This window comes from Symsagittifera roscoffensis, chromosome 2 (genome assembly GCF_963678635.1).
Source record: "Symsagittifera roscoffensis chromosome 2, txSymRosc1.1, whole genome shotgun sequence".
Classification (NCBI taxonomy): Eukaryota; Metazoa; Xenacoelomorpha; order Acoela; family Convolutidae; genus Symsagittifera; species Symsagittifera roscoffensis.
Window position 1 is genome coordinate 54696350 of NC_087063.1, and position 117209 is coordinate 54813558.

Sequence of the window (117209 nt, forward strand, 5' to 3'; positions counted from 1 at the left end):
ACCTTCTGGGCTTGATCAGGCCCATGAGTCAGCAGGATATTCCTGTAAGTTCGATAACCGGATGCTATCAGTTGGGGTTCGATTTCCATCATCATCTGATGCGTTTCATCTTTCTCATCTATTGTGAGGAAATAACTTGATATCGTCCCTTTCGCCTTCATTCTCTGGATTTTGCTGATGTTTCCTTCGCCCCACTTCACAAAATCTTCTCCACTATCTCTTCTTTTTATACCTAGACCTCTCCGGGACTGCCCGAACGATCTTTGTCAATAGCTCAGTTGATTTTTCTGACATTCACGATAGTCTCACGCACTTCGGCACCGAAAAGAGCTGGTCAATCAGTCTATATTAGGTTCTGGTATCTACAACCACCAGGTGCGTCGGTTATTTGCTGTTGCCGTGCTAGATCCCACCAGGTACTTCGAGGCGACTGTCTTACGATACTCCTCGCTATGCTTCAGATTCAATTCGTTTTCAAGAGCTTCTCGCCAGCTTCCAATTTTCATCTTCGTCAGTTACGCTCCAGGGAACACCTCCTCACTCAAGGATGTGACCAGCTCATGGGCACGCTCCAGGCGTTCCAATGACTCGATTGAGCTGACCATACTGCAGAAACCTAGGGCGGTCGTCAGATTTGCCTCCGTTACTCCATGGCAGTCGGCAATCAACTCCATCTCATTCTCATCCGACATACTCAATCTTCCATGCAACTTGGCTAACTGGCGGTGCTGTTCACTCATTGTTTTGAAGCAGTGACCGTTCCCCCATGCATACCCTTCCTTTCCACAGCTGGAAGCTGGGCAAGTACCCTCCTCCATCCAATCGCTTGAAGGGTTCCCCTCGGACGGTTCCGTGGGTTGTCTATCATCCTACTTCGTTATTTTCAGAGCCAATAAATGATGTATCACGGCTAAGTTGTGTAGGCTCTCATCATCGTTTCCTTCTAATTTCAGCGGTAAGATCTGATATCAGGCCCGCGTTCGGGTCTGGGCACCTTGAAGGCTTCATGAGTTCACACATCGTTACTAAGCTGGTCTTCAGTGGACCGTCCCACGAACCACACTCAAAACTTACTTGTCCCTCCAGCTGGGGAACCGAGGGTTCGATCACTCGGTCCTCCAGAATTACTCCTAACTGTAATTGTTCAGACGTTATTGTCCCCAATTCGCGCACTCTATCCACCCAGAAACTGAGTATCAATGCTTTGTCAAACTCGAAAGATGAGTCCATTGCTTCTTCAATGAAGAATGGATTATAGGCCATTCCAGGACACCCGACACGTATTGGAAGAACCCCCGTTTCCCTAACATAGCATACTCTTTCAGACTCCGAACTTTCTCCAAAAACTCCCTCGTGACTGTCAATTCTTTATTGGAAGACATCCTGACTTCCTTCAATCTCCGGTAGCCATAAAGGTCCTTCAACCCCTTTGTCGGGACCCGCAATTGCATGTCCTGGTAGAGTTCTAACAAGGCTCTCAACAAGACTTATTCACGCTTCATCGACCTCTGCCTGATTGTCTTCACACATTCTTCTAGCACCGAGTGGGGATACGATCCACCACGAATTTCACAAAGCAAATTGCATTCTTCCTTTTTCCCTATGCTATCGCGGAATCGTCCCTGGCGATCAGCATTTTTAAAGCTCCCATCAGTTCCAAATGTATTTGGCCTTCGTCTCGATGGTGGCTCCGTACTCCCATTTTCTTATTCCAATAAGGCACCACATAAGTCTCACTTGTAAATGTGTCCTGACACAAGGGTTGGCTATGTACGCCATGGTTTCATCGAAATACTTCTGCAGGGCTACCATCCGGCAAACTTTGTTCAGAAGCTCCAAACCATTCTCATTTGCCTCCGATGACATCACAGTGCCATATTTTTTCCTCTTCAGGTTTGAGCGAAATTTAACCCATCTCGAGAAATGTCTTGCCTTCACCATTTCCATATAGCCATCAGCAGGATCACCCATGCGGACTGACTCCGGCACCGTAATACGACTGTACTCGACCACGTCGAGCTGTCCCTTCAACTTCAACTTCATCTTCGCCATGTTCGTACGTGATGGATCCGCCATGGCTGATGACCTCCATTTCCAGCCTGGTGTCAGCCAAGGTCTTCTCGCTCTTCTTTGCTTTTGAAGCCGTGGAAATGGGTCCTGTCGCAACATCGGTGGCACCTGATTCTCTTTCTCGCTGTCGCCGTGCATTGCACCAACACTTGTCCATCTTCGCTTGGACGGGACACCTTCGCTAGCGACATTACCACAGTTGCGGCCTTTGACCTCACGACTTTCGGGTTGGTCCTCTTATAATTCACTCTCCTTCAGTTTTCTCACCCTAGACTTATAATTTGTCTGCCTTTTTTTCTTCTAATGGGTTGATCTCGCAGAATCGGGCTCTCCTCAGCGCTTCCATCGGTGACTGACTCGGTTAGACTGTCAGATTTAGTGGACTCTACCATTTTCTATTTTACTTCACGCATGATGGGTTGGTTTAGTCCCACTATCATCACCGACTGAGTGTCGTATCTCCGGATTATAACCCAGGTACTCTTCATAAAGGCTACATGCGTCCAAGTCTCAACAATTTTTCTCTGCAGCTCGCCCTGGTACCTTTCCCAATCTTCGTCTGGCAGCGTGCTCAGGAACTCCACTCGCATCGATTCATCAACCCTCCTTCTTAGAGGAGATTCACAGAGCAGCTTGGGCGCGCCTCTACTCTGGTGAGCTTCAACCAGGGACCCTGATTCCACGGGAGACAAACTAGCCTAGGGCTCCTTTGTGGGTAACATAAATGATTATGATGTCATCAGCACTAACCTCTCATTCGTCCCACCACCTTCCTTTCATTAAAGTCATGTTCTAGGAGATCTCTCTCCAGTGCACCCAAGTCGAACTCGCTCACTTTGTTGCTTTTACCCTCCTGAGGGTCATCTTCCCCTTGATTTTCTTTATTCGCGTCTCCTTCTTTCATCCATCGTTTGGCTTAGGTTCTGGCCCAGAGGGGCCTTGGCGCATATCAACTCGTGAATCCGGCCGAGCCGGTATCATCAGGTCACCTGCTTGGTAAAACACTTCGCCATTTATGACAATTTCCACGGACTCTTCACCATACGGCACCACTTCATCTACTGTCAGATAGACGCCTCCTCTGAACTCCCTGCTCGCTTCCATCATCACTACCGTTTCCCATCTGGGCCATTTCAGCCTAGACTTGTCGTCGGCTGGTGCTTACAAATCGTTCTAATGACCTCCAGATACCTCTGGCTTCCTTGATGGTATGGCCTTAATCTTCTTTCTACTCTATATTTCCAGAAAGGTAAAATTGAAGGTGTCTAGAATTGCCGCGTTCCAACTGATGAAGCGCGGCTCCATTCCTTCGCTCCACTTGAGCAACCTCTCCTCTACGTCCTGCGCAGCTCCAATCCTAGGCGCCAGGACAAGACTAGTCACTCTCAACAACATCCTCCTGATGCGCGGATACAGAGGGCACCTATCCGGCAGCGGATCTGAACCCGCCAACGACGTGTCCTGATTCTCCTTCACGTGCGCGTATGTCTTAAAGCTGTTTTTCAGGTCCATCAACTTCCAGCCAGGCTCCGCTATCCTCCCGAATAATCGATCTTTGCTCGCCAGTCCGCTCAACTCCCTCTGCTCCACCCAGTTAAGCACGGAACAATCCACGATTGACACGAGGTTAACGTACAGAACAGAGTGTCTATACGCCTCCACTTGCACGTCAGGGAACACATGTGTCACTATAGGCCGGTAGACCACGGTAAAAAAAAATTCTCTCAATCCGAAGGTCAGAGCTAGTGGATCGACCCGCATCATCAGGGCTAACTCAGTCAACAGGGGCACCCCCACACACTTCTTCACCTCCTTTCCGACGGAGACTGGTTTATCTTCCCCGGTTGAATTTCTATTCTGCTGTAGCAGGTACTGAAGGAGCAAGGTCCTCCAATCCTTCAGTTTTCGGTAGAAGGCTGTCTTTATTTGGGCATCAAATTCCCTCTTCGGTCCTTGCAATTGTTCGAGGTATCTCAGTAACACAAACTAGTCTCCCAAACGATCATAGGTCATCATAATCAATGTGAGCAGACCATCCAGTCTGAGATCAGCTAGTTCCTGCCTGAAAAGCAGCATAGGTCCCTTCACGAAGCTTTCGTGTCCGAAGGTCACGTACAGTGCCAGCACAAGGCCAATGGATCACTCACGAAGTTGACTATCAAGTTTCTCGATACCCTAGGGTAGCAACTGCTGATAAATGCGGGTGACCACCCCACGCCCATTCCCGCGAGGATAGCATCCGACCTTTCATATTCGACCTTCGTAGCCAGCACGTCCGCCTGGAAACCGTCCAAGGACATCGTGTTGATTTGCTGCATCAGTTGCAACCTCATCGCTCCCACCTGTTCTTTCGCTTCTAATACCTTCTTCAGATACTGGTGGATCTCTCTTTACTGCTTGAGCACTACCAAAGGCAGCTTGCCCCAACGGACACAGCCGAGGTGACAAATAAAACCAAGGGTTGGTGTGAGGCTTTATCCTCAAGGCCATAGCCTTAAGGTTTTCTTCTGCTGAGAGGGCGTTTCTCCTCACCAAATTCCCTTTTTTGTCCCTCACGTAGTCCGTCTGTCGGAAACACAAGTTGCTTGCTAATCGTTGTACTAACCGGTGTTCATCACCCACTCCTGGCCTCATTTTCAACAGTCGGCCAAAGTTGGAAAGTTCTAGTCCCAACCCGTCATCCAACACGACACGCGTCATGCTACGATCCTTAAATCCTTGAATTACATTTGAGATGTCTGACCATATCGCGGGGATTTCTGATCGGAAGGGATAGTAAAAGTTGGGATCCACTTGTCGGTTTGGTGCAAATATCATTACATCAAATCGTCTCTCCGCCGAAGTTATCCATTGGCCTTGTGCTGGCGCTGTGCGTGGCCTTCGTGAAGGGACCTGTGGTCCTTTTCACGTAGGAACTAGCTGATCTTCGACTGGATGGTCTGCTCACATTGATTGTCTGCTCACATTGTCTGCTCACGAAATGCAGGGGTTTGGAAAGCGAGGCATAGCCAGGAGACAGCACGAGCTTCATTTGTTGAGGGTCATAGCCTGCAAACAAGCTGAGCCCCTTTGGTGACTCCAGATGTGCGTATCTTCTCTCGTCGCCTTTCACAGAACTGAATCAAGGGTAATCTCCCGTACACTCACCCGCGGAATGTTCCGAGGGTCAGTGAACTGTCTGCACATCTTGTGGTGCCTGTTGTTTGGTTTGTTATCCACTATAAACTTCCCCTCACGGTTCGGTGGGGCTCTTTCTCTCACCTGCTGACGGCCATCCGTCATCGACCTCGTTTTCAGTGGCGCCATGGTGTTGTCTCGGAACTAAACTGATCCTCTTCGGTCAAAATCCAGTCTACGCCCGCTATCCGGTATAAACCGGATACCGTAGGGTCGTGCCCATTGAGAATTTTCTTTGCGTCCGCATGGCAGGTCAGCTTCTTCATGTTCAACTTGATCGCCATGTCTGCTTTTTATCGTCTCCAGAGGCTGGGCTTTGGTCTGTTCTTTAGCAACTCACTGACCTTGCTTGTATCAATCACCTGTAAGTCGTTGGCGTCCTTGTAGGTTGGGTTGCGGTGCTCGTAGTTACTTGGGGAGCCACCTGTGGTGGACCACTTCTCGTCCCAAGTTGATTCTTCAAGGATCGACGTCGGGGAGCGGGAGCGGTCCCCAAACTCTCTCTCACGTCAGAGCTGGGAGTAGGCTGCATCACGTTTTTCTCTGTGGCTAGAGGTCCCAGATGATTCGCTAATGGCTGAGGTACGTGGGACCTTACCCTGCCGGCAGGGCTACCTCGTGCCACCGGGTTGACCATTGTCCGCAGCTCAGCTTCCATTTCTTGTATCCTCATTTGAAATGCGTCGTTTATCCACTTTATCCACAATTGGGTATTGAAGCATAAACCTTCTCTCGTCAAGGCGCCGTAGTCCATCATTCTCAGTGCATTTTCAACGTCCGTCAACTAGAGTTCATTGGGATTCTCTGCATTCAGGTTCCTGATCATCGCGTTTCACTGAGTTACGTTCCCATTCATGTAGTCGGTCACTTGTGATCCGGCGTCCGGATTAAGAGGGGTTGTACACAAGACCACAATCCTCGGTCTATTCTTCTCCTTCAATTCGTTGAGGAGAAAGATCAGTAACGATTCCCACATCGCCTCAGGGTTAACAGGATTCCTCGAAACATCTTTCGTCCCTATCATCAGGGTTAGCGTATCCACCCTATCGTCGTTCTGCAGCTCCATCATTTTAATAACTTGAGCCACTGAGGCTCAGCCAAAGGAGATTACAGCTGTCTGCCCCATCACGAGGATATCTTTCAGATCCCTCACCAAGCTATCACCTATGATCAGGTGCTGCCTGTCAGTGGGCACCGGCTGGTGGATTGTCGCCGGGCCCCAGATCATAGCATTCAGGCACGCCCTCGGGTGCTCTGTGACAATCTGCACGAAGTTCCTTCGGGCGTTGAGATCCTTTCGAATGTCGATCACTCGCGACCTCACTTTAGCTCCACTTAGTACCGGACCGACTGGTTTGGTGAGATCTGTTGTTTTTTCTTTCCTGACGGGTGACTGGCCAACACGCTGAGAAGGAGCGATCCTGCCCAAGCATCTTCCGTTGCTCGTTGTATCTCCTGCATCGTAGTTTTGGCCACCTGCTCGAATTTCTCCTGAAAGTGAGATGGCAGGTAGGTTTCTGAGGGATGAGTTATCGTATTTTTCGCGTTTGAAGTCGAGCTCATTCGTTGCGGAGCTGTCACAACACTCGGTCTAAAAAACTCTTGAGCCTTAGCTATGGTCGTCGTATCGGGGCTCATCATTGCCAGGACATGTGGTGACAACTTGCTCACTCTCGCATTGGAGAGCTCCTTCAGGTGCTTGATCTCCTCCTCCTTGAAAGCGATCTGTAATTTGTCGTACTTTCTCTTCTATTCGTCACAATCCTTCGCTTTCTCCTTATACTCGTCAAACTTGGCGCACAAATCTTTCCAGTATTTGTCCTTTTTTTTGAGAGTTTCACTGGTTCCGCCGTCTGTATTTTGATATCGTTCATTCTCATCTTCTTTGATAGCGGAGCTGCAAATGGTGAGTCCTCAGACTGCGATTGGGGCGGCCATCGCGTGATCTTTTCGATCCGAAGAGAGGCTGCGCTGAGTAACTGGGGCGTATTGGCATTGGCATTTCTCCCAGCCTATAATCTCTCTGTTCGCCCAGACCTAGCTCACGTGTTAGGTCCTGCCCGGAATTCTCTCCGCGTTTCCCTCGCATGAGTCGATTCCTGCTCCGCCCGTCGGTACCGGATCGCCGAAAGCCACCTTTAACACTACTTCCGTGGGGCGGTCCTCACGACCTTCTCTTCCCATAGCTTTAAGGAGTGCGACGGCGAACATCGCCAACTCCGGTTGTTCCAATCCAAAATTACAATAAATCAACCGATGATACACAGCGTCCAGAGTCGTTCCTAGGCTCGCTGAGATAAAATCCGCCAATTCATCAGTGTCGCTCATGCTTCTTTGTGTAGGTTACATATTTCGTTTCTTCGAATCCAATTCAAGTTCAATAAACAATCTTTAGATCAATCACAATCTAATAGACAAGGCGCAACTTAGATCAATGATGTCAGCCATCTGATTCTCACATCAAGACTTCATTCATTCCTTTTACAAGCAGTCAGTTGAATTTCTCTTTTTGTTCTTAGTTTAAAAGCTAGCACCAAGGTGGATCGTCCACCTGCAATCTTGTCAAAGTAATATAGTTGAATGTTTTCACTTTTTGCGCCTGAAGTGGTCCATGTTAACATAACATCAACATCACATAAATTATAACCTAAGGATAACATAAAATACAAATGTCATAACATCAACACTATTACAAAAAAACCTAATTAAAATCCTAAAACTTAATCATAATGCCTAAAAATAAAGCTAACACAAACTATTAGCACTAAAAGTGGCTCTAGCGTATGCTCAGATACTATTTTCTATGTAGGTACACCTCTATGTCCGTTTCCGAAAATATTACATGTACAAGGGCATGTAGTTCTCTTGGATGCAGTTTTCCCCTATTGGGATTATAGATCGGCAAGGAGAGCGAGGTCACTCTCCTTTCAACTAGGAAGTCCCTGATACGAGTTAGTGCCAGCACTAAACTCTCGGGATTCACGATTCTGTGTGGCCTTAGTTACCCAGACAAATTTTTTTCTGGTATCTGTGATGCAACAGTGGGCAGCGCTATCATCCCTATCACACCAGGCCTCTGTTTTCACAATAACTCATGTACTCTCTCTTAAAGTCGGCCGCTGGTGCTGTTTTAAAACTTACATCCGCGGTTATCGCTATAGCGCACGTACGTTCCCTGAGTATGGAATCACTGTCTGTGACAATGATGTTGTTTGAATAGTGATTCGGCAGATCAAAATATGTTTCAAAAATTCGTCCAAAACGGGGTTTTTTTTTAGCATTTTCGCCCTCTGTTTCTGGTTCTCCTATTTCTCTTGCTTTTTTTTTGATCATAAGATTTTTGGTGTGGGCGAGTCCTACCCTCACTCCCAGGACGAAAATATCCATCGACGTCCCCGTCGATCGCCCACAATCGAGCAGATCGAGATTGGATGCGGGAACACGTAAGGGACCATCTGGAGCGACCCAGTTAGACTCAAGGTTGTCGTGACTGATCAACATCCTGAATCGTCAGGATTGACTCCATGAGATCTGCTGGCAGATCATGGAGCCATTCAAGTACTCGTAGGTTTGTTAACTCTTTCCCATGCATCTGCTCCACATCAGGCTCGATTTCCATTTCCTGCTCTGAGCGGTCGTCGATCCAGTCCTGGTCTGTGTCGTTGATCAGGTAAATCTCCTGTGACACCACTCTTTCGTCCAGAAAACTATCGAGTCCGTCACGTCGCTCAAAACAATCCTGTTCACAACAAAGTCTTCCCCATGCGGGTTGTATTCTTTTTATTTCCTCTCCTCTTGCCCTGGCGCGTCTTCATGGTGAAGGAAAAGTCAGGCTGTACTCCTCTGTCAACTTCAATTTGTTCTGGATAGTCCCAGTCCTCTTCGGCATAAGGTAGAGTTTCGTCGTCCACCTCCAATCGCTCGGTCAACTACAGGTCCAGTGGTAGATCGCAATTATCTTCCACCTCATTCCCGTCATTTTTGTTGCGCGTGCCTCTTTTATCCATCTCGCAGGCAGGATCCACTAGCAAATAGTCTCCCTCATGCATATCAGCTGGGATATACCAGTCCTCCGATGAGGCGTTATGCGGTTTGATATTCTCATAATGAGCTGCCCATCCGGTGCTCAACCGACAAAAACGACCACCCTGATGCACTTCAGTTATTTGAAATAGGCCACGCCATTTTTGAGTAATTTTTTGGTTCCCTTTGAACACCCGGACATAGTCCTCAACTGAGTAGGCTTTTGCTTCAGCATTTCTCTTGTCAAACCTCTTTCTCTGCCTGACTTGAGCATGCTGCGTGTTTCTCCTGCACAGATCATTGAGTTCCTGCTGCCTCCGTTTGTGGTGCTGTTCTCTTACCCTCGTACTCGTAGAATGGGAGGGCCTTCTCGTGGCCTGTCAACATCATGTGCGGGCTTATTCCCGTGGTTGACTGTTCGTTGCTATTGTAAGCGCCCATCATTTGCGGCAAGTGCCTATCCCAGTCTTCAGTGTATCGTGAGCAATAGATCCTCAAAATGGAAACTATTGTGCGAATTCGTCATTCGACCAGGCCATTCGTTTGTGGATGATAAGTGGTCGAGTCAGCATGTGCTACTAGCGACATCCTCATTAACTAACCCCTTTGTGAGATCTCCAACGAATGCTTTGCGATTGTCTGACTGGAACTTGATCGGGCATCCGTGCTTTGCTATCAAAACATTTATCAAATGATCACACGTCTCCTCCGCTGATGCTGTCATGCAGGGAGCTGCCTCTGCATATTTCGTAAAATGATCAATCATCACCAGCACTTGGTTATAGCCCGGGCCGTCATGCATAATTTCTGATGATCGATTTTTACCACCTCATTGAATCCTGACGACCTCATTGAATCCTTCGCTTGATGGCATGAAAAGCATGCAGAAATCCATTTCTCATCGGCCTTCTTCAAGCCAGTCTATTCAAATCGTTTCTGTATCCAATTGTACACCTTATCCACGCCTTTATGACCCATCTGATCGTGTGACCGGCGAGAGTAAATCGTGTGAGAGTAAATCGGTTTGATACAGCTGTGGTAGTACTATCGAATTGTATTTGTAAAAGTTTTCGTCTTCTTCTTTGCGCTTGCAGGCCACAATCCCGTCTTTGTTCAAGTATAACGAATCTTTTCTCTTTAAATAAAATTGCTTTAGGATTATATAGCTGTCGTCTTCCAAATCGCCTTTGTCAAGTGCTCCGTTTTCTATCCATCTCTTTAGATTGCTTGTCATCCTATCATTCCGTTGAGCCCTCAAAAGGTCCGAAAGTCGGTACCTGGCCTTAGGATATGTCGTCATCACATTATCACATTTAGCTGTCCGCTGATTATATCCGGAGCATGTCCATCATTTTAACACACCATATCTTTTTCAGTGTCGCGTCTTGATCTGAGCGTTTCAGATTGGTACGGAAGACCACAGCATGCGGCAGTAGTCTAGTCGGACGTTTCGACACTGCTTTTAGCTCGAGCTCATCTGCGGCATTATCAACTACCGTGTCTTCCTCATCGGAGGTACACCGGTCTCTGTCTGGGTCTTGATGCATTTCTCTATCCAGCCCGCGCTGCTTCCATTCTACTAGCAAAAAATGAATTGCAATTTCTGAGACGTCGGAATTGGGGGTAGTTTCTGACACGTTCTCCCAAGACTGAGACTGTGACCCATCACTCGAGCTGATGGAGTCTGCGTCGCCTTCATCTGATTTTGTCTTGACGTTTCTCGACACCCCGGACAACATTTTGTCCCATCGTCGTTTTAGCCTAGACTTTCTGGACAATTCATCCTGGCCAGACCAGACTTGATTTGACTCCCCGGACAATGTTTCATCTCCGGATGAACAGTCCGATCTCTGCTCGTACTCCTACTTCGCATCAGTGAACTGAACTCTTCTTGTCACGCTGGATCTTGAACTCTTGAGCGGTTTGAGTGCCGGTTGCTTGTTGACGCTCCACGTACGAAGTCCTCAAAAAGACATCTTTTGGTATCGAACTCACTAACTGATTCACTATCGATCGGCACTCCATTTAAACGTCCCGACTCCGAACTTCTACCGTTCTCTTCTACGTTCTTTAAATGATGGTCAACCTCTGCATGGTCTCCATCCATTCAAGGTCATGCCTTTAAAGCTCTCTGTCAAGCAGGTCACGGAGTTTCCGCATGACATCCGGTGCTACGTTCACTGTCTTGTTGAACAGGGCTATGCTGTTGATGCCCAGCCTGGTAAGTTCTTGCTGCACCAGGTTTGAACGAACTAGCAAATCCAATGGAACCGGATCACCCTTCGCCAACACTTTCATTTCAGCAGCCGTTTCTACGGGAAGTTCAGGGTGTCCTGGTATGGGATGTCCGGACTTATCAAGCCACCTGGTGAGTGGCAGTTTGTCAATTGTGTCTTTAACCAGAAAAGAAAAGCCATCCTTGATTTTTGCCTGGTTTGCTTGCTTCTCTTCTAATCGCTCGTAGAACTCCGTCTTCCTGCTGAGGCTGTTGGCATTCTGGTGCTTGTCACGTGTTCGAAGCTCTATAATCATGTGATAATCCAGACGCACGATCCAGCGACCGATATAGCTTTGGTTCATCGAATAAGTCTTCAGCCAAGCAAAAGCTGGGTTGTCCACGAGCAACTTGAATGGAACACTACCTATGTAGGCCCTATATTTTCGACAAAGGTAATCACTGCGACCATCTCCGGTTTCGGTGCACCAAATTTCATTTCAGTGTCGCTTAGGACTTTACTCCCGTAGGCTGTTGGCCGGAGAACAGTCCTTCCGTTCCACTACTGTTCCTGGTGAAGTATGTCCGGTATCGCATTTATTGATGCGTCTGTGTCCAGCACAAACATCCCTTTCTCTGTTGGCATACAGATAACCGGAGCCTCGCAAAGTTCGCGCTTAATATTCTCAAAAGAGACCTGAGCCTCTTCAGTCCAGCTGAATTTCTTACCCTTATTTCGCATCAACTGCTGGATGGGGTATATCTTGTCAGCATACCCTTTGATAACCTCTCGGTAGTAATTAGCGAATCCGAGAAAGCTTATCAACTGCGTGTCGGTCTTCGGTGCTTTCCCTGTCAATACTGCTTCAATCGCCTCAGGATCTGGTCTGACTCCTTGTTTATCTACGAGAAGACCCAGATATTTAATTGAGTCTCCCAGGATATCGCACTTGGAAGGTTTGCATTTCGGGTCGGCCTGTTTCATACAAGTAAAGGCCTCGTCTAGTCTCTCTATATGGTCCTGTAGCGTTGGTGTCGCAATCACCACTTCATCAGCGTAACACATTATGAGATTGTTATACATTTTAGTCACATTCGTGAGTGCCTGGGCCACTAATCGTTGGAATGTGGCAATCGCATTGCATAGTCCAAACGGAATTTTTGTCCACTGGAACCGTCCCAGTTCACATGTGGAGCCCGTTTTTTCTCAATCCTGTTTTCTGATGGGCACTTGCCAGAACGCAGAGCCCAAATCCAACGTCGTGAAGAATTTTGCATCTCCCAAGCTGGAGAGGCTCTCATCGATGCGGAGAATCGGCTATGCGTCCTTTATGGTTGCCGCGTTCAGGTACCGGAAATCACAACAAAACCTAAATTGTCCCCTTCTTTTTTTGCCATAACTACGCCGCAAGCCCACGGGGACCTCGACGGTTCAATCATGTCGTAGTCCATTAACATTTCAATCTCTTTCCGGCATGCTTCCCACTTGTGTGAGGTCATTCTGCTAGCTCCCTCCCTGTGAGGTACCGAACCCTCTTCTATCTCTATTTCATATTCTCCAAAATTGCAGCAACCTATGTTAATTTATGCTTTGAAAAAATGTCCGCGTTCCAAGTCAACACTGCTCTAAGAGAGTCCAGTTCCTTATCCGATAATTTACCTTTTTGGTGTTCTATCTCAGGTGTGCTGGCTTATTTACTTCTAAGTCTATGTCTGTTGATCTCTCAGGAAAATTCGAGCAACTGGATAGCCCATCGTCTGTCTCCGATTTCATGGAAAACACCTTCTTAAAAGACTTCATTTCATTGATTCTTTTCAGTATACAATCTTGGTTAGCATGTAATTGACACTCTGTTAATTTAAACTTTTTTAAGCTCTCCGAACTCTGATAGTTTGTGTCCAGAGGCAACCAACAGCAAAGCATCTTTCCTCGTTGTATAGTCACTGTTGTTTCCTGTGTGTTAAACAACACACTCACACACAGTCCGCTCTGAGTGAGTGAGAAGCTTCTTCCTAAAATAGCTGAGCTCTTACTGTTTGGGCTGGGGACCAGACACCTTTCTGTTGTTACTAAGCTCAATTAAATTCCTCCTCCTGAACGTCGCTATTACAGCTTGATTTCATTTTAATCTAACCTTCCTATCTAGGAAAATTGGGACCTTTGCTTGGTTAATCAGGATTTTAATAACGGGTTTCTTTTCATACTTCCTCTCCGGATCCTTGATCCGGATCTACCCTTCGTTGAGGTCGATCGTTATATCAAAGTTGCGCATGAAGTTTCGTCCTAGGATGAACTGGTCGGACTCGTCAAGATTCTCGACGACCAGGAAACTCATCCAAAGATGACTTCCTCCTAGCTGCATCGAGATGATGGGGGTCTTTCCAGTCACGTATTTTGCACCCTGATTAGCCGCTGCCAGTCTGATATTGGTCGGAATTAGATCCGACCTATCGAAGCCCATGTCAGTCCAGGTGCTTATGGGCATGACACTAACCACCGCTCCGGTGTCGAGCAGTCCCTTCACGGAGAGTTGTCTGCCCTGTACGTCCAATACGTGTGCTGCTAGATCGGCTTCACATCCTCATCCTGCTCGAGCATGGAATTGTTTCCATTTCTTCGCACCTTAAGCTCTTCTCGACCGATGTAGATCCGGCCTACTTGGTCACTGGCATGGGTCACGTAAGCTTTCTTGTAAAAATTTATGCCGTCCACGTTCATCAGGATCGAGTAGGGGCCATAGACTTCTTTATAATGTCCATCCACTCTCCTTAGTCTCGGCCCACCGATCGTGAGTAACGCTCTCAGGGCCTTAGAATCCAAATTGGGCTCTTTTTCTCTCAAAGTAGCCAGCATAGATGTCCAGGTGTACCAGCGTGATCTCAGATGGCTCACTCAGGTTCTTTACCACCTGATTTCCTGCGACCGATATTATCCACATTATTTTTGTCCCCTCTCATATCATGCCGAAGGTCTTCCCTGAGATGACATTCAACTTCACACCCCGTTTCTTTGGTTCCTGGTTGTCCTCTTCTTTCGCTGCCTTTTCCAGGATGTCAAGCTTCCCGAGCAGCTCTGTGTTCTCTAGTTCAGATCTTACCCACAGCTCAACTTCCTTGCCGAACATTCTGCAGTGCGGTCTGAGCCGCTAAGCCATAAACTACTTTGAGCGCACTAGCTGACTCTGGCAATTGCGTCATCAGGCAAGGTCTTGATTTTTTCAGTCGTGAGTGTGCCTTGTGTCACTTCTTTCTTCCGCGACTCAGCTTCGTTCATTAGGCGCGCTCTACTTGCCTTGATTCCTGATAGTGCCACTTCATGACGGGGATGCTTCGCGTCTGCGACTGCATCGCAGAACAGAGTGCAGTCTGATTTGAAAAGTCCTTCCAAATTACAAAAGAAGCGCCTCCGTTCATACTTCATTATGAGCCCTCTCACATATTCTTCGTGGTCCTCGTCGGTTGCGTCAACATCGTATAGAAAGTAACCAATCGCTTTCAGGTTTTGTTCATAAGTGGAACAGTCTGACACGTGATGGTCCAGCGAACCACATTTAGTGCATGATCCCCTTCTGTCCATGTCGTCACTAGGTTTATACCAACCAGAACATGTGACGGTGTTCATTCCGCTGTAGTTGCCGTAATTGTTGTAATGATTTTGACCCCTTGGCTGTATGAACAGATATTCGCGTGATTTTATGCGCAGATCATCGGCTGTTGGCACGGAGTCTGCTGACAATAACAAGTGTGTGGCCAGCATGGTTTTCAGTTCATCACTCTTTACTCTTTCCATGAACTTCGAGGCTATGGTCAATTTCCGTTCCGAGATATTCTCGTCTGGCTTACTTCTCCTTCTAAGCAGCTCGAGGTCGTCCAAAAACTTGTCGATTGATTCATCAGCTCTTTGACGCCTCTTCTCAACCTTCACCATGGCCTGATGCCCCTGTACACCCGAGCCGAAACGGTTCAGCAAGATGTCGGAGATTTTGCGAGCACTGTCTCGTTCATTCGTCCTTTTTCGCCATCACCCAACTCAAGGCCGTGCCCTCTAAGTTATTCGTCAGTGCGCTACATTCCTGTTTCTTGGAGAGGTTTTCTTCCTCAAAATGCAACTTCATCACTTCTACCCAGGTACCAATACAGCCATCTGACTCGTCGTTGTACGACTTCATTTTCTTGATATTCCATCGTGACCTCTCTCCTCTCTCAGTAGACTTCGAGACCCTAGTAATAAACGTCTCAGAAGACCTGTTTAATGACTCAAACTTTGAAGCGTACATGGTAGTGTCATGTGAGACGGTGGTCAAATCTGACGTGCGGGCCCGTGGCCAAGCGTGCCGTTAATGTGTTATCCTCTTCTGGCATGGTCGGATTCGTCCAACCTGCCCTTGACGGGATTGCCCTGGGTCTCTAACAATGGTTAGGCTCAAACTCGTCCTTGATCTCGGTGGATACGCGTGACGGTGGGTTTCGGATTTGTCAGTTGCCTGACGCGAGTCTTCCATTGGACCGCACTGATTCTCTTGGTTGCTGCCTTTCAAGATTTCATCAAGCTTGAGCATCATAAGGTACGCTTTGGCATCTAATCTCTTCTCCAAGCTAGTCATTGTGTGAGCGTAGGTGTTGTCATGATCGTTTAATAGTCGCTCGATCTCTCTTGTCATCCTACTGTTTCTTTCTGCTAACTCCTGGGTTACTAGAGCCAATGTCTCTGCAAGGCACTGATCGATGTTTCGAATCACCTGGGCCTGTTCACTTCTGGCTTGTAGCTTCGCGTCCGCCAGTTCGTCTCTTAACGCTTCATGGCTCTGTTGAGCCCTTTCTTCCACTCGGTCGATCTTTTTCGTCATGCTCTGTCGCAGTTCTTCAAGGCTTGTCCTTAAGTAACAACTGGGATAACACCTAGAGACGATGACGTCATTTGAGGTTGCAGCCTGGTGCTCGATGATGCACCACCTTCCTGTGTCCCCACCGACATCATCAGCCTGTCGAACGTCGAGGATGTTCCCATCGTCATCCCATCTGACATCGGCTTCCATGGCGAATTGGACATCGCTTTCTTACTCTTCTCCTGTCTCGGGCTAGGTGTGAAGTCCGTGCCCGAGTGCATCAGTCCCTGATGGTCAAAGCCAGAAGACAATTCTTCTGTTCGGAGCGATGCCATGCGTTCATCGTGCATCGTGTTGAAACTCTTCCTTGCTTTTGAACTGGGTTGCTCTTCCCTGGGACTGATTCTCGACACCATTGCATTCTGATCTTGCTTGACTAGAGAAGATTGTTCCTTTCTACGATTATTGCTCTTGATCTCCGATTTGGACGTGCCTTTGAACAACAGTTCCTCTCCTGCATCAGCCTCGGAACGCTCCTAAGGTCCCCGGGGTTTCTCTACCCCTTCCCGTTCCAAATCGTCACCGTGCTCTTGCTGGTGACGACTTGATGGTCGTGGTCGGGTCGGATTAGCGTCTGTTTCCCTTCCTCGAAGGGTTCCGTTGGTGTCACGTTCGCCGCTCTGGCCTCGGCGTTTCGCCCTTCATCACCATCTAGATTCTTCTCACATCTTAGTTTCATTCAGCTCAATGAAAAATCACAAAGATCTTCAATCGTTGCTTCACAAGCAAAAACGTCGGAGATGCTACTAATCGAAGATTGGCTACGCCGCGAATTAAACCTCCGTCTGCTTCCCGTGCTCAGTCTGGGAATCTTAGTCGTTTCTCCTAATGAGTCTCTCCGCTGCATGTTTTGTGATAAGCGAGGTCGTTGTATATCCAGAAAATATTTTCTGACGACAATGCACAAGTCCCAAAAATTTTTTTGCTTGAGCCTGCTTAATCAATTTCTTCATTATTTAAAGTATTCTTTAATCTCTTAGAGATGCTATTAGTAAGTCGGCTCAAGTTCAACCCAGGGTTTTTCCGGTGTTGAGTTACTATTGACTCCACTCAAATACTTAGTATAATAGTATCGCAAAAACTCACAAGATAGTATAATCAACACACAAAACACAACTGATAATAAAATAACAACACACCCTATAGGTGACAGCGATCTCTCTGAAATAATTCTCTGGAAAAAACACAACTTTGAAATTATTCAGTTTATTTTAAAACTTTGAATGCTTTGAAACATTGAATTATTTCAAGTTAATTCGAAGACCAAATCGGTTTGTGAGACGTTGGTTTTTCTATGCAAGCGTTTAAAGCTATAAAACTTTGAATTACTCAATTTATCTCTTGGACCGAATGGGTTTGCTAAAAGTTTCAGTTTTAAAGTTATGAAAAATATAAATTTTTCCATGAAATTTAAAGACCGAATAATTTCGCCAAAATTTCTTCCTTAGCATGGGGGTTGTTGTTGTTAAGTGATCCGTTCCTACTGAACATTTGACAGTTCCAATTCCAGACAGAAATGAAATGAAACTTGGGACAAAAATTAGGCAGGTACTGTCCAGCCTTGAAGTTAGATCGAGTTCATCTTCTGATGGTTGCTCCGAATGCTTCTTAAACGTTACGCGCGATAGCCTTTTCAACATTGTCTCCTAATAATTCTTAACCACTGTGTTCAGTTAAATTTTGCGTCCATAGCGCATTCGGTGTTACTTTTAGTATAAAAGATTATCTGAGCTCAAAAAACTGGTCACTTTCTTCAACTCTGCTCGACCTATGTTTATATTGTTATCGACCTTTTTTTTCGACTTTCTCAACAAAAATTGGGCATGTTTTGACTGTGCTCAGCTTAAGTTTTGATTATTTCGACAAAAATTGGGCATGTTTTCACTTTTTGCTCGACTTTGCAATTGCTTCTCGTCTGCTGAACTTCAGTCACAAGACTGCACTTGCTCGACTTTAACAGTCGCAACATAAGTTGCTAACATCGACCGTGTATGAAGAACAAGTCTTCTCACAATCGTTACTTTGCTTACCATGCAGAATGTAATTGCATTATGAAAACAGTAAGTTATTTTTTCAAATTGAAAATTCAATTGGGAAAAAGGAAAAAGTCTCGATTATCTGCAGATTTTCGAGTGCTCTACCGCAGTAGCGGATTTAGGGGGACGCCTACTTTCTCACCTCGTACCTCTTACCGACCCAAAAGGTTCTCCTTTTTCATTGCTTGAGATATCCATTTTTGGCCAACGGGTCCTAAAGTTTTTCGGGTCCTAAAGTTTGAAAAGGTGCATTTTGACGCCAATCTATACTAAAAAAAAACACAATTTTTTTTTGGCTAAGTTTTCCAAAAAGTGCCTACAAATCCGCCGAATATTATCAAAAGTCAAAAATATACAAAAAGTGACTGCAGAAGAGTCCAGATCTGTTCTTCATTCTGCACATACTAACAACAAGCAATTAGCCATTAACATATGAAGAACAATTGTAAAGCAACAGTAATAGGGGGAGAAGAGCCACTATTTGTGCATAAGTGCGAGATGGTGTTAACAGTATGTTTTTGTTTGTTCTCAGCTGTGACTAAGTGGGATGGGCTTCCTCATTATCTCAAGAAATGCACGAGAATGTTATTTCAACCATTCAGTCAGTACCTGCAATTGAACGAGCGGTGAACAATCTGAATTGCGGATGGCAGGATGATTTCATCCTTGACATGTACATGAATCCAAAATTGGAGGCTGATTCATTAATGGAGGTTTTGTGCACCAGTGATGTCTGGTTTATTCGGGTGCTGAGATGCACAGGGGATTTTGAAGTGAGTTTCAGCACAATACCTACTGAATGAGCGCCTGCAGTTGAATGCGATATCTACGGTTACTCGTATTTCTGAATAAAATTAAAATTTACTGTCTGCTTTTATTTGACATGATTTACGACTAGTCATTTACATTAGGATCTGCATGGTATTGAATAATTTTGCGTCAAACCATTGTTTGACGCCTCCTCAATACTTCATATTGAACCGAACAAATTAGCTGGTGAAAAATGCATTATTCGAATTTATATTTGAATTATATCAAATTAACATCTTCGTCCCTAAATAGACTATGTTTAGATCCTCCACCCCAGCGTTCAATTATAAGTAATGAATTTTGCTTAAAGCTGTGTGTAGTTGACTTGTCACCTTACGTCAAAACATGGCTCCAAGAGTCAACTTTCTTAGTTCTGGTTTGTTTCGAGAGTGTCTATATCAAAGAGATTACAAATGTTTGATCACAGTGACTTTTGATTTACAAACATTGGGAAAATGTAGTTGCTTCGGCAACATACTCCCGGGGGCCCCGAATTGTCTGAAATGGCGCAAAAAGCGTAAGAGCGGTAGCGGGTCAGATGAAAGTGCCGTAAGCCGTTCTCACGGTCACCACTCGTGTTGTGCCATCTCTTCCTGGATGTTCCTCCACCACACGTTGTGAGGTCTTTGAGTACCCACACTATGTCTCCAACCTTCAATGGTGTCTGCATTTCGTTCCACTTGGGGCGTTTCATTAGTGAAGGTAGGTACTCCTTCTTCAACCACTTTCACAGGTGGTTCATCGTCTGTTGAACGTGGGTCCATTTAGTGTAAGTTAAGGGCATGCTGTCGTCGAATACTCCTGGTGGAATGCTGCTGAAGGCTTGTTGAATGAGAAAGTGATTTGGTGTCAGTGGCTCGACATTTTCTGGGTAGTCAGTTACAATTGTCAAGAGTCTCGAATTCAGTATCATTTCGGTTTTGCTTAAAACTGTCTGGAAAACATCAAGTGTGAATAATCGCCATCCAAGAATGATAAGGGATATTCTCTCGGCAATCTGAATCAAGCGCACCCAAGCACCATCGAAATAAGGGCCATAGGGCGAGTTGAAGAACCATTGGATGTTTTGCCGTTGTAGTTTGAAAGAGCAGGCTCTATTGTCAACTATTTTTCTGGCGTCTTTTAGTTCTTTAGAAGCTCCAACAAACGTTTTTCCGTTATCGCTAGTGAGCGTTTTTGGAGTTCCCCGTGTAGCTGTTAACCGACCTATTGCATTCAAAAGTGAATCGGTGTTCAGATATGGACAATTTTCAAAATGAACAGCTCTGGTTGCAAAAGAAGTAATAGTTATCCTGTATTGTTTCTCAGTATCTATACTGTTTTCATTATAAAAGGGGCCAAAAAAATCTGCTCCAGTATTAGTCGACGGGAAAAGATGATTTTTGGCGTGATTCTTGGCTGGAAGTGGTCTGTTTTGTATCATCGACACAGGAAACAGTGATGAGCGATTGAACGAAGAGTTTGTCGTATCCCAATGATGTGGTAGCACTGCTGCACGAACAATTTGACGAACTCTTGTCCTCCTTGATGTATGCAAATTCGGTGCGCATGCTGTAGATATAGTTTAACTGTTGGATGAGTTGCCATTAGAATCAGCGGGTGACGTGATTCAAGCTCCATTGTTGGGACAAATTCAAGCCTGCTGCGCGAACGAAGTATATGCTTTTGGTCTAGGTATGGATTGAAATTAATCAGTTTTTTCTTCGCTTCCAGGCGTCGCTTCTGTAGTAGATGTTCGATCGTTTCACTGAAAGATTTTAGCTGTGCTGATTTGATGATATAATTTCTCGCTCGTTTTATATCGTTACTAATTGAATGCTGTCGTTTTTTTCGATGTTTGCTGTTAGAGTCTTGGTCTTTCGCCCATGATGAGCTCAGTTTTGTGAAAAAAAAACTGAAAACTGCGGCGATGGTGAGCAAAAGTTTATTCCACGAGGAAAAACGATTGATGTCAAAGACTGAAGGACCTGAAAACGATTGCTGTGATGCACACACTGAGGCAAATTTTAAGATGCTTTTAGTGTCTATTACGGAAGACTTTATTGGCCATTGATATGATTTTGACATCAGAAAGGATGGGGCTGCTAACCATTGTGTTTCGCTGTCAGTTGGTTTCAATCCTCTAGTGCCGTGATCAGCAGGGTTCAGATGAGTCGGTATATGGTGCCCGGTAATATTTCCTTGAGTGGCGTTTATTTCCGCTTGACGATTTGACACAAAACTCTTCTGTTTTTTCTTCGAGTTAATCAAGTCAATTACAACTTGACTGTCTGTCCACATGTGTACGTCAGGATTAACGTTAAGCTGAAGTTTTACTTTAGCAAAAGTGACTAGTCGAAGTCCAATAGTTGCTGCTTCAAGCTCTATTTTTGGAATAGTCAGCTGCTTGATTGGATGCTCTCACATATTACATAGTGAGTTCCTAATTGGTTTTATGGTTGATATTCGAATCTCACCTATAAGTCTGCTAACATTCCTATCAAGGACGCATCCGTGATCGTATGAAGTTGAATACTATCCCGTGTTGTTAATTGCCTTTTGAAAAGTGTTCGGGAAAGGTTGATTGGTTTCATTGACACAAGAGAATTAGCAGCTTTTGTAGTTCTTTTTGACTGGTAACGGGTAGTAATGAGTCCCAAGATTTGCCTAATTTCTAAGTTGATTGCAAACTGGTTTCTAAAAAAATGGTTACTGGTGCTCAAATTCCCAGAGGATCAAAACTTGAGGACACTAGGGTGAAAATTTTCTGTTCAGTGTATTCGTGGGCATCCCTACTAATTACCTTTGGAAGCTCCATGTATAGGTTGTCTGTTATCAAATTCAATTTTTGTCCTAGAACTCTTGTTGTTGGCTTAGGTGTATCCTTTTTCGAAGCTGGATAACCGTTAACTACTTTAGTGCTGTTCGATTCATACCTGGTTAGTCTGAATCCGCTTTGTTGTAGAGCTGCTTTTGTCCAGAAAGCGGAATGCAATGCGTCGTTGGCTGAAGCGGTTGAATGAATATAGTCGTCCATGAAAAAGTTTGCTTTGACAGATTCAAAAGTAAGTGGAAGTTTTGCGATGTTATCTTCGGCACATTTTTGTAAAATGTAGATAGCACAAAATGGAGAGCAAGTTGCTCCAAAGATGAGTCTTGAAAAACGGTAATGTCTCATAACATTATTGCGATTTCAGAAAAACGTTGCGCTGAACGTTCTTCTGCTTGTATGGTAGTTTGCATAAACAATCCTTCAATGTCAGCTAGTGTCGCAATACCAAACTTACGAAACCGTAGAAGGACTAAAGTAGGATTTGCCAGCAAATCTGGGCCTGTTAGCAGATTAGAATTTAGAGATTGGCCTTTGAACTTGGAGGCAGCGTTTGAAACACGCCTTACCTTTCCCGGCTTGTTAGGATTCACTACTTCGTGGTGAGGTAGATATCACAATCTAGAAGGTACTTCTTCGGTAAAAACTGCTGGCGGCGCGTGAGATTTTTCCAGGTCCGTAACTAGCGTCTTTTCATGAAAACATCTTGTCTGTTTGTCAGTTGTTCGCTGCTTCCGAAATAGGGCGGGGATGCTTCGCGTCTGCCACTGCATCGCAGAACAGAGTGCAGTCTGATTTGAAACGTCCTTCCAAATTACAAAAGAAGCGCCAACGTTCTTCTGCTTGTATGGTAGTTTGCATAAACATTCCTTCAATGTCAGCTAGTGTCGCAATACCAAACTTACGAAACCGTAGAAGGACTCAAGTAGGATTTGCCAGCAAATCTGGGCCTGTTAGCAGATTAGAATTTAGAGATTGGCCTTTGAACTTGGAGGCAGCGTTTGAAACACGCCTTACCTTTCCCGGCTTGTTAGGATTCACTTCTTCGTGGTGAGGTAGATATCACAATCTAGAAGGTACTTCTTCGGTAAAAACTGCTGGCGGCGCGTGAGATTTTTCCAGGTCCGTAACTAGCGTCTTTTCGTGAAAACATCTTGTCTGTTTGTCAGTTGTTCGCTGCTTCCGAAATAGGGCGGGGATGCTTCGCGTCTGCCACTGCATCGCAGAACAGAGTGCAGTCTGATTTGAAACGTCCTTCCAAATTACAAAAGAAGCGCCAACGTTCTTCTGCTTGTATGGTAGTTTGCATAAACATTCCTTCAATGTCAGCTAGTGTCGCAATACCAAACTTACGAAACCGTAGAAGGACTCAAGTAGGATTTGCCAGCAAATCTGGGCCTGTTAGCAGATTAGAATTTAGAGATTGGCCTTTGAACTTGGAGGCAGCGTTTGAAACACGCCTTACCTTTCCCGGCTTGTTAGGATTCACTACTTCGTGGTGAGGTAGATATCACAATCTAGAAGGTACTTCTTCGGTAAAAACTGCTGGCGGCGCGTGAGATTTTTCCAGGTCCGTAACTAGCGTCTTTTCGTGAAAACATCTTGTCTGTTTGTCAGTTGTTCGCTGCTTCCGAAAAAGTTGTGGGTTGTTGTTGAGCTCAGGTTAAGTTGAGAATGTTCTGGATATGATGTAAGTAGTTGTATCCGCAGTATGAGTCGTAAAGTAGTGTCTGTTGGTTTGTTTCAGCTCGCCGATCGACTGGAATTGAATAGCTTGTTTCTGCTCGACGATTGTCTGGATTTCATGATGGGGCAATGTCGGCGTGTGCGTTGTCTGATTTCGTGTTTCTTCTCTCGAAGTCGCGGATAAGTTGTGCGTTGTATTGGGATAGTGAATTGTTTACTTTGATGTCACTCTGTAGTTGTAAGAGGCGTACTGCGAATAATTATTTCGGGCAATCCGGTGTTCATGATTTCCGCTGACAGTTGATTGAGTTCCTGCAGTCTGGTTTCTGCTGCTGCCACAAAAGAACTCAAAGAACGAGTTGATTTTACCGAGCAGACTTTTTTCTCCAAGAAATCGAGAGATCTATTGAGTTGCATTTGGCAACTGAGGAATTTGATCCAAGTTGACATAGTTTTTTTTTCTTTTGGAGTTGTTTGTCGAAGATTCTGTCGTATGTAGATCGTGAGAACGGCTATAAAAATTGAGGCGATGCGCAAATTAGATAAAAAAAAGAAAATTGAACAGAACCAGGAATCGATTTTGATTTAGAAAGTTTTTTTTTAAAGAAAGTTCTGTCTAAGTCTATAAATTCTGATTTTTTTTATTATGTTTTACAGATCAAGCATGCGCAACCAAAGTCAAACAAAACTTGAAAAACCATCAAAGAATTGTTTTATGAACTGCAAAGAGATTTCTTGTTACGTTTTTGTTTAGGTCCACCAAAACCTAATTATCTTTACTTCAACGCTAGTCTCAGTTATAAGGTGGTACTTTTAAAATCAAACCAAATGACAAATTTAATTGCAGTATTCGTATAAATTGCTAGCCAATTTATGTTTTACTTTCTGTCATGCAAAACCCAAAAAAATGAAAAATATCATCAAAAATTGTTCTATGAACTGTCAAACAGAGTTTTTTGTTATGTTTTGAAGAAGTCCTTGAAAAATAAAAATCTATAGTTCAAGTCTAATTTCAAGTTTTCGGTAGTTAATTTTTTTAAATCTAACCAAAAGGAGCAACACTTAATTGTTATCAATTGCAGTACTTAAAAGCAATTCTAGCCAACCTTGAAACTAGACATAGTTTTCAAATCTGCAGCATCATGTGCCAGTTTAATCGTTAGCTTTTTAATATGTCAAATTACACTTTAACAAGAAGACTTACTGAAAAAAAGTGCGAGAAAATGATATTTATTTTGTTTGCTTTTGAAATTCATTCGAATTCAATTTTTGCTTTCACATACAAATATTTCGAATAAACATACTTGTTATATTTTGCGAAGTAAAATTACAACATAAAAAGCTGAATTACCAAGGAAAACAACAAAAGGTTGTTTGTTTCACAGTGTGTTCAGAATGGGATTTTGGTTATCTCTTTAACAGTCAAATAAGAGAAAGTTTTTTTTGGGGGGGGATTGAAATAAGTTGTCAAAAAGCTTAAGGACGCGACAAAAGAAAACTAACACAAAACAAAAAGCTCGAGTATGCTTTTTGATTCTGTTTTTTTTTTGAAAGTGCATGAGAAAAAAATGCGACGACAATCCGGGGTTAAGCTTTAATAAATTTATTTGCCCACTCCTAATCTTGGTTTTCTTTTGCTTGCATTTGTTTCAACTGTTCCTCTTCCTTTCGTTTTCGCTTCGTCTTTTTTTTCTAGTATTTATGAAGTATAAGCCCAAATTCCAGCTGACTATAGAAGTAGTTCAAACCAAGAAAACCATCCAATTTTTGAAGAAAAATCCACAACGGGATCAGCGTATAGTAATTGTCAGTACGTTTGCAAGATGAGAATCCAATCTTTCGAACGAGTATTCAAAACATTTCCCGAATTCACATGTGTACTGCTGTATTGTATCGTTGGATTGATCATATTATATCGCTGTAAAGTGTTGCTGTTGTTGTATCGCTGTTTTGTACAACTTACCGAATTTTCCAAGCAAAACTATTTGCAGAATTTTTCCCGAAAATTCCAAAAAAGGGGGATTGTATTCTTTTTTAACTTTTAAAAAATTATGTGGTCTGTAAGGCTGTACAAAAGTTGATGAGATCGGCTTTTTTGCTCGCCAAAACATGCAGTTGACATGTCACCTCACGTCAGAACATGGCTTCAAGAGTCAACTTTCTTAGTTCTGGTTTGTTTCGAGAGTGTCTATATCAAAGAGATTGCAAATGTTTGATCACCGGGACCTTTGATTTACAAATATTGGGAACATGTAGTTGCTTCGGCAACACTGTGTGTAGAATGCTCTAATCTGGTTGACTTAAAATTCGGTCCCAGAACTAATTTTGCATCCTCCCCTACACAGCTTTGGAGGAGGGGGAATATGCTAAATTGATCCTTTTGAAATTTGAATCATATGGTTATGATTTGTTGGTGGTTCTTATCTTAACGGGAACGAGTACTTCTATGGACGAAACCTTGAACATTTTTAATGTTTTCAAGTTGAACAATTTTTTTCCGTTTTACAAGATTTTGCATCAATTGACATCAAAAACTCAACATAAAATACCAAAAAACTGATTTGTAATTACCAAAACGCACAAAACGTACTAGGATCCTGGTGAAATAATTTGGTCTTCTGATGCTTCCCCCACTATACAACCATCAAATTTGGTCAACAGCTTGTGTATAAAATGGAAAAAGACTCATCGTATGTCAGGGCAAAACCCTGAATGTTCCAGCTACCCCATAATTCATATCAATTAGTTTTTTAGAAAAAAAAATATTGAAGAACTATAACTTTTGGGCAATAACAAAGATCAAGTGTGAAAATTTGAGTCTCTCGAAAATCATACGACAGAATAGCTCAGTTCAACTTGGAACATCTCGTCGTGCGGGATAATTCGTCATGCAAAAATCATTCGCATTATGCTTGCAAGATAATGGATTAAATCTTCTGATGGTTCATAAATTAGTCCAAAGCATGGCCAAATTAGTCCAGAGCAATAACTTCCAGAGCAAAAAAATGATTGGAGTTAAAATATATATTTTTTTAAGATTTGATTATATTCAATGAGGCATAACAAGTTTATGTTAAAACTACTTTTTTAATCGCTAAAAATTGACTGAATAAAAAACCAAGAGTAAAGTAGAGTAAAACTGTTTCACAGAAAAAAAACCCTTTCCTAATGTAATTTACAAAATCATATATATTTCGCATCTCTTTTTAATTTATTGGGATAAATGCGACGTGTTAATTATCCCAAATGTGCAACATTTATAGCCTTTAACTTTACGAAAAAATAAATACTCCCAAAAAAATTAATAATTTCGAGCTCAAGGCATCAATATCTTCCGGACCGTCTAAAAACATTTTGAAGAAAAATATATTTTAACAGTCATAGTGTTTTTTTGGACAAAAATACAACATCGATACATTTTAGCTGCTTCTAGGCTGAAATTGATTCTATCATTGAAATTTTAGATAATTTGGTGCAAAGCACGCCGAATTAATCCAGCGATACGCAATTAGGCTTCGTGGCAATTTAACACCCCGCAATTAAACAAAAAATCATTGGAGAAATCCTTGACTATTTCTTTTTTTTTCCCGCAGGACTTAACTTGATATGGTAACGAGTGATTTCAAGGTTATTTGTGGAAACCAACAATGATTGCACTAGTCTAATTGATCAGAATGTCGGAAGAAAGGATAATGAGCCAAATAGTTTTTCAGTTCAACATCAATGCGTCAAGATCTCAAACAAGGTAGAATTTTTGTCAAGAAATAATATTATGATAACAAAAATTGATCAGTCTGAAAGGTCAACCCATCAAAAGTTTTTAACATTTGCAAAAACTGGAATACTAAAAAAATTCAATACGCGAAAAAAGCTTCTGTAACAAATGGAGGTGAAAGATGGTTCAAAATCTTTGTGATATTGCAAATATAGGTTTTTTGACAACGAGTTGGAAGCGAAACTATTTTATTTTTGGTTATTGGTTTGAGTGTTGTGTTTAATTTTTTGGTGTCAGCTGTCAAATGATTTTCGCCATCTCTCTCGGTTTCAATGATAAATGCATTAGCATGTTTTCTGGTTTTATGAGGTCTGAAAATTTCGCTTTTGCAACTAATTTCCTCAAAGGTTTTAAAAGAAAAGATTTTTGGCGAGATTTATATTTGGCGGTTTCAAATTTTAAAAAAAATGATAAAAATAATTGTCTCGCTGGGGGATTCACCACAATTTTTGAAGAATAAAGTGTTTGAATAAAAAATAACTGAAATTTTTATTGAATTTTTTTTTTGAAAAAATCAGTACTTTCATTTTAAAACAATGTTATTTTTCCAAAAAAGAAATGTAAGATGTTGTTGATAGGATCTCAATAATCATGACAAAAAACTAATAGGTTTTTGTGATTTGGTAAGCATTTAAACAATAAGTTTTTCAGTTGTGACCTAAGTTCAAAAAAACAATTCGTTGTTGTCGAGAAAACTTATTCTCATTTGTTCGGGAAATTCGGTTCAGTGTTAAGAGCTAAATATGATTGAAAAAATTATTATTAATTCAGCGTATGAATCCTCTGAACCTGTAATTTAAATAAATAGAATTTTTTTTAAAATACTATTTTTTATGAGTTTTTTTTGTACTACTGCCTGATGTGAAACACTCGTCACATTCCTTTTTGCTTCTTCAACAGTAATCCGGAGCTTTAATCTAATTTTTTGGTATACTTTTGATTCCATTTTTGGAGCTACCACACGCAAAAAAAAGATAACTTGCATTAAATATAAAAAACGGCATTCGAGACCGATTAATAAGCAGTGGAAGTGTTCAAGATTTTGCCCTGATACGAGCAGTCTTGTTCGATTATGTAATTATTATTGCCAGTTAAGTTGGATAAAGTTATGTTAATTATAAGTTGCGATATGAAACTGCTTTTCAGTAGGAAAAAACAGTTTGACAATTGTTTTTTGTTTTACGCTTTTACAACAAAGATTTTTTTAAATCAGCCATAGAAAAAAATATTTAGCAAATCAACGCATTTAACAACGCGTCGCTTCAAATTTAGCAAATCAACGCAATTGAAAACATGACTTACGCCATTCTAGATTTTTTTAGAAAGATTTTTCAATTAATTGACATTGTCATTTGTCGCTTAGAAGCAACCGGCCCGATCCATACTGCAACTGAGAAAACTTAAGGAGAGGTATAGGTCGAATTATTTTTTTCTCATTACGAGGCCAAACTATGCATTTTGTGTATTGTAAGCGGATTCCGCATCAAGGACGCCCCTATGTTCTTCTTTTGCTCTTTCATTTTCTTTCGTCGTTCCGACAAAATTTTAACATGTTTAAAGACTTGTCTAAGGAAATCAGGAACAAACAGACACAAAACTGTGAGCCTATCCAGTGCACAGTTTGGCCTCGTAATGCTGGACAGATTGTGATTCACTTTTGGTTGAATGGTTTCCGCTACTGTTTTGGTAATTTACTTTGTGGTTTTTTAATTAGGTTTTTTGCACTTTTTTGAGACAGAATTTTGGTCGAAATTGTTTACACAAATCAATTTGGCTATATCCCGTGTTAAAAAAATTTCCTCGTGTTTTTACACGAGGAAGCTCAGGGTGTGGGTGGCAATAAATATGAATGACGGGTACAAAATTGAAAAATTTTGTGATAGCCATCATCCTATGAATTATGACTTTACTGAGCAGCCTATTATACTAATCTTTAACGCCCTTTAATCTTGCCTTTGCTTCCCCAGTAAAGCCAGCAGCAACTTTTCTATAAAAAACAGTATGTTAGCCTTACAAAACTCCACGTAAAAACATTACCAATCCTCATGAATTTTACAGTTCACGTGCGCAGTCAATTTCAGAATTCTAATGTTGAAGAAGAGGAAGATCATTCAGGGCTTCGCAATTACACAAGCAATCCTGCCAGGGGCAGATATAGGATTTTCTCGAGGGGGGTTGGATTTTCAAAAAAGTTTCGAAAATTTCCTTTCTTCTAGGCCGACCACATTGATTTTCTGAGCTCTCCACAAGTAGTAAAAAGACTATATTTTTTGAAGTTTTCAGCGCCGCAGGCGAAACTTTGAAAAATTTAGTATATTTTGGCGCCAAAGGCGCATTTACAAAAATTGTAAGGTCAGTCAGCTAAAAATTGATATCTGAAAATAGTACAAAGGGGGGACCCTTTGGGTCGGCAGGGGGTGGAATAGATATCCTGCAGGAATATTACGAGACTTTGCATTCCCTTCATTGCGTAGAAATTTTAGCGATGATGCATTACATAAGAACTTCGAACAAACATGTGAACCCGGGTTGACGTTCATAGAAGAAAAATGCTTATCATACAGTTTCATATATGAAGTTTTTGGAAAGAATGCTTATCATACAATTTTCATGTATGAAAATTATAAAATATTCATTTAGTCATAGAAAAAAATTAAATTTTCAAAAATCACCAAAAAACGTCTCTGGGTAACTTTAAGTAGATTTAAATAAGTATATCTATGATAGAGGGCATAATGACAATCAAACACATAATTTTACTTTCGGTCAGAAAAATGCTCATCATAAAGTTATCATGAAAATTGTATGATATGCATTTTTTTCATAAACAAAAACAAATATTTGAGGTAAAAATTTTTTAATCCCTTTTTTGGCTGCAAATTTGCATTTGTGCTAAAATATAAATTTTACGAAAAAAAAATTGCATGCAAAAATTGACATTTTTGTGTTTATAACGTAGTCCAGGATGAGTTTCATACCCAAAATACATGAAAATGTTTCTTTTTTGTAAACACGATTATTGTTTTTTGTTTCATTTGCTAAGATAAAAATAAAATTGTGAAAAACAGGCCTTAATTCTCAACCATCATAAGTTTCAAGCTAAAAATTATCTAGCCATATTCAAAAAATTACTTATTTGGTATATACTTCCATGTGAAAATGTTATAATTAACTTTTATGGCTAAAACCACCAAGTGCAGTTTATCTGCGTGGTAACTGCTAGTTACACTCTGCGTTTTCTCATGACAAAAATTTATGGGCTTGTGTTTTGGTTGAAACACGAAATTTCGAAACAAAAATTTTTTGAATTTTCATTTATGGAAAAAATGCTTAACATACAATTTCATAGTATGGAAAAAATGCTTATCATACAATTTCATATATGAAAAAAAATGCTTTTTTGCTATTTTCATACATACACTTTTACTCTATGAAATTGTATGAAAGAATATGACAAGCATTTTTTTCATATATGAAAATTGTATGATAAGCCTTTTTTGTCAACCCGGGGAGTGGCAATTTTACTTTTGCCATGTTATTCAATAAAAGATAAAATAAGTGACGCAAAGTAGCATCTGGATTACCTACACACATATTGTTTTCACTAGCTCTTATCCACCTTTTTTACAAGTTTTTTTTAAAATAATTAACAACAAACCGTTAAACATTTTGACTACATGCACTCGTGCAGTTTCACTGTGATCTTACATCTTACTTCACAAAACATATTTCAGCAACCTCCTATGTGAGTTGTTGCTAGGTAGCTTTAGAGAGTTGTAGAAACTACAGTCTATTTATAGATTAGATTATATATAGACTATATACAGATTATTTACATAAAATATACAGATTATATACAGGCCAGGCTCTATACATATTACATTAAGATTATGGTTTGATTTTCACAACATACTCGCCCATCAGATAATATGAGCAGGTTAAAAAAATTTAATGAAGGCTTTTCGAGTAAATTTTTGTGTCAATGTTTGATCTAAAAAAGTTTGAAAATCAGTAATATGGAATCTTGTAGCAGAAACTGATTGATCATAGTTGTTTTTCAAATTTTTTTCCACAAAATTTCAAATGGCATTTGAGAAAATTTGCTTTTCTCACCGCGAGAACGTTGCGAAATTTTAGAGGGACCTCTCGAAGTTTGTAGTTTGTGTTAAACATTGTTCCTCAAATGAGTTCAGCTCACTATAACTCTGAGGCAGTTTTTTTATGATAACAAATTTCTGCTACAGTTTGTGAAAAAAATATATTAAAATAATTTTAGATGGTCAAAATTGAAAATGTTACAACCCATGTAAATAGCAGTTATTATAATCAATTTTGTTTACGTATTATTCATTTTGTATACAGTTTTTTTTGTATAAAAATTATATACTGGACTACATACAGATGATCTACAGGTTTTATCGAACAGAAAAGTTGATTATTTTGGCACTAAAATACATTTAAGGTTAGTGAAAAAAAAATCGATTCTATTTGTATATAAATGATTATTGTTCGCAAAATGGTTGTAGTAGATAAATCAGTTCTATACTTTAGCTTTGAAAACTTTTCCGTAAATAATCAATATCCATTTTCGCCACTGTGGGGGTGTCATATTCTCGTAACAATATGAGTTAGTTGTTATTCAAGCATTCTTAGTCCTTTCCAAATCCTGGAAACACTTTTTCAAATCACTCGCAATTCCAGGTCGTTCGATCAGCTCCGCTTTCGATACCGCATTCTTGAAAAACTCACTCGCGTTTGAAAATCTGAAGGCCTGTGCTTTGAAAACTTTCATTTTCCCCTCATCGCTTAAAACCGAGCCATAAATATCCAACAAACGTCCCATATATTGACAGTAACTCTCCTTTTTGTCGGTTTGCAGAATCAAATCGATCGCTCTCGCCTCATTGTGCCAATCCTTCGATGCTTGTCGTCTCTCGATGACCTTTTGCAATGTTTCAATGGCCTCGTTTGACCTTTCTAAGCGAACTAGAGTTTCGCCCTGTCTGAATTTGGCCTCTAGCATTTCGCCTTCCATAAATCCTCCTTGTGATCTTTGAAGATACGTTTCGGCGTTTTCGAAGTCATTGAGAGCCTTCTCATACAATTCTTTCTAAACAAACAACACAACCAACATGGATTTAAATTTCACTGCAACCTCTTTTTAGCTGAAGAACCATAAAATTTTTCTATACAAGTCTTTGGCTTCAGTAGATACTAAGATAGCAGTTAGACTCCCTCATTACTAAGATAGCAGTTGGACTCCCTCATTACTAAGATAGCAGTTAGACTCCCTCATTAACCAATCGATTCCATATTTTTTTAAATCATTTACGGCACATTAGTAATTTGGCTACATTGGCTCAAACGCAGTTTTTCCAAAAAAGGGCATAATTTTTGGGCTGAAAAACTGGGCCCTTCTACCGTTTTGCCACCAACTACTCTTTTTGTGCATAAGCATCTAATTTAAAGAGTAACTACTGACTTTACAAACTTGTATATGAGAACCAAATGTGTTTTTAATTTTGTAATGCAATCAGATACCAATTTTCAAGATATTTGGACTACATGGACAAAACGTAGAATCACAGAAAATGGTATGTGGCGGGGAAACGGTAGAAAAACCAAAATTTTAACCAAGTTCACCAAAAAAGGTTGGCAAAGTGTTCAAAAACTGTGCTACTCCGACGCGACGCCACCTTCCTTGCAAAAAACTTTCAAGTAACTCTGTACAATGGTCATCGCCGGGTACTACCAATAATCATAAGAAAGGGTCGAGTGATATATCATTTTTACTGAGTTAGGACCGAAGTGTAACTCATAGAGTAATTTCGGATAGGGTACACCGTCTGCTCGTCACGCTATCTTATTTTCGGCCGGATAGATTCGTGCAACTTCTTAGTCTAATACCGATCCTAATCTTACTCTTATACTATCTAGTCTCAGGTTGTTTAACTAGTCTCTGCTAGGCTCAATAGATCTAGGGTATACTGGTTTATTGCGGCTGCTGAAGTGCTCGGGAGAGTCCAACTAATTTCTAAGTTAAATTCAAATCTCTCTGGTGCTGAAATTACAAGTAACTTCAGCACTTACAAATAAGTGGGTTGTTAGTTAGATGGATCATGATTGGTTAATATTAAATACTTTACATTGGTAAAACATTTAATTTATCCAATCATAAAATGTAGTTTAGATCAGGTTCCACCCATCCGGGTTTTACAGAGTTTTTTAGAATAGTTCTTTTGCAATTCGAAGGATGGATGATGGACGTTGGTGTTTGGCGAACATCATAATTTTCTTCCGTTTCCTCTTTTGTTAGGGAAGTTCCAGGAAGTTGGAGTTAGAGACATAAGACGTTGTGTCTTCTAGTGACAACGACTACGTCTTTGCAACAAACTCAAATCTGATTTCAGAATGGTTTGCTATGTCAGGTTTTTCTGTTCTGCGTGGAGAACTTCTTTTGTGTATGATCTAGTTTGGGAATGGCGTGGAGATTGTGCGTGGAGGGGATGCCTGGTTACTCGGATCTGTACGTATACTTGAACATCGAGGTGGTCATTGGTCTAGTTCAATGAAGTCCTTTTCTGCGAGGTCAAGTCGTACTCTAAATCCTTTGAGTTGTGATTGTGAGCGGCATATCGATTGTAGTTGGTCATTCTCTCTCGAGTGTAGTGGGGTCGTCTTGTCTTTTGATGTTCGTCCTTGGTGTTGTATTCTGATCTATATATTGCATCATGTGATTTTACATTTTATAAAACTTTTATTAGTTTAATATTTTTTAATAATGATTTTAGTTAGTTGTTTTCACAAAAGCTTTTTGTTTTAGTTCGGTTATTTTGAAGAGTTACTCACACTTGAGTAGCTCTTATTAAAAATAAAGGTGTGGTCACAAAGCGTGGATGTAGCACGGTGGGTTAGGCCGGCTATAGAGCATGCTCAGGACGTCCTTCCTGGTGGGTTAGGCCAGGAGTGGGAGTATGATTTCATGCGGTTTTTGTGAGGGGTCCTGTTATGTGACAACGTTTTATGTTGGGTTTGTTGTGGTCTTACTTATGTTTTGTTGGTTGTGTCCTTTTTTCAAAAATCAAATTGTTTGTGGTATGGGTTTGTCTTTCGACTTTTTTGTGTTTTATTATTTTTTTTTTAGACTTTATAATAGTCTTCAAAAGAATAAATTATCCAGTTTTAAACTGGGTTAATCCGGTTTGGGTACCGTTGGTTTCCTTTTCTAAGTCATGCTGTTATTCTATGATTTGTGGTATTTAGTAAGCTGCGTTGGTTAGTTTTGTTTAATATATAATTCCTTTCCAACCGGGTTAAAGGAAAGTTTGAAACATGTTATTATATGTTAGAGTTGTTGAGTGTGAAAACTTGAAACTGAAATTCATTATTTTAAACAATTCTTCGTGGGCGAGCTGTGCGAGTGTGGATCGAATTTCTGTGCGAATGAATGAAAATATCAAAAGGTTAGTACTGCATTTGCATTTATTTAATTTACTACATAGAATTTGGAAATTTACTGCTAGTTATGGGGGAATTTTAAGTTACAAATTTTCATCATAATTAGATTTACTGCTTTGGGGGAAAATATTATAGATGAATTTACTGCATTGGTATTAAATTTATAAATTTATAAGTGTAAGAGATTAATAGAATTTTTGAAATCTGTTTGATGAAATTTGCGATCTTTATTTGTTTTTTGTGGTTTTTGTAGGTGATCGTCGGATGAAGGCTAAAAATCTAAGGAAAACATGGATAAAGTATGGTGAGTTTTTTAATATTTCAATTAGTTAGTTATATTCATTTAATTCATACTTACCTGTTAGTCGTCGGGGAAAAAACCGTGGGGGAAGATGTCGTGAATGAGTTCTGAAGTTGTTAGTAGTTTAGCTAAGATGCGGATGATATTTTTAGTTTGAAGCAGTGGCCAAAGCAATTGAAGTGCCTTAATAGTGGTTAGTTCTTCAGTGCCAACTGCAAACTCATAAGGTGTGTTTTGGATTAGATTATATAATTTGTGATTGAATTTAGTGTTGTGGATGAATTCTAAAATTGGGATTTCTATGGGTTGTACAAACTCGTGCGGGATAAGGAAGGGTCGGGATTCTTCGGCGTTGAAGGTCTTGGTGATGGGACAGAAGATGTACATTTGGGTTATGGGGTCATAATTACGAAGAATACCATGGAGGTTAGTGTCTTTAATACAATATGTGAAATTTAGGAAAAATGGTGAAGTGTATTTGGAATTAATGAATTGAAAACGATGGTGTGGTTGTCTAGAGGGTGTGTGTAGGTCAAAGTGATTTTGGATGAAACGATAATAACTATATGTGTGGGTTTGTTTAGTGCGCAACATAATATCGTGTGAGCAGTGTAAATCTCTTTCGTGTGGTGCAAGGAAATGAAAGGTTAGTGAAAATATTTGGAAGCGTTCTTTAAAACTTTCGTATGCTTGTGTGCCTGTTAGTGCTTCTGAAATAATGTGATCAAACTTTCGGTCGAAGATGTTTAGTGTAAATATATATGGTGTCTTGATGAAAAATTTCTCGGTAATTTGTGGATTAGCGAAGCGATCGTCGTCTAAGAATTGATCTTGGTTAGCTCTGATGATGTTGTGATCATAGTATTCGAGTGTATATTCGTTAGCTCTAGGTGCAGTGTGTGTTTTTAGTGATTTTTTATATCCAACGTAAGTAAATTGTCTAGCGGTTAGTGGTGTAGTGAGTCGATATAGCATGTCCGTATTTCGCTCTATATCGATGTGAGTGTTAGATAAAGGTAAGCAAAGAGGGTTAGTGAAATGATAATATGAGGTCCAAGAGAGAGTGGGCATTAAAACGTATTCATCTACGAAGTTGCGTGTTTCGTTAGTGTCATGGGGGGTGTTTAAGGTGTATTGTGGGAATGAGGGTAAGGTGATGGCTAAAAATTCTTTTGTGTTAGTATGCTTGGGGTGGTTGATGTATTCACGGGCTGTTCCTGGTTTTGCTGGGAAAGGATGGTTGGGGAACTTTCTTTTAAAAGTGCGGTAAGCTCTATTAGTGTTGAGTGAAGATTCAGTTGATGTGGATGATGGTGCTAATGATTCAGTATAATTTGAAGAGGGTGTAGGGGTAGGGGGGTTGGATGAATTTATAGTGGAGGAGATTTGGTTTATGGTTGGGGTATTAAGGTGGTAGGGTTGTTGTTGGAGGGTAATAAAATTATCTAGCTCTGGGGAGATTCGGGGGGTGTCTGGAGAATGAGATGATTGGTCAGAATGGTATGAGGAGTAGGTTGGGGTAACTTGGGAAGCATAAGAGGGTGTGGGAGTAATGGGGTCAGGGTTATTGGATAATATGGGTTGAAAAGGGGGTTAAGAAAAATTAGAAGAGTTATGAAAATTATTGGATGGGGATGGTTCTGAGTCGGCAAATTCATCGGGGTTTCAATATTCGGGTTATTGAGTTGTGAGATGGAATATAAAACTGAGATGTGTGAATTAGTGTCGGAATTCATGCCTGATGTTACATTACTAGATGGAAAATCGGGTGGCGGAAAAGCAAAAAGTGGTATTATTGGGATTGGAGAGGTAAGATTGGTTGGGTGGGAATTTGATCGGTGTAGTGATCCAAGTTGGCGGCTCATCGTGGGCTAAAAAAATGATTATTTTGAGACTGAAAAGCGGTGGTATGGGGTTGTTCAATAATTTGTTCATAAGTATTATCATCTTGTGACTGGTGTGTCATTATATGTTGGATGGGACTTTGTGATGTGGTGAGTCGAAAATTTGGATTATGTGTGATGGCTAAATTTCGAAAATTTCGTGGGACTAGGGATAGTGGATGGTTATTTGGTAGGGGTGGTAATTGTGGTGCCGTTGGCGTTATGTCTACATTGTTATGTTCTTCGTCGTATGTATTTTGTCGTGTTGTTATTTTTGTGTTATATTCTTTTATTTGTGCGTCTAAAAGAATTTTGTTTATAGATGTAGAAAAGATTCCAAAAAATCCTGCAAATAGTATGCGTGCTACACTTGCTTGTCTGTTTACTTGTGTGTGTATAGCACATGTGTTGTAGATTCCTTTTAAAAGTGAGAAAAGAAATCCAATAAAGTTAAACATTGCGTATAAAATAGTCAATTTTTCTAAGATGTAGTAGGGCCATCCTAGAAAATCGAGGATCTCATTTTTGAGTGTAACAAAGCTAAAAATGTTGATTGGTGATATATCTTGGGGACGGTATTTTTCACCGTTTAGATATATATAATCTTTAATGTCTTTAAAATATCCGCTATAGTCTTGCGTGTAGATATCGGCAAATCCTGCGGTTTCTGCAAGTTTGCGTAAATTTTGGTCTATTGATTGTCTTTGTATAGTGTCCATTTGTGTTAATAATTCTTGGAATTGTTGTGTTCTAATGTGATGTTGAATATCTGATTTTGAATAGATTCCTATTGATTGTAAGTCTATATTTGGGTTTCGAGCAATAGCGCGAATGCTTTCTGGTGAAAATTTTTTGAGTGATTGCATTAATGTGGGATATGGTGTGAGAAGATAATATTTATTTTCATCAGGGTTTAGTTGTACTACATTGTGGCTGTTTTCTGATCCACATGGGACTGCGGTATCCCAGAAATAGGTTCTTCGTGAAAGTGTATCCACGAAATGTACTTTATTCTTATAAAAGATAGGGATTCTTTTATAACATCGTTTATCTTCAAAAACGTATAGTGGTGATACTTTTTTAGTACAAGTATAAAACCATAAGATGTTTCCTTCATAGTCTAAAAAATTTGATCTATTTCCAGATAATAAGTATCCTGCATAGGGTATTTTTAATACTGCTAGTGCAAGTGATTGTAATATTTGTGTTCGTTCTAATTCGCATAATTGGTGTAGTGTTTCTAATTCGGAGAGTGACATTTCTTGAAAAATTCGGCTAATTGTATAATCTAGTTTCATATCTAAATGAATATCATAGTGGATATTACCGAAATATGTAGTGTTCATTAGTGATAATTCTTGTAAGCGTGTGCTTCTGGTGTCATGAGGTTTTAGATGTCCACCAGGTTGTCCGTTGCTTTTTTGAAAATTAACTGGTATATAGGATGTTCCTTCGTTTGGAGGATGACCTGTGGCATATGGGTCGATTTTTACTTTTCCAGTGGTCATGTCGAATCCTTTTTCGTATTCAACTAATATTTCAGAGTATTGTGTTCTGTGAAGTGGATTCCTGTATTTACATGCAAGTTCTGTTTCTTGATATATTTGAAAACGTGTCAATTTATTTTCTATATTGTCTATGTTTCTAAAATTAGAACTTAGTTTTCGTGATGGATGGACTTGTTCATATGGAATTGATTGTATAAAATATTTTTCGTGAAATTTTATCATACGAGCGTGTATTTTTGCTACTTGAAATGCTGTACATGTATCTTCAGGGAACCAAACAATTGTTGCTTGTGTTCTCGTTGTAGGGTCGCAATAACCTTGATCATTTTTACAAGGTAATCGGATTCCTTGATAGATCATTGTATTATCTGATAAATCTCGTGTTAGTTGTATTTTTTCGAGTTGTATTTTCCAATCGAAAAACATTATTTCTTGGTATCCTTTATTTTTTGTGTCTGCTTTGCAGTTTGATGGGTCATTTATACCAATGTGTGGTATCCAATGTTTATCGTGTAGGTCATAGGTTAATCGTCCGTGTGCGCCGTTATACGGGTATTTTTCGTCTAGTTTTATATGTCCTTGGTGTCTTTCAAGTTGTGATTGATGTACAGAGTCTGGAAAAACTTGAAAATTTACTAACTTTCTTTGGGAGTTTTTATTTTGTGTGATGTTTAGTCTAAGTAATTCATTTTTACAATCGTCGGGATTGAGATGTAAAAGACGTTCTATATTACTTTGATAGAATGATTCATGGTCAAGTCGGTTTTTGTTTCCATTCGAGACTTGTGAACAATGTACTTTCTTTTCGGAAAATGTTGCTGTGAATTTATAACCTGTAACTGTTGTTGCTCGGGCTTTTGAATAGAGTGTTGCTATTACATCTGTGGTTTCTATAGCTTGTGGTTCTGTTTCACATTGTGATACTTGATTTATTGCATATTTATGTAGTGTTTTTTGTTCATTTTCTTCACAATCGTAATGTGTTACTAGTAAATCTTGTGGTCCTGTACGAGGAGAAGGGTTTATGTTTTGATTTGAGATTACTAGAAAAAGGAGTTGGAGAAAAATTAATAATTTTAAAATATACATGTGTATGATAATCCTGAGTATGGATTATAAAATGTAATGTAGCCAATTGTGTTTTTGGTATATCTGTCGTATTTGTATATTACTTCAGTAGTTATAAATGGTGGTGGTAGTGATTGAGCTGTTATGTTAGGTGGATTTAATGGGTAGGGATGTTGGGTAATATTATTTAACTTAACTGTGATTTCAAACTTTAATTGTAAACTGTTTTGTTGGAGTATTTGAATATTGTGATCACGGATATCGTTGTGAATATCTTGGCGATATTGTAATCTATTAAGTGCCCAGTTATGAAGGCGGTTACTTTCTTGATGTTGTCCAAATAGTGGTGGAGGTGCTGTGAATGTATTCCAATCTAGTCTTAAAGGAATATTTATTGATGATTGTTCTCGATATCTGGCGTCGAGATTATTTGGAAAGTTTAAGTTAAAGGGTGGTGGTGAAAACTGGCTTATTGATGGTGTTGATGGTAGTGATAATGTTTCTGGTAGTGATGAGGATGTTGTTGTATCCGTAGAAATATCTATGGGGTCATTGACTAAATTTGGTTCACCTTGTGTAAATGAATGTGTAGTCCAATATGGTAGTCGTGATGCCTGGTTTGGGGGGTTAAAGGGATTTTCACGTATTTGCTCAGATGTTGGTGTTGAACCTAAGTAATCTGATGGTAGGCTTGAGGTGCTACGTTGTGAAAGAAGCGTAGGGGTTTCTGGTAATATACCAATGGGGTTTTCTGGAGTGTTTTGTGATGGGGATTGAGGTATATCAAAATGAACTCGGGGAGTTTGAAGATTTCTGTTTCGTCGAGGATGTATAATTTGTCTATTTATTTCGACTGTATTTTGGTTTTGACTAGAATTTTTTATTCTATTTAGTTCTTGTGGTAGTGTTGGATATAGGTTATATGTTGGTTCGCTTAAAGGTGCTTGTCGTTGAACTGGTTCTAGTGGTTCTGATAAACGAGCATGTCGTTCTTCAAAAGTGTATGGATTGTCTTGAAAAGAAATTCGTGTAGATGTTTGAGGATTTTGAGTAGTTGAAGGTGGTGTTTGGTTATCTTGGGATGATGTCGGTGAAGACTGATTCTGTGACTGTTGGGTAGCAATTTTTGATGGTTTTTTGAATTATTACTTTAGTGAGAAATTTTGTGTTTATTATAATATTCTTCCAAAAAAAGAATTAGAAGGATTGTTGCTAGGGCAAATGTGAGGATTGCTTTCTTTATACATTTACAGATGGTCAAAATCAGGGATGATAAAAATGTTATGAAAATTACAAACAATAAAAAAATATCGGTTCTACTGAAAATTGTTCGTATCATTTAGACAAGTTGTATAAATCGTACCTGTGGATATAATCAAGGGTTTTGGAAAGTTGGAGGAATAGTTCGAGTATCGTGTAGAAAATTAAAAAAATGTTACAAAAAATGATTAGGATTATTAGAAAAGATTCAAGTATATCAAAAAGAAATATTATAAAGGCTTCAAGTATTGAAAAAAAATGTTTAAAATTTATAAGTATTTGAGCAACTGTTTGAGAGAAGAGCATTTAAGAAATGATCTCTTGGTCGAATATTTTTTGCTGTTTGAGGCGATTTTCTAGTGTGGTCGAATTATTTATTAGTTTTTTGACAAGTGGGTTGAGTTTTGTAAAAAATTGTTGGGGGCAATTTTTATGGTGACTGGGAGGTCGTCTTTTTCTTTATTTTTGTTTGTCAAATGATCCGGGGTATGGTGAGATTTTTATACTTTAGGCTAATTAAAATGTTCATTTTGTTACTTTAGGCTAATTTAACAAATTTGCTTTGGGGGTATTCGTGGTCTGAGTTGGGGAAATATTGTTGATCTTTGGTTTATTAGATAAGGGAGGGGTACGGTATTATGGTGATATTTATTTTAGTTGTCAAGTTGGAGTGGTTTGCTTATTTTTGACCTGGAGGTCGTAAAGTTATAGTTATAGATGTGCCTGGAGTTCTAGATTATTCGTCTAATTGATCTTAGTTTGAGTTAGAGAAAGTGGCGGATTGGATGAATCCTATTGGTCTATTTTGAACTAGAATTATTGCGTACTTGTGAGCATGTTATTTTGAAAAATTGAAATGAAAAATGTTACGGAGGTTTCAAGATTGTGAAGTATGAAATCTTAAAATTACTTTTTAAATTCTACTTTCTTTAATATTTTAGATTGGGGGATGAACATTTTGTAGTTTTTACGTGGTTGATTTCGGAGTCTTGTTGTTTTTCTATGTTCAGATTTGTCTATTTCTTCTTGGGTATTATTTGTTCTGTCATTTTTCTATTTTTTCTTTGTTTTGGAGATTCTTTATGGTTTTGTGTATTGTTTTTGGTGGCGGTTGGTTTTGTGTTTTGATTTTCGGTGGGGTTATCATTTTGTTCTGTGTTTTTCAGATGTGGTTCATTTTGAATGATTTTTAATCCTGTGAAAGAATATAATTGAGTTAATTCGCGGAGTGCGTATTCTTTTGGGTAATAAGGTAATAGGTTGTTTCGATGTTGAACGATTTCTTTTTTGTTTGAGTCGGTAATTTTATATGTGACATCAGTGGGTTTTGCAATTATTTGGTATGGTCCTTTTCGAAGGGGTTGTAATTTTTTAGAAATTTTTTTTTGAGTATTAAAATTAGGTATTAAAACAAATGTTCCAATTTTTAAATCGGAGGCTGGTGTAAAACGTGAATTGATTTGTTCATTGATGTTTTGTCTTTGTAATAACTTTTTTGTTATTTTTTGATAAATTTCATTGTGTTTTTTATCTCTATTTAGAATCCATTCGGTGTGTGTACCGGAGGCTAGTTTAAGAATTTGTGGGTGATGAAAATGATCTTCATCGTGTGTATGTAAAGGTAGGTTATAACAAATTGAGTCTTTATTTGGTTGACAATAACCTTGTGCGTTTTTATGAGAATTTGCTGTAAACATTATTGGTTTGCGTGGCTTTTGGTTAAAAACCATTTCGTATGGTGACATTCCTAAAGTTGTCGTAATTTGTGAATTATATGCTAAGGGAAATAATTTTACATCTGCTGACCATTCGGTATATTTTGTATCATTTCCGTTGATGATACATCTAAGATATTCTTGTAATGAACGGTTCATACCTTCGACTAAGCCGTTTGTCCAAGGTGCATGAGATGTACGTGGTTTGTGTTTAATGTTATATAAATGACATAGTGTGATAATTTCATTATTTATGAATTCTGTACCGTTGTCTGTAACTAAGATTTCTGGTAGTCCGAATTTTGCTATCCAGTGTTCATAGAGTGTTGTGTAAGCGTAATAAGCGTTACAATGTGGTACTGGGTTAAGTGCTACATAATGTGTAAATGCGTCAACAATTACCATAATGTAGGAGTTTCCTTCTGATGAGGGTGAAATTGGTCCCTTAGTATCAAATGAGATACGATGGTTAAAGTACAAGCTTTGTCCTTTAAAATCTTGTTTTTGTGCTATTTGTTTTTGATTCGGGTAAGGTTTATTTAGTTGACATACTATACAATCATTGCATAGTACTTTTATCCAAATTGGTGCATTTGGGAAATAAAAGTTTTGTATAAAATTTGAATATGTTTTTTCTGATCCAGAGTGTCCTTTAATATTTTGTGTATGTGAAATATTAAAAGCTATAAGAATCATACTTAAAGGGAGACATGGAACTGTAGATTCATTTAGGTTATACTCTAAAAGGTCTGTATTTTCGTTAATTGTTGTGTTGTTAAATTGACGAAAGTATCGGAGGAGTGTTTTGTTTCCTAGAATGGTTGAATCTGCTTTGATAGGTTTAGTTTTATATTTGTGCCATGATTTTAGTTGTCGAATTATCGGGTCAAGATTTTGATATCGTTTCAGTGTTGAAACTGTAATTGTTTCTGTTGGGGGGAGAAAAATGTTTTCGATTTCTAATTTAGATAAGGGTATTGTGTCAAGTGGGTCGTGAAGGTCAAAAACTTGATTTATTGTGTATTTTGAATCATTTGTTTGTGGTCCTGATAAATTTATTTTATCAGTTAAATCTTCTTTTTCAATTAGTGGAAAATGGTCTTTTTTATGTGGGTGTTGTTTTGTTCGTTTTTGTTGGGTGTTATTTTTTATCCATTGAGAATATGGGATTGGTTTGAAAGTTGATGTTCCAAGTAGATCAACTTCATAATGATTATTTTGACAATCTAAATAAAGTGGGAAATGTTGTAAATTATTTATTTGTGATTGTTCAATATCAGTTTTTACTGCATATTTGCATTCCAATCGGGGTGATGTTTCGTTTTCTGCAAGGTAGAATTTTATGTTTTTGGGTATTTCAACTGTTGTTTTTCGTGTAAGTAATTCAGGTGGTGTATTTCGACTTAAGGTGTCTGGTAATGCAAGATTTTTTCCTGCAGTCCAAACTATATGTAAGTTTGGAAATTTCATTAGAATTAGTTGAAATCTGTAAACTCGGTGGTTTGGGTTAGACTTTTGTGTAAAAAGAAAAATGATTGGTTTATGGTCTGTGAATAGAACTGTTGGATGTTTTGATCCAAGTATCAGAAATTCATATTCTGTCAGTGTATATGTTATGGCTGTACATTCTCTCATTAGAGTTGAGAGTCGTAGCTCTGCTTGAGTGAATAATCGAGAATTTGCTGATATGAGGTTCATTTTATTTGTACCATTATGTGATTGTAATAGTGCTGCACCGATGCCAAAGTTCGAAGCATCGCACATTGCATAAAATGGTTGATTTGAATCTGGAATTGTGTTTGAAATTTGTTCAGTTAAAAGTTTCTTTATTTCTTCAAATCGTGTTTGATGTTCTGTGTTCCATTCAAAATTATTTTGTTGTCTAAGGATGTTATAAAATGGTCGTAGATATAATTGCATTTTATAAACATATTTACTTAAAAAGTTTAACATTCCAAGAAATTCTTGGATTTTCTTCTTGTTTGTTGGTGGTTGAAGTTTTTGAATAGCGTCAATGCGTGATTTCAATGGAGTGATTGTTTTTCTTTCTATATTATGTCCTAAGAATTTAACTCTTGTCAAAAAGAAGTGTGATTTATCGGGGGCGGCCTTCAGATTTTCGTTCTGAAGTATTTGGTGATATTTTTCTAAAACATTGAACATCTCGTCTTTTGTTTGTGATTGCATAAAAACATCGTCTAAATAGGTGATTGCGTTTTTCTTGAGTATTAGTGGTCTAAAAATTTTGCTCATAAAAGCTGAAAATGCTGCTGGTCCTATGGATATTCCATAGAATAAACGGTTGAATTCATATTGTTGGTTTCCTATAACAAATTGTGTTAAACGTCGTGATTGTTCATCTAGTGGCATTTGATTGTATGCACTATTCATATCGGCGGTTGTAAAGTATTTGCCGTTTATTTTTGTTAAAATAACTTGTATTGGTTCAATGGGCCAATTACATTTTGATTCATCTATAAGTGAATTGAGGTATCTAGCATCGAGAACGATTTTTAATGATTCTCCTTTAGCTAGAATGATAACGGGGTTGATAAATGTGTTGCCTTTTGGTTGTTCTTCTTTATTAACTGGTGATATAATGTTGTATTGTTCTAAAATATCGAGTAATCTGTTTACTTTATCATGTAAGTGAATTGGTACTTTACTTGCTCTTTGTTTTTTGAAAACTGCGTCTGGTTTTAACGGGAGATGTAGTGATGAACTGATTTTTCCAACATCGAATTTTGATGTTGCATAGACTGATGAATGTTTAATTAGCTGTTTGGCTAATTTTTCGAATTCGTCTTGTGTTATTTGTGAATGTTGGAAATTAAACATTGTTAAAAATTTCTGTTGGTCCTCTGTGTAGTTACTTATGTTGAATGTAGGTTTGAAATATGGAGTTTTTGTGAAATAATCCGTATTTCTGTTTTCGTTACTTATTATATTATTTATAGATAATTCTTCATTAAGAATTGTAGATTGGCAAATATCTAGTAATTGGAGTATATTATTTACGCGATAGGCTTTTTCGTGTATTGGTGATATTGTAGCGTTGATTTCGCAATATCCTAAAAGTCCTAAAGGTAATGTTACTTGGTAAGGTGTGTTGTTATAGACATGTAAGGAAATGATATCTGAATTCGAATTTTTCAAATATTTTATGGATGAGATTGTGATTTTGAAAAATTTGTGAATAGGTTTGAATTCAAAATCTGACATATAAAATTTTTGTTTGTTTTGTTCTTTATCATATTGGTGAACTTGTTTGATTGAAAAATTATAGATATTTCCTGATAGTGGTTTTAGGTGTTTTCTTTGTTGGTTAAATATCGGGTAGAATTTTGAAAAGAATGGTGGTTGTTTATTTAATCTTTGAAAAAATGTTAAGGATGTTTCTTTTGTTTTTGTATATTTATCTTTGATTAATATTTTACTATTTAGTATGTTAATTGTTGGTATGTACTTCGAAATAAATGGTATTCCAATGATATTATATTTAATATCAGTGATATGGAATATTTGTTTAAATGGCTTATTTAAAATTTTGCTTTGCTCCATTGTTCTGGTGGGGAGGAGAAATAATTGGATTTTCCCGTAGTTTATCAATGTTGATCCTTGTGCTGTTGCTAACTTACTAGAGGTTTCAAGAGGTGTTAGCTTTGGGTGTAAAGTTTTTATTTCATTCCATGTGGGGATGTTTATTATGTTTGATTCTGCTCCTGAATCAATTAAAAAATCTATTTCAAGGTCTGGTGGTTGAAATTCTTTGTTTCTTGGGCTTTCTAAGAGAAATGGTATTGTCCAAATTTTTTCTTTGGGTTGTTCTTTTTGTATATTTTGATAAATGTGGTTTGTATTCAAACATTTTGTTTTGGTATTTTTATTGGTTTGATCTGTAGTGTTAATCTCGTTTGTTTCTTGCGTCGTTGGTGTGGAATTTATGGGTGTAGTGTAATAATTTTGAAGAAATTCTGATTGATTTTCATATATGTGTGATGAAAAAGGTTCTTCATATATAACAGATTCATAGTCATTTTCGACTTTTATCATATTGATAGAAAGAGTGTTTTCAGTATCACTTTCTGAATCTGATGATGTACAGTTTATTTGATTGAGTTGTAACGTATCAGTTACTGTGTCATCAATACCTGGAGGGTCTGATGTTGTTTCTGGATTTGACTGTACTTGATTGATTTGTCTTTGATGTTTAGGTGTACTACTTCTGTGGCGATTATTAGAATTATTATAGTTATTATTATTCCGGTGTGGTGATTGGGAATAATTTCTATAACGATTATTATAACTTGAGTGTCGATTTTGTGAATTATTTCGTGATCTGTTTTGGTAATTATTGTTTGGTCTGTTATAGTTCGATCTATTATATGAGTTATTCCTTGATCGATTATTCGGGTAATTCTGGTTTCGGTTGTTTGAATAACTTCTATTTCGATTATAGGAGTAGTTTCTATTCTTATTGTATGATGAATTTCGTGATTGGTTGTTTGGATAGTAGTTATTTCTTGATTGGGAATTAGATCTAGAAACAAATCGTTGTGTATTTGAATTTGATCTGGAGTAGTTATTTCGACTATTTGGTCTATTGTAGTGATTTTGTGATGAATTATACGTGTTTCTTCGTTCTGGTGATCTTCCTCTATAACTTGAGTTATATGGTGATTGATTTCTTGTATAATTTGTATTGTTCGGGAGTGGTTTTCCTGAACTGTTGTTGCTGTGGACTGTTTTGTTCGGTAGATTTTGATCTTTTTTCATGTATTGATAGAATGATTTATTTGGTTCTTTATATTTTTGAGGTTTATTTTGATTGTCTTGCTGTTTTTGTCTACATTCGGAAATACTATGTCCGTATCGTCGGCAATAATTACACCATTTTTTGAAAGATGGTTTGCCTTTAAAGTTTGGGTTCTTTTCGTAGATATTGAGTATTTCAGTGATTTTTTCAACGAGGTCTGTCTCTGATTCCTGTATATTATTAATATTAGTGGGAGTCGTTTCAATTCTGTTAACGTATTGTAATTTCAGATTTTCCGTTTCTTCTAGTTTCATCGTGATTTCTGCTTGTTCTAATTTGTCTACTAGTTTTCGAAAATCTAAATCGGGTTCTCGAATTGAAGAAGGATGGGATGCTCTCTTTTTTATTGCTATTTTCCTTAATCGTGGTGTTAAGGTCATCATTAAGATTTCTGTCATCTTTGTGTTTTTATAGTCATGTGTATTTAATGAATATGCTTTTCGAACTAGTGTTTCGATTCGTACTGCTATTTGCTTGATGGTTTCGTTTGGTAATCTGCGAATTTCATTACATAAAACTCTTTGTTGTTGTTTGTTTCTTTCGGAGTCAAACATTTTTGAAAATTCTTGTGTAAATCTTTTCCAGTTTGATTTTATTTCTAGAGGTAGTACTGAAAACCATTTTTGGGCTGCGCCATCTAAGGTTGTTTGTATTAACGCTGTGCGTCGATGTATCCAATTTTGATGTAGTGGCGTATTAATTGGTTCAGGTCCAATATTTAAAATCAGGTTTGCTGTTACTGCATTTAAATAATCTTCTACAGAGTATTCAGGGTCTGTTCCTGTGAAAACCATTAAAGGTTTGTTTGATGTTATTGATGATCCACCCATAAGGTATGGATTCATTGTCATTTGTAATGATTCTGCTGCATTTGGCATTTGAGAAAAATTTGAAAGTTGGTTTCTTGTTATCTCATGTTGTTGGAGATAATATGGGAGTGGTATTTCATTTTGCATTTGTGATGGTTGATACGAGTGTGCAGTCATTGGATTTTGTTGTTGAATTGGTTGAAAAGATTGTGTATTAATTGGATTTTGTTGTTGAATTGGTTGTTGATTTTGTGCATCTATTGGTTGTGGAGAAAAATTTCTATGATTTGTACGTGTTTTCTGTATTCCTTGTCTACGATATTCTTGAGTATTTTGTGCAAATATATCTGGTTGTAAGAAATCATCATCTGAGGATAAATAATCCATTTGATAAGATGTCTGTTTTTTATTTTTATTTTGTTGAAAAAATGGGTAATTTTCACTGTGATCCCGTGGAGGATTTGTTTGGAAATTTGTTGAATTAGGTTGGGCCATTGGGTTATCCCAATTTCGAGATCTTGTATATTGGTTAAAATTTCTTTGTGGTTGATAATTTGTTTTTGACGGATGTGTATAATTATAATTATGGTCTGCAAAGTTGTTTCTAGTGAATGTTTTGCGTGTTTTTGGTGGTATTGTCATGGGTCTGTATGTTTGGTAATCCATATGTGAATATTTAGGGGCAACCGAAGGTTTAACGGTTGACTGTAAGGTTACCTGTGTTTGTGAAGGATTTGTATTTCTTGGTGTTGTTAAATTTGGGCGTATTGGTGAAATACTTTGTTGTGTAGTTGTTGTGTGTACAATTTCTTCATTTATGAAGTGTGATGGTGTCTGGATATCTTGTTGAGTAAGATTCCTAGTTCCATTGAGGTTTTCATTGTGTATAACTGTAGAGTTTAAACTATTATTTTGTGTATCGGGTAAAAATGTATTATAGTTTAATGGTGTTGCATCAATTGTTAATGGTATTACTCTTACATAATCTCTTATGTAAGATATTGTACCTATTGCTTGACTTGAGATTGATTGTGGAAAGCTTATAAATGCGGGATGAGACCATTCGGGGTCCCAAACATAATCTGATTGTTCTGTAATAGCGGTATCATCGTTCGAGTTTTGGGGTCTAAAATTTTTTCTTGCTTGTGCAATTAAATCAATATTGTGTGTGAAATAATCTATTATGAACCATGCCAAAATTTTTTGTAAATCGTGTTTGGTATGCTGTGAAACGTCGTCTTTCGTGAAATTTTCTTTAATGATGTTTAAATAACTAGAGAGTAGTGTGATTTCATGTCGTACTCTTAAATGTTTAGATGTTTCTGTCGGTGAGACATTTGTTATTGGGATTTCGTTTTCTAATATCGAAATATAACTATATATTATTGCGAAAACTTCATTGGTGAATATGGAGTTTGCTCTTTGTGAGTTATGGTATTGGATGCTTTTTATATATTCTGAAAAAACTTTTGAAAATTCTAAATCAAGATCGTCTGTTTGAATAGTATATGTTCTATTATTATGGTTTGGTGAGGTGAATTCTATGGAGTAGATTCCATACTGTTGTGTTATGTTGCATATATCTTTTAGATAGTGATCTATGATTTGTCTTTTGATTTTTACATCGGGGAACTCTGTTTTACATGGACTGATTCCGGGTTCAAATAAATTTACGAGTAAATTTTGACAAAATATGTGTTGTCCTCTATCAGTATCTGCGTCTACTATAAAAGGAAAGATTTCATCATCATCTGGAGTTTCTTCACCTGGGGTGTGCGTTGAACTCATTTTTTCGTTCGATTACTGTTAATATGTAATTATTAATGTGTCGAATTGGTTGATTCCAATTGTATAAATGTACTGGTTTGTGTTTGTACTGCTTTTTTATTCTTCTTTTTCCTCTTTGTGATGAATTTGAAGTTGTTTCTGAGTCAGAGAAATATAATTGATCGTGAATTGGGCAATTTTTATCTATTGATTCTTTTAGTTTGTAAAGTTCGTCTAAACTGTTGGTTTCTGATTCTGAAAATGCGTTTCGATTTTTTGAAAATCTTTTTCGTGTTATTTGTCTTTGTTTCGTTATTATTTTTCTTTTTAGTGTTTGTCGTTTTGTTCGAATGTATCCAACTGTTTGTGTATGGGGTGTGATTACAAGGTCGTATTTTTTGTTATCTATTTCACAATTGTGTAAAACGATTGTTTGTTTATTTCCTAGGTTTTTAAATGACATAAGGTTTTAGAATGACGGATGCAAAAGGTTGTTAAATGATTTCTATTTTCCTAAACTGTTAGTTCTTACGATTTTTTGGTTAGCTTAACCTGGGTCTATTTGTTCAGGGTTGGAGAGAAAAGTATATCGATTCCGAAGAATGATTTTTTACTTTCTCGTGGCTAGTATAAGTTAAGGTGTTAACTTACTTAATCTTACTTAGGGGTAGTGATTGTGTTCAAGGGTTGGAGAATAGTAAATCGATCCACAAGGTTCAGGTATAATTAGAACGCGAGTAGTTCGTTAGATACTATTTTAAACTTACTAAGTCTAAGATTTATCCTGGGTCTGGTAAGAGGGGGGGTCAAGTGAAGGATGAATAACCGAAGTTCTTCACTGTTTATCCTAATTTGAATGATTAGTTTTGTTTAAAAATTTCTATTAGTCTTAGGTCTTTAGAAAGGGTTGGGTAGTGAATCGACGTTTGAGGTCGTTAGACACTAATTAAGTGGGTGGGGGAGAACAAAGTTGTTCTGTTTGATCCAAGGATAAGCCTTGATGATCAAATTTGAAATTTAATTAAGTAGAAAATGATTTAAGATCCAAGGATAAGCCTTGATGATCTGGTTTTAAAATTAAGTGAATTTAGGTTTTAATAAAATTTTAAATGTGTGCAAAGGAAAGATTTAGTGTTTTGATGATATTAGTGGGTTTATGATTGCTGTTATGTTTTAGATGATGAAGCTGGGACAACAGGATGATTTATGATTACTAACCATTTATTGTCATGCTACTAATTTTTATTTTTATTTTCCAATAAATATTTTTCAAACATGTTTTGTATAATACTGCAGAGTTTTAGGAAAACGATCTAAGATCTTTTTATTAATCGTTATTGTATATTAATAAATTTGTTTAGCGCCTGAAATGATTTTGAAGAGTAACTTCAAAGTTTTATGTTTGCAAATGGAAATCTAAATTCATTGCAAGTAGTATTCTAAATATAAAAGTTTGTTCTGGCTTTTGCCGAACTATCATATAACTATACGGCAAGTTTCTACTTTGTCGTATGTCGTCTTTGGTTCGAGGTCTTCTTCCAATTCCGGGTAGTTCTGTTATGGTTCGGAATATTGGCTCTGATCTATTGAGTCGGAGAGACATTTCAATTAAATTATTGTCGTATAACATTTTGTAAATGTTTTTGTCTAATTTCTAATCTATTTTGGTTAATTCTAAGCTATTAAGGTTTTGTTCGAGACTTATGGTCGCACCAGATGAGTTAGGACCGAAGTGTAACTCATAGAGTAATTTCGGATAGGGTACACCGTCTGCTCGTCACGCTATCTTATTTTCGGCCGGATAGATTCGTGCAACTTCTTAGTCTAATACCGATCCTAATCTTACTCTTATACTATCTAGTCTCAGGTTGTTTAACTAGTCTCTGCTAGGCTCAATAGATCTAGGGTATACTGGTTTATTGCGGCTGCTGAAGTGCTCGGGAGAGTCCAACTAATTTCTAAGTTAAATTCAAATCTCTCTGGTGCTGAAATTACAAGTAACTTCAGCACTTACAAATAAGTGGGTTGTTAGTTAGATGGATCATGATTGGTTAATATTAAATACTTTACATTGGTAAAACATTTAATTTATCCAATCATAAAATGTAGTTTAGATCAGGTTCCATTACTCCCTTTCAGTTTTGGATCGAACGACATGAGAAAAAGTGTTTTTTTTTCCACGCAACATCAGGTATCACAATTATTTATCAGATAGGTCAAGTAATTCATCTTATTGAAGCCATTTCAGTCCGGATTCGATCAAAAATAGAAATATTCAAAAATTTCTCAATGCCGATAAAAACCGCTTTGAAATTTTTCCTTCAAAGTCTTGTCTTACGCTTTTGTGGCTGCTATAATGGTAGGAAAAGCTTTAAGCTTGAAAAGTCTCCTGGCAATAAAAAGTTTTTGTTTTAAGCAGAAAAGAAAAAGCAATTAAATTTTTTTTTCTTAGTTTTTTTTCATTTTTCTGCGAAAACCTTGTCAATCATGACAAGTTTACTAATGCCATGAGCTTTCGTTTTTTCGCTTTGCTCCTTTCGTCACACCAATCAAAAAACGGCACAAGTTCGGGAAAAAATCGAAAAAAAATGTTTTCTTTTTAATATATTAAATTGGTTGGAACTTGCTGTGTTGCGTGCGCAGCAAACACATATTGTTGTTTAGTTTTGGGATCACAGGGAATAGTAATAATCTAAAGTATTCACCTTGCTTTCCGTACAGTCTTCAAGATGAGCCAACTTTCCATGCACAAGTCCCAAATTCCTGTACTGCTGAAAACAGGATCTAGTCTGACCACAATACACATTCAAGTTCAGCGCATCGTAGAGATACTTTGCTGCTTGTTTCAATTTTTCTACATTTTCTGCCGACACTTGGAACAGAACCAACGCCAAAGAGTTCAAACTTTGCGACTCAAGGAGAATGAACCCATTTACCCTGCACTTCTCAACTCCTGCTTTGAGAAGAGAAACCGCTTGCTCTTTGTTCTCTATGCTTTTATCCCCACTTAGCCCCAAAATCAAACCTCGCATCAAGTTAATTCTGATCAAATGTTTGTTCACACCTTCGTACTTTGCATTGCTAAACTGTTTTTCTAATTTGTTCAGTTCTAAGATCGATTCCTTAAATTTCCGCATTCGTCGTAGAACGTTTATTATTTCGAGGGAGCACTCATTTTGACCTTTTTGGTCATTCGCTTCTTTGTAAAGCTCAATACACTTTTGGAAATGCTCCATTGCTTTTTCAGACGTTTCACTTGTACTTTTTTCCATCTCGATTTCTGCTTTAGCGTACAGCAAATCGGCTTCGGCGTGTTTAGAATCGGCCGGTACGACTGCGAGGCCCTTTTCGACGCTCGAGAGGCAATCGGCCTGTTGGTTTGCCCTTCGATAGAGCCGTGCCGCCATCAGATATTTCTCGTGCTCTTTCACAGCTTCGACCCATTTGGGCGCCTCATATAGTCCGCCTGGAAGTCGTTCGAAATTCTCTTCTCCTGAAAGTCAATTACTATTCCGCAATTTAACTTTGCATATTGTTTTTATATTTGATTATAGAGCTAAAGTAGATTAGATTGCTCTAAATTTGCTGGATTTTTTTGGCTGAGTTTTCGTACGAACTAAAAATAATGCATGCATTTTCAGGCGCCTTAAATTCCCTGCACAAATATTTGAAACATTTATTTATTTGAAAAATATTTGAAAAAATGATTCCATTAAAATAATATTTAAAAACTTTTGTGGGGGGTGTGGGGGTGTATTTGGATTCAAAAAAAATTGAAAAAATGAATGGTCGACCAAAAATCAGGACCTTATTTCGATATCAAATTTTCTGCGCCGCACGCGAACAAGCCAAAAAATGCGTTTTTAGACACTTTTTCGAAAATTTTGAAGAAAAAATTGCTCTTTTTCGGCTTGATCGAATTCCTGAGAAAAAGAGCGTATGCCCCCTCCCTGCCCCCCGGAAAAACCGCTACTGATTATACGCAACACATTATTATAGGAATAATAAGTTACAAAAATAATTATAACCTAAACAAAAGAATTCAGGAATTATAAATAATTTAGTTGGGTAGCTGCGCACCTGTGACTTTCCTGAAGAGGTTGCTGACGTCTCCTTTCCATTGGACAATGTTACTTCTGGAGAGCAGAATGTCACACACTGCGTGCAGCTCCATACCCCTGAGACAAAATTGTTTTACAGTGCAAAAATGTTTTAATTCCCATATATGATTTTTTATGGAATCGCTAGAAATTATCTGAAAAGCAGTAATAAGATCTGTGACACAAGTAATGAAAACAAGTTTAAAAAACTTAGGAACAAACATTAGAACGTCGAAAAAAAAACAATCTATTTTGATTTTTTTCTTTTGTTCTTTGCAAACTTTTAGCCGTTTTGAAAAATTAAATGAGATTTGAAGCTGTTATTTGATAAATATGTTCCCTAGCTGATAGTCAATTATTACCTCACAAGATCATCCAAGATTCGTGCAAGATTCTAATCATTATGTGTGTACATTTTGCAAGATAGCAACATTCAAGCTTAAACGCTATTAGTTACTCGCTAAAAAAAACTCATGCTTTTTTATGTTTCAAGGAGACACCTATATTACAAAACATAGCGACTCATGCATAGATACGGTTGGCTAACTGGACAGCGCAAAAAGGTTCTTCACTATTTTGACCATTTTTTTGCAAACTTGGCTATCGACTTCTAAAATTTAGACTTCTAAAATCTCTCTTTGATAAAAATTAAACCCAAGTTTGTTCTGATTAGAAAAAAAAACAAGAATTTTTGAAAAAAAAAATCTTGCAAGAGGTTCAAGACAAATAAACCATGGATAAATTCCAAAACAGACAAAGATATAATTTGCATGCGCCTTGCTAGATCTTGCAAGATAAATGTTGACCATCGACTAGGGCTGTTTAGTCAGCTTTAAAAACTAATGAGAAAGTCAAAACTCTAGTGAAATCCAGAGACACGAAACATCTTTGAGGTAAATAACGAGGAAGATAAACATTAAAAAAGCTGAAAATAGTTATTAACATTCTGGTTTATCAAAAAAATTTTTGGCGATCTCTTCGACTACTTTCGTCTATTGCCAAGAAACAAGACATCGTTGCTTAAAACGATATCGCAGGTTTAATTCGCCATTTAAAGGGATTGGATAATTTTTTGTCGGTACCAAAGGAAGGAAGAACTTTAAAAGTGACCTAATAACAGGATATTTTGGCTTTTTTCTTTTTTTGTTGTTGCTATTTTCTTCTGTCAATAAGCAGTTAGGAATTACCGGTTGATATCAGCGTAGACTTTTCCACAGTACACTTGTCTGATGATGTCTTCGTACACTTTTCTGATGGGTTCGTGAACCTCAATCACTAAATACAGAAGCAGAATCTTCATGGTATAATAAAATAGTAAAGTTTTAATAAAAAAATCTGCTAGGATCCTCCCTCGAGTGAGAAAGAGATGTCTCTTTGAAATAAATTGAAATGAATCAAAATAATGAATCGATTATGTAAGTTGAAACGAACCAAAATTTTGAAACAAAAAAAGACACTTGAGAGAAAACTTTGCCGCTTGCACATCGCGTCCTCAAAGTTACGAAAAATTTTTCTACATCGTTAAGATTTCAAGGGATTGCTTCTCTAGGTTCGTTCTCCCTCTCTATCTCTCCTAAGAACAACGCAAAATGGTCCCTTGGATGCCGAGGTCAGCGGGAAGACCGAGATTCACTACTATCCACAATCCCGAAAGAGTTAAGTTGATGGCAACTTTTCTGTATTGTATTATCTTTTTGCCGCATTTGTGAACTTCTTTTAGGGCTGTCTCGTCCGCTCGATACTTTCACAGGAGCTTCCAATTGTAATTGAATTCAGATAATATAAGTCCAAAAACAGAGAGTTCTAAGTGGCCCGAAGAAAACATAAAAGTCTAATAAAGGGAAAGAGACTGCGATTTATCAGTCCAATGGCCAAATAGTACTAGCCAATCTCCCTTGGGTTAACTTTAAAAAAACGTCGGAGATTGGCTAGTTAATTTCCAATTTTCCAGTGAAAATTGTAACATTCGCCCAAATACTACACAGCGACGGAGCGTAGAAAAAGTACCTATTAACGACTGGCAGGCGTCAGTTACCTTAATCCTACTCGTTTTTCACCGTCTCGACCTTGCCAGTTGATTTTCTGGTCTGTCTAGGGCTAAGTAAAAAGTTACTATTTTTAGGCCATCAGTCAAACGACTTTTGATCAGCTTTCGTTTACATGCGAACACAACCACATAGCTGAGTCTCGGATCCTCAGACTACGTGATTGTCATTAAAAACACGGCTCGAACAACCTATTTTAACATATTTTTGTGTGACAGTTTTATATTAAATCCATTGGAGATGGATTGACCCTTTCCTTTTTCTAGCTACTCATATTCTGAAATATCAAACAATAACGGTGTTAATTAAGAGATCTATGACATTGCAGTAGCTATAAAGTTAGTTTATACAGTCCCTTCACATAAACAGTCTTTTGGGGGACCAAGCCTCCGCTCCCGTAATATTCCTGAGATAACACTCTTATCTCTTATAATTCGTGTCCCGGGAGGGTTCCGTGGTGTATTTCTTCCCCCACTGAAGCCTCCTTCTCCACCAATATCTGTTGACAAGTGTCTTATCGTGCGTTGTTGCCACGATAAGAGGCTTCGTATTTTCCGTCTCTGGTACGACTGTTTTTCACAATCTCTGTCGTTTTTTTTTTCTCGTCACTTTTTCAGTCAACTTTTTCTGAGAAATATTCTTCTTCCAATCGAAATTTTAAAAATAAAAATTCTAGAACATTCCGACCCTCCCTCCAAGCACTTTTTTGCTGTTAAGGCCTTTTCTCTCTGATTCGTGCTTCGTCGGAAGGTTGCACTGTGTCAGTCTGGCAGAATGGCACATACTCCCCGGACAGTCCCCATCAATGTCCCTATTGATCGCATAACACCGGGTTATTGTCAGGTAGTTATCCAGTTTTCTGTAATCAATCTTACAAATCGCATAAGAAAATGAACTTTATCTACCCCACCTCAACTCACTACGTGTTCACAAATGGCATCGTACTACATCTCACTGCCTTTCAACATTTTCACAAAATTTGCACCATGAGGAGTGTCCTAGATAAAATTTCTTTTCTGACTACTTACGTCGTCTTGCCAGAAAACTTCTTTTCGCTCTTTGTGATTAAAAAGTGGGACGTGGCACGGCCACGCACCCGTTAAAATTAACTTAACTTCACTCACCAAGTATAATCAGTCATCTATGCGGTCCTTTCAATATTAAAACTAAGAAACTCTGTGGCTAGGAAAGTTCTTGAGTTACCCACCCTTCCAGAGCGAGTTTACTCAAGCTTACCATGTCGCCACACAGTGAATTTGTGTCTTACACAGGTTAAAAACTTCAGTCGTGAATAAATAGGTAAATATACTCACCTAGATTCCTCATATACATACATAAATAGCCATAACTAAAATCAAGAATTTCAACAATTTTAACAATTACAACAATTTTCAAAGTTTGGTCTGACCAAACTAGATCAAAACAAAAAGTTTAACAAGTTCAATAATCAAAACTTGGTTGATTGGTTTAAGTTTTAGCGCACAAATACAATCAAGTTTTCTCTCCTTCTCTCATCTTCTTTGGTCATCTTCATTCCATCACTTCTCCATCCTGATCTTCGCTGTCTTCCAACACTTTCTCCAGCATGTCCATGGAGTTGCGGGCCGTGCCCCAACTCTCCTGTTCCAACAGCCTCGGTTTGCAGCAAGGTAGCAAGTCCACATTCACTTTCTGCTCCCGGTTCCTGCAAAAGCTGTTGTGCAAAAGGCTCACGTTTCGTTCTAGGTCAGCTCTTAAGACCTCTTTCTTCTCATCTTCAGTAACACAAGGCGTTCCAGCTACCCGCTTCACCGCTGTGGTGACCGCGTTTCTGTGCGTCAAGAATGCTCTCTTATAGGCTCCTGGTCCTAGCTGGAAAGATTGATAGGCTTCCGTGTTCCTCGACATATGACGCTTCGCGCGTTCATACATCCATGACGTCATCACTGCACGGAACCAAGGCATCAATCTTTGCCTTGACCATATTCTTTCAATGGCTTTAGGTATCCTCAGAACCTTGCAGGTGGTTCTGATAAGATCCAATTCACGACTCATCTTCACGTTGCTCAGCTGCTCAGGAGTCGGCACGGCCGTCTCCTGCTGACTTGTGTCCGCGTTAGCCTCCAGCCATCTCACTGCTAGCATGGCGCTAACCACCACGATTGACACTTGTTGATTCTGATCGGGCAACCCCGTGGAGTACAACTCCTCCACGTCCCATACTAGGATCAGATTCCCGCGTTTGGGGTACCACAACGTCTGCGCCAAGCAGTGGCAAGGATACTCCCCATGGGTTCTCACTATGTTCCTTCGGGTCCGATACCCTGAGGCTCCCAGCAACGGTTCCACCTCCATCAGAATTCTATGTAAGTCGTCTTTTTCTTCTATTGTGGGGAATTCAGTGGGTAAGGCTCCACTCGCTTTCTGTTTCTGGAACTCACTCACATTGCCTTCGTTCAGTCTCATAAACTCTTCACCCACAACGTCTTGCAACTCGCTTTCGGATCTCTTCGGGACTGCCCGAAAGATCTTTGCCAACAAGTCATATGACCTTTCCGACATTCTGGCCAACCTCACGCACTTTGGCACAGAGAAAAGTTGGTCAACCAACACTTGTTGCGTCCTCGCATCCATTACCACCATGTGCGTAGGATACTTGCTATTACAGTATGGCGCGGAGCTTGAACCCACCATATATTTTGAACCAGTAGGTCTGTGATAGGCTTCACTATCCTTCAGATTCATTTCATTTTCTAGAGCTTCTCGCCAGCCCCCAATCTTCTGCTCTGTCTGTAACGCTCCAGGGAATATCTCCACGCTGAGGGACGTCACTAACTCATGGGCACGCTCTAGGCGCTCAAGCGATTCTATCGAACTCGTCATGCTACAAAATCCCAAGGCTGTGATCAAGTTTACGTCTGTCACCCCATGGCAGTCTGCGACCAACTCCATGGCACTCTTATCTGACATGCTCAATCTTCCGTACAATCGTGCCAGTTGTCGATGCTGCTCGCTCAGCGTAACCAGGCAGTGTCCCAGGTTACAAACATGTCCTTCCATCCCATTGTGTTGAGTCAAGCATGTTCCTTGCTTCAACCAATTACTCGATGGACCTTCCTCGGACAGCTCCGTGGATGGGTTGCTCTTCCTCTTCGTCAATCTCATGGCCAGCAGATGATGTATCATGGCCAGATCATGTAAACTTGCGTCATCATCTAGGTCTAACGTGATATCCGCCGTCATGTCCCAGATTAAACCGGCGTTAGGATGTGGACACCAAGAAGGCTTCATGAGTTCCCACATCGTCACTAGACTGGTTTTCAAGGGACCGTCCCAAGAACCACAATCAAAACTCACTTGCCCCTTTAGCTCGGGAACCGAGGGTTCGACCACTCGTTCTTCCAAGATAATTCCCAGCTTGGGTTGTTCCACCATCAGCATTCCTGTTTCTTTAATACGTTCGACCCAGAAATTGAGTACTATGACTTGCTCATAGTCGAAGTACGCTTCCCTGGCTTCTTCATTCACGAAGGGATTATACGCCATCCCCGGTATGCCAGACACATATTGGAACGAATTCAGTTTCCCTAGTGTTGCAAACTCTTTTTGTCCTCTGACCGCTTCAATCAACTCTCGGCTCACTTTCAATTCTTTGTTGGAATATCTTCTCACCTCTTCCAACTTGCGATAGCTTTCCATATCACTCGACTCCTTGCTTGGCACAGTCAATGGCATGTCCTGGTATAGTTCACAATCAACTCCCTTTTGCCGAATGATCTTTATGCATTCTCCCAAAACAGGAGAATCATCTTTCGAAATCAACGCTCGCAGAGCTTCCATCAACTCCAGTTCCTGTTCCCGTGATTTCGAATCATTACTGGCTTCATACTCCGCTTTCCTGATGCCCATCAAGCACCAAGCCAATCGTACTTGCAGATCAGTTCTCACGCAAGGATGAGCCAGGTATGCCGCCACCGTAGCAGGTGCATGCATCGCCTCGTCGAAGTATCTCTGGAGGGCCGCCCTCCAGGAGATTTCTAGCAATTTTTTCAATCCGACTTCGTTCGCTTCAGAGGACATTACCGTTCCGTATTCTTTTCGATTCAAGTTCGAATTCTCCGTGAGCTCTTTCAGATATTCCTGCATGACTCGCTTCTCGCTCCAAGCCATCAGGTGCCCTCTCGCGGAGTTCCTCGCTTTCAACATCTCCACATAACCCCCTGCCGGATCTCCCATGTGGACCGATTCCGGCACAGTTATTCGACTGTACTCGACCACGTCGAGTTGTCCTTCCAGTTTCATCTGATATCTCTCCCATTCCTCTTCTGGTAACGTACTGAGGAATGATATCTTCATTGACTCCTCGATTTTCCTCCTCCTCGGTGATTCATGAAGCAGTCTCTGCGGATCCCTGCTTCGGCACTCTCTAGCCTGGCTTATTGGGTCTATCGGAGATAGATCGGCCGACGCCTCCTTTGTAGGGGACATGAAAGACGATGGCGTCATTAGCAATAGACTCCCATCGACCTCCCCATCGTCGTCTTCACTAAACCGGTATTCTAGCAGGTCTCTCTCTAACGCACCCAGATCTGTCTCACCCGGTTTTTCCGTCTTTCCCTCGGTATCGTTGTCGTCATGATCCATCAATTCAGCATCACCTGCATCAGGTTTCGGCCTGGGTCCTGAAGGTCCTTGTCGTGAGTCTATGCCCGAGTCCGGCCGATCCGGTACGGTCATGTCTCCTGCATGATAAAACAACTCATCATTCACCAGGAATTCTACAGATTCCTCGCCATGTGGTGCTAGGTCCTCTATCGTTATATATGAGCCCCCTCTGCTCTCCTTTGCCACTTCTATCATCACTACCTTCACTTCTCCTGACCACTTCAGTCTTGATAGGTCATCCGTGGGAGAATACACTTCGTTCCACATTTCGGCCGAGACCTCTGGTCTCCTGGAAGGTGGTGCTTTGATCTTTTTCCTGCTCCAAGCATCAGGAAATGTGAAGTCAAATGTGTGCGCGGCTGCAGCGTTCCAACTGATGAAGCGCGGCTCCATCCCTTCACTCCATTTCAGCATTTTTCTCTCTGCGTCACGAGCTGCTCCGATGCGAGGGGCAATGATGGGAGATGTGACTCCCAACAACATCCTCCTTATCGGTGGATATCGAGGGCATGGGTCCGGCAGCGGCCTGGACCCAGGAAGCCATGTTTGCTGATTCTCTTTCGCGCGTGTGTAGGCTCCTGGCAATTGAGGTACTCTCACAGCCTCTCCGGTATCTTTCACCACTGGCCTCAAATTCCAAAGTTTTGGGTTAAACTGGATGTGGGACAGATCCTCACGGCCCATTCGGCACTTGAAGTGGTTGTTGAAGTCCATCAACACCCAGCCTGGCTCTGCTATTCTTCCGAACAGCCTATCGTCGCTAGCCAGCCTTCTCAGTTCACTCTGCTCTACCCAATTCAGCACGGAACAATCCACGACTGAGACCAGGTTGACATACAACACCGAATTCCTGTATGCCTTCACTTGTACGTCCGGGAACGCGAAAGTTATCACCGGTCCATACACCACTGTGACGATTTCCCGCAATCCGTGGACCAGAGCCAACGGATCGATCCGCATCATGACAGCCAAGTCTGTTAGTAAGGGCATGCCACAATATTGCTTAAATTCGCCTGCGTTCGTCGCCACCTTGTCTTCTCCCGTGACGCTTCTGTTCTGTTGCAAGAGATATTGGAGCAGGAGAGTCCTCCAATCCTTCATCTTCCTGAGCGAGGCGGTTTCCAACTGCGCATTGAACTCGCGACTTGTTTCCAGGAGCTGTTCAGGGTAACGCAACAGCACAAGCAAGTCACCCAGTCGACCATAGGTCATGGCAATCAGAGTCAGGAGTCCATCCAATCTCAAATCTGCCAACGCTTGGGTAAAGAGGTTTGCCGGTCCTTTCACAAAGTTTTCATGACCAAATGTCACGTATAAGGCTAGCACCAGGCCAATCGACAACTTCCTGATGTCCTTGACGAAACTCGCGATCAGGTTCCTAGATGCCTTCGGATAGCACGTCGATAGGAAAGATGGCGTCCATCCCACTCCCATTCCACCCAAGATAGCATCTGATCGTTCATACTGTGCCTTAGTGGCCAGCACGTCAGCTTGGAACTTGTCCAGCGACATCGTGTTAACATCCTGCATCAGTTTCAACATCTTACCTCCAGCTGACTCCCGGGCATCAAATAGATTCTTTAGATACGCGTGTATCTCTTTGATTATTGCCGGCGCATGCTCGAACGCGTCCTCACCCAAGGTGCACAGCCTCGGTGACAAATACAACCATACGTTGTTGTGCGGCTTCGTACGCAAAGCCATTGCCATGAGGTCCTCCTCCGCTGACGTCATGTTCTTTCTGATCATCCTTCCCTGCTCATTCTCTGCATGATCCATCTGTCTGAACCAGAGATCATCAGCCACCTGTTGTACTAACAGATGATCGTCATCTACCCCTGGTCTTAACTTCAGCAATCTGGCGAAGTTGGACAGCTCCAACCCCAGAACCTCATCTAGCACCAACCGAGTTGTGCTACAATCTCTGAGCCCCTGTATGGCATTCGAAATGTCAGCCCAAAATACGAAATGGAATCCGAAATGTCAGGCGGGAAGATCAGATCGGGACGGGTAGTAATTGTCCGGGTCCACTACTCTGTTTGGGGCAGGAATTATCACATTGAACCTCCCCTCTGCTATTGTTGTGACCATTGTATATACAAATTGGAGGGGTTCCGGTAATGCAGCGTACCCTGGGGACAATACAAAGATCATCTTCACCACATTCATGGTGAAGCGTTGTCTTGCTGCTGCCTCTACCTCAGCCATCGCCGAGAGCAGTGTCATTATCGCCTCCCCTATAACCTCGTTACTCGGGGTCGACCCATCCGTCAGACGTGACAATAAGGCCCTGCTTTGCAGATGATCATTTGAGCCTGCAACCACTATTACCTGCGGCTCCATACTGACCACCCTTCGCACACTTATCATCATGCCGATTGCTTGTCCCCAGTCCAATTTAGGTGCCGTCAAAAAGATCACGTCGGGCCAAAAGAGAGAACGGGGAGTATAGAGATAATCGGAGCCGGCCACAATAAGATACTTGGCCGCCTTCATGTCCAAGGGATCATAAGCTGCAAAAAGGCCATCGCCTATTGGGGCCTTCAGTTTCCCATATCTCTTATCGTCTCCAACCACTGTTGTCGTTCGGGGGTAGTCCCTCGAATACTCGCCAGGCGTCTGACCGGGTGGTTTAGCGAACTGCCTGTACATCTTGTGATGCTTGTTATTGGGCTTGTTCTCTGTCTGGAACTTGCCCTTGCGAGCAGGTGGTGTCCTTTCCCGGGTCCTATCTCGAAAATCGGTGAGCGACCGGGTGTTCAAAGGTCCAAAGGTATTGTCATGAGGCAATCCACTCAAATCCACATGTCGGAGTGAGGTCGAGGAGCTGAATTTCTCCTGCTCTGCTAACAGCCAATCCACGCCCGGTATCCGATAAAGTCGCGATACTGTGGGACTTTCTCCGCCAGTCATTCTCATTGCGTCCTCCCGACACGTCAAGGTATTCATGTTCAACTTCGCCGACATGTCCGTCTTATACTGACCCCAATGACTAGGATCTGATCTATTCCAAAGCAGCCCGCTGCCTGATTCGATTCCCTCCGCTGGCACGGTACTTGTAGACGGTCCTGCTATCGAAGCAGGATTTGTCGTGGCAGGCGGATCGTTCCTCCTAGACGCGGTCTGGGAGTTATTCCTGTTGTTCTGTTCCCTTGATCTCCCGAGTCGGCTTCCAATCGATTGCGGCCTGGGAGGAGGAGCAGTCCCTAGCCTGTCTCTCACGTTTGAGCTCGGAGCAACGGTTGCGGCTGCAACCGTCTCTGTTGCCAAGGGCCCCAGACGGTTGACGAGGGATTCGGGCACGGTTGTCCTTATTCTACTTCCTCCGGTCGAACTGGTCCGAGCCAGAGGACCGGTCGCCCTCGACTCTTGCTCCGCTTCCCTCAATTGCGTCTGAAACACATCATTAATCCAATGCCTCCCTCGTTGGGTATTGAAGTGTACTCCATCTCTAGTGAGCGCGATGTGATCAATCATGCGCAGCATGTTCTCGAGATCCAGAAGTCGCAGCTCGCCAGGGTTGTTTCTCACCAGACTACGGATCATTTCGTTCCACCGTGTCACGTTGCCATTCATAAAATCTAAAATCTGCCACTGTGGTGCCCACCATCGGGTTCTGTGGTATCGTGCACAGCACCACCAGACTGGGCCGATACTTCTCCTTCAGTTCGTTCAGGATGCAGACCAATAGAGGCTCCCACTTGCTCTCCGGAGTCACTGGGGCTCTCGAGACGTCGTTGGTTCCCAGCATTATTACCAGCGTATCCAGGTGATCTTCGCTCTGGAATTCTATCATCTTGATGACCTGAGCTACTGAGGCTCCTCCAAAGGACAGAGCGGTAGTCTGACCATAGACGAAGATCTCATTCAGATCCCTCACCAAACTGTCTCCTATTATCAAATGGCGACTCCCTGGGGGAATTACCTGGTCGTTCGTGGCGGGGTTCCAGCTCATGTCATTCATGCAGGCTCGAGGATGCTCGGCTGGCACTTGCGTGAACTGATGACGTGCCATCAGATTCTTCCTAATGTCTACTACGCGAGACTTCTGAAAGACTCCACCAGGCGCTGACCTCGAGGACGCTATCGTGCGGGTTGCTCGCTCCGAGCTATTTGATGAATGATCACGACGTTGGGAAGGAACGATCCTAACCAGTGTCCGCTCAGTGCCTCTGTTGATCTCATCCATTGTGGCTCTGGCCACTTGGTTAAATGATTCCTGGAAATGAGGAGCTTGATAGGTGTCGGAAGGGTCTGTTATCGTGAACCTTTGACTCGAAGCAGACGGTCGTGTCTGCTGAGGAGCCTCGGGCCCCCTTGATGCACGTAAGTCCAGAGCCTCAGGTCCTCTCGATGCGCACAGCTCCTGCGCTGTTGTCCTGGGGCGCGTATCGCTGGATCCTTCCAAGGATTTTATGCTCGCCAGAACTTCCGGTGACACTGGGCTCACCTTTGCCATATACAGCTCCTTCAGGTGCTTTATCTCATCCTCCTTGTAGGCCACCTGCAGATCTTCAAACTTCTTTTTCCATTCGTCCCTCTCTCGAGCTATCGTCCTATACTCCTGAAGTTTGGCACACAGCTCGCTCTGATCTCTCTCCTTCTTCTCCAGTTTCTCAATCGTCTCCGACGTCTGGATCTCTATCTCGCTCACTCTCACTCTCTTCGGGGGAGGAGCAGCTGTCGGAGAGTCGACCGAGTGTGACGGGCCTGGCCCATCACGTTGTCTCTTCGCTCCAATGAGTGGCTGCGCAGGTTGGACGGGTAAGGGCATCTCACCTAGCCGGTGGTCCCTCTGTTCACCCAGTCCTGGCTCATGAGCCAGGTCGTGGCCAGACATTTCTCCACGCCGCCATCTCATCAGTCGGTTTCGACCTCTCTCGGCGGTCCCGGACTCACCGTAGGCCAACATCAACACGACTTCTGTAGGGCGATTCCCTCGACCCTCTCGTCCTAGTGCATTGAGGAGCGCGACCACAAACATCGCCAACCCCGGGTCTTCTCGTGTGAAATCACAATCGATCAGCCGCTGATAGATCTCGTCTAGAGTCGCTCCTAGACTCGCTGAGAGGAATTCCATGAGTTCGTTCGTGTCACCCATTTCTTATCGTCTTGATTCTTGTTGTCGTGTCGTGTAATTTCTTCGTTTGATTCAATGAATTTATAAACAATTTCTGATCAATCAAGATCTAAAAAACAATTTGCGACTTAAAACTATCATTTTTAGATTGAACATCAATCAACTCTTTAAAATTCTTCATTGGAATTCTCTTTTTCAATTCTGATTTAAAATTCTAGCACCAGGGTGGATCGTCCACCTGTATCTGCGTCAGGGTAGCACAAATGAGTGCTGTCACCTCGATGACCTGGAGTACTCCAGGTCCTTTATGACGAAAAACATAAAACATATCATAATAATAACATAACACATAAACGTCACATACCTACACTATCACTTAAACACATAAAACTTAATCCTAATCTAAGCTTAATCCTGATCTCTATCAAGTTGACTTAATAAAAATCACTTACCGCTGAATGCAATTCCTAGCATATACTCAGATAGTATTTTTTATGTAAGTAAACTTCTATGTCAGTTTCTGAAAATATCACATGCACAAGAGCGTACAACTCTCTCGGGTGTAGCTTCCCTCTATTGGGATCATAAACTGGTAACGAGAGAGAGGTCACACCTCTCTCAACCAGGAAATCCCTAAGTCGAGTCAAGGCCAACACCAAGCTCTCCGGATTCACGTGTTGCCTATCAGTAGCTTTCGTAACCAAAAAACACAAATATTTCCCTGGTATCTGTGATGCGACAGGGGGCAACGTTATCATTCCTCCTACACCAGGCCTCTGTTTCCACAAAAACTCGATATTCTTGTACTCTCTTTTAAAGTCAGCTGCTAGTGCTGTTTTGAAGCTTACATCCGCCGTTATCGCTATGGCACATATACGTTCCGTAAGTATGAAATCGCTATCCGTTATAACGATGTTGCTTGAATAATGGTTTGGTAAGTCAAAATAAGATTCAAAAATTCGTCCGAATGGTGGTTTTTTAGCATTTTCGCCTTCCGTTTCCAGTTCTCCGGTTTCTCTTGCCGATTTCAATTTTTTTATTATGAGATTTTTGGTGTGGGTGAGTCTTACCCCCACTCCCCGGACAAAAATATCCATCGACGTCCCCGTCGATCGCCCAAAGTCTAGGAGATCGAGGTTGGATTGTGGAACACGTAGAGGACCATCTGGGGCGACCCAGTTGGACTCGGTATTGTCATGACTGATGTATTTGACGCCGTCTCTATCGAGGTCCTGAATCGTCAGGATCGTCTCTTTTGGATCTGTCGGCAGATCATGGAGCCATTCAAGCACGCGCAAGTTTGTTAGTTCTTGCTCATGAGTCTGTTCCGCTTCTGGTTCGAACTCCACTTCTGGTTCTGATCGATCGTCGATCCAATCTTGATCCATATCGTTCACAAGGTCGATTTCTTCTAGCATCGCCACTTCGTCCAGTCCCACCAGCGAGTCTATGACATCATTCACTACTATCCTGTCTACAACGAAGTCCTCGCCGTACGGATTGTATTTCTTCTGGTTTTTTCCTCTCTTGCTTTGGCGTGTTTCCATAGTGAGAGGAAAGTCAGGCTGTATTCCTTTGTCAATTTCGGTTTGTTCCGGGCAGTCCCAGTCTTCTTCGGCATAAGGTAGAGTTTCATCGTCCACCTCTACTCGCTCGGTCAACTCGAGATCCAGTGGTAGATCGCAATCGTCCACCACCTCATTCCCGTCGTTCTTGTCGCGAGTACCCCTTTCATTCATTTCACAAGCAGGATCCACTATCAAATAGTCTCCCTCTTGCATGTCCGCTGGGATGCACCAATCCTCTGACGAGGCATTGTGTGGTTTAATATTCTCGTAATGAGCTGCTCTTCCCGTGCTCAATCGATAAAAACGACCTCCTTGGTGCACCTCTGTTATCTGAAATGGACCACGCCATTTCTTTAATAATGTCTTGGTTCCTTTTGGTGGAACCACTTCCTGGAACACCCAGACGTAGTCGCCAACTGAGTAGGCTTTCGCATCAGCTCTCCTTTTGTCAAACCTCCTTTTTTGTCTAATTTGCGCCTGTTGCGTATTCCTCCTGCATAAGTCATTGAGATCATGCTGTCTTCTGATAACATCCCGCACGTACGTTTGCGGTGCTGTCCTCTGCCCCTCATATTCAGGGTAGAAAAACGTCAACGGGAGCGCTTTTTTATGACTCGTTAACATCATGTGCGGACTTATTCCCGTGGTGGAATGCTCCGTGATGTTGTAAGCACCCATCACATGCGGCAGGTGCTTGTCCCAGTCATCCATGTAACGCGAGCAATAGACTCTCAGCATGGATACCAGTGTGCGATTTTGCCTCTCGACTAGGCCATTCGTTTGCGGGTGATAAGTGGTCGAGTGGGCCTGCGCTACCTGCGACCTTTTCATCAACTCCTTCGTGAGATCGCCCACTAATGCTTTGCCATTGTCCGATTGGAACGTGATGGGGCAGCCATGCCTCGCTATCCACACATTTATCAAATGATCGCATGTTTCTTCCGCCGATGCTGTCATGCAGGGTGCTGCCTCCGCATACTTCGTAAAATGGTCGATCATTACCAGCACCTGATTATAACCCGTTGCTGTCATACAGATTTTCTGATGATCAATTTGCACCACTTCGTTGAAACCTGACGACTCTATTGACTGTAGGGGGAACCTTAGCTTCCTGGGATCCTTCGCCTGCTGACATGACAGGCATGCTGCGATCCACTTTTCACAAGCCTTCTTCAATCCCGGCCATTCGAATCGTTTCTGTATCCTGTTATACACTTTGTCCACGCCTTGATGGCCCATCTGATCATGTGAGCGAAAGAGCAATTCGGTCTGGTACAACTGTGGTAACACTATTGAATTGTATTTATAGAGGACCTTGTCCTCCTCTTTTCGTTTGCAGGCTACGATTCCGTCCTTGTTCAGGTACAACAAGTCGTTTCGCTTCAGGTAGAATTGCTTCAGGATTTTGTAGCTGTCTTCTTCCAAATCTCCCTTGTCTGGCGCTCCATTCTCAATCCATCTCTTCAGACTGCTCGTCATTCTGTCGTTTCGTTGAGCCCTTAGGAGATCCGACAGCCTGTACCTGGCTTTCAAATACGTCTTCACCAGGTTCATTTGCCAACTCATTATCTCCGGAGCATGAGCATCGTCCATCAACTTGACACACCATATCTTTTTCAAAGGCGTCGCTTCCTGCACAGATGGTTCCAGATTGGTACGGACGACCGTACCATGTGGCAGCAATCTGGTTGGGCGTTTAGAAACTGCTATCAGCTCGAGCTCGTCCGCGGCATTATCTACCACAGTCCCTCTTCATCTGAGGTGTATCTGTCCCTGTCTGGATCCTGATGTGTTTCCCGGTCCAGCCCACGCTGCTTCCAGTCTACCAATAAGGAGTGGATTGCGATTTCTGACATATCGCAATTGGAAGTTGTTTCAGACGTGTTGTCCCAGGACTGGGGTCCCGAGTCAACACTTGAGTCGACTGATTCTCCAACATCATATTCCAAGTTGTTTGAGATGTTTCTCGACTCCCCGGACAAAACTTTGTCCATCGGTCGCTTTGAACCCGACTCCCCGGACAAAATTTTGCCCCTAGGTGGTCTAGTCAACCTCTCCCCGGACAAGTCGTCCTGCACGGGCTCAAAGGTGTCCGACTCCTCAGACGAGTCGTCCTTGACTGGCTCGAAGGTATCAGACTCCCCGGACATTGTCTCGTCCACGGACGAACAATCTGGGCTCGGCTCGTATTCCTCTTTTGCATCCGTGAAGTGCACTCTCCTCGTGAAGCTAGATTTCGACCTGATCCTGACTTCCTCAGTAGTTTGGTTCTGATTCAGTGTTCCATATTCAATGAACGAAGTTCTCAACAAGACTTCCTTCGGCATCGAGCTCACCAGCTGGTTGACAATCGACCTGCAATCCCGTTCAACGCCTTGGCTGCGAATGGACACTGGCCTCTTCTCTGTTCTCTCGGTGACAGTCAACCGATGCATGGTCTCCATCCATTCACGATCATGCCTATCCACTTCCCTGTCCAACAAGTCACGGAGTTTTCCCATGACGTCCGGCGCCACGTTCACCGTCCTGTTCAATAGAGCCATGCTGTTTATACCTAATCTGGTAAGTTCTTGCTGCACCAAGTTAGATCGAACTAGCAGATCCAACGGAACGGGCTCGCCTCTGGCTAAAAGCTTTATCTCCGCGGCCGTCTCCACTGGAAGGTCAGGGTGTCCGGGTATAGGATGCCCTGACTTGTCTTACCACCTAGTAAGTGGCAGTTTGTCGTAGGTTTCTTTGTCCAGAAAGGAAAACCCGCCTTTGATCTCTGATTGGTTAGCCTGTTTATCCTCGAGGCGCTCATAAAATTCTGTCTTTTTACTGAGGCTATCTGCGTTCTGATGCTTGTCACGGGTACGGTGCTCTATGATTATGTGGTATCCATCCAGGCGCACGATCCAACGACCAATATAACTTTGGTCCATCGAATAGGTTTTCAGCCAGGCAAGGGCACGATTATCCACACGTAACTTGAAGGGAGCACTCCCCAAGTAGGCCCTGTATTTTTCCACGAAAGTGATCACCGCAAACATCTCCGCTCTTGGTGCGCCGTACTTCATTTCAGTATCACTCAGGACTTTACTCCCGTAGGCTTTCGGACGAAGAACCGTTCTCCCGTTCCACTCCTGCTCCTGGTGAAGTATGCCCGATATCGCAACCACTGATGCATCCGTGTCCAGCACGAACATCCCCTTCTCTGTCGGCATGCCGAGGACCGGTGCCTCGCAAAATTCACGTTTGATGTTTTCAAATGAAACTTGCGCCTCATCAGTCCAGGTGAACTTTTTGCCCTTGTTTCTCATCAACCTCTGCATGGGGTATATTTTGTCAGCATACCCCTTGATGAACTCTCGATAATAATTAGCGAATCCCAAAAAACTCATCAGCTGTGTGTCTGTCTTAGGTGCCTTCCAGGTCAGCACCGCTTCAACCGCTTCGGGATCTGGTCTCACTCCATGTTTGTCAACCAGGCGGCCCAGATACTTTATGGAATCCCTGAGGATTTCACACTTAGAGGGTTTACATTTCAGACCCGCCTGCTTCATGCAAGAAAACACCTCCTCCAACCTCTCTATGTGGTCTTCCAAGGTTGGTGTTGCAATCACGACATCATCGACATAACACATAATGAGATTCCCGTATTTCTTAGTGACGCTCGTGAGTGCCTGGGCCATCAGTCGCTGGAATGTGGCCGTCGCGTTGCACAATCCGAATGGCATCCTCTTCCACTGGAACAATCCCAGCTCACACGCGAAGCCTGTTTTCGCTCGATCTTGCTTCTGAGTGGCACTTGCCAGAACGCAGAGCCCAAATCCAACGTCGTGAAGAACTTCGCGTCTCCCAGCTTGGATAGGCTCTCATCGATGCGGGGAATCGGGTATGCATCCTTTATAGTCACTGCGTTCAGATAACGGAAATCACAACAAAATCTGAGTTGTCCCCCTTTCTTTTTCGCCATGACCACGCCACAAGCCATGGGGGACTTCGACGGCTCGATCATGTCGTACTCCATTAACATCTCGATTTCCTTCCTACACGCTTCTGACTTGTTTGGGGTCATTCTTCTCGCCCCTTCCCTATGAGGTATCGAGCCCTCTTCTATCTTGATCTCGTGCTCTACAAAATTGCAACAACCTATGTCAGCCTTATGTTTCGAAAAAACGTCTGCGTTCCGATTTAGCACCGCCCTGAGCGAATCTAGTTCCTTGTCTGATATTTTACCCTTCAGATGTTCTATCTCAGGTAGGACAGGTTTATTCACTGCTAACTATGCCTCCGTCGGTCTCTCAGGGAAGTTGGAACAACTAGACAGCCCATCATCCGTTTCCGACTTCATTGAAAACAATTTCCTAGAAGATTTCAATTTATTTACTCTCTTCAATATACATTCTTGGTTCGCATGCAAGGGACATTTAGTTACATCAAACTTCTTCAAGTGCTCCACACTCTGAAATTCTGTGTTCAGAGGCAAAGCATAGCCAAGTTTCTTTCCCCTCTGTATTGTCACTGTTGTTACTTCTGTGTTCAACAACACACTCACACACAGTCCGCTCTGAGTGAGTGAGAAGCTTCTTCCTAAAATAGCCGAGCTTTTACTGTTTGGATTTGGTACCAGACACACCTGTCTGTCATTGCTGAGTTCATTCAAGTTCCTCATCCTAAACGTCGCTACTACGGCTTGGTTTGGTTTTAATCTAACTTTTCGATCCAGAAAAATCGGCACCCCTTAACACCCCTTAATTAAGATCTTATTAAGGGGTCTTTTTTCATACTTTCTCTCAGGATCCTTGATCCTAATGGGTTTCGCTCGCAGGCCCGGCCTCGGCGCTCCGCCCTTGATTGCCATCGAGGTTTTTCTCGCTCCTTAGTTTCATTTCGCTCACTGAAAGATCAGGTTGACCTTTAGTCGATTCGTCTTCAGCAAACGCGTCGGAAGCGCTGCTAAACGAGGTTTGGCTACGCCTAGTTTTAAATTTCCGCGTGCTTCCCTTGCTTAGCTTGGGAATTTTAGTAGTCGATCCTAGCGAGTCCCTGCGCTGCATAGTTTTTAACAAAATGAAAATATTCGTAATTTGATGGCAATGCAAACGTACCACAAACAAGATCTAGTTAAATCACTTAACGCTGCCTACTCGATTCCGTCAGTATCAAAATGTCTCTTAGATCTCTCACGACTAAACTAGTGACTCAGCTAAAGTTACACACAGGGTCTACCCAGTATTGATATAATGCTAACTCAACCTTGTTGTATAGTATAACAGTATCACTAAGTTTCCACAAGATATAATCGACACACAAAACACAATAGATATCCTACAGGTGACAGCGACCTTTTGTCTTTTCTCATACTTTCTCTCAGGATCCTTGATCCTAATCAATCAGTCATTGAGATCGATCGTGACGTCAAAGTTGCGAACGAAATCCCTTCCTAGGATGAACTGGTCGGATTCGTCCAAACTCTCTACTACTAGGAAGCTCATCCAAAGATGTCTTCCTCCGAGCTGCAGTGAAATGATCGGGGTTCGTCCGGTGACATAGATCGCTCCCTGATTGGCAGCTGCCAACCTGATGTTTGTCGGTATGAGATCCGACCTTTCGAAACCCATGTCAGTCCAAGTTTTGACTGGCATGACACTAACCACTGCTCCCGTGTCTAGCAGTCCCTTCACTGAAAGTTGTCTGCCTTGCACGTCCAGAACGTGTGCGGCCAGATCGGCCTCACAACCAATATGCACCGCATCTTGTTCGAGCATCGCGTTGTGTCCGATTCGTCTAACCATCAGCTCCTCTTGACCAATGTATATCCGGCCAATCTGATCGTTCGCATCAGTTATGTGAGCTTTCGTGTAGATATTGATGCCATCTACATTCATCAGGATCGGGTAAGGGCCATGGACATCGATATAATGTCCATCCACTTTCATCAGCCTCGGACCTCCCGTTGTGAGCAGCGCTCGCACTGCCCTGGAGTCCAGTTTGGGATCCTTCTCCTTCAGGTAGTCGGCATAGATGTCCAGGTGGACTAGTGTAATCTCGGATGGCTCACTCAAGTTCTTGACCACCTGGTGCCCTGCGACTGAGATGATGGACATTATTTTGGTCCCCGCCTTCCTCATGCCGAAAGTCTTACCAGATATAACGTTCAGTTTTAGTCCCTGTTTCTCGGGTTCCTCTTTGTCTTCTGCTTTTGTCGTTTTACCCAGGACATTAAGATTTTCCCGAAGATCTGTGCTCTCCAGCTCCGACCTTACCCATTGCTCCACTTCTTTCGTGGCTAGGTCCTGTTTGACATTCTGCAGCGCTGTCCTTGCCGCCAGGCCGTAATCCACCTTGAGTGGGCTAGACGACTCTGCTTCGAGGTTCGAGGCTACCACCTCGTCAGGCCATGTCTTAACCTTCTTGGTCGTGAAGGTGCTCGGTGTCGTCTCCTTTCTCCGAGATTCAGCCTCGTTCATCAGACGTGCTCGACTGGCCTTGACACCTGAAAGCGCCTCTTCGTGGCGGGGATGTTTCGCGTCCGCTACTGCGTCCCAAAATTGAGTACAATCCGACTTGAAGTGTCCCTCCAAATTACAGAAGAAACACCTCGGACCATATTTCATGATGAGCCCTCTGACGTACTCCTCATGATCCTCGTCGGTCGCGTCGGCGTCCTCGAGAAAGTAGCCTATGGCCTTCATGTTCTGTTTGTATGCAGAACACGCAGAAACGTGATGGTCCATCGAACCACAATTCGCACACGACCTCTCTTGTCAATGTCATCGCGAGGTTTGTACCAACTGGAATTCGCACCAGTGTTTGTCCCGCTATAGTTGTCATAATTGCTGTAACGGTTTTGCGCCCTCGGTTTTATGAGTAAATACTCGCGTGACTTCATACGCAAGTCGTCAGGCGTGGGTACCTGGTCAAGCGACAGGGTGAAGTGAGTGGCCAACATCGTCTTCAACTCCTCACTCCTTACTCCATCCATGAACTTCGAAGCAATCGCCAAGTTTCGCTCGGATATTCTCTCATCCGGGTTGCTTCTCCTCCTGAGCAATTCAAGGTCGTCCAAGAATTTATCTATTGATTCTTCATCTCTCTGACGCCTCTTCTCGAACTTCACCATAGCCTGGTGCCCTTGTACTCCAGAGCCGAAACGATTCAGCAGGATGTCGAATATCTTGCGAGCGCTGTCTCTCTCATTGGCTCTTTACGCCATTACACAACTTAATGCAGTACCCTCCAGGTTGCTCGTCAGCGCGCTGCACTCTTGTTTCTTGGAGAGATTCTCTTCCTCAAAGTGTAACTTCATCACCTCTATCCAAGTATCAATGCAGCCGTCTGACTCGTCTTTATATGACTTCGGCTTTTTCAGTGTTCTTCTTGACCTCTCTCCCCTCTCGGTTGACTTCATGAATGTTTCAAGAGATCTGTTCAGAGGCTCAAACATCGAGGCATACATCGTTGTGTCTTGTGAGACTGTAGTCAGATCTGGTACTGAACTGACTTGTGGCACGGTTGGCAATCTTGTCTCCGGGGTGGCATCTGCCTCCGTCGGGACTGGATTCGTCCAGCCAGGCATCTGCGGGGCTGCCCCTGGCCGCTCCTTGTTTCTATGTTCGTAGTTCGTTCTCGAGCCTTGCTGGGCTCTGGCACTGTTGCCCGTACCATCTCCAACATTCGCATGGCGTGAGCGCTCCCTTGAGTTGGAATGCTCCTGCCAACTACTCCCATTCAGGATCGCGTCAAGCTTCCGCATCATCAAGTCAGATTTGGCGTCCAACCTCTTTTCCAGGCCAGTCATCGTTTGGGCGTAGGTATTATCATGATCATTCAATAATCGCTCGATCTCTCTTGTCATCCTAGCCTCTCTTTCCTCTGACTCTTTGTTTGCCTGTGCCAGGCTCTCAGCCAGGCAGTGATCGGTGTTACGAATCAATTGAGCCTGATCAAACCTCGCCTGCGACTTCACGTGCGTTAGCTCATCTTTCAAACTCTCTCGACCATGGTGAGCTCTCTCGTCAACTTGATCTATCCTCTTAGTCATGTCCCGCCTCAATTCATCCAGGCCATTCATCACACCAGCGAACATGTCACTTATGCCACCAGCTGCCCCCAATGGCGGGGTTAGCCCCAGAGAAGACGAGGTCAACTGCGGCTGTAGCCTAGTACTCGATAACGCACCGCCCTTTTGCTTGTGCATTGACGTCATCAGTCTGTCAAACGTTGATGATGCTCCCATCGTTATCCCATCTGACATAGGCCTGGTCGGCGAGGCGGAAGACGCCTCCCTGCTCATGTCGTTCCTTGGGCATGGTGTGAAGTTCACAACCGGATGGGTTATTTCCGGTTGGTCGTAACTAGAGGATAGACCTCCGGCTTGTAGCGACGTCACGCGCTCATCGTACAAAGACTTCCAACTTTTCTTTGCCTTCGAGAACGTCTGCTCTTCACCCGGACTCATACTCGACATCATCGCGTTGTTGCTCTGCTTGGCCAAAGATGAGTGTGTACTTGTCGGATGTGAAGGTTCCTTTCTCCATTTATAGCTCTTAGTCTCTGATTTGGACATTCCGCTGTACAACACTTCCTCCCGAGGTTCGACCTCGGGACGCTCCGAGGTCTCCTCTGTCCTCTCGACTTCCTCCCGTTCGAGGACCTCGTCTGGCTCAAAGTCGGGTCGAATGAGCGTTCGCTCCCCTTCGTCAAAGGGATCCACCAGCGTTTCGCTCGCAGGCCCGGCCTCGGCGCTCCGCCCTTGATTGCCATCGAGGTTTTTCTCGCTCCTTAGTTTCATTTCGCTCACTGAAAGATCAGGTTGACCTTTAGTCGATTCGTCTTCAGCAAACGCGTCGGAAGCGCTGCTAAACGAGGTTTGGCTACGCCTAGTTTTAAATTTCAGCGTGCTTCCCTTGCTTAGCCTGGGAATTTTAGTAGTCGATCCTAGCGAGTCCCTGCGCTGCATAGTTTTTAACAAAATGAAAATATTCGTAATTTGATGGCAATGCAAACGTACCACAAACAAGATCTAGTTAAATCACTTAACGCTGCCTACTCGATTCCGTCAGTATCAAAATGTCTCTTAGATCTCTCACGACTAAACTAGTGACTCAGCTAAAGTTACACACAGGGTCTACCCAGTATTGATATAATGCTAACTCAACCTTGTTGTATAGTATAACAGTATCACTAAGTTTCCACAAGTTATAATCGACACACAAAACACAATAGATATCCTACAGGTGACAGCGACCTTTTGTCTTTTCTCATACTTTCTCTCAGGATCCTTGATCCTAATCAATCCGTCATTGAGATCGATCGTGACGTCAAAGTTGCGAACGAAATCCCTTCCTAGGATGAACTGGTCGGATTCGTCCAAATTCTCTACTACTAGGAAGCTCATCCAAAGATGTCTTCCTCCGAGCTGCAGTGAAATGATCGGGGTTCGTCCGGTGACATAGATCGCTCCCTGATTGGCAGCTGCCAACCTGATGTTTGTCGGTATGAGATCCGACCTTTCGAAACCCATGTCAGTCCAAGTTTTGACTGGCATGACACTAACCACTGCTCCCGTGTCTAGCAGTCCCTTTACTGAAAGTTGTCTGCCTTGCACGTCCAGAACGTGTGCGGCCAGATCGGCCTCACAACCAATATGCACCGCATCTTGTTCGAGCATCGCGTTGTGTCCGATTCGTCTAACCTTAAGCTCCTCTTGACCAATGTATATCCGGCCAATCTGATCGTTCGCATCAGTTATGTGAGCTTTCGTGTAGATATTGATGCCATCTACATTCATCAGGATCGGGTAAGGGCCATGGACATCGATATAATGTCCGTCCACTTTCATCAGCCTCAGACCTCCCGTTGTGAGCAGCGCTCGCACTGCCCTGGAGTCCAGTTTGGGATCCTTCTCCTTCAGGTAGTCGGCATAGATGTCCAGGTGGACTAGTGTAATCTCGGATGGCTCACTCAAGTTCTTGACCACCTGGTGCCCTGCGACTGAGATGATGGACATTATTTTTGTCCCCGCCTTCGTCATGCCGAAAGTCTTACCAGATATAACGTTCAGTTTTAGTCCCTGTTTCTCGGGTTCCTCTTTGTCTTCTGCTTTTGTCGTTTTACCCAGGACATTAAGATTTTCCCGAAGATCTGTGCTCTCCAGCTCCGACCTTACCCATTGCTCCACTTCTTTCGTGGCTAGGTCCTGTTTGACATTCTGCAGCGCTGTCCTTGCCGCCAGGCCGTAATCCACCTTGAGTGGGCTAGACGACTCTGCTTCGAGGTTCGAGGCTACCACCTCGTCAGGCCATGTCTTAACCTTCTTGGTCGTGAAGGTGCTCGGTGTCGTCTCCTTTCTCCGAGATTCAGCCTCGTTCATCAGACGTGCTCGACTGGCCTTGACACCTGAAAGCGCCTCTTCGTGGCGGGGATGTTTCGCGTCCGCTACTGCGTCCCAAAATTGAGTACAATCCGACTTGAAGTGTCCCTCCAAACTACAGAAGAAACACCTCGGACCATATTTCATGATGAGCCCTCTGACGTACTCCTCATGATCCTCGTCGGTCGCGTCGGCGTCCTCGAGAAAGTAGCCTATGGCCTTCATGTTCTGTTTGTATGCAGAACACGCAGAAACGTGATGGTCCATCGAACCACAATTCGCACACGACCTCTCTTGTCAATGTCATCGCGCAGCAATCGCCAAGTTTCGCTCGGAGAACGTCTGCTCTTCACCCGGACTCATACTCGACATAATCGCGTTGTTGCTCTGCTTGGCCAAAGATGAGTGTGTACTTGTCGGATGTGAAGGTTCCTTTCTCCATTTATAGCTCTTAGTCTCTGATTTGGACATTCCGCTGTACAACACTTCCTCCCGAGGTTCGAATTCGGGACGCTCCGAGGTCTCCTCTGTCCTCTCGACTTCCTCCCGTTCGAGGACCTCGTCTGGCTCAAAGTCGGGTCGAATGAGCGTTCGCTCCCCTTCGTCAAGGGGATCCACCAGCGTTTCGCTCGCAGGCCCGGCCTCGGCGCTCCGCCCTTGATTGCCATCGAGGTTTTTCTCGCTCCTTAGTTTCATTTCGCTCACTGAAAGATCAGGTTGACCTTTAGTCGATTCGTCTTCAGCAAACGCGTCGGAAGCGCTGCTAAACGAGGTTTGGCTACGCCTAGTTTTAAATTTCCGCGTGCTTCCCTTGCTTAGCCTGGGAATTTTAGTAGTAGATCCTAGCGAGTCCCTGTGCTGCATAGTTTTTAACAAAATGAAAATATTCGTAATTTGATGGCAATGCAAACGTACCACAAACAAGATCTAGTTAAATCACTTAACGCTGCCTACTCGATTCCGTCAGTATCAAAATGTCTCTTAGATCTCTCACGACTAAACTAGTGACTCAGCTAAAGTTACACACAGGGTCTACCCAGTATTGATATAAAGCTAACTCAACCTTGTTGTATAGTATAACAGTATCACTAAGTTTCCACAAGATATAATCGACACACAAAACACAATAGATATCCTACAGGTGACAGCGACCTTTTGTCTTTTCTCATACTTTCTCTCAGGATCCTTGATCCTAATCAATCCGTCATTGAGATCGATCGTGACGTCAAAGTTGCGAACGAAATCCCTTCCTAGGATGAACTGGTCGGATTCGTCCAAATTCTCTACTACTAGGAAGCTCATCCAAAGATGTCTTCCTCCGAGCTGCAGTGAAATGATCGGGGTTCGTCCGGTGACATAGATCGCTCCCTGATTGGCAGCTGCCAACCTGATGTTTGTCGGTATGAGATCCGACCTTTCGAAACCCATGTCAGTCCAAGTTTTGACTGGCATGACACTAACCACTGCTCCCGTGTCTAGCAGTCCCTTTACTGAAAGTTGTCTGCCTTGCACGTCCAGAACGTGTGCGGCCAGATCGGCCTCACAACCAATATGCACCGCATCTTGTTCGAGCATCGCGTTGTGTCCGATTCGTCTAACCTTAAGCTCCTCTTGACCAATGTATATCCGGCCAATCTGATCGTTCGCATCAGATATTGATGCCATCTACATTCATCAGGATCGGGTAAGGGCCATGGACATCGATATAATGTCCGTCCACTTTCATCAGCCTCGGACCTCCCGTTGTGAGCAGCGCTCGCACTGCCCTGGAGTCCAGTTTGGGATCCTTCTCCTTCAGGTAGTCGGCATAGATGTCCAGGTGGACTAGTGTAATCTCGGATGGCTCACTCAAGTTCTTGACCACCTGGTGCCCTGCGACTGAGATGATGGACATTATTTTGGTCCCCGCCTTCGTCATGCCGAAAGTCTTACCAGATATAACGTTCAGTTTTAGTCCCTGTTTCTCGGGTTCCTCTTTGTCTTCTGCTTTTGTCGTTTTACCCAGGACATTAAGATTTTCCCGAAGATCTGTGCTCTCCAGCTCCGACCTTACCCATTGCTCCACTTCTTTCGTGGCTAGGTCCTGTTTGACATTCTGCAGGGCTGTCCTTGCCGCCAGGCCGTAATCCACCTTGAGTGGGCTAGACGACTCTGCTTCGAGGTTCGAGGCTACCACCTCGTCAGGCCATGTCTTAACCTTCTTGGTCGTGAAGGTGCTCGGTGTCGTCTCCTTTCTCCGAGATTCAGCCTCGTTCATCAGACGTGCTCGACTGGCCTTGACACCCGAAAGCGCCTCTTCGTGGCGGGGATGTTTCGCGTCCGCTACTGCGTCCCAAAATTGAGTACAAATTACAGAAGTGTCCCTCCAAATTACAGAAGAAACAACTCGGACCATATTTCATGATGAGCCCTCTGACGTACTCCTCATGATCCTCGTCGGTCGCGTCGGCGTCCTCGAGAAAGTAGCCTATGGCCTTCATGTTCTGTTTGTATGCAGAACACGCAGAAACGTGATGGTCCATCGAACCACAATTCGCACACGACCTCCTCTTGTCAATGTCATCGCGAGGTTTGTACCAACTGGAATTCGCACCAGTGTTTGTCCCGCTATAGTTGCCATAATTGCTGTAACGGTTTTGCGCCCTCGGTTTTATGAGTAAATACTCGCGTGACTTCATACGCAAGTCGTCAGGCGTGGGTACCTGGTCAAGCGACAGGGTGAAGTGAGTGGCCAACATCGTCTTCAACTCCTCACTCCTTACTCCATCCATGAACTTCGAAGCAATCGCCAAGTTTCGCTCGGATATTCTCTCATCCGGGTTCCTTCTCCTCCTGAGCAATTCAAGGTCGTCCAAGAATTTATCTATTGATTCTTCATCTCTCTGACGCCTCTTCTCGAACTTCACCATAGCCTGGTGCCCTTGTACTCCAGAGCCGAAACGATTCAACAAGATGTCGAATATCTTGCGAGCGCTGTCTCTCTCATTGGCTCTTTTCGCCATTACACAACTTAATGCAGTACCCTCCAGGTTGCTCGTCAGCGCGCTGCACTCTTGTTTCTTGGAGAGATTCTCTTCCTCAAAGTGTAACTTCATCACCTCTATCCAAGTATCAATGCAGCCGTCTGACTCGTCTTTATATGACTTCGGCTTTTTCAGTGTTCTTCTTGACCTCTCTCCTCTCTCGGTTGACTTCGAGAGCTTGGTGATGAATGTTTCAAGAGATCTGTTCAGAGGCTCAAACATCGAGGCATACATCGTTGTGTCTTGTGAGACTGTAGTCAGATCTGGTACTGAACTGACTTGTGGCACGGTTGGCAATCTTGTCTCCGGGGTGGCATCTGCCTCCGGCGGGACTGGATTCGTCCAGCCAGGCCTCTGCGGGGCTGCCCCTGGCCGCTCCTTGTTTCTATGTTCGTGGTTCGTTCTCGAGCCTTGCTGGGCTCTGGCACTGTTGCCCGTACCATCTCCAACATTCGCATGGCGTGAGCGCTCCCTTGAGTTGGAATGCTCCTGCCAACTACTCCCATTCAGGATCGCGTCAAGCTTCCGCATCATCAAGTCAGATTTGGCGTCCAACCTCTTTTCCAGGCCAGTCATCGTTTGGGCGTAGGTATTATCATGATCATTCAATAATCGCTCGATCTCTCTTGTCATCCTAGCCTCTCTTTCCTCTGACTCTTTGTTTGCCTGTGCCAGGCTCTCAGCCAGGCATTGATCGGTGTTACGAATCAATTGAGCCTGATCAAACCTCGCCTGCGACTTCACGTGCGTTAGCTCATCTTTCAAACTCTCTCGACCATGGTGAGCTCTCTCGTCAACTTGATCTATCCTCTTAGTCATGTCCCGCCTCAATTCATCCAGGCCATTCATCACACCAGCGAACATGTCACTTATGTCACCAGCTGCCCCCAATGGCGGGGTTAGCCCCAGAGAAGACGAGGTCAACTGCGGCTGTAGCCTAGTACTCGATGACGCACCGCCCTTTTGCTTGTGCATTGACGTCATCAGTCTGTCAAACGTTGATGATGCTCCCATCGTTATCCCATCTGACATAGGCCTGGTCGGCAAGGGAGAAGACGCCTCCCTGCTCATGTCGTTCCTTGGGCATGGTGTGAAGTTCACATCCGGATGGGTTATTTCCGGTTGGTCGTAACTAGAGGATAGACCTCCGGCTTGTAGCGACGTCACGCGCTCATCGTACAAAGATTTCCAACTTTTCTTTGCCTTCGAGAACGTCTGCTCTTCACCCGGACTCTCAACGTCTGCTCTTGGCCAAAGATGAGTGTGTACTTGTCGGATGTGAAGGTTCCTTTCTCCATTTATAGCTCTTAGTCTCTGATTTGGACATTCCGCTGTACAACACTTCCTCCCGAGGTTCGACCTCGGGACGCTCCGAGGTCTCCTCTGTCCTCTCGACTTCCTCCCGTTCGAGGACCTCGTCTGGCTCAAAGTCGGGTCGAATGAGCGTTCGCTCCCCTTCGTCAAAGGGATCCACCAGCGTTTCGCTCGCAGGCCCGGCCTCGGCGCTCCGCCCTTGATTGCCATCGAGGTTTTTCTCGCTCCTTAGTTTCATTTCGCTCACTGAAAGATCAGGTTGACCTTTAGTCGATTCGTCTTCAGCAAACGCGTCGGAAGCGTTGCTAAACGAGGTTTGGCTACGCCTAGTTTTAAATTTCCGCGTGCTTCCCTTGCTTAGCCTGGGAATTTTAGTAGTCGATCCTAGCGAGTCCCTGCGCTGCATAGTTTTTAACAAAATGAAAATATTCGTAATTTGATGGCAATGCAAACGTACCACAAACAAGATCTAGTTAAATCACTTAACGCTGCCTACTCGATTCCGTCAGTATCAAAATGTCTCTTAGATCTCTCACGACTAAACTAGTGACTCAGCTAAAGTTACACACAGGGTCTACCCAGTATTGATATAATGCTAACTCAACCTTGTTGTATAGTATAACAGTATCACTAAGTTTCCACTAGATATAATCGACACACAAAACACAATAGATAATCAGATAAGAATATCCTACAGGTGACAGCGACCTTTTGTCAGTATCAATTTATCGCCACACAATTTATCAAGTCACTGCTTTGTTAAAATTAAACAATCTTTGATAAAAAGCAGTGATGACTCAGAAACAGATCAATAAAACTTAGTCTTAAAGAAAAAGACTTCCCTCAATCGGAACGATCCGAAAGAACAAAGCCCAGGACACAGTCTTCTCAAGTGGGTGTGTATTTGCCTAATACACCCACCGAGGTCTTCTTTTAGGTGCCCTGCGATTGCCCGAGCTGTCCTATTAAGTAGTTCAAGGCAACCTCTGATCGAAAATTCCTAAAGTCTATGAAAAAGCTCTCCCACACTCGGACTGCTCCAAGTGCACGAGAGTAGGGAACAATTTTTCTTCTCAAGTGGGTGTGTATTTGCCTAATACACCCACCGAGGTCTTCCTTTACTTTGTTCCCGGATTGCCCGAACTTTCCTATTAAGTAGCTCAAGGCAACCACACAACCAAAATCACAATCAAAAAAATTTTTTTTTTGTTCGGGTACTTCTGATACACCCAATGTAGAATCCAAAGTTGATCACGAATTTCCGGGTCAGAATGGGTTCTTATGACCCTGATAAGCACGCCTAATACCCTAATATGATCCTAATTAAATGGCTATTTTCCGTTTCCCAAATCGCCACAGAAGGTTTACTCAAGTCTCTAACAAGGAAGATCGTTAGAAGGCTTAAGACACTCCGGAGGGTTACCTCGGAGGGCAGCTTGATCACCCAAGTTACTTCGGAGGGTAGCTTAATCACCCAAGTTACTTCGGAGGGTCCCCCTAAATTTACTAAGGAGGGTCAAAAAGATGCTTAATATGCTCCGGAGGGTTACTTCGGAGGGTACCTCCAAAATTTTCAAATTTTTTGATCTCGCTTAGAAGGTTCTCCCACTAGCTTCAAAAAGCGTCAAAACAAGCTAGGAGCTCTAAGGGGAGCTGTTTTAACTTCTTTGGGTGATCTCGTGGAAATTTTCCACTAAGGAGGGTTGCTAAGGGGTTTAGCTGACTCCGGAGGGTCACTTCGGAGGGTTCCCCCAAAATCAAGAAAAAGGGTTATATCACCGCAACAAAGTCTCCAAAATCGGTCTACCTGACTTAAAACTAGGTTGGCTGACTCGGTCAACCTCCCCAGTTGAATAAAAAGATGTTTTGATAAAATTTTCTGCCGCTCGGAGGGTTACCTGTAATTTGGACCCTCCGAACCAACAAATTCTAAATTTTTTTTTCCGAGATTGTCAATCCCAAAAACGGTTGCGATTCGGAAAAGTGGTCAAAAACGTTGACTTATGGTACCAAAATTATCCCGATCGGATAACTAGTCTTTGAGAAATCGCCAAAAACGCGTTCGTCAAAATGGCCTTTTTCACCACCTGTATAGGATCTGAAAGACTTTTTTCGCAATTCCGGTCGAAAGTGCCTAAAAATACTTGAAATGAGCGTAGTAGCCCTGTACGGCACTGGAATAATGCAAAAAACCGGACCAAAATTGGTTTAGAGACAAAAATTTGACCAAAAACTATCAAATTTGGACCCTCAGATTCCTTCCTTTTCCAAACCTTAAGTCGTTAGCTCTATCCACGGAGCTACTCGGAGGGTTACCCAAAAATTTCTCCAGTAACCGAGCACGTTATGCTAGCACGCTCCTAACGCAAAAAATTTTATTGCTCTAACTCTAAAAACTCAAAAACTCGATCCCCAAAACAGATTGACAAAATACAGAAAATTATCAAAATTTTGATCGAAAAATTTCCGTTTTTCTAACTTCTACTGAGTCTTTGCTCACGCGGTTTCTTTAGTGAAGGGGATCGAACTACGTAGCTACTCTCTATACAAATGCTTTTTGCCTATCGGAAAAGCTCGTATATCCGAAAATTTGGGGGTCTACAGTTTGATCGAAAATCGATGATTTTCGACAGAATTGGGTGTTTTTTTTTTGGTCTAATTTAGGAGATAAGTAATATGTAATAAGGATAATAACCTATTAGTAGTCGTTAATGAACAGTACTATACCCTCCTTTGCACCAAAATACCCGAATTAAGACCCTTAACTCGGAAATTTGTAATCGATGGAGGGTACAATCGGACCGCGCCAATCGTGCCCCCCACCACTTAAGTTTTAACGAAATAGTACCCGAACGATACTAAAATTGCTTCAACGATACCCAACAGTCGTTGCGGATGTTGTCCTTGATGTCCCTGTTGAGCGTGGAACACGTTGATCAGCTTGCCACTCTACCCTCCGGCCACCGGCAAAATCACCATTAACGTGCTTAAACACTCAAATTACACTCGAGGGAGGGTATCCAACCCTTCACCAAAACACACAATCTTTCTATCAGAAACGATAAAAATCAATCTGAAACAACAACAAATAGGAAAGTCAGATCACATCTCGTCCGGAAATAACATATAAACTGTCACTTTACATTTTTTTACTGTTTTTGGTCTTTCTTGGATTTTTTTTTTACTGTTTTTTGTACTTTTTTGTTTTTAAATAAAATTATTTTTGGCTTTTTCTTGGTTATACACTATTTTTGTTTGGTTTTACACTTTTTCTTTAATTGTTTTTGGTCCTGGGGCCTCAGGACAAGCGGGCTCTAGATTTCCCACCTAACCCTCCGGCCCCCGGAATTTTCGGTGTTAACTAAGTTAAAAAGCTAAATTGTACTAGACGGAGGGTACGCACCTTCCCCCTAGTACAACAACGGTCATTAAGGCCTCTAACTCGGGCATACGCCCGGAGCGGAGGGTACGTCGCTGAAACGCTTGCTGATCATGATGGTTTCATGCCTTTAACAGGCCCACCCAGGAGTGCCATAAAAACGTCTATGTAACATTCGCCCAAATACTACACAGCGACGGAGCGTAGAAAAAGTACCTATTAACGACTGGCAGGCGTCAGTTACCTTAATCCTACTCGTTTTTCACCGTCTCGACCTTGCCAGTTGATTTTCTGGTCTGTCTAGGGCTAAGTAAAAAGTTACTATTTTTAGGCCATCAGTCAAACGACTTTTGATCAGCTTTCGTTTACATGCGAACACAACCACATAGCTGAGTCTCGGATCCTCAGACTACGTGATTGTCATTAAAAACACGGCTCGAACAACCTATTTTAACATATTTTTGTGTGACAGTTTTATATTAAATCCATTGGAGATGGATTGACCCTTTCCTTTTTCTAGCTACTCATATTCTGAAATATCAAACAATAACGGTGTTAATTAAGAGATCTATGACATTCCAGTAGCTATAAAGTTAGTTTATACAGTCCCTTCACATAAACAGTCTTTTGGGGGACCAAGCTTCCGCTTCCGTAATATTCCTGAGATAACACTCTTATCTCTTATAATTCGTGTCCCGGGAGGGTTCCGTGGTGTATTTCTTCCCCCACTGAAGCCTCCTTCTCCACCAATATCTGTTGACAAGTGTCTTATCGTGCGTTGTTGCCACGATAAGAGGCTTCGTATTTTCCGTCTCTGGTACGACTGTTTTTCACAATCTCTGTCGTTTTTTTTTATTCTCGTCACTTTTTCAGTCAAAATGGCCGTTTTTCGTATTTCTGAGAAATATTCTTCTTCCAATCGAAATTTTAAAAATAAAAATTCTAGAACATTCCGACCCTCCTTCCAAGCACTTTTTTGCTGTTAAGGCCTTTTCTCTCTGATTCGTGCTTCGTCGGAAGGTTGCACTGTGTCAGTCTGGCAGAATGGCACAAATACTTTTCGTGCGTCACCAACACGCTCCACGCATCTAAGTTTCCAATAAAATTTCTCATCTATTCCCGAACTTCTAGCTATCAGAGTAACGTAATTTGCCTAATAGGCATCAAATTGAGCAAAAAAGCTATCTCCAGGGAGCTAAGTAAAAGTTCCGTTCATTCATTTTTTAAAGGAGACCTACTTCACATGCCACGCTACTATTTCTGCAAATTATTTTCCTATAGTCCGATTTATTATCTTCTAATAGATCAATCGTTAAGCTAAGCTCAACTCAATGTTTACCGAGTCCATTTTAATTACTTTAAGGTTACACTGTAAAAACTATATCCCTTTCATCTTCTGTCTCAGTTCCCAATAGATAAGTTTCCTTAAATTTTTTAGTAAAGTGACCGATTCTAATTTCCAAATAGATGGGGCTGCGAAATACGCCACTTTCCAGGGTAAACCTCGGGATCTTCTATGCAATGTTGTTCAAAAACGCCTATAGGTCGCTTAAAATTCACCCTGGGCTCACCCGGACCCGGAGTCACTCACCAGGAGTCAAACGTCCACATTCGGGTTTATAATCTCAAGGGGCTCCTACATGCCAAGTTGCATCCATATCCCATTAATACTTCCCAAGTGACCCCATTTCTATCCGGAAAAAGGCACTTAACACAGGGAGGAGACACCGGAAGAATTTTACTGGAACGGGATCTTTTCATCGGGGTTCTCATCTAGTGTCTTTTTTGCAATAAAATCATTATGCCCTCGCTCATTATTTTGCGTGAACTGTCCCTTTCCCTGTCTAAGGGGTGTTTTTACCCAGTGTTGAAAACTTTCGTCTCAATCATTGGCATTGGTTATAACAATGACATACAAAGAATCGTGTTCTTATCTATCATATTCCAACGTTTTGGCTTCCTGCGTTCAGTGGTTGACAAAAAACGACTTCCAGAAGTCAGGGATGAGAAAAATTTACTTAGGGTTTTTGTCAGCGCTGTATATCTGTAACTTCTGATCTCTGGGTCTTCTAAGGTTGCATCTGTTTAATAATAGAGTACTAAAAATGGTCGGACTTAAATTTTGTTCACTGTTTTGGCGAGGGACACGGAAAGTTTTTTTCCTAATTTATGGGCAACAGGGATTTTTCGAGATCTCAGGAAGTTGCTATCTCCAAGTGGACCGACTTCCTGCAGGCTAACTATTCAGCTTATGCAAGATGATGATGACATCAAATCATGACATCTTATGAAAAATGATGACTTCTGTGGGTGCCTAGTCTTGGGGGTGCTTAGACTTTTTATAGCTATCTTAATACATAGGCAATTGGTGATTTTGCGAGATCTCGGGAAATTGTTACGAGCTAGCGGACCGATTTCTTGCAGGTCTTTATTTGTGCTATGCAGGGGCCTATGAGGGTCGAGGAATTTGCTTCATGTATATAAAGATTTAAATTTCGGTTTTTGTAAAGATTCGATAATGAAGTTCAAACCTGAATTTTGTCTAATTTTTGATTGTCCTGATTCGTTCATCTTAGGCTACAAAGCACTCGACTGGGGCATTAAACTATGGTAGCGCAAAACCATTTATAAACGAAAGGTGATGATGATGTCCACGACGACTTTGCAATTAGTCGAGTTTGCAGTAGATTTTCCAATTCTACACATCGCATTGGAAAATTCTATGCAACAAACGTTCAAAACGCATCTTTAAACGAGTTTTCGAAACAGTTTTTAAAAAATGTACAAGGAAAAGAAATCATACCTTCTTCAGTCCAATCGTGGAATAGCCAGACTGATTTATGCTCTGTGGGGGTGACAGTCAAGACAGGAGTGAGTGAGAAGTGGTCACACCCACTGTAGCCCATGAAGACCATGGGCGTGGTCTTGATGTAGTGCTCCACAGCTCCCCTGCACTCCTTGGTCAATCCCAAGCCCACTTGGTCCAGACACACTCTCACTGTGATTTGGCATCATTTCCGGTTATTTCTCGTCACTTTCGAATATATTAATCAAACTTAACCAAACAAATGAACCATTACAGACAGCAAAACCAACAGAAAGATTTCTAGAGCGCTCCCGTTTCGTAATTCCCGTTTAAATGTTCATTTTGAAATTGAGTTTGTTAATTTGAAAGATTATTCATTTTATTGCAATTACAAAAAGTGATTGGAACTTGAACTACCTCCAACAGCGGGAAGAAATAAACGGAAATAAATTCCTGATTTGTAGCGTCTTTCGGGGTCTTCGTATTGGGTATCGATTGTTCCGTGGGGTTTTACTACAGTTGCACATTTTGGAGTTCCGGACACCTCGAGTTCCTCAGCGAGAGCGACGAAGTCTTCGTGGTCCACTATGACTCGTGGTTTCTCACCTGTCAAATCTTCGTATGCTTTTTCTATGAGGATGTCGAGGTTGGTTGTGATCACCTGAACAGTTTATAATACTTTTTCAAAAACAAATTTGGTTAACCAGCCAGAAGCCTAACCCGGAGTTTAACTACTTAAGGTTAATCAAGCTATGGCTCTCTTAGAAGCGCTCTTCTTGTAAATTGCAGCGCATGTTCGATTTGAACCCGCAATCATATGATTACTGGGCAGCATCACTACCGATGCACCACAACGCCATTTTAAAAAAGAGTATGTCGTTAAATTATTCGAGAGCTACCCGAGCTATCTTTCGACAATTAAAGTAAAAAAAAATGGAGCTCTGAGGACTAAAAATTACGGTCGAAAAATTGTATTAAGTTCATTACAAAGTCGAAACATATTCAGTAAGAGCCCAGTCGAATTATATTTCGAGGTCACTTATTCCACAGTCGATAAAGTCGGGAATTTCGAGGTATACCAAATTTTGATAGTGGATATCTGATTTAGGTCCAGTACAGTCGAGAACATTTTTTCTTTTACGAAAGTAGAAAAAAATACCAATATATAGTTGACCAAGCATACCAAAATCAATCCAAAAGCTACTTCGAAAATAGAACAAAAAAATGAGAAAAAAAACCGCCAATGACAAAGAGAAATGAATCGTTCTTTGAAAAGTTCAATGTTTCTTGATAATTTCAATTTTGTAATAAATTGAGTTATGACTGGTTTGTATAACTCATAGAGTAATTTCGGATAGGGTACACCGTCTGCTCGTCACGCTATCTTATTTTCGGCCGGATAGATTCGTGCAACTTCTTAGTCTAATACCGATCCTAATCTTACTCTTATACTATCTAGTCTCAGGTTGTTTAACTAGTCTCTGCTAGGCTCAATAGATCTAGGGTATACTGGTTTATTGCGGCTGCTGAAGTGCTCGGGAGAGTCCAACTAATTTCTAAGTTAAATTCAAATCTCTCTGGTGCTGAAATTACAAGTAACTTCAGCACTTACAAATAAGTGGGTTGTTAGTTAGATGGATCATGATTGGTTAATATTAAATACTTTACATTGGTAAAATATCTAATTTATCCAATCATAAAATGTAGTTTAGATCAGGTTCCACCCATCCGGGTTTTACAGAGTTTTTTAGAATAGTTCTTCTGCAATTCGAAGGATGGATGAAGGACGTTGGTTTTCGGCGAACATCATTTTCTTCCGTTTCCTCTTTTGTTAGGGAAGTTCCAGGAAGTTGGAGTTAGAGACATAAGACGTTGTGTCTTCTAGTGACAACGACTACGTCTTTGCAACAAACTCAAATCTGATTTCAGAATGGTTTGCTATGTCAGGTTTTTCTGTTCTGCGTGGAGAACTTCTTTTGTGTATGATCTAGTTTGGGAATGGCGTGGAGATTGTGCGTGGAGGGGATGCCTGGTTACTCGGATCTGTACGTATACTTGAACATCGAGGTGGTCATTGGTCTAGTTCAATGAAGTCCTTTTCTGCGAGGTCAAGTCGTACTCTAAATCCTTTGAGTTGTGATTGTGAGCGGCATATCGATTGTAGTTGGTCATTCTCTCTCGAGTGTAGTGGGGTCGTCTTGTCTTTTGATGTTCGTCCTTGGTGTTGTATTCTGATCTATATATTGCATCATGTGATTTTACATTTTATAAAACTTTTATTAGTTTAATATTTTTTAATAATGATTTTAGTTAGTTGTTTTCACAAAAGCTTTTTGTTTTAGTTCGGTTATTTTGAAGAGTTACTCACACTTGAGTAGCTCTTATTAAAAATAAAGGTGTGGTCACAAAGCGTGGATGTAGCACGGTGGGTTAGGCCGGCTATAGAGCATGCTCAGGACGTCCTTCCTGGTGGGTTAGGCCAGGAGTGGGAGTATGATTTCATGCGGTTTTTGTGAGGGGTCCTGTTATGTGACAACGTTTTATGTTGGGTTTGTTGTGGTCTTACTTATGTTTTGTTGGTTGTGTCCTTTTTTCAAAAATCAAATTGTTTGTGGTATGGGTTTGTCTTTCGACTTTTTTGTGTTTTATTATTTTTTTTTAGACTTTATAATAGTCTTCAAAAGAATAAATTATCCAGTTTTAAACTGGGTTAATCCGGTTTGGGTACCGTTGGTTTCCTTTTCTAAGTCATGCTGTTATTCTATGATTTGTGGTATTTAGTAAGCTGCGTTGGTTAGTTTTGTTTAATATATAATTCCTTTCCAACCGGGTTAAAGGAAAGTTTGAAACATGTTATTATATGTTAGAGTTGTTGAGTGTGAAAACTTGAAACTGAAATTCATTATTTTAAACAATTCTTCGTGGGCGAGCTGTGCGAGTGTGGATCGAATTTCTGTGCGAATGAATGAAAATATCAAAAGGTTAGTACTGCATTTGCATTTATTTAATTTACTACATAGAATTTGGAAATTTACTGCTAGTTATGGAGGAATTTTAAGTTACAAATTTTCATCGTAATTAGATTTACTGCTTGTGGGGAAAATTTTAGAAATGAATTTACTGCATTGATATTAAATTTATAAATTTATAAGTGTAAGAGATTAATAGAATTTTTGAAATCTGTTTGATGAAATTTGCGATTTTTATTTGTCTTTTGTGGTTTTTGTAGGTGATTGTCGGATGAAGGCTAAAAATCTAAAGAAAACATGGATAAAGTATGGTGAGTTTTTTAATATTTTAATTAGTTAGTAATATTCATTTAATTCATACTTACCTGTTAGTCGTCGGGGAAAAAACCGTGGGGGAAGATGTCGTGGATGAGATCGGAAGTTGTTAGTAGTTTAGCTAAGATGCGGATGATATTTTTAGTCTGAAGCAGTGGCCAAAGCAATTGAAGTGCCTTAATAGTGGTTAGTTCTTCAGTGCCAACTGCAAACTCATAAGGTGTGTTTTGGATTAGATTATATAATTTGTGATTGAATTTAGTGTTGTGGATGAATTCTAAAATTGGGATTTCTATAGGTTGTACAAACTCGTGCGGGATAAGGAAGGGTCGGGATTCTTCGGCGTTGAAGGTCTTGGTGATGGGACAGAAGATGTACATTTGGGTTATGGGGTCATAATTACGAAGAATACCATGGAGGTTAGTGTCTTTAATACAATATGTGAAATTTAGGAAAAATGGTGAAGTGTATTTGGAATTAATGAATTGAAAACGATGGTGTGGTTGTCTAGAGGGTGCGTGTAGGTCAAAGTGATTTTGGATGAAGCGATAATAACTATATGTGTGGGTTTGTTTAGTGCGCAACATAATATCGTGTGAGCAGTGCAGATCTCTTTCGTGTGGTGCAAGGAAATGAAAGGTTAGTGAAAATATTTGGAAGCGTTCTTTAAAACTTTCGTATGCTTGTGTGTCTGTTAGTGCTTCTGAAATAATGTGATCAAACTTTCGGTCGAAGATGTTTAGTGTAAATATATATGGTGTCTTGATGAAAAATTTCTCGGTAATTTGTGGATTAGCGAAGCGATCGTCGTCTAAGAATTGATCTTGGTTAGCTCTGATGATGTTGTGATCATAGTATTCGAGTGTATATTCGTTAGCTCTAGGTGCAGTGTGTGTTTTTAGTGATTTTTTATATCCAACGTAAGTAAATTGTCTAGCGGTTAGTGGTGTAGTGAGTCGATATAGCATGTCCGTGTTTCGCTCTATATCGATGTGAGTGTTAGATAAAGGTAAGCAAAGAGGGTTAGTAAAATGATAATATGAGGTCCAAGAGAGAGTGGGCATTAAAACGTATTCATCTACAAAGTTGCGTGTTTCGTTAGTGTCGTGGGGGGTGTTTAAGGTGTATTGTGGAAATGAGGGTAAGGTGATAGCTAAAAATTCTTTTGTGTTAGTATGCTTGGGGTGGTTGATGTATTCACGGGCTGTTCCTGGTTTTGCTGGGAAAGGATGGTTGGGGAACTTTCTTTTAAAGGTGCGGTAAGCTCTATTAGTGTTGAGTGAAGATTCAGTTGATGTGGATGATGGTGCTAATGATTCAGTATAATTTGAAGAGGGTGTAGGGGTAGGGGGGTTGGATGAATTTATAGTGGAGGAGATTTGGTTTATGGTTGGGGTATTAAGGTGGTAGGGTTGTTGTTGGAGGGTAATAAAATTATCTAGCTCTGGGGAGATTCGGGGGGTGTCTGGAGAATGAGATGATTGGTCAGAATGGTATGAGGAGTAGGTTGGGGTAACTTGGGAAGCATAAGAGGGTGTGGAAGTGATTGGGTCAGGGTTATTGGATAATATGGGTTGAAAAGGGGGTTGAGAAAAATTAGAAGAGTTATGAAAATTATTGGATGGGGATGGTTCTGAGTCGGCAAATTCATCGGGGGTTTCAATATTCGGGTTATTGAGTTGTGAGATGGAATATAAAACTGAGATGTGTGAATTAGTGTCGGAATTCATGCCTGATGTTACATTACTAGATGGAAAATCGGGTGGCGGAAAAGCAAAAAGTGGTATTATTGGGATTGTAGAGGTAAGATTGGTTGGGTGGGAATTTGATCGGTGTAGTGATCCAAGTTGGCGGCTCATCGTGGGCTAAAAAAATGATTATTTTGAGACTGAAAAGCGGTGGTATGGGGTTGTTCAATAATTTGTTCATAAGTATTATCATCTTGTGACTGGTGTGTCATTATATGTTGGATGGGACTTTGTGATGTGGTGTGTCGAAAATTTGGATTATGTGTGATGGCTAAATTTCGAAAATTTCGTGGGACTAGGGATAGTGGATGGTTATTTGGTAGGGGTGGTAATTGTGGTGCCGTTGGCGTTATGTCTACATTGTTATGTTCTTCGTCGTATGTATTTTGTCGTGTTGCTATTTTTGTGTTATATTCTTTTATTTGTGCGTCTAAAAGAATTTTGTTTATAGATGTAGAAAAGATTCCAAAAAATCCTGCAAAGAGTATGCGTGCTACGCTTGCTTGTCTGTTTACTTGTGTGTGTATAGCACATGTGTTGTAGATTCCTTTTAAAAGTGAGAAAAGAAATCCAATAAAGTTAAACATTGCGTATAAAATAGTCAATTTTTCTAAGATGTAGTAGGGCCATCCTAGAAAATCGAGGATCTCATTTTTGAGTGTAACAAAGCTAAAAATGTTAATTGGTGATATATCTTGGGGACGGTATTTTTCACCGTTTAGATATATATAATCTTTAATGTCTTTAAAATATCCGCTATAGTCTTGCGTGTAGATATCGGCAAATCCTGCGGTTTCTGCAAGTTTGCGTAAATTTTGGTCTATTGATTGTCTTTGTATAGTGTCCATTTGTGTTAATAATTCTTGGAATTGTTGTGTTCTAATGTGATGTTGAATATCTGATTTTGAATAGATTCCTATTGATTGTAAGTCTATATTTGGGTTTCGAGCAATAGCGCGAATGCTTTCTGGTGAAAATTTTTTGAGTGATTGCATTAATGTGGGATATGGAGTGAGAAGATAATATTTATTTTCATCAGGGTTTAGTTGTACTACATTGTGGCTGTTTTCTGATCCACATGGGACTGCGGTATCCCAGAAATAGGTTCTTCGTGAAAGTGTATCCACGAAATGAACTTTATTCTTATAAAAGATAGGGATTCTTTTATAACATCGTTTATCTTCAAAAACGTATAGTGGTGATACTTTTTTAGTACAAGTATAAAACCATAAGATGTTTCCTTCATAGTCTAAAAAATTTGATCTATTTCCAGATAATAAGTATCCTGCATAGGGTATTTTTAATACTGCTAGTGCAAGTGATTGTAATATTTGTGTTCGTTCTAATTCGCATAGTTGGTGTAGTGTTTCTAATTCGGAGAGTGACATTTCTTGAAAAATTCGGCTAATTGTATAATCTAGTTTCATATCTAAATGAATATCATAGTGGATATTACCGAAATATGTAGTATTCATTAGTGATAATTCTTGTAAGCGTGTGCTTCTGGTTTTCATGGGGTTTTAGATGTCCACCAGGTTGTCCGTTGCTTTTTTCAAAATTAACTGGTATATAGGATGTTCCTTCGTTTGGAGGATGACCTGTGGCATATGGGTCAAGTTTTATTTTTCCAGTGGTCATGTCGAATCCTTTTTCGTATTCAACTAATATTTCAGAGTATTGTGTTCTGTGAAGTGGATTCCTGTATTTACATGCAAGTTCTGTTTCTTGATATATTTGAAAACGTGTCAATTTATTTTCTATATTGTGTATGTTTCTAAAATTAGTACTTTGTTTTCGTGATGGATGTACTTGTTCATATGGAACTGATTGTATAAAGTATTTTTCGTGAAATTTTATCATACGAGCGTGTATTCTTGCTACTTGAAATGTTGTACATGTATCTTCGGGGAACCAAACAATTGTTGCTTGTGTTCTCGTTGTAGGGTCGCAATAACCTTGATCATTTTTACAAGGTAATCGGATTCCTTGATAGATCATTGTATTATCTGATAAATCTCGTGTGAGTTGTATTTTTTCGAGTTGTATTTTCCAATCGAAAAACATTATTTCTTGGTATCCTTTATTTTTTGTGTCTGCTTTGCAGTTTGATGGGTCATTTATACCAATGTGTGGTATCCAATGTTTATCGTGTAGGTCATAGGTTAATCGTCCGTGTGCGCCGTTATACGGGTATTTTTCGTCTAGTTTTATATGTCCTTGGTGTCTTTCAAGTTGTGATTGATGTACAGAGTCTGAAAAAACTTGAAAGTTAACTAACTTTCTTTCGGAGTTTTTATTTTGTGTGATGTTTAGTCTAAGTAATTCATTTTTACAATCGTCGGGATTGAGATGTAAAAGACGTTCTATATTACTCTGATAGAATGATTCATGGTCAAGTCGGTTTTTGTTTCCGTTTGAGACTTGTGAACAATGTACTTTCTTTTCGGAAAATGTTGCTGTGAATTTATAACCTGTAACTGTTGTTGCTCGGGCTTTTGAATAGAGTGTTGCTATTACATTTGTGGTTTCTATAGCTTGTGGTTCTGTTTCACATTGTGATACTTGATTTATTGCATATTTGTGTAGTGTTTTTTGTTCATTTTCTTCACAATCGTAATGTGTTACTAATAAATCTTGTGGTCCTGTACGAGGGGAAGGGTTTATGTTTTGATTTGAGATTACTAGAAAAAGGAGTTGGAGAAAAATTAATAATTTTAGAATATACATGTGTATGATAATCCTGAGTATGGATTATAAAATGTAATGTAGCCAATTGTGTTTTTGGTATATCTGTCGTATTTGTATATTACTTCAGTAGTTATAAACGGTGGTGGTAGTGATTGAGCTGTTATGTTAGGTGGGTTTAATGGGTAGGGATGTTGGGTAATATTGTTTAACTTAACTGTGATTTCAAACTTTAATTGTAAACTGTTTTGTTGGAGTATTTGAATATTGTGATCACGGATATCGTTGTGAATATCTTGGCGATATTGTAATCTATTAAGTGCCCAGTTATGAAGGCGGTTACTTTCTTGATGTTGTCCAAATAATGGTGGAGGTGCTGTAAATGTATTCCAATCTAATCTTAAAGGAATATTTATTGATGATTGTTCTCGATATCTGGCGTCGAGATTATTTGGAAAATTTAAGTTAAAAGGTGGTGGTGAAATCTGGCTTATTGATGGTGTTGATGGTAGTGATAATGTTTCTGGTAGTGATGAGGATGTTGTTGTATCCGTAGAAATATCTATGGGGTCATTGACTAAATTTGGTTCACCTTGTGTAAATGAATGTGTAGTCCAATATGGAAATCGTGATGTTTGGTTTGTGGGGTTGAAAGGATTTTCACGTATTTGCTCAGATGTTGGTGTTGAACCTAAGTAATCTGATGGTAGGCTTGAGGTGCTACGTTGTGAAAGAAGCGTAGGGGTTTCTGGTAATATACCAATGGGGTTTTCTGGAGTGTTTTGTGATGGGGATTGAGGTATATCAAAATGAACTCGGGGAGTTTGAAAATTTCTGTTTCGTCGAGGATGTATAATTTGTCTATTTATTTCGACTGTATTTTGGTTTTGACTAGGATTTCTTATTCTACTTAGTTCTTGTGGTAGTGTTGGGTATAGGTTATATGTTGGTTCGCTTAAAGGTGCTTGTCGTTGAACTGGTTCTAGTGGTTCTGATAAACGAGCATGTCGTTCTTCAAAAGTGTATGGATTGTCTTGAAAAGAAATTCGTGTAGATGTTTGAGGATTTTGAGTAATTGAAGACGGTGTTGGGTTATCTTGGGATGATGTCGGTGAAGACTGACTTTGTGACTGTTGGGTAGCAATTTTTGATAGTTTTTTGAATTATTACTTTAGTGAGAAAATTTGTGTTTATTATAATATTCTTCCAAAAAAAGAATTAGAAGGATTGTTGCTAGGGCAAATGTGAAGATTGCTTTCTTTATACATTTACATATTGTCAAAATGAGGTATGATAAGAATGCTATGAAAATTACAAACAATAAAAAAATATCAGTTCTACTGAAAATTGTTCGTATCATTTAGACAAGTTATATGAATCGTACCTGTGGATATAATCAAGGGTTTTGGAAAGTTGGAGAAATAGTTCGAATATAGTGTAGAAAATTTAAAAAATGTTACAAAAAATGATTAGGATTATTAGAAAAGATTCAAGTATATCAAAAAGAAATATTATAAAGGTTGCAAGTATTGTAAAAAAATGTTTAAGATTTATGAGTATTTGAGTAACTGATTGAGAGAAGAGCATTTAAGAAATGATCTCTTGGTCGAATATTTTTTGCTGTTTGAAGCGATTTTCAAGTGTGGTCGGATTATTTATTAGTTTTTTGACAAGTGGGTTGAGTTTTGTAAAAAATTGTTGGGGGCAATTTTCATTGTGATCGGGAGGTCGTCTTTTTCTTTATTTTTGTTTGTCAAATGATCCGGGGTATGGTGAGATTTTTATACTTTAGGCTAATTAAAATGTTCATTTTGTTACTTTAGGCTAAGTTAACAAATTTGTTTTGGGGGTATTCGTGGTCTGAGTTGGGGAAATACTGTTGATCTTTGGGTTATTAGATAAGGGAGGGGTACGGTATTATGGTGATATTTATTTTAGTTGTCAAGTTGGAGTGGTTTGCTTATTTTTGACCTGGAGGTCGTAAAGTTATAGTTATAGATGTGCCTGGAGTTCTATATGATTCGTCTAATTGGTCTTAGTTTGAGTTAGAGAAAGTGACGGATTGGATGAAACCTATTGGTCTATTTTGAACTAGAATCATTGCGTACTTGTCAGCATGTTATTTTGAAAAATGTAAATGAAAAATGTTTCGGAGGTTTCAAGATTGTGAAGTATAATGTTAAAATTACTTTTGAAATTCCACTTTCTTTAAAATTTTAGATTGGGGGATGAATATTTTATAGTTTTTACGTGGTTGATTTCGGAGTCTTGTTGTTTTTCTATTTTCTGATTTGTCGATTTGTTCTTGGGGTATTATTTGTTCGGTCATTTTTCTATTTTTTCTTTGTTTTGGGGATTCTTTATGGTTTTGTGTATTGTTTTTGGTGGCGGTTGGTTTTGTGTTTTGATTTTCGGTGGGGTTATCATTTTGTTCTGTGTTTTTCAGATGTGGTTCATTTTGAATGATTTTTAATCCTGTGAAAGAATATAATTGAGTTAATTCGCGGAGTGCGTATTCTTTTGGGTAATAAGGTAATAGGTTGTTTCGATGTTGAACGATTTCTTTTTTGTTTGAGTCGGTAATTTTATATGTGACATCAGTGGGTCTTGCAATTATTTGGTATGGTCCTTTTCGAAGGGGTTGTAATTTTTTAGAAATTCCTTTTTGAGTATTAAAATTAGGTATTAAAACAAATGTTCCAATTTTTAATTCGGAGGCTGGTGTAAAACGTGAATTGATTTGTTCATTAATGTTTTGTCTTTGTAATAACTTTTTTGTTATTTTTTGATAAATTTCATTGTGTTTTTTATTTCTATTTAGAATCCATTCGGTGTGTGTACCGGAGGCTAGTTTAAGAATTTGTGGGTGATGAAAATGATCTTCATCGTGTGTATGTAAAGGTAGGTTATAACAAATTGAGTCTTTATTTGGTTGACAATAACCTTGTGCGTTTTTATGAGAATTTGCTGTAAACATTATTGGTTTGCGTGGCTTTTGGTTAAAAACCATTTCGTATGGTGACATTCCTAAAGTTGTCGTAATTTGTGAATTATATGCTAAGGGAAATAATTTTACATCTGCTGACCATTCGGTATATTTTGTATCATCTCCGTTGATGATACATCTAAGATATTCTTGTAATGAACGGTTCATACCTTCGACTAAGCCGTTTGTCCAAGGTGCATGAGATGTACGTGGTTTGTGTTTTATGTTGTATAAATGACATAGTGTGATAATTTCATTATTTATGAATTCTGTACCGTTGTCTGTGACTAAAATTTCTGGTAGTCCGAATTTTGCTATCCAGTGTTCATAAAGTGTTGTGTAAGCGTAATAAGCGTTACAATGTGGTACTGGGTTAAGTGCTACATAATGTGTAAATGCGTCAACAATTACCATAATGTAGGAGTTTCCTTCGGATGAGGGTGAAATTGGTCCTTTAGTATCAAATGAGATACGATGGTTAAAGTACAAGCTTTGTCTTTTAAAATCTTGTTTTTGTGCTATTTGTTTTTGGTTTGGGTAAGGTTTATTTAGTTGACATACTATACAACCATTGCATAGTACTTTTATCCAAATTGGTGCATTTGGGAAGTAAAAATTTTGTATAAAGTTTGAATATGTTTTTTCTGATCCAGAGTGTCCTTTAATATTTTGTGTATGTGAAATATTAAAAGCTATGAGAATCATACTTAAAGGGAGACAGGGAACTGTAGATTCATTCAGGTTATACTCTAAAAGGTCTGTATTTTCGTTAATTGTTGTGTTGTTAAATTTGCGAAAGTATCGGAGGAGTGTTTTGTTTCCTAGAATGGTTGAATCTGCCTTGACAGGTTTAGTTTTATATTTGTGCCATGATTTTAGTTGTCTAATTATCGGGTCAAGATTTTGATATTGTTTCAGTGTTGTTGAAATTGTAATTGTTTCTGTTGGAGGGAGAAAAATGTTTTCAATTTCGAATTTAGATAAGGGTATTGTATCAAGTGGGTCGTGGAGGTCAAAAACTTGATTTATTGAGTATTTTGAATCATTTGTTTGTGGTCCTGATAAATTTATTTTATCAGTTAAATTTTCTTTTTCAATTAGTGGAAAATGGTCTTTCTTAGGTGGGTGTTGTTTTGTTCGTTTTTGTTGGGTGTTATTTTTTATCCATTGAGAATATGGGATTGGTTTAAAAGTTGATGTTCCAAGTAGATCAACTTCATAGTGATTATTTTGACAATCTAAATAAAGTGGGAAATGTTGTAAATTATTTATTCGTGATTGTTCAACGTCAGTTTTTACTGCATATTTGCATTCCAATCGGGGTGATGTTTCATTTTCTGCAAGGTAGAATTTTATATTTTTGGGTATTTCAACTGTGGTTTTACGTGTAAGTAATTCAGGTGGTGTATTTCGACTTAAGGTGTCTGGTAATGCAAGATTTTTTCCTGCAGTCCAAACTATATGTAAGTTTGGGAATTTCATTAAAATTAGTTGAAATCTATAAACTCGGTGGTTTGGATTAGACTTTTGTGTAAAAAGAAAGATGATTGGTTTATGGTCTGTGAATAGAACTGTGGGATGTTTTGATCCAAGTATCAGAAATTCATATTCTGTCAGTGTATATATTATGGCTGTACATTCTCTCATTAGAGTTGAGAGTCGTAGCTCTGCTTGAGTGAATAATCGAGAATTTGCTGATATGAGGTTCATTTTATTTGTACCATTATGTGATTGTAATAGTGCTGCACCGATGCCAAAGTTCGAAGCATCGCACATTGCATAAAATGGTTGATTTGAATCTGGAATTGTGTTTGAAATTTGTTCAGTTAAAAGTTTCTTTATTTCTTCAAATCGTGTTTGATGTTCTGTGTTCCATTCAAAATTATTTTGTTGTCTAAGGATGTTATAAAATGGTCGTAGATATAATTGCATTTTATAAACATATTTACTTAAAAAGTTTAACATTCCAAGAAATTCTTGGATTTTCTTTTTATTTGTTGGTGGTTGAAGTTTTTGAATAGCGTCAATGCGTGATTTCAATGGAGTGATTGTTTTTCTTTCTATATTATGTCCTAAGAATTTAACTCTTGTCAAAAAGAAGTGTGATTTATCGGGGGCGGCCTTCAGATTTTCGTTCTGAAGTATTTGGTGATATTTTTCTAAAACATTGAACATCTCGTTTTTTGTTTGTGATTGCATAAAAACATCGTCTAAATAGGTGATTGCGTTTTTCTTGAGTATTAGTGGTCTAAAAATTTTGCTCATAAAAGCTGAAAATGCTGCTGGTCCTATGGATATTCCATAGAATAAGCGGTTGAATTCATATTGTTGGTTTCCGATAACAAATTGTGTTAAACGTCGTGATTGTTCATCTAGTGGCATTTGATTGTATGCACTATTCATATCGGCGGTTGTAAAGTATTTGCCGTTTTTTTTTGTTAAAATAACTTGTATTGGTTCAATGGGCCAATTACATTTTGATTCATCTATAAGTGAATTGAAGTATCTAGCATCGAGAACGATTTTTAATGATTCTCCTTTAGCTAGAATGATAACGGGGTTGATAAATGTGTTCCCTTTTGGTTGTTCTTCTTTATTAACTGGTGATATAATGTTGTATTGTTCTAAAATATCGAGTAATCTGTTTACTTTATCATGTAAGTGAATTGGTACTTTACTTGCTCTCTGTTTTTTGAAAACTGCGTCTGGTTTTAACGGGAGATGTAGTGATGAACTGATTTTTCCAACATCGAATTTTGATGTTGCATAGACTGATGAATATTTAATTAGCTGTTTGGCTAACTTTTCGAATTCGTCTTGTGTTATTTGTGAATGTTGGAAATTAAACATTGTTAAAAATTTCTGTTGGTCCTCTGTGTAGTTACTTATGTTGAATGTAGGTTTGAAATATGGAGTTTTTGTGAAATAATCCGTATTTCTGTTTTCGTTACTTATTATATTATTTATAGATAATTCTTCATTAAGAATTGTAGATTGGCAAATATCTAGTAATTGGAGTATATTATTTACGCGATAGGCTTTTTCGTGTATTGGTGATATTGTAGCGTTGGTTTCACAATATCCTAAAAGTCCTAAAGGTAATGTTACTTGGTAAGGTGTGTTGTTATAGACATGTAAGGAAATGATATCTGAATTCGAGTTTTTCAAGTATTTTATGGATGAGATTGTGATTTTGAAAAATTTGTGAATTGGTTTGAATTCAAAATCTGACATATAAAATTTTTGTTTGTTTTGTTTGTGAACTTGTTTGATTGAAAAATTATAGATGTTTCCTGATAGTGGTTTCAAGTGTTTTCTTTGTTGGTTAAATATCGGGTAGAATTTTGAAAAGAATGGTGGTTGTTTATTTAATCTTTGAAAAAATGTTAAGGATGTTTCTTTTGTTTTTGTATATTTATCTTTGATTAATATTTTACTATTTAGTATGTTAATTGTTGGTATATACTTCGAAATAAATGGTATTCCAATGATATTATATTTAATATCAGTGATATGGAATATTTGTTTAAATGGCTTATTTAAAATTTTGCTTTGCTCCATTGTTCTGGTGGGGAGGAGAAATAATTGGATTTTTCCGTAGTTTATCAATGTTGATCCTTGTGCTGTTGCTAACTTACTGGAGGTTTCAAGAGGTGTTAGTTTTGGGTGTAAAGTTTTTATTTCATTCCATGTGGGGATGTTTATTATGTTTGATTCTGCTCCTGAATCAATTAAAAAATCTATTTCAAGGTCTGGTGGTTGAAATTCTTTATTTCTTGGGCTTTCTAAGAGAAATGGTATTGTCCAAATTTTTTCTTTGGGTTGTTTTTTTGTATATTTTGATAAATGTGGTTTGTATTCAAGCATTTTGTTTTGATATTTTTATTGGTTTGATTTGTAGTGTTAATCTCATTTGTTTCTTGCGTCGTTGGTGTGGAATTTATGGGTGTAGTGTAATAATTTTGAAGAAATTCTGATTGATTTTCATATATGTGTGATGAAAAAGGTTGTTCATAAATGACAGATTCATAGTCATTTTCGACTTTTATCATATTGATAGAAAGAGTGTTTTCAGTATCACTTTCTGAATCTGATGATGTACAGTTTATTTGATTGAGTTGTAACGTATCAGTTACTGTGTCATCAATACCTGGAGGGTCTGATGTTGTTTCTGGATTAGACTGTACTTGATTGATTTGTCTTTGATGTTTAGGTGTACTACTTCTGTGACGATTATTAGAGTTATTATAGTGATTATTATTCCGGTGTGGTGATTGGGAATAATTTCTATAACGATTATTATAACTTGAGTGTCGATTTTGTGAATTATTTCGCGGTCTATTTTGATAATTGCTGTTTGGTCTGTTATAGTTCGATCTATTATATGAGTTATTCCTTGATCGATTGTTCGGGTAATTCTGGTTTCGGTTGTTTGAATTACTTCTATTTCGATTATAGGAGTAGTTTCTATTCCTATTGTATGATGAATTTCGTGATTGGTTGTTTGGATAATAATTATTTCTTGATTGGGAATTAGATCTAGAAACAAATCGTTGTGTATTTGAATTTGATCTGGAGTAGTTACTTCTACTATTTGGTCTATTGTAGTGATTTTGTGATGAATTTTGTGTGTTTCTTCGTTCTGGCGATCTTCCTCTATAACTTGAGTTATATGGTGATTGATTTCTTGTATAATTTGTATTGTTCGGGAGTGGTTTTCCTGAACTGTTGTTGCTGTAGACTGTTTTGTTCGGTAGATTTTGATCTTTTTTCATGTATTGATAGAATGATTTATTTAGTTCTTTATATTTTTGAGGTTTATTTTGATTGTCTTGCTGTTTTTGTCTACATTCGGAAATACTATGTCCGTATCGTCGGCAATAATTACACCATTTTTTGAAAGATGGTTTGCCTTTAAAGTTTGGGTTCTTTTCGTAAATATTGAGTATTTCAGTGATTTTTTCAACGAGGTCTGTCTCTGATTCCTGTATATTATTAATATTAGTGGGAGTCGTTTCAATTCTGTTAACGTATTGTAATTTCAGATTTTCCGTTTCTTCTAGTTTCATCGTGATTTCTGCTTGTTCTAATTTGTCTACTAGTTTTCGAAAATCTAAATCGGGTTCTCGAATTGAAGAAGGATGGGATGCTCTCTTTTTTATTGCTATTTTCCTTAATTGTGGTGTTAAGGTCATCATTAAGATTTCTGTCATCTTTGTGTTTTTATAGTCGTGTGTATTTAGTGAATATGCTTTTCGAACTAGTGTTTCGATTCGTACTGCTATTTGCTTGATGGTTTCGTTTGGTAATCTGCGAATTTCATTACATAAAACTCTTTGTTGTTGTTTGTTTCTTTCGGAGTCAAACATTTTTGAAAATTCCTGTGTAAACCTTTTCCAGTTTGATTTTATTTCTAGAGGTAGTACTGAAAACCATTTTTGGGCTGCGCCATCTAAGGTTGTTTGTATTAACGCTGTGCGTCGATGTATCCAGTTTTGATGTAGTGGCGTATTAATTGGTTCAGGTCCAATATTTAAAATCAGGTTTGCTGTTACTGCATTTAAATAATCTTCTACAGAGTATTCAGGGTCTGTTCCTGTGAAAACCATTAAAGGTTTGTTTGATGTTATTGATGATCCACCCATAAGGTATGGATTCATTGTCATTTGTAATGATTCTGCTGCATTTGGCATTTGAGAAAAATTTGAAAGTTGGTTTCTTGTTATTTCATGTTGTTGGAGATAATATGGGAGTGGTATTTCATTTTGCATTTGTGATGGTTGATACGAGTGTGTAGTCATTGGATTTTGTTGTTGAATTGGTTGGAAAGATTGTGTATTAATTAGATTTTGTTGTTGAATTGGTTGTTGATGTTGTGCATCTATTGGTTGTGGAGAAAAATTTCTATGATTTGTACGTGTTTTCTGTATTCCTTGTCTACGATATTCTTGAGTATTTGGTGCAAATATATCTGGTTGTAAGAAATCATCATCTGAGGATAAATAATCCATTTGATAAGATGTCTGTTTTTTATTTTTATTTTGTTGAAAAAATGGGTAATTTTCACTGTGATCCTGTGGAGGGTTTGTTTGGAAATTTATTGAATTAGGTTGGGTCATTGGGTTATCCCAATTTCGAGATCTTGTATATTGGTTAAAATTTCTTTGTGGTTGATTATATGTTTTTGATGGATGTGTATAATTATAATTATGGTCTGCAAAGTTGTTTCTAGTGAATGTTTTGCGTGTTTTTGATGGTATTGTCATGGGTCTGTATGTTTGGTAATCCATATGTGAATATTTAGGGGCAACCGAAGGTTTAACGGTTGATTGTAAGGTTACCTGTGTTTGTGAAGGATTTGTATTTCTTGGTGTTGTTAAATTTGGGCGTATTGGTGAAATACTTTGTTGTGTAGTTGTTGTGTGTACAATTTCTTCATTTATGAAGTGTGATGGTGTCTGGATATCTTGTTGAGTAAGATTCCTAGTTCCATTGAGGTTTTCATTGTGTATGACTGTAGAGTTTAAACTATTATTTTGTGTATCGGGCAAAAATGTATTATAGTTTAATGGTGTTGCATCAATGGTGAATGGTATTACTTTTACATAATCTCTTATGTAAGATATCGTACTTATTGCTTGACTTGAGATTGATTGTGGGAAGCTTATAAATGCGGGATGAGACCATTCGGGGTCCCAAACATAATCTGATTGTTCTGTGATAGCGGTATCATCGTTCGAGTTTTGGGGTCTAAAATTTTTTCTTGCTTGTGCAATTAAATCAATATTGTGTGTGAAATAATCTATTATGAACCATGCCAAAATTTTTTGTAGATCGTGTTTTGTATGTTGTGAAACGTCGTCTTTCGTGAAATTTTCTTTAATGATGTTTAAATAACTAGAGAGTAGTGTTATTTCATGTCGTACTCTTAAATGTTTAGATGTTTCTGTCGGTGAGACATTTGTTATTGGGATTTCGTTTTCTAATATCGAAATATAACTATATATTATTGCGAAAACTTCATTGGTGAATATGGAGTTTGCTCTTTGTGAGTTATGATATTGGATGCTTTTTATATATTCTGAAAAAACTTTTGAAAATTCTAAATCAAGATCGTCTGTTTGGATTGTATATTTTCTATGATTATGGTTTGGTGAGGTGAATTCTATGGAGTAGATTCCATACTGTTGTGTTATGTTGCATATATCTTTTAAGTAGTGGTCTATGATTTGTCTTTTGATTTTTACATCTGGGAACTCTGTTTTACATGGACTGATTCCGGGTTCAAATAAATTTAATAGTAAATTTTTGCAAAATATATGCTGTCCTCTATCAGTGGTTGCATCTACTATAAAAGGAAAGATTTCATCATCATCTGGGGTTTCGTCACCTGGGGTGTGCGTTGAGCTCATTTTTTCGTTCGATGACTGTTAATATGTAATTATTAATGTGTCGAATTGGTTGATTCCAATTGTATAAATGTACTGGTTTGTGTTTATACTGCTTTTTTATTCTTCTTTTTCCTCTTTTTGATGAATTTGAAGTTGTTTCTGAGTCAGAAAAATATAATTGATCGTGAAGTGGGCAATTTTTATCTATTGATTCTTTTAGTTTGTAAAGTTCGTCTAAACTGTTGGTTTCTGATTCTGAAAATGCGTTTCGATTTTTTGAAAATCTTTTTCGTGTTATTTGTCTTTGTTTCGTTATTATTTTTCTTTTTAGTGTTTGTCGTTTTGTTCGAATGTATCCAACTGTTTGTGTATGAGGTGTGATTACAAGGTCGTATTTTTTGTTATCTATTTCACAATTGTGTAAAACGATTGTTTGTTTATTTCCTAGGTTTTTAAATGACATAAGGTTTAGGATGACGGATGCAAAAGGTTGTTAAATGATTTCTATTTTCCTAAACTGTTAGTTCTTACGATTTTTTGGTTAGCTTAACCTGGGTCTATTTGTTCAGGGTTGGAGAGAAAAGTATATCGATTCCGAAGAATGATTTTTTACTTTCTCGTGGCTAGTATAAGCTAAGGTGTTAACTTACTTAATCTTACTTAGGGGTAGTGATTGTGTTCAAGGGTTGGAGAATAGTAAATCGATCCACAAGGTTCAGGTATAATTAGAACGCGAGTAGTTCGTTAGATACTATTTTAAACTTACTACGTCTAAGATTTATCCTGGGTCTGGTAAGAGGGGGGGTCAAGTGAAGGATGAATAACCGAAGTTCTTCACTGTTTATCCTAATTTGAATGATTAGTTTTGTTTAAAAATTTCTATTAGTCTTAGGTCTTTAGAAAGGGTTGGGTAGTGAATCGACGTTTGAGGTCGTTAGACACTAATTAAGTGGGTGGGGGAGAACAAAGTTGTTCTGTTTGATCCAAGGATAAGCCTTGATGATCAAATTTGAAATTTAATTAAGTAGAAAATGATTTAAGATCCAAGGATAAGCCTTGATGATCTGGTTTTAAAATTAAGTGAGTTTAAGTTTTAATAAAATTTTAAATGTGTGTAAAGGAAAGATTTAGTGTTTTGATGATATTAGTGAGCTTATGATTGCTGTTATGTTTTAGGTGATGGAGCTGGAACAACAGGATGATTTATGATTACTAACCATTTATTGTCGTGCTACTAATTTTTATTTTTTATTTTTCAATAAATATTTTTCAAACATGTTTTGTATATTACTGCAGAGTTTTAGGAAAACGATCTTAGATCTTTTTATCAATTGTTATTGTATATTAATAATTTTGTTTAGCGCCTGAAATGATTTTGAAGATTAACTTCAAGGTTTTATGTTTGCAAATGAAAATCTAAATTCATTGCCAGTAGTATTCTAAATATAAAAGTTTGTTCTGGTTTTTGCCTAACTATCATATAGCTATATGGCAAGTTTCTACTTTGTCGTATGTCGTCTCTGGTTCGAGGTCTTCTTCCAATTCCGGGTAGTTCTGTTATGGTTCGGAATATTGGCTCTGATCTATTGAGTCGTAGAGACATTTCGATTAAATTATTGTCGTATAACATTTTGTAAATGTTTTTGTCTAATTTCTAATCTATTTTGGTTAATTCTAAGCTATTAAGGTCTTGTTCGAGACTTATGGTCGCACCAGATGAGTTATGACTGGTTTGTATAACTCATAGAGTAATTTCGGATAGGGTACACCGTCTGCTCGTCACGCTATCTTATTTTCGGCCGGATAGATTCGTGCAACTTCTTAGTCTAATACCGATCCTAATCTTACTCTTATACTATCTAGTCTCAGGTTGTTTAACTAGTCTCTGCTAGGCTCAATAGATCTAGGGTATACTGGTTTATTGCGGCTGCTGAAGTGCTCGGGAGAGTCCAACTAATTTCTAAGTTAAATTCAAATCTCTCTGGTGCTGAAATTACAAGTAACTTCAGCACTTACAAATAAGTGGGTTGTTAGTTAGATGGATCATGATTGGTTAATATTAAATACTTTACATTGGTAAAATATCTAATTTATCCAATCATAAAATGTAGTTTAGATCAGGTTCCAAAATGACGATTATTGTCCATAGTTATGAGAAATTTCTGGATAGCTTTATGGACCAATTCTCAAGTGATACTTATAAGTTTTATAAATTTTGAAAGAAGACATTGAAAATAGAAGACATTGAAATAACTTCAACTGTTAAACTGTTTACCATGTGCCCATTTTTTAGAGCCCGAGCTAAGAACTTGTGAGTCGGGTTTGGAGTTTCGCCGACCAGCCACTCGGAAAACTCGCTCATTTTTTCACCAAACGTATTCGATAAGGTCTGCAGCAATACTTCGGGTCTCAACAGAAAAAGAAGTTGGTCTATGTTTGGATCAATCAAATTTGAGGTTCCTGCAGCAGATTTTGACACAATCATTTTTGCTACACCTAAATTTTTTCTTTGAAAAAAAAAATAGAAACTAAAATTGGACTTATGATAATCATATTTGCTCGTAAATCATATCTAAACAAATTGCGTATTCAAAAGAAAATCAAAGCGTGATAACTTTCACGGTGTTCCGAAATCAGCTTCTAATTTTTTTTGCGACTCGCGCTATAATTTTCAATTTGCCAACTGTTTTCGTTCAACCGAGATTTCAATGTTAACTTGAAATAAGAGCTTAAAGTTTGATTGATGCCTAAATTGTTCTTCGGAATAACATCTTCAGTTGTTTCGCCACAAATTCTTTGGATCATGTTTCGACCAAAAGTAATAAAATTAGGCAATCCAGAGTCTATTGATATCCCGGCACCAGCAAAAAATGTCAACTTTTCTGAACTATTTTCATGGATTGATTTCTCCAAGAATTCAGAAACGTTAAAGGGCGCGCCAGGGTCCATTTTGGAGTGATTTGATAAGATCTTGTTAGATGGACGAGAACGAAATGAGAGCTTTTGTTTATAAATTTTATTTACCGCAATATCTATCTCAATGAATAAATAGGTATATGCACATTTAGTTTGGCCAAGCTACTAGTTAATTTGAATCAAAAGCTCTGATATATTAAATTATCGCGAGGTAACTTGATAATGGCAAACGTACTAACAACTTCATTTTATGAAAACCATTTGATGAACGACTAGAAAGTTAATTCAATGTTATTTTTATATTATTGATGAATAACAGCGATGTATTTTTTTAAAATACACCATTGAAACTCGAGCACGTTCTCATTTTTGGTACAATTTTGTACATGCTTACGTCATATAGCGGGAGCTGTATTGTACCTTTTTAGCGCACGTGAAAAAAAGCACTTTCTACCTGATAAATATCCAGCTAAGAGGCGGTAGTTTTTATGTTTATCGTAAATTTTCACTTTTTTCTTGGTTACAAAGAAATGAGGTGCGTCTAGACAAACATACATGGACTAAAAGATAGAATAGTTCCCCAAATCGATTGAAACAGTACCCGTGATGATTCAATCTGATTTTTTATTGAAGTTAGTATAACTTTGAAGTTATTAGACCAGGTGGAAAAAGTTAAAATGTTTTACGTTCATTACTTATATCACGTCTAATATATTGGAAAAACCTTTATAAGGTATTGTAAAAAAAGCATCTAACCATCCATCAGAAAGTTAAAAAATATATGAGAAGACAAACATTCACGGGAAATAGAACTTTTTTTTGGATCAACCCTTTATAGACGTCTCCTTCAAAAATGCTGACTCTAGCAATTTGATCCCAAAGTAATTGCCCCTTTCTACGGGACGCTAAGTTGGGGGCAGGGGCCTGACAGTCCTTTAGGCATTGCGCTTAGCGAAAAAAAAATCGATCAAAATTGAGAATTGACATTTTTATCAAATAGAATGGCAAGTGATTTGTAATGAAAATGATTTCAAGCTTTGAAATTTTGCAAAAACTCAATTTCAGTTTTGTACCGACTTGAGATGTCTGGAAAATCAGGCAATTTGGCAAAGTTGGTTTTTGATTATTTGGAAACCCTTTTCAAGTTCATTTGTAGTCTAAGCTGTTTTGAAATTTGAGTTTCAATTTCAAGGTCAAGTGATAAGCAAAGTCATTTATGTTGGAAATTCGTGCAGCAAAAATTTTTGCTGGTTTTTTCATTTTAACCGATGCTTTGTTTTTGCTTTGATCAATTAACCGCTTTATTTTCAGTTCTAATGTTCTTTGTTATTTTGTATGGTATCTTATGTCGTTGGCGATTTTAGAACGAGGTATTTTTGGAGTGGTATCTTACTGATTGGGATCTTCTCGTTTGGTACCTTAAGACTGGTGATCTCTTGTCATGTAACGGTTCGTACTACTCTATTACTCCTACATAATTTTCTAGTCAATCCTATCACTAAAACTTGCTCTGGATGTTTTAAAACTTTTTCCTTTTTGTTTTTGTTATATATTTTATTGATTTTTATTATACTAAAGATTTTCGCGTTTTCAATTTTTTTTACCTATGAATAAAAAAAGCTCCATGTATAATTTTGGCATGGAAGCAAAGATTCTGGCGCTTCAACTGCCTGCTCGAGGAAATTACCATAAATGTCACCATAGCTAAAAACATTATTAGAAAAAATTTGCATCTTCTGAGACAGATTCAGATAGATAACAAGTAAAAATGTAAAAGTGCTTTTTTGCTGCAAGTAGGAGTATTTTGAATCAATGGATTCACTTCAAACCAAATTGGGATGTTAATCAGTGCAAAATTCATAAAAGTGGAAGAAATTTGAATAAAATCAGCTGAATTTGCCGACTGATTTGATCTTTTGAAGGAAAAATATTTCAGATTCAAAATTTATAATAACTTCCTTCTATTTGCAGCTAAGACCTAAATTCAACGACGTTTAAACACATTTTTGCACCAAAAATTGAAAAAATTTTGGTTTTTCCTGTTACTGAAACACTTGTTTTATCTTTTGATTGATTTAGAATGTAACTGTAAGCTGAATTGTTTTAGGGTACATTGGAAATTTAAGAAGACAAAACGCGCGTAATTTTGACGCGAGCTTCCCTCTTGTTTAGTATATTGGCACTAAAGGCACCTTTGGACAACTTTAAGACTGGTTGATCAAAATGGGTTTTGTAAAATGACATCCGGAACCTTTTGATTGTTAGGGTTACAAATCTCAGATCTGGTGGGCTTTCACTCTTAGAGATCTGCTGCTCACCGAACCAACCAAACAACCGAACCGACCAATTCGTTAACGAACCGAACCGAAGATGAATTCAATGAACTCCATTTCTCAGTTCGCTGTTTGGGAGACAATTTAAATGATTTGTGATTAGACTATACTGCAAGTTCCAGCACGTTATCATAAACTGAATATCAGGCGCCGTCGCAATCTTGTCTCATTTGCATTTTTTGCCATTATTGGGAATATTGCCAAGGTTTATAACAACAAATCTTCTGAAATTCGAGTTTCCGAAAAAAATGTTTATTGACTGACCCAAACAGAGAACCGAACCAAACATTTAATAACCGAACCGAACCGTGCTGACATTGAAAAATAGAAAACCACTGACCCCCCTACTCACCACCTCTACCTAAATCCGCCTCTGGCTGTTTTTGGGCAATATTGTGATAACTCTAGCTACTCTCCAACGAAGAGTACAAAACACGTGAACAAGTCAAGTGAAAATAATGGATGTTTCCAGTAAATACACGTGAAAGTTTTTAAGAAAGCAAACTTGAACTTTCAAAGTGGGAGGGGATATGCACCGACTCATTTATGCTGGGCGGTGAACTGTAAAATTAGAGCGGATTGAATAAAAAGGGTGGAAAAATTTATGTTAATAGGAACGCCTTGATTTTGCATTAAAATCTCTTTTCAAACCATCCTTTTAACTGCAAATGGCGTTAACCAAAGCACGAGAGGCTGGGAAAAAGGACTCTGCTTATTATGGGGGGAGGGGGGATTTTTTTTGTTAATGTTCATCGAAAATCGGAAGCTTCTTAAATTGCTGTCAAAATATTTTGAATTGATTTTTTATCAGACGTCATAAACGTAATAAAGCCTTCACGACCTTTATAAAGTGCTTTTGCTCCACAGAAGTTTATGTTTTTTAAGCTGAACTCAGTCAATCAGTTCATCTTTTATTGGAATACTAGCGGCGGACATTGTTAGTAACTTGTTAGCAACTTCTTTCATTCTCTAATATATTGACCGATTTTACAGTTCGATTGAAGGGTTCATTTCTGATGAAATTTTGAAAGCTTAGAAAATCTTTTCTGGAGAGTGATTAAAAAATGATGTGAAGCAGATAGTGTTTCTTTTTCAAAATTTTACCTTTTGTTAGTACTGTTTAGGGAACGTAATACGTCTCAGTATATCTGGTATTAAAAAGCTTCTTATAACTTCCTAATTTGTTAAGATTTAAGGCAGGTTATTTATTTCCCTTGCTTTGAGGCAGTAAACCCCTGTGAGCTTTTTATTTATCTGTTTCCCTCTTCTCCATACAGGATTCTAATCTTGCTAACTTTGATTTATTGTAGATGCCAAAACACCCACGCAGCGAAGTGGATTTTAAATCAATTTTTTTACTCTGTTTTTCTACCATTTTCAGAGGTAATTAAAAAGAAAACGCCTTCAAATCAGCGTGAGTTTTCTTGTATTTTTCTCTTTATTAAGCGCAAAGTAAACCATGCGAAAGCCTTTGTCCTGAACAAAAAAGTTTCGAGTTTTTATAATGATAATGCTTTTAGAATGCTCATAGTTTGAGATAAAATGAACCGTAATGAACCAAGTATATAATAATATTTACCCCAAATCATTTGACTAAAAATGGAAAAAAAATAGAATTCGCCAATAAAGCACAACGTTTTTTTGTTATGTGTAATTATTTCCAATAGATTATATTATTCAAACAACAAGACGAAAAGTGGTAAGAAAAACATCATTTGCATTTCAAACAAGTGCTGTTGGCTTAAATTCTCCAATCAGCTTAAAGCGCCTTCTGCCTTTTTATTATTTCTTTTTCTTTTCATCCGGAGACACTTTGAAATAATTGGGCTTAGATTGTCGCAAAATCGAATTTGTCCGAATTTCCCCCTCATACCATTTTCATCTCTTTGATTTTATCTTAGATGTCGATAATGTGCAATGAGATCCAGTAGCGTTGGCGTTTATCCCCAATGTTTTTTTTGCCTTTGCTGGAGATAAATATCCCCTTCTTCAAGGGTATAAGTTGAGCAAATAATCGAAGACCCATTTTCAGTTCACATTTTCAAGCCAACCTTCCTTGTGAAGTGACGCTGAAAACACACATTATTACAGCTTTCCCGTTTTCTCCGCCAATTTGAAGCTCCCTGGTTTAAAATTTCCTTGAAATCTTAAATCAGATCCGATCCAATTGCCATATTAGCAATTATTAAGTGTAGGTTTTCCCAAGATTTCTTTTCTTTTGACGAGTTAGATGAGGTTGATTTTGAGCATTTCCTCAACTTCCTCAATTTGTACCAATTAAGCCAACTTGATATTTTACTTATTTTGTGGAATTTCAAAACGGAAAAGAAAAAAATACGAAATAATCAAATTCAAATATAGACGCACGCGCCATCTACAAATTGAGTTATTCAAATCATTTTGTCTTGTACAATTATTATTAGCTTCAACCGAGTTTTAGTTCATTTGCCAATACATTTCTGGGGTCTCTCTTGATTATTTGAAGAAACAATTGTTCATAGATCATTCTTTCTTTGAAAGCAATTTTTTCTTCATGTTCAACATCCGGATCCCAGGAGAGCTTTGAAAAGACTCTGAAACACCAAACATTATTCGACAACAAAAACTATCGGAATTGTAGCCTGAATTGAAACTTTAGAATTAATCAATTGTTTCATTTGAAGTGATCACTCTAAGCAGTTGTAGTAAGAGTTTAAAAATTAATGAATTTGAGCACCCACAAAGTAGTAAATTTCATCTTTACTTGACAGTCGATAACTTCAGAATCAGCCAATTAGAAAGTGAAGATGCTGACTTCGTCTAACTCAGTGGGCGGTGCAGATGTGGGAAGGTCGGGAGAATCCATGTCCATAGACCTTGTCCATAGACTATTCAGCAGATTTGTCATTTATTTCATGGTCGTGGTCATTTGTGTGGGCCTCATTTATATATTGATCTGGAGTATCAAACATCATATCTGGGACAGATTGGTCAATGAAGAAGAGCTCAAACGTCAGTATCTTTTTACGTGCAACACATTTCAACACAGTTTGGGCCGGTTGAGTTTTAAGCTAACTTTTTTTGATGAAGTTTTCTTGAAATCTCAATTTTTTTGTTGGCTCTGCATCACAGATCTTTTTTTTTCAGTGATTAGATTTGAAAATTGTAGATTATTTAATCGTTGAATAAGCTATCATTCTTGAAGATATTTTTTGTTCATTGCATTGAAAAATTTGCTTAGAAGATCGGCTTACGGTTTCTTCAATTTCTTCGCTTGCTTTAAGCTTTTTTTTTCAATTTCGACAAAAAAAAACTTTTCACAACAGGTCTGTAGAAATTATATCTGCTAACATACTTCAAATAGCTTAGACAAAGAAAAAAATCACATCTTTGTTTATTTCATAGACGGAAGTTAAACTCATATTTAATTGATTTTGTTTAAATTTTTAATAAAAATCAAATTATCAACTGTACATTTGATACCTCCCGAAGAGTCATTTATTTTTCATTGTGGCAAAAATTTTGATTAAAAAAGAGATTTTTTGTACTTGTCTACATTTTGCAGAACTTCTGTAATATATCTTTATTATTTTCACTAGATCCATATTTGGCCTTTAAATATGTGAAGCAATATCATATCCATTTAGGCTTTTTGTCAGACTAAAAATATGGGACTCTGACTTCTGCGCAAGAAGAGTAGCAGGTTTTGACCATACATTTTTGCTTGTGGTAACAAATAGCTCAAAATCCGTGTCTGCTTTTTTCTTCTATTTCTCTTATGCAATAATTTATGAGTTTTCAAATCTCTGATTTACGTTTTTTTTTCCAGTTTATTTTTTATTCTGACTTTGTTATAAAGTGAGGAATAAAGGTGCTTGGGGTGTTTTTTCAACAAATTAGACCAGTTTAAGTAAGTCTGTGGATTGTGTGGATCAAACCTGGAATTTCAGATCATCAAGCGAGTGTGCTTGCAATTAGCCAAAATGCGCGAACTCTTCAGGCGATTTATTCCGTATTCATAATCGTTCCCAAATGACTTGAGGCAAACTAATTAATTGTTTTAAATTGACTCAATTTTTAGAAGTTGAGCTCTTTATATTTGATAGTCGCAGTCCAAAATTTATAATTGATTCAATTTGTTTGAGACCATATAAGGGGTAGTCACCTACCATCCAGGGTTTTACCTGATAAACGAGCAGGCTTGAGTGCTCCAAATGTTCCTTTGGGTGTGTGGAAAGTAGTTGCCAAAAAATGGACAAAACAATTTTCCATGTTTTTTTGAAATTTTGCCATACACCCAATGTAATTACAAAATAATCTAATGTTCATGGTTCATCTATTAAAATAACATTTTGATCAAGTGCTTCAATCCAAGTTGTAATGGTTTCTGAGATCTGTTTTATTGGCCACCCATTTGTTAAAAAACAAACACATCGTGAGTTTATTAGACTCCTTGTCACGAACCTATTGCATGCTGTTGAGTATTTTCGTGTTTTCGGAAGCTATTTTCGTAAGAAGTCTTTCAAGATACTCTAACTTGTAGAAACACACTCTTAATTTTGTAATTTGTTCGGACTTCAATCAAAGATTTCAGGGAGAAGCAAAGAATTTACCGCATACCCAGCAAATAGCATATAGTAGCATTCAACAAAAAATCGGGAAAAATGAAACAGTTCTATCAATTTTTTGATGTTAAGCGGCCAGCAAAGAAGTTTTAAGACAGTTTGAAACCCGAACATCCGAAATCCTAGACCCGCCTCCGCCCTTGCCTGGACATGCCTCGGGTTCGCATCAACCTTGCCTCGACAATTGCGTTACTGTTTCGATTCTAACCTTGACCTTGACAGTCGCAGGAGAAATGTTTTACTGCTTTTTTCGAATTTGGAACAAATATTCTAAGAAGTTGATAATTATTTTTTCTATCGCCATCTGTGAGTTCAGGTTCATATTTAAAAAAAACTCATAATTAGATAGCGTGACAAACAGATGGTTTACCCTATCCGAAATTTCTATGAGAAGGCCACCCGGACCTAAAATCAATTGGGACACCGTGTAAGACCATTTGTACTGGTCTCACATGGTCTCCCAATCAATAGGAACTATTAAAAAATTCAAAAGCGTGGGTGTGTTTTGTGCCTGACTCTAAGTGTCTGCAAAAATATTTCTAGGCTACCATTTACAGGGAAGTTAAAAAAAATAAACTTTTCTGAATTTTTTTTCATTGATTAAGAATGGGTTTTATTTTCATTCAATGATCAAGATTTTTTCGAGCAAAGGTTTTCTACTTGATATATCTATACAAACAATTTTTCATTTGTGACTATAGCTTCCATCTCCAGTTCCAACTACACGTCTGCCTGTGCCAGAGTGAATGTTCGCAAGAGTAGTGCGCCCTGTGGCTTAGTAGACATGGTCATACCTTACGAGGGGTCGGACTATGAGTCGGACACAGACTACGTCGCCTCTGTTTCCTCCTCATTCAGTGACGTTACTGGG

General features: G+C 39.9%; 1 protein-coding gene across 1 annotated transcript; it reads right to left on the bottom strand.

Annotated features, from left to right (window-relative positions):
- Positions 1-31950: 31950 nt before the first annotated feature.
- LOC134840117 (uncharacterized) lies at positions 31951-109776 on the bottom strand. The gene is made up of 8 exons (XM_063855808.1): positions 109233-109776; positions 108761-108915; positions 88845-89052; positions 88389-88583; positions 55360-55447; positions 54153-54250; positions 52778-53565; positions 31951-32597 (listed from the first exon to the last, which is right to left on the bottom strand). The coding sequence occupies exons 1-8, from the start codon at positions 109432-109434 to the stop codon at positions 32127-32129; spliced, it is 2205 nt and encodes a 734-aa protein (XP_063711878.1). The 5' UTR covers positions 109435-109776; the 3' UTR covers positions 31951-32126.
- Between the last annotated feature and the right edge of the window lie 7433 nt (positions 109777-117209).

Bases quoted from the DNA above. Each gene is read 5' to 3' on its own strand.
- LOC134840117 (XM_063855808.1), bottom strand. From the start codon at position 109,434: ATGGACCCTGGCGCGCCCTTTAACGTTTCTGAATTCTTGGAGAAATCA. The intron at 89,053-108,760 runs GTAAACAGTTTA...TAAACTGTTCAG, and splicing joins CTCTAAAAAATGGGCACATG to GTGATCACAACCAACCTCGA. The intron at 32,598-52,777 runs GTGAATACTTTA...TTGTTTGTTTAG, and splicing joins AAGACTGTACGGAAAGCAAG to AAAGAATTGTATGAGAAGGC.